At 40.4% G+C, this 126,785-nt stretch overlaps 10 protein-coding genes and 2 pseudogenes across 11 annotated transcripts in view; 8 read left to right on the top strand and 4 right to left on the bottom strand.

Annotated features, from left to right (window-relative positions):
* The first annotated feature begins 9,450 nt into the window (after positions 1 to 9,450).
* On the top strand, positions 9,451 to 10,822 carry LOC115687296 (B3 domain-containing protein REM19-like). Its single transcript, XM_030612801.2, has 3 exons — positions 9,451 to 9,564; positions 9,652 to 9,818; positions 10,277 to 10,822. The coding sequence occupies exons 1-3, from the start codon at positions 9,465 to 9,467 to the stop codon at positions 10,529 to 10,531; spliced, it is 522 nt and encodes a 173-aa protein (XP_030468661.2). The 5' UTR covers positions 9,451 to 9,464; the 3' UTR covers positions 10,532 to 10,822.
* An 8,241-nt stretch (positions 10,823 to 19,063) lies between these two features.
* On the top strand, positions 19,064 to 22,599 carry LOC115687326 (aluminum-activated malate transporter 4-like). Its single transcript, XM_030612836.2, has 6 exons — positions 19,064 to 19,764; positions 20,023 to 20,160; positions 20,230 to 20,496; positions 20,900 to 21,036; positions 21,099 to 21,245; positions 21,575 to 22,599. The coding sequence occupies exons 1-6, from the start codon at positions 19,395 to 19,397 to the stop codon at positions 22,229 to 22,231; spliced, it is 1,716 nt and encodes a 571-aa protein (XP_030468696.1). The 5' UTR covers positions 19,064 to 19,394; the 3' UTR covers positions 22,232 to 22,599.
* A 5,059-nt stretch (positions 22,600 to 27,658) lies between these two features.
* On the top strand, positions 27,659 to 29,718 carry LOC115687311 (scopoletin glucosyltransferase-like; annotated as a pseudogene).
* A 3,339-nt stretch (positions 29,719 to 33,057) lies between these two features.
* Positions 33,058 to 35,012, top strand: LOC115663988 (protein NEN4). Its single transcript, XM_030585948.2, has 5 exons — positions 33,058 to 33,543; positions 33,633 to 33,679; positions 33,790 to 33,853; positions 34,180 to 34,368; positions 34,669 to 35,012. The coding sequence occupies exons 1-5, from the start codon at positions 33,085 to 33,087 to the stop codon at positions 34,753 to 34,755; spliced, it is 846 nt and encodes a 281-aa protein (XP_030441808.1). The 5' UTR covers positions 33,058 to 33,084; the 3' UTR covers positions 34,756 to 35,012.
* An 11,953-nt stretch (positions 35,013 to 46,965) lies between these two features.
* Positions 46,966 to 49,938, bottom strand: LOC115687316 (probable glucan 1,3-beta-glucosidase A). The gene is made up of 7 exons (XM_030612830.2): positions 49,897 to 49,938; positions 49,282 to 49,392; positions 48,990 to 49,181; positions 48,006 to 48,164; positions 47,752 to 47,921; positions 47,483 to 47,632; positions 46,966 to 47,329 (listed from the first exon to the last, which is right to left on the bottom strand). Exons 1-7 carry the CDS (start codon positions 49,936 to 49,938, stop codon positions 46,966 to 46,968), a joined length of 1,188 nt encoding a protein of 395 aa, XP_030468690.2.
* A 5,018-nt stretch (positions 49,939 to 54,956) lies between these two features.
* LOC115687333 (probable glucan 1,3-beta-glucosidase A) lies at positions 54,957 to 71,095 on the bottom strand (annotated as a pseudogene).
* LOC115687329 (L-ascorbate oxidase-like) lies at positions 65,697 to 68,423 on the top strand. The gene is made up of 5 exons (XM_030612843.2): positions 65,697 to 65,951; positions 66,065 to 66,157; positions 66,455 to 66,667; positions 66,798 to 66,986; positions 67,464 to 68,423. Exons 1-5 carry the CDS (start codon positions 65,697 to 65,699, stop codon positions 68,421 to 68,423), a joined length of 1,710 nt encoding a protein of 569 aa, XP_030468703.2.
* An 11,099-nt stretch (positions 71,096 to 82,194) lies between the features above and the next one.
* LOC115687331 (probable glucan 1,3-beta-glucosidase A) lies at positions 82,195 to 86,086 on the bottom strand. Of its 2 annotated transcripts, XM_056307658.1 has the most exons (8): positions 85,889 to 86,086; positions 85,253 to 85,372; positions 84,960 to 85,151; positions 83,871 to 84,029; positions 83,609 to 83,778; positions 83,333 to 83,482; positions 82,625 to 82,977; positions 82,195 to 82,513 (listed from the first exon to the last, which is right to left on the bottom strand). In XM_056307658.1, the coding sequence occupies exons 1-8, from the start codon at positions 86,069 to 86,071 to the stop codon at positions 82,332 to 82,334; spliced, it is 1,509 nt and encodes a 502-aa protein (XP_056163633.1). In that variant the 5' UTR covers positions 86,072 to 86,086; the 3' UTR covers positions 82,195 to 82,331. The 2 variants fall into 2 exon arrangements, with proteins under 2 accessions (XP_056163633.1, XP_056163634.1); XM_056307659.1 differs by lacking the exon at positions 83,871 to 84,029.
* Positions 86,087 to 91,492: 5,406 nt separating this feature from the next.
* LOC115687332 (protein SOSEKI 2) lies at positions 91,493 to 94,192 on the top strand. Its single transcript, XM_030612844.2, has 4 exons — positions 91,493 to 91,720; positions 91,825 to 91,894; positions 92,035 to 92,877; positions 93,851 to 94,192. The coding sequence occupies exons 1-4, from the start codon at positions 91,531 to 91,533 to the stop codon at positions 93,972 to 93,974; spliced, it is 1,227 nt and encodes a 408-aa protein (XP_030468704.2). The 5' UTR covers positions 91,493 to 91,530; the 3' UTR covers positions 93,975 to 94,192.
* Positions 94,193 to 98,912: 4,720 nt separating this feature from the next.
* LOC115687336 (type I inositol polyphosphate 5-phosphatase 5) lies at positions 98,913 to 104,857 on the top strand. The gene is made up of 11 exons (XM_056307664.1): positions 98,913 to 99,036; positions 99,123 to 99,267; positions 99,414 to 99,510; positions 99,625 to 99,693; positions 100,447 to 100,534; positions 100,664 to 100,768; positions 101,565 to 102,162; positions 103,334 to 103,527; positions 103,788 to 103,896; positions 104,336 to 104,484; positions 104,578 to 104,857. The coding sequence occupies exons 2-11, from the start codon at positions 99,139 to 99,141 to the stop codon at positions 104,798 to 104,800; spliced, it is 1,761 nt and encodes a 586-aa protein (XP_056163639.1). The 5' UTR covers positions 98,913 to 99,036; positions 99,123 to 99,138; the 3' UTR covers positions 104,801 to 104,857.
* A 2,275-nt stretch (positions 104,858 to 107,132) lies between these two features.
* On the bottom strand, positions 107,133 to 108,607 carry LOC115687315 (putative ETHYLENE INSENSITIVE 3-like 4 protein). The gene is given in 3 exon segments (XM_056307653.1): positions 107,133 to 107,897; positions 108,115 to 108,564; positions 108,566 to 108,607. Coding segments are annotated over 3 exon segments (1,257 nt in total).
* Positions 108,608 to 124,505: 15,898 nt separating this feature from the next.
* LOC115687334 (protein ALTERED PHOSPHATE STARVATION RESPONSE 1) overlaps positions 124,506 to 126,785 on the top strand; it is a 5,991-nt gene continuing 3,711 nt past the window's right edge. Inside the window, exons 1-3 of the mRNA XM_030612849.2 lie at positions 124,506 to 124,790; positions 125,143 to 126,237; positions 126,369 to 126,446. Of these exons, the coding sequence (XP_030468709.1) occupies positions 125,163 to 126,237; positions 126,369 to 126,446 (1,153 nt within the window). The 5' untranslated portion in view covers positions 124,506 to 124,790; positions 125,143 to 125,162. The remainder of the gene's footprint in view (positions 124,791 to 125,142; positions 126,238 to 126,368; positions 126,447 to 126,785) is intronic.

Raw genomic sequence — 126,785 nt, 5'->3', positions numbered from 1 at the left:
AGTGGATGGATGTAAATGGACAGAACAGAGGAAAAGATAGAACTTCGTTGATTGCTCTTCCAGGCCTCCAAGGAAGTGGATAGGGCACCTATTCTTCTAGATCGATGATTGCAACTCTTCAAGGATGCAGATTTGAAAACCTCCGACTCTTCAAAGACGGAGTGAAAACTCTTCTAGGTTTTCAGGGGTATGAACTCTTCGAGGTTCAAGATAATTACTTGATGCAAAATTTTCATTAATCAAATTCTTCTACCATTTATAGAAATTTGATGGCCTTTTAGCCAAAGAAAGAAAAGCAAACGCATAGGAAAATACTAAAGTCAAAACCTAGAAACTAGAAAGCATTAAAGAACATAGAAACTAGAAAACATTAAAGATCATCGAAACTAGAAAACATTAAAGATCATAGAAACTAGAAGCTATTAAGAGCGAAACATTTTCCAACGTCTTCATGGTTGTCCCAAGGTGTCTCCTCAAGCGTTTTGTGTTCTTCGATGCAAATTCATTGAATCGGCAACTTTCGACAAGAGGCTCTTGAATGCGGGTTCATCGAATCGGCAACTTTCGACGAGCTTGAATGCGGGCTGATCTACTTGGCCGAGTGAGCTGGTCTTCAATGCGGATTGCATCATCCTCCCCTTCTTTAAAAGAATTCGTCCCCAAATTCATGTCATCATCGGAGGAATCACCCACATAAGGTGTTAAATGCCGAACGTTGAATACGTTGTGTATCTTCATATGAGAAGGAAGCTTTAATCGATACGCATTAAGATTGATGCGCTCAAGGACTTCGAGGGGACCAAGCTTTCGATCACTAAGCTTGTTATAGCTTCCGACGGGATGGCACTCCGGTGGCAAATAAGTCCAAACAAAATCTCTAGGTTCGAAGATAACTTCACGCCGCTGTTTATCAATGTCCACTTTATAGGACTCAGTTTTGCTCTCCATCCTTTGGCGTACATCTTCATGAATTGTTCTCATTTGAGAAACAATATCGTCGACTTTACAGCTCGATTTCTTAGCAAAAGGAATTGGTACAAGATCAAGAGCAGAGTTCGGTTGTCGTCCATATACGATCACAAAGGGACTATATCCAGTGCTACGATTCTTAGCACAATTATATGCAAATTCGCCAAGTGACAACCATGTCTCCCAAGAGCGGAGATTATCATCGATAAAAGTCCTCAATAGATTTCCCAATGTTCGATTGACAACTTCAGTTTGCCCATCCGTTTGGGGATGAAACACAGTACTATATTGCAGTTTAGTACCAACATTCTTCCACAGTTGCCGCAAAAAATGACTAAGAAATTTAGTATCCCGATCCGAAGTAATAGTCTTCGGAATACCATGCAATTTATAGACTTCCTTGAAAAATAAGTCGGCAATACGCGAAGCATCCATGGTTTTTTGACAAGGAATAAAATGTGCCATCTTCGAAAATCGATCGACAACAACAAAGATCGAATCCATACCTCTAAGTGTGCGTGGTAGTCCGAGGACAAAGTCCATAGAGATATCTTCCAAAAGAGGTTGAACTTGATGGGGTATGGAAGAGGCGACTTCATTCTCCACACCTGTTTTGTTAATTAAAACATACAAAATACGAACTCCTTTCAAAGCACCCTTCACATCCTTCATCGTAAGCAACGTAGGGGATGTGGAATTTTCAACTACAGGAGTTTTTAGAGGCTCCTTACTAGGTGCCAACATAATCTTCTTTCCTCCAAACTCAAAAGAATATGTATTACGATAACCATCATGAGTAGTTCTCCTATCAAATTGCCACGGTCGGCCAAGAATAATATGACTGGCATCCATCGGTAGAACATCACACCATATCTTGTCATAATAAACATAACCAATGGACATATTAACAAGGCATCATTTGGAAACGGTTACCTCGGTGCCTTTCTTCAACCATGACATTCTGTAAGGCGTGGGGTGCGCTTTCAATTCCAACTTTAGCTTGTTTGCCGCTACTTCAAAAATTATATTCTCACAGCAACTAGAGTCAATAATTAATTGGCATACCTTTCCCATAATTGTGCAAGCAGAATGAAAAATATTGATATGCAGCCACCTATCTCCGGTATCATCTCGAGGAGTGAGGAAAATCTTTCGCACCATGAGAAGTTTGCCGGTATCAGCATGCACTATTTGTTCGTCATCGGCAGCTTCTTCGTCATTGTTCAACTTTTCTTCAAGCGGGTCCTCTACATTCTCATCAGAATCAATATCCACCAAGAAGGCTTTTCCGATTGGTCGATTCTTGTTGACACGACAAATGCTAGCACAATGGCCCAACTCCCCACAAGAATAACAACGTATATTGGACATATCCTGTTGCTTCAAAATATTAGGCTGAGTAGAAGGCTTACTAGCGGATTGCGTCGTAGCCTCGGCGACGTTGGCGGTACCGGTGGTATGCCTAGCAGTCTGGCTCGGCAAGGTAGAGGACTGCTGCCACCTAGAGCGAGAGCGCTCCACTTTGAGTGCCTGTTGGTGTGCATCTCCTAAGTCCCAAATGTCAAAGACTTCCAAGGCGTCTTGGATGTGAAGTTGAAAACCATTCAAGTATTTGTTCACAAGCACCTCCTCCGGATCCTGGATGTTGTTGCGAATCACCAACTCATTGAATTCGTTGGTGTATTAGTCCACCGTTCGTGTACCTTGTCTCAGATTTTGGTACCGTTGGTAGTGCTCCCTCTTGTATCCTTTGGGAAGAAAATATTTGGGAATCTTGTCCTCCATCTTTCTCCATGAAGCGATCGGCGCTTTGCCAACGGATTGGCGGGTTTGCTTCTCACGTCTCCACCAAGCAATGGCTTTGCCTCGGAATCGCATAGCAATGATCCCGACTCGGCGATTCTTTGGGACATTCCGATGCTCAAAAACTTCATTCACAAGTGTTAGCCAATCAACAATTTCATCAGGAGAATCAGTACCTGAAAATTCTGGGACATCTTTCTTAACTTCCTTTTCCCAATCCGGCTCACGAATATTTTGTAAACGATGTCGAGCATTCCTCTGACCGTGAAAAGATTGAACACTCTCCGAAGATGAAGAGTCACCATAGGAATCTTCGGTCCTGGAATAGGGTGGAGGATTGTTTGCTTCAGCCCTCAGACGCTGAACCTCTCGCGTCAATTCGTCGATTTGCTGTTGCAAATTGTCAGCGAGCGTGTGCACTTCATCTAGGGGAATGGTTCTACCGCCACGACGTCTGGCTTGTCTTGGAGGCATTGTCCTCTCCTCCAAAGCTCTGATACCAAATGATGCAGCCTGGTGTAGGCTACTCGAACATTAGGATCGGAAGAGTGACTTGCACATGCAGAACAGGACGAACAGTAATTACAGTCCTGCGCAAGCTCGGAAAAATGGATGTAACTTCGTCGATACAGATCGGAATGACCTGATTCCAAATCTAAATGAACAAAGACTTCTGGATTGACAATTTCTCTGTTTTGAGTTTTCTCAAATAAGCACTGTAGGAAGGACGAAATTGGGTGGAAGTGGACGGATGTAAATGGACAGAACAGAACAGAAGGAAAGATAGAACTTCGTTGGTTGCTCTTCCAGGCCTCCAAGGAAGTGGATAGGGCACCGATTCTTCTAGATCGATGACTGCAACTCTTCAAAGATGCAGATTTGAAAACCTTCGACTCTTCAAGGACGGAGTGAAAACTCTTCTAGGTTTTCAGGGGTATAAACTCTTCAAGGTTCAAGATAATTGCTTGATGCAAAATTTTCATTAATCAAATTCGTCTATCATTTACAGAAATTTGATGGCCTTTTAGCCAAAGAAAGAAAAGCAAACGCTAGGAAAATACTAAAGTCAAAACCTAGAAACTAGAAAGCATTAAAGAACATGAAAACTAGAAAACATTAAAGATCATCGAAACTAGAAGCTATTAAGAGCAAAACATTTTCCAACGTCTTCATGGTTGTCCCAAGGTGTCTCCTCAAGCGTTTTGTGTTCTTCAATGCAAATTCATCGAATCGGCATCTTTCGACAAGAGGCTCTTGAATGCGGGTTCATCGAATCGGCAACTTTCGATGAGCTTGAATGCGGGCTGATCTTCTTGGCCAAGTGAGCTGGTCTTCAATGCGGATTGCATCAGGGTATGGATTCTCACAATGCCAAGCACCTTCAACAATCTTCAGGATGTCGGGTTGCTTAGACCAGAAATTGAAGAACTCGAGTGGTTATGGAGGAGAATGATCATTTAACACTAATAGGACAAGATCAGAAACTCCTGGAGCTTGAAAATTGACAGCAGCATAAGGAGACTGCTGAAACCATAGATCATTGCCAAGGGTTCTATCAAGCCCGCGACCCATAAATCCTTCCAAACTTCTATTGGTCCCGGTAAAAAAATCCCCAGTTGACTGAATATCCTGAACCTGAAAAACATCCCGGAGAATGCCCCGAAATCCGCAAGATCAGCTTCGTTGATTTCTTCGAAACTGCTAGTTTTAGAAAGATTGCATACAGGGTTAAAATTTTCCATTAAAAGCCAAGGAGTGGAGATCTCTCTTGAAATATGTCGTAGTTGAGACCATAAAATCCCCCCAATTGTATTAGCGACATATACTATAGGGAGATGAAAAGATACATTGTTAAATTGGTTCAAACACTGCAAAACACTGACTACTATGACTCTTTAGCTTGCCCACTCAACTGAGCATCAAGAAAATCCAAATTCTACCAGCAGGGTTATCACAATAACTGTGAACCTGTTAGAAAGTCGATAATTTGCAATAGTTGAGTCAATAGACTCCCTAACTCTAGTTCTAAAAGACAACAATTGAAACATCATTCTTAGAATCTATTTTTCTTTTCAACTTCTTGATGCTTATGAGGCTTATTAGCGCTCCTAGTATTCCAGTGTCGCATATTCATATAGGAAGAATGGATGAGTTGGGTTCACCAGTCAATTTTTCAGCATTACAGCTTCGTTATTCTTCCTTCACCTCTACTTCTGCACAATCTTCTAACTTCAATCGCTTTCTTGGAAGTCCTCCAGACAACCACAACGTCATCCGCATGGGGAAGAATGGAATTGTCCTCATTCGATACATATGGAGACTTTGAATCTGAGACCCCCTCCTCATTCATTTCCAAAGCACCAAATTTATTTGTCGATTGCACACTGCTTGCTGGCGTCTGCTGAGAATGGGGAGGCAACAAACCCTCAATCACAGTCTGATCAATACAGGCCCTAACCCCCCCTGACGAACCTACTTCTAAACCTCCTTTCTGTAAAACGTGGGATTGAAAAGTCAAAAAGAGAGAAAAGCAAAAAAAAAAAGGTTAAAAAGTCAACAAAAAGAGAAAAGAAAAGGGGCACGTTCAGCATAAAGAGACCGAGAGCTCGCTCGGGGGAAAAGAAAGAAAGGGTGAGAGAGAGAGAAAAAAACGAAGAAGGAAGAGAAAGAGGAGAGAGAGGCTTTGCACGTACTTGTCATGGATGCCTTGCCAAGCCGATTTAACTACATATTGCAATGTCTGATAAGTGCTCGATCCGCTTGTTTGTCCAATCGGAGAAATTTTCCGAATTAGGACACAAATTCGAAAATTTGTGAAATTCGAGTTGTGTAGTCCAATTTTTGAGTTATTAAGCCTTGGGATTTCATGGAAACTATCAATTATGTTGTTGTAAAGCCGTGGAGTTTGATGGGAGTTGATTTGAAGCAACGGTTTGGTCAAAGCGAAATTTTAGGGTTCACGCGTGAGTTTCATGCATTTACGTTGAATATTCGTTTTGAGTGTTCGATTTGTTGGCGCGTAAAAGTTGTTTTGTTAGCACTTAAGCATAGTTTAGCCGGTTCGTAGTTGTTGTAGTAATTTGCTAAGTTTTGACATCGATTTTCGTTTAATTGTTAGGATTGCGAGAGACTCGGCGCTTATAATTACATTGTGGGTAGAGATGTGGGTCAATCCATATTTAATGATATGGGTCATATTTAATGATATGGGTCATATATGGATTAGTCTAGTTTTAATAAATGGATTGTTAATGGGTTTGAGTTCTAAACCTTTTTTACATGTGAGTTTAAATGGGTCTAAAAACAAACCCATTTATAACTCATTTACAACCCATTTCCAATCCATCCACTAGGTCCACACACACTCTCTCTTTATAAAAATATTTTTTAAAAAAATCGAAATTAATTTTATTTTTATTTTTATTTTTTTTTCTCTTTTTTTTTTCTTTCTTTTTCTTTTTTCTTTATTTTCGGCTAGTGACCGACCACCGCAACAGCTCGCGACCGACCACATGGGAGGGACGACCTCACCGGAGGCCAGCGAAGCACAAGCTCGCCAGATCGGCGAGCTTGTGCTTCGCCAGCCTTGGGTGAGCTCGAGCTCGCCGATCTAGAGAGGCCGAGGCCTCGTTGGAAAATTTTGTTATTCCATTGGAAAATGACTTCATGGAAAACATTTTTTAGAAATGTTGCATTTTCTACGAAATAAACGGAGACTCAATTTTAAAAAAAATTATAAAATTATCCACTAGCTTTGTATTGCATGGAAATATTTTAGTATTATAATTTGTGAAAAATCATAAGAAATAAGTTTTCCTAGATTTGATTAAATATATATGTATTTTAGCATTATAGGTCGGGTTGGGTATGGATTGGAATATTTACATTACAAATAAATTGATCATAAACGAATTAATAAATCAATTTAGATCGAATTCAAACTTGACCTGATTTACCCGTTTAACGAGTCTAGTTGTGGATATTTCACAAGTAAGTGGTGTTATATCCTCTGAGTGATACAAGCATGCGCGGGTGGAATAAGAAAGAGATACAATGATCGAAACACCAGAAAAGAACGTGTTGGAAAATTTTGTTATTCCATTGGAAAATGACTTCATGGAAAACATTTTTTAGAAATGTTGCATTTTCTACGAAATAAACGGAGACTCAATTTTAAAAAAAATTATAAAATTGTCCACTAGCTTTGTATTGCATGGAAATATTTTAGTATTATAATTTGTGAAAAATCATAAGAAATAAGTTTTCCTAGATTTGATTAAATATATATGTATTTTAGCATTATAGGTCGGGTTGGGTATGGATTGGAATATTTACATTACAAATAAATTGATCATAAACGAATTAATAAATCAATTTAGATCGAATTCAAACTTGACCTGATTTACCCGTTTAACGAGTCTAGTTGTGGATATTTCACAAGTAAGTGGTGTTATATCCTCTGAGTGATACAAGCATGCGCGGGTGGAATAAGAAAGAGATACAATGATCGAAACACCAGAAAAGAACGTGTTAGCCAAATAAAGGAGTTGAAAAGGCACCACCTATAAAGTATTTGCTAAATCTATTTCTGGTCAACTCTGCACCTTTATGAACTCGCCAGTTGCAGGTTACTCGCCGAGGGAAACTTGTGGTCCAGAGTCTACCTTCATCTATAAGATTGACCGTATCGCTACCCTAGTACCATCTCTTCCTTAATTGGCTAGTTAATAACGGCACGTTGCCAAACGTGCCAAATAATGAAAATTTCTGTTTTTTTATTTTCAGAATCAGTTTGGAAACAAAAATTCGTTTGTTAAATTTTTTGTGTCGGGACGCAATTTTGCAAAAAATTGATCCCAGATTCAGTTTTGGAACATAATCAAAAAGCAAAAAAAAGTAGCTTCTTGATTTTGGAACAATTTTTCCGGAACTGATTCTTCTTGATTTTCTTTTTTCTTTTTTATTTATTCTTCATCTTCTTCCCGGCCCACCGCCGGCGACCGGCCACCGGCTAGGGCCGGCGAGGTCGGCCTCGGCCTTGCCCAGATCTGGCAAGGCCGACCGCACATTCGCCACCCTTGGTGACGGCGAGGTAGGCCTCGCCAGATCTGGGCGAGGTCGGGCCTCGCCCAGCCATAGCGAGGCCGACCTCACCATCGCGACCGGCGAGGCCGGCGGCGAGGACCGTGACGCCCTCGCCGGCCCTGGCTTGTTGTCGGTCGCCGTCGCCGGCGCCAGCGACCGGCCATGGCCAAGGAGAAAAAAGAAAGAAATATTAAAAAATTCAAAATATTATTAATAAAAAGAAATTTTATGTAGTTACCAAAAATATTTCTGTTCTTTTTTTATTTTAAGAATAGAAATTTTGAGCAGTTATCAAATGCTTTCAAATATTTAGAAATTATTCCCGAATACAGAATAAAAAAAATTATTTTTGATCAGAATCTGTTTTTGGACACATAACGGTTGTCATGCGCAGTCCAAGTGCCCTTTTTAAGAACATGAAGACCGTCACTAAAACTGTTTTACCAACTCCCATTCATTCGCCTCGATTTTCGCATCACCCAACTTCGCCTTTCACTATGGCCGATGAGCTCCGACAGCATCAAAAGCCACGTTCAATGAATGTCCCACTTCGCTCGTACGGATCCATGTTTGTTCCTTCTCGCCCGAGACCATCAGGTCGTCGGATCATGTTCTTGAGATGTTTTCACTTTCATGGAGTCTCGGTTACGTGTCCTCTGACCTCATGTCTACTGCTGCAGTAGGGTAAGCTCAGCTGCGACGAGCTGCCGGCCGAAGAAGAAAGGAAAGCTGGGGCAAGCTGAAGAATGTGAATGCATGGTACCGGGAAGAAGCCGTTGAAGGACGATGAACGTCTCGCGTCGCCGGAAGCGGTACGAACCCCCGGAGGCTCCTCATTTCTTCAAGATCATACTCTCCGACACTCTCCAGAGTGGGAAGCTTGTATGTACCCTGCACTCAGTATCTCAGTTCTTGTTTTTTGTTTGGGGGGGTTTCAATGCGTCGAAGTATGAGTAGACATGCTTTGGTACTCTGTCCTGAAAATGGCAAATTTCGTCAGTGAGGTTTTTTCATAAGCGAGGACTTTAGTGTGCACTCGGTCCATACGAGCTCAGTTCGTCGCCGTCTCACGCGGGACCGGCGTGATCTAACTGTTGGGTGTGGTGCATTTCCGAAGATCTAACCGCGGTGATGCATTGGGTTCACATGGACTTGAAATTTCGTCGCAGATGATACCGAAGAGGTTCGTAGCAAAATATGGAAACCGCCTGCCGAACCAATTGCTTCTAAAAGTTGCAGGGGATGCAAATTGGCCAGTGGAACTAGAGAAGTGTGATGACAGGGTATGGATTTGCAAAGGATGGAGGCATTTCTTGGATTATTACTCCATCAATTTTGGACATTTGATAGTCTTTAGATATCAAGGGGGCTCAATCTTTCATGTCCTAATATTCGATAAAAGTGCGTCTGAGATAGAATATCCCCGGAAACCCATAGCTCCTGAAAAATTATTAGACCCCGAGATGGTCGAAATCGATGATGTCTCGACAGAAGTGGGGGAGTACACCATTTCGCCTAGAGAAAGGAGAAGGGAATTGAAGTCGCCATCTTGCTTGGCTTCACCTAATAAGCTGATGACAAAATCCGATCCCTGTGCCTGTTTGCCGATGCCACATTATGAAGCTAAAGGCTCTCATTCGGGAGATAGTAGGACTTCGAAGCTGAAGAAAAACGGGCGTTCTTATTGTTCGTCACCAGACTATGGTGGTATGATTTATTTCCCTCAAATATAACTTCTGTCTTCTTTCTATTGTTCAAGTGATTGAATAGGTCTCTTGTTTCACTTTTTTGCAGGCAGGATCAAAGAGTCTAAAAAAAGAGCAACCCCTTTTGAGCCGATTCATCTTAGATCTAGATGTCCAAACCCTCCTGATGCTCTGAAAAGGGCCAGGAAATTTAATTCAGAACGTCCTTCTTTCCTCATTGTTGTGCGGAGCTACTATCTCGAGTACAATAACGTGGTAAGAACTTATTCATTACATAAAACAGAGATTTCACAACGTTTGATGTTGACCTCACAGCAAGACTTTCTAACAACATTATTAGAATTGGGGTTAGTATCTGGTATAATTTTGAATTTGAAAGTGCATGCATGTGTCTATCGGGCTTCTGGGCAAAGGAGCAACAATGGAACAAGATGGTGTATTACAAGTGGTGATATGCATGGGATTTTCTAGTTGGTCTATGCACATCAAAAACTGTACAATGAGGCCTATTCAAAGACTTTGCTTACCAACTTAAGACACATTTACAGCTCCATGTCTTTGGTTTTTCCATGAAGCTTTCATCCTTGTCCTGATTTTTCTTGTTGCCCAAGTACTTTGTCAAAAAAGCGAGGGAAAAACAGTACTCCTTTATCATGTCCTAAGATTAGTTTCATTGTGTTCTTAGTGGTTTTTACAAACATGTACTTGATCAGCATGTACCTAGTGGATTTATGAAGAGCCAGATAAGCAAAAGCCTGGTAGTGGAAGACGCGACACTCAAGTTTCAGGGCAGGTCATGGACGGTGAAGTTCTTCAACTATCCAAATTACTATGGTGGAAAGTTCTCGACTGGTTGGACCATGTTTGCGATTGATACTTCCTTGAGTGAAGGAGATGTGTGCGTGTTTGAACTGATCAAGAAGAATCCGATGGTCTTCAAAGTCTCAATTTTCAGGCATGCCGATTAGGCACGAAGCGGCCATTGTGCGTACCACTAAGGAGGGCACATTTTGGTAACATCCTTGCCTCTCTCTCCAGCTGGCAGATTAGATCTAAGTTATGAAGATGCTGGTTGAATATGATCCTTTCCGTTTTCTGATCGGCACAAATGGTTGTGGAATTATGTATGGACCAGATGCTTTACTTTGATGAAACATCAAATTGGGTGTGCATTGTGTTTTGATGAAACAGTGGAGTCTGATTCTGAGAGCTCCTTTTTGACAGCTTACGCCTTGAAAATTTGTTGGAACTTTTCCTCACACGCACTCGTAAGAGCGGCTTACACTAGGCCCTGTTAATCGCACCTTGCTATGTATGTTGTGTTATGTGTGTGGTTATAACTCCTTGTCCGGACCAAGAGGACGAAGAGTCCATAGTAGGTATTTTATCACGTGTGCCTCTACAGGAGGTGATCGCTGGACAGGTCAGGACGTGCCCGGGTTCAAAGGTTGGGTCTAACGTGTTTTCCGAGTCCATCTGTAACATACATAAAAAATCTCGAACCAGACATGGCCAAAGTTTGGCGGGCCAGGCTTCTCATGTAAGGATGTTGCCCAAATCCGCCTGTTTTCCTCTCAAACCTTGGCAAGAAAAACAAACTGCCCGCTCATTGATCACCTCTACCATTTTTATAGATTTTTTACCTCCTAGAAGGGTATTCCCTACCTAAGAGGCTTCTTTACTTGTATTGAGCAGATCAATTTTGTGCTCTGAAGTCCAGTCTAGTTGATTCGGTCCACCACCTCAGTTTGATCTATTCTGCGTTTTGCACATCAATCGATTAGTTAGCACGTCAATCGATTTGGAAAGGGTACTTGACCTTTAGAATTGTGGAATTGAATCGATGAATAAGTCTAGCTACTTCTGCACTCTCAGGTGAACTTGAAACTTGTTTCCTCTGTGGGAAGTGTATAAATAAAGGCCACCAAACACTACTATCATCCTTCTATAAAAGTAACTGACTTCCATTTGATGAGTCCTATCGAGTATATTGTCGATTGCGAATGTTGTGCGCGGAAGCGTAAACGAGAGCAATGGAATCAGGATGCGAAACAGAGTAGAAGAAGAAAATCACACGAGAACTTTACGTGGTTCGGCCCGAGTTTCGGACTCTACGTTCACGAGGAGAGCCAGCAAACAATTCGCTATCAAACACAAGGTGAATTACAGAATTACAATGACTCGCGCTCAAGTGTTTCCTAGCCCTATAAGTACACTCGAAACCCACTGTGTTTAACCTCACGTAAAATACTCAAAATGGATGTAAATATCTTGCACAAACACAAAGTGATCAAGAGCACCTCCGCCTCTGCTTCATGCTCTCTCGTCCTGGGCGAGCTCTCTCTCCACCACTTCTTTTGCCTCTCGTGTCTCACGTTGATGTGCGCTCTCCCGTCTCTCTCTTCTTGAGCCCTTCAGACGACCTCTCCTTTCATAGGAGAAAGGGAGCAAAACAAGACAAATTTTGGGGCTTAGAAAATGTCAAGATCGGCGCCCAAAAATGATGACAAAAGAGAATACACATTCGGTGCCCACAAGACTTTATGGGCATGCAGGCATGGCATGTGTTTGCATTTAAAGAAGGGAGACAAATTGAACGTAGGAGACACGTATTTAAAGAAGTCCAACTTTCTTCTTCATGCTTCACGTTTACTTCATTTAATGTGAAGTTGGAGAAGACTCCTTCGATTCGGCTGAAGCATATCTCTTCTCTGACTTTCCTTGCAGTCCCATGTGAAGTCAAGGAAATTAGGAAGGCACGCGTGCTGGTTTCTTTGCTTCTTCCTTCTACGCGGAAGAGTCCGACTTCGAATTTGTTCATTCAGCTAGACTTGTATGTATTTGTTCAATCGGCTCAAACTCGAGACATATTTTAATTACACCTAAAATTTATGGTATTTAACCTCACGTAAACACTCAAAATGGATGTAAATATATGCACAAACACAAGGATCTTCAAGAGATTGAACACCTTCTTGCTCTCACTTCCCACGCGAACTACAGCTCTCACCTCCTTCTGATGAGAGCTTCTCTGTGTCTCCACCTTTGGCCTCACATTGTGGCCTCTCTCCGCCTTGCTAATTAGCTTCCTCTTCTTTATTTAAAGAAAGCGAAACTTCTTTGAGAGAAGTTTCTTTTTTAGTATTTTATGGTTAATTTAGTAAAGGGTAGTTTCGTAATTTACGTTTGATGTTCCTAACTGTAGGGTTTCGTGGGGTTATATAAACTTTTAGGTTTTAGCAGACTGGATAATTTGTTGATAAATATTGAGGGCAATTTTTTCTAATTTAGTTTTTTTTTAAAAAAGACAAGAAAAAGAGGCATGATGAGCCATCATTATTCTTTATTTTTTGTCTGCCATCATGAACCATGATGGTCGAAGAAGAGCTACATGATGGCCGTAGAAGAGCTACGTGCTCTTCATTTCTCCTCCTTCTCAGTCAAAGTCAACAATGATGTTTCTCCTCTCTTCAGAGAACAAAGTCAAAGAAGCTGCTCATTTTCTTCTTTCTTCCTGCACGTTCACATAGCCTTCGTAAAAGAAGACAAAAGGCAAGAAGGGAACGCATTTAAGCAAAGTGGGCCGCCGTCCACTTTCCTCCATTCACGCATTTAATGCATCAAAAGAAAGAAACAAATCATTCGGCTTCACCACGCTTCTGCTACGCCAAAAATTTAACGAGCATGCGAAGCGTGCTTCTTGATATATGGGCTCAAACTCGAGATATTTTAACACGATTTGTCATCTCACCTCAGAGCCTCTCTCTCGGTGATGTTACGGTTTAAGTCTATTGCGCCATGTCAACACTGTCCCGAAAGCACAAGCTAACTGTACAAATTTATTAAGGAAGAGGTTACATTTGGAGCTCAATAATCTAAAGATAAAGACGTGTTTTTTTTATTTGAATTGCTTGACTAGTGCTGTGGCGGAGAGGCCACTGTTATGAAAACCACTTTAAGTCTTATATGCATTCATGCAAATTTGAGCACGGCTCTTTTAAATCTATACTAGCAGCTCTTCCATCCTTTTCATTAATCAACAATGATATGCACTGTCTTTTTTTTTACTCCGTGGGCATCAGCATGGAGAACCAATTATTTGGATCCCATGAAAGACCCTACAAGGCTTTGGTTTGTGCAGGTGACCTTGACCCACAACAGTTTCACCCAATCGGTAGGATTCAAACGGGTGATCCTCCAACATTCTAGCTAACTGCGGCTATGCTGGGTTGATATACATTCTTTTTATTATGTACTTCGAAGAGTGTACTCCTCTCAAACAAATTTTGGTCTCACATCTGCAGGGTCAACATTACATGCGTTCTCTTTATTGATGCTGGGGCTGACATGCGTTCTCTTTAGACTCTTGCTTCCTAAACTCAAACCTAGCATCATATTCCTCTTCCAGTAATTGATGATCTTGGTCTCCTTGCATAATGCTGCTTTGCAAGCTTGAAAGTGGCAAACTCGACTTGAGCAGAATCTGCCCATTCTGCTCTCTATTAAATTACCTCAAAGCATTCTTAACATTTTTCAGCTTCTCAAGAAGGACAAACATAGGAGAGCCTCCATTCTCACTAGGCCAAGCTCCTTGAACAGTCTTGAGGAAGTCAGGTTGCTTAGACCAGAAGTTGAAGAACTTAGATGGTTTCGGAGGAGAATAATCATTTAACAATATTAGGACAATGATCAGAAACTCCTGGAGCCTGGAAATCCACAGTAGCAGAAGGAAACTGCTGAAACCATATATCATTGCCAAGGATTCCCATCAAGCCTGCGACCCGCAAATCCTTCCAAACTTCTATTGGTCATGGTAAATAGATCCTCAATTGACCGACCATCCTGGACCTGAGCATCCTGTAGAGTGTCCTGAAAATCCACAAGATCAGTATATTCTACATTACTAGTTTCAGAAAGATTGCATATAGTGTTAAAGCATCCCATCAAAAGCCGAGGAGCAGAGATCTGCCTTGAAATGTCTCTTGGCGAGATTGTAAAATCTGTCCAAGTGCATTTGCAGCATACACAACAGAGAGATGAAAAGATACACTATTACATTGGATCAAACAATGCAAAACACTGACCACTACACTCTTTTAACTTGCAACTCAACCAAGCATCAAAGAGAACCCAAATTCAACCTGCAGGGTTCTCACAAAAACTGCAGAGCCAATACATGTTTAAAGCGAATCATTTGCAACATAGAGGCATTAGACTCCTTAGCAACTATTTTATATTTATTTTAAACTTCTTTATGCTTATAGGTTTGTAAACGCTTTTAGTATTTCAGCCTCGCGTATTCATATTGAAGAATGGATGAACTGAGTTTACCAGTCTTTAACTTTTTCAGCATCGCGGTTGCGTCTTCATTCCTCTTCCTTCCTCTACATTCCTGCACAATCTTCTAACTTCAGTCCCATTCTTGGCCGTCATTCTAGTTTTCCCAAGGAGAAATCTTGGAAGTCCATGAGAAGCGACAAACGTCGCCCTCATGGGGAAGAATGAAATTCTCCACCTCATCAGATAACGCATGGAGACTTCTGAATTTGAAACACCCCTCGAGCGGCCCCATCTCATCCTCCTCACTCATTTCCAAAGCACCAAATCCATTTGTCAATTGCACACTGCATGTTGACACCAGCTGAGAATGCAAAAGGCATCAAATCCTCACTTTCCATCAGAGTCTGATCAACAGAGGTCCTACCCTCCTCAAGAACCTACTTCTTAACCGACTTTTTTTGCTTCAAAGTATGACAGAAAGAAACCCATGCACAAATTACGAGCAATGCTTGCATTTCTTGAAGCGCCAAGCAAAAAGTGATTCAAATTCAACGGCAGGCCAAATGGTATAATCTTTTACTTTTAGGGGCTAAACCTTAATTTATCATTACTACTTTTTTTTAGTTTTAGGGATCACACCTATAGAAAAAAGAATCAAATTTTAAAGAGCACGAGTTGTGCGAGCTTATAAAAAAACCGTCTCCCTTCGCTAAAGAATCAAACTTTAAACCCCTTAAAAAAGTAAATTGAACAAATAATTTACAAAAGGCTAATGGCACTAGAAATTTCAAACAGGTGCCTCATGACAAAAGTATAAACTATTTTTCATCCAATAAAAAATCTCAAACTAATACTCCAGACACATAATTTACCCTAAACTAATTTTCCTCTCACCAAAACTTCCAAACCGATTAGTCCGACCCAAATTTACCATTGGTTAGCACTCCTTCCAATACCCAATTAAAATGCATACGTGTCAACAAATGTGGCAGGTGACTGCAAAACGAATCTGCCGTGGAGAATGACAAATGTGATGTGGAAAATCCACTTGCATTAGCAACATTCCATCTAATATCCTGTCAAATTTCATACGTGTCAACCCACATGGGAGACAAGTTTAAGACAAATCTGATGTAAAGAATAACAGATCCGAAGTGGAAAATCCTCATGTGTGTGTTAATAGCATTCCATCTAACATCCCGTTCAAATGCATATGCATCAACACACTTGACAAATTTAACGTGGAAAATCCACGCATGTTGACAACAATCCATTCACTATCCCGTTAAAATGTATACTTGTCAACACAGGTGACAGATGGTTGTAATATAGATTTGACATGGAGATAATAGATCCAACTTGAAAAAGCAATTGTTTGCTACGTACATTGACACATACACATTTTGACAAGAAGTTAGACAATATGCTCAATGGAAGGTCGACTCGTGTCAAATGTATCAGTTTAAGATATTCATGGAAACGAAAAGTAGTTGGGGCAAATATGTCATGAGTATTAGTTTGACATTTTTTGTGAAATACACATTAATTTTGAGTGAATGCATCACTCTAATACGGGTTTGTGAATTTTTAATGATATTAACCCTTTACAGAAAATAGTACTTAATAGAAAGGGACTCGGGGTAAAGAGGAAAATCTCTCTATAAGAAATTCAAAGGAGGTTTCAAGGAGTTATCTATCCATTAATCGAAAATGAAATCACTCTGAAGTTACAACTTTTTTTGAACTGAAACCCACAAAGTGTGCTCTACAAATTCATCCATCAAGCCTCCCTAGTCATATTTATCCCTCGTATATCAGTATATCCCACATGGTTCTATCCACACATCTAACTGAAAGAGTCATCATTTTTAGGATAGAATACTGACGTCCGAATTTCCTTACTCGATGGCCCCGATATTTCCCATTTTCCTTCGCTAAAGACATAATGGAGTGGCTTGGTTGAATGAAAAAGCAAACTCAAGTTACTTAAAAGGTCAAATTAGATGTAAACTGACAACATTGCATTTTACAAGTAAAGACAGAAGTGGTCCACCACTCTTCATCTGCTAAGCACCACAAATCTGGACAGAACTTAAAAGGTCAAATTAGATGTAAACTGACAACATTGCATTTTACAAGTAAAGACAGAAGCTGTGGTTCACCACTCTTCATCTGCTAAGCACCACAAATCTGGACAGACTTAAACAAATCCAATGTCCATTTTGTGGTGATGACGGGACTGATAGGTGCATCTGGACATCGTACCGACACTGAGATATGGAATCGAGCTTCAACATATAAAATGTAATAAACGGACGTTCTCTTGTTTGAAGCTGACAAATGTACACATCCTAAAGGCCCCTAAAATAGTTAATATCCAAAAAAAATCCTGACCCAATCTTCGCAGATGGTCTAACTCTGGTTTGTTTCTTTCTCCTCTCCATTTTATATGTTAACACATGGTGGAGATTACTCTTTAATTAACTGGCTTTAACATTGTTTTATGTTATAATTATTTGAGGCGAAACCGAAATTATTAAAATACTTCTGCAGACTTCCTCTGTAATACTGCTATAACGTACTTCTTTTTGTTTGCTTGCACCCAAATCAGTCATGCTGGTTCACCTTGAGGGGTACTGATTGGGCTTTCATTTTTGTGGCTCTCCTTTCTCTCTTGAAAGAAAGGAGTGGAAGTTTACCCAGGGGATAGTTTAATCTCTATCTATTACATCTACATTTTTTAAGTTAAAAAAGTAAGTTTTCATTTTTCAAAATTGCCCTTGTTATTGCAATATGAAATGAAAAGACAAAAAAATGACATTTATAGCATATCCCCAATTTCTTTCCACTGCACCCACCTTCTTCCCATCACACAATCATCCAACTGCCCATGCTCGAGTACTGGCGTGTTATTAAATTAAACCAAGTAATGGTGGCACATAAAAAAAAGAGACAACATTTGAATCGAGCAACATGAGCGTTTTGATTTTGGTGGTCAAGTGGTCTCCTATCGGTTTTCGAGCACCGTGACTAGTCCACCTCCCGGAGTGTTTTCAAGGGCGCAATCCCCTGTGAACTCCATTGCCGTCTAGAGAACACTTTATTGGTAAGTAAACAAAGAAACTTGGTAGTTTTAGCTTGACTTCGACATGGAAATTGAATACGGGAGGGGTCTAACGGACAAGGTAGTTGATGCATTTAGGGACGGGGCTGGCCTGGTAGCTTTTGGTGAGAGTGAACAACGTGGTAGCAATCAAGTGGCATGGACAGTGCGAGGGTACAAATTCACGCACATCTTGAGAATGATCCCACAGCAAGGAACCTTCTTGAGCTCATTAATGAAGGAATGACACTTCTTCTGAATGGGAACGATGGCTAATCATTGCCAAGGGGCACAGACCAGAATCATGAGGAGGACGCTGCTGTAAAATTAACGGGGACACCCATAAATCTTTCCATTTCGATTCATTTTCCAAATCAACCGAGAATAAGGCTATCTTCTTATTACTTTTATTGTCTTTATAAATATTTCGATAGCCCCATTTAAGTACATTTTAAACTAATTTACAGATATAACTAAATTCAACTAAGAAAGCACCGGACACAAAAAGTTGAAAATTTTATCTATCTATAAAATTAGGAACAAGATTTAAATTAATATAAGTACGAGAAATCTCGAGACAAATTAATATTGTTATAAAATATTCTCATGAAAACAGTTATTTGTAAAACAAAAGAAATATGAATCCAATATAACTGTAGATGAGGTAATATTTTTTACTATTATAAAGATCATAAGTTAAAAATATAATTAAATAGAATAGCACTTATATTTATATAGACCAAAATGGTAAAAAAGGTAATAATACGGTATCATATTTTTTATTGTTGATTCAGGAAATGAATTAAAACGAAAATGTATTCCAAAATCTGAGCAATAGTATAATTACGAAATCTTGTGCATATAATACCCGTTACCAAAGAACTGTTTTGGTTCTGTGATCGAGTTGAAAGCCTATATTGAACAAATTAAAAGTTTAAAGATTAGATCGAATATATAGAAATAGTTGAAGGATCATATTAAACCGATAAAAATTTAAAAATTCATTACATATTGGATTAAAGTTCATGCTTGATATAAATCTTATTTTCCCTAAAAACAAACGAGGCGCCGTGAGAGATCTCGTACATACATAGATAGGATAAGGCCCCGCCGTCTCCTACCATTCCACGGTCCCCACGACTCCACCAAGCTCGCCGTCCCACCTGCTCTTCCAGCTTGTTCCTGTTCTCTCATCGAAGCTCTCCGACCCCACGATAGCGTCTGCCCACCGTCGGAAACTCCCTTTCGGTTTCGCTCCGATCATCTCTCCGTTCTCCACGAGGCCCATTCCAGGTGTGCTGCAGAGTCACCACCGTCTTCTTGTTCCATCTTCCTTGCTCTTCTGCGGACACCCCCCCACCTGCTTCCAGTCTGGTGACTCGTCTCCCGGCTCTGTGAATCCCTTCTTCTTCCTTCCTTGTTCTTCTTCCCTTTCTTCCGTTTGTCCGATGGCTGCGAAGGTTGGGTCGTTCAGGCACAGCTTCTTGGAGAGGAGCAAGGAGAGGCTCCTCTCCCGAAAAGGGTACTCTGACCTCGACCTGAACGGCACGGACGGGGGCGATAATGGGGTCCAGTGCAGGTGCTTCAGGTGGATTTCGGATAGGGTTGTGAGCTGCTGGAGTTGGTTGCAGGGCGCCGCGGTTGGGCTGTACCAGATGGGTCGTTCCGATCCTCGGAAGGCCATCTTCGCCGCGAAGTTGGGCTTGTGTTTGGCCCTTGTTTCGCTGGTGATCTTCTTTAAAGAGCCTGTCGAGGATGTTAGCCAGTACTCCGTCTGGGCGATTCTTACTGTCGTGGTGGTCTTTGAGTTCAGCGTAGGTATTGGTTTTGTTGGTTTCAGCTCTTTCCTTTTCCGTTTTGGCCCTGTTTCTGCAGACTAAGGTTTGTGGTTCTTATGAATGAATCGCGCCGTTTTATTTTCAGCCCTATACTTTCTTCTTCTTTTTTTTTTTTTTGGGGGGCGGGCGGCTTTTCTGCGTATGGTTGTAGATTTGATTTTCAAAGTGTGTTGAGTTCATTTTTTGCTGTTGAAGAACGAGGGAAGATAGTGAAGGCTGTTCTGATTTCAATCTTTAGGTTCAACTCTGAACAGGGGATTTAATCGGGGTATTGGGACATTATCGGCCGGAAGTATTGCTCTCGGCATTGCAGAGCTATCGACCAAGACCGGTGATTTGCAGGAGTATATCCTTGTAATCAGCATCTTTATAGCAGGTTGGCATAGTTGGAATCGAGCTACTCAATATGTCTTGCGATGTCTCATTCTGATCTTATGGTATTCAGGATTTTGTTCCAGTTATGCTAAGCTTTACCCGGCCATGAAGCCATACGAATATGGGTGTCGGGTATTCTTGTTGACTTTCTGCATTGTGATGTTATCTGGGAGTTCTTCAACATTTTTCGAAACGGCTTTTTACCGGCTAGCGCTGATCGCCCTTGGAGCTGTCATATGTTTGGTTGTTAATACCTGTATATACCCAATCTGGGCTGGGGAGGACCTGCACAAATTGGTTGTCAAGAATTTCAAGGGTGTAGCTACTTCCTTGGAAGGTTTGATCAATCTCCTACATCTAGTACGATGGGTCTATTTTTTCTTTTTCTCATTCTATTAAGGGCGATTTTCATTCTTATCAATGAGCATTGATTTTATATCACCCAGCCATTCGACTTTTGATATTGTTTAAAGTTTACCACTCTGTCCAATTACCATTAAATGCAAAAACCAGTCGAAAATATCCTTTTCGAGTATGATTGCTAGCACTAAACTTGTGATATTGTTTCAATTTTTTCGTCTCAATATTTGACTGGCGGCAGTGATGGAATCAAAGTTCAGTGGTAAAAATAGAAACATCGCTAGAAAAGTCAAGGATCAACGTGGATATTTGCTCCCAATTCGGTATGATTACTAAACAAGAGAGCTCTGTGTGCTAATTTATATGGAAATTTTATTCAGGGTGTGTTACTGGATATTTGGACTGTGTGGAATATACTAGAGTTCCTTCGAAAATACTGACGTACCAAGCTTCTGATGACCTACTGTACAGTGGTTACAGAACAGCTGTACAATCTATCGGTCAAGAGGAATCACTGGTATGCTCTTGCCCGCTTCTTTTATCAGTTGGGAATCATAACCAACCTTTTGGTAATGGCAGTTAGATTTTGCGAGATGGGAACCACCACATGGCCCGTATAAGTCATTTAAATATCCTTGGAGAAACTACGTAGAAGTAAGTGGAGCTCTGAGGCATTGCGCTTTCATGGTGATGGCAATGCATGGCTGCATTCTCTCTGAAATACAGGTAATATTGTGCATTCTTGCTCGACCTCTTCTGATTTTTTTAATAATGATGCTGCTTCAGTGGTTGGTTGTGTCTGACGTAGTTTACCGCATGAATTCTTTAGCTCGTGTTTGTGTGGCATCTTTCTCCTTTGAGTTGCACTATATGTCTCCCATTTTGTGCTATGATGTTGAATGGGCAGCTTAATTCTGATGGAGTCTAAGACCCTAGAGGATGATTTCCATTCGCTGGTTATGCATATCGGCGTTTTCAGTGTATTCTTATCCCATTTCATTAGCAAGTAAATTATCGTTAGGAAAAAATTCTCATCAGGTCCTTACTTTTTGAAGGCACCGGCAGAAAAGAGAAAGGTTTTCAGGGATGTGCTTCAAAGGGTTGGCACTGAAGGAGCTAAGGTATTACTTGAGCTTGGAAGCAAGGTCGAACGGATGGAGAAATTAAGCCCCGGAGACATACTCTTACCAGTGCATGACGCAGCCGAAGAACTGCAAATGAAGATAGACGAGAATTCGTACCTCCTAGTTAATAAGGAGAGCTGGGAATCCACAGCGCAGCCCAAGGAACTCGAAGATTTGGAGAACATCCAAGATTCTAAAGATGCTGAAAATAGACAGAGAGTGATACATTCGTTGAGTGATATTTGTTTGGAAACACAGTACTCGAATGCAGCTGTCAACTCACTGCTTCCTGAATTTGTTTCCTCAGAGGGTACGATTAAGAGGGAGTCGTGGCCACGTCTCTCGTTTAGCGCAAATCCTTTGCCCAACGAAGAGCAGTCGAAAGTATATGAAAGTGCTAGCTCCTTATCTCTAGCAACATTTGCTTCACTTCTTATTGAGTTCGTTGCGAGGCTTCAAAATCTCGTGGATGAATTTCAAGAGCTCAGTGAGAAGGCAAATTTCAGAGATCCAGTGCCACTACCGGTGCCCAATGAAGACGTTGGCTTCTGGAGTAGGCTTCTGGGGCATTTCAGGTCCAAAAACTGAGACAGGTCAATCTTACTTCCTGGTCATATTTGATATAACGTTTGGAATTTTGTAAGTGTGATCAGACAATACATGGCTTTGCCTGTGTTTCCTTAAGAACGGAAACTAAGGTTGTGCCAAGAGGCCATCGTGCGAGGGTCTCTTACATGGTAACATAAGCTGGCTATTAGTCGGATTTTTTTGTCACTCCCCACGATCATATAGTGGGTTTTTTTGAACTTGAACTTTTGAGCAGAGCACATATGTCATGAATATGGGTAATTTGTATGACTGGATGATCGAATCGGCTTTGATCGTCGTGTCAAGCTATCAAGGTGAACAGAAAATGGAGAATAAATGGATGGTACCAAAAACGAAATTATGTTTCAGAGCTTGCCAAAGAAAATAGGGAAAGAAGGAAAAGAAGGGAAAGCTTCTGCTTCCTTTCGGTCTCATTATTAGAAAGATTTTGTTGAATTAGTTATCCTTTTCTATGGTTTTATCTGCTTCCTGCGCTCTGCATATTTCACAAAAGTTGTTCCATATAATGCGCTATTGTACTTTTCTTGGAGCAACTTTTGTTGAGGAACTAATTAGATGTATCGAAGAGAATGTCTCTGCCCACTAAGTGGAGTTTGTTAGATAGGCTACTGAAAACCCGATGCATATTAGTTTGTGGATCCAAATTCAGTAGATCGATAGTTCTTGTGCTAGTTCTCTTGCGTTCTTGCCGTGGTGGAAAGACATTGCATATGGTTTGGTTTCTCTCTGAGTGGCAGGCGAGCTGCAACATGAATTCTAATCATGGTAGTCTACTACATCTGGAAACTGCAAGAACGGTGGAATTTTTCAGCAAGTTAGTTTAGTCTCTGAATTATTTCGAATTGTCCAGTGTCATCGTTACATTAACATTGAAGAAAAGCCTCGCAATCAGAACAAAATCACTCATTTAACACAAGCAATGTCGTCGTCTTCATCAAGTTCTCAATTCAGACCACATGAAAGGGAATGAGTGAGTGATTGTTAGTTATGCCATGAAAGAAGACAATTAAGTATTCCATGACAGTTATTTAGCAAAGATTACAGTGTCACCTTTTTCGTTCTTGTCTTTGTATGAATTTTTCTGGGGCAAGAAACCCTAAGATCGCCATTGAAGAGAATCGAGTGGTTGAGAAGGATCATTTTATGTGACTGAGCAAAGAAACAACCATCTATCAATTTTGTTGGTCTGAAACGTGCCGAACAAGACTCAGTGGCAAGGGATGAAGAGTGAATGATGTAGTATTGATGATACAACTGGTTCATAAGAGTGATATCGGTGTGTTTGTGCTAGGAGTTCTAGGATAAAACAGTTATGATTCTAAGGTAGGGCTGACCTCCCGTGCACAAACTGATCAAGAGTTGATGTCGATCTCCTAATGAAGCTATGGCAGGCCAAAACCAGTTGTTTTACTGAAGTGTGTTTTGTATGTCTCGCTCAAAGGACTGGATGCCCAAGCTAAATTGGGCGTGGTATGATTCGATATGAGGATGTTATTTGCCGTACTATTTTTAGGAACAACTATAGAAGAAAGGCTGGCTTGGTGTCTCGGCTCACTAACACGGGCTATTCTGCAACCAAGAATCTGTCACCTCGTAAAAAATGGTATTAGAGTACAATCCCTCTAGTAAGTGGGTGATTTGGGGAAAGTCTATAGTCTATCCGTTCCTATGAGGGCGGGGAGTAATCGTTGGGGCTAGGAGGGCTCGGATAAGGCGCAACTCTCGTTTAGCTTCGAGGATGGCAATGGGGGACATAGGAATAAACTAAATTGCTCACCTAATAGGTAAAACGTTCCTGGATCAATGGACAAATCTCATGAGGACGTTTGCTGCCATGTTTCCAACAAGGAGGAAAACCTTCATTGGTCCGTTGAGATCAAGATAAGTTTAGTAGGCGAAAGAAAGTGTTGCCAAAGGAGTGCAGTTGACTCGAGATGCCATTGTTGCTAGGGAAAGCAAAAGTGACCAAAAAAGCGCAAACGACTTTGATTGGGGAAGCTACCAGTGGAGTGGACTAACATGTTCTGTTGGGTGAACGTTTCCATTTATGTAAGTCCCGAGGAAGTGGTGTTGCTGGTTGAGGAACACAAGGAAGCGAGAAAGCAGCCCACAACAAGAGCGTTGCGGAATTTGGTGAGGGAAAATGTCAAGGATCGAATTCTTTCATACCCTTGGGAGCTGATGAGTGGAGCTTTGTGGCATTAGGTTGAAGAGTGAGCGATGCAAAAGTGATGATACAACTAATTCGTAAGAGTGGCATTAATGTGTTTTTGCTAGGTGTTCTAGTATAGAATGGTCATAACTCTGAAGAGTTCTAAAGGCTGGGTTGGCCTCCCGTACGCACACTCGTCAAAAGTTGATACCGCTCTCCTGATGAGATCATGGTAGACCGAAATTAGTTGTTGTACTGAAGTGTTCTGTATATCTCGTTAGAGGGACTAGATGACCAAGCTAAATGTGATACGATTCGATACGACGATAAGATTCGTTATATTGTTCTTAGAAACAACTATAGAAAGAAGGCTGACTTAGTATTCTCAGCTCACTGAGCGCCGCTCAGGCTATTTCGCGGCCAAATATCTATCGGTTCGTGACATATTTACGAGAGGATGATATTACACATTAGACACCGTAACAATCTTTCAGCTTTTCGCTCTATAGGATATTATAGGAAGAGATAATCTTTCGTATACTAACGATGTGTGACCCTTACATAAGCGGGCCCACTTAATCACACGTCCTAACCTCTTTTTATTAATCACAATTATTTTCAGCACACTAATTAAAAAATTCCCTTGAAAAACTAATTGCTTCTAAAAAAGGAGGACTATTGACGATTGTTAACATTTTACTGCACGAAAATCATTCAGATCTCTTCTTTTTGATAACATTCATCAATCTATTAATCATAGTTAAATCAAAATTATATGACGTTGAAAGCATGATAGTTTTTGTTATTTTTCAATTTTTTTTCCACCTGCACTTATTAGATTGGGAATTATGTTGATTTTTTGTCATTTCATTGCCAAAAGTGCCGACACAAAGGGTGATGCCTTGCATGATCAATTCATGGGAGAATTACCAAAAAAGTCGAAATCTATTGCAATTGTGCCAATTCACTCTTAAACTATATTTTTTTTTTGCTAATTGAGTCATAAATTTTTTGCATTTGTACTAATTCAATCCATCAAGCCAATTTTAGCAGGCCGGCGTTGACTTAGACGCTAGCCAACGATGACACGAACATGTTTAATAATATTTTAATTTTTTTCTAATTATTTATTTATTTATTTACCTTTTTTTTCTTTTCTTTCTTTCTCTTTCTTTTTGTTTTTCTTCTTCCCTTCTACCTCCAACCGGTTGCTGGACCAAAGCGAGGGCCAGCGCTCGCCGGCCACTGGTGAGATCGACCTCGCCGTTGCTAAGCAAGCAAGGTCGGCCTCGCCATGGCTGGGTGAACCTTGCCAAATTTGGCGATGCTCGGCCTTGCCCAGCGACGGCGAGGATTGACCTCGCCATGGCTGGGTGAGCCCTCACTAGCCCGTGCTTTGGCTAGTCACTAAGGTCTCATGATCGGCTGGAGGTAGAACGAAGGGAAGAAGGAAAAAAAAAGAACAAGAAAGAAAGAAAAGAGAAAAAAGGAAAAGTAAAATAAAAAATAAATAAAAAATTCGAAAAAATTGTTAAAATATTTTTAAAGTTGTCCACATCATCGTCGCCAACTAGCCAAAATTGGTCGAATGGACTGAATTGACACAAATACAAAATGTTTAAGACTCAATTGGCAAAAAAAAAAAAAAAGGCCTATGACTAAATTGGTACAATTGTAATAGGTTTATGATCTTTTTGGTATTTTTCCTACAATTCATTCATGTTTGATTACCAAATAACTAGCACTCCACTATGAACATCTATTTAACTATTGTCATTATATCCCTTTTTTTTCTTTGGACTTTTTTGAAAGTTTATTTTCTAATTACAGTTTCAAAAATATTTTGTGGTTTAAAATCGATCTAACGTGCAAGAAGACTTCAAGATGTTTTCTTTCTTTTCAAAATTGGAAGATGTCAGTTTTTTTGTAAAAAAGAAACTTTAATTACAAAGGTACATGTATGCCCTCAGATTTTACAGCAGCAACATACATTAAGAACATACAGTAAGTTCTTTCAATTTTGATACTCTATACTTGATATTTCAACTTTAAAATATTCCTAATTTAGATTTTGTGACCATGTAAATGATCATGGGTAAGTTTACTTAGCGGTTATTATCAAAAGTTAGATTTATTTGTGCATCAACTTAAGATACCACCGGTACACCTTTATGGAAATAAGTTGCTACCAGGGTCGCATCGCTTTCAGATCAAGCGTCAATCCGATGCAGTGAAATTCTTTTAAGCCAAAGAAGATGGAACAAGGTCAACTTCGCTTATCAGAAAGGAGGTGCCCCAAGTGTTGATTCTCGATCATGAGTCAGGTCGGTAGATTTGTAACTCACTGCGGATGGAACTCAACACTGGAAGGAGTATGTGCCGGTGTGCCGATAGTGACCTGGCCGATGTTTGCTGAGCAATTCTATAACGAAAAGTTGGTCGCTCGAGTGCTAGGGATTGGGATTGGTGTTGGATCTAAAGGGTATGCTGAGTTTGGAGTTGGTGCAGATGTCGTAAGCAGAGATGATGTCGAGAAGGTGGCGAGATGAGTAAGGCAGAGGAAATGAGAAGAAGGGCAAAAGCGCTTGGCGAAAGGTCAGGAAGGTTGTTGGGGAAGGCGGATCATCTGACTCATTTCGACTTCATTGATCGATGAACTCAGGCAGCACAAGCTGCTCATGAATCAAGATGAAGCCTAGTCTAGTGTACCATTATGCTTTATTCCTTAATGTTTTCTCCATCCTTTCGTTGCGTCTGCTTTCATTTTAGGAGCTATTGCTGTAATGTCCAGTTCCTGCATTATTGCCTAACATCCTTGATGTGTGATGCCTTCACCGATAAATACTCGTATGCTATTTGGGAGACAAAGTCGGTGTTCTCGCTCTCTGCACGAATTAATTTAGAAGCACAAACAATTTTATTAAGTCTAAAATGGCTTAAATATGCTTCAATCTTCATTGACCATTTATTAATTATCCCAAGTGACTCTTCCTTGCACCAGAAAGAGTTGAGATTTCCGAATTGAGTGTTCCCTAGCCAATTCTTATTGGGGCCTCATCTTTTGTGCAATTGGTCATGGATGACGCATCTATTTTTAGTTTTTAAGGTTCTCAAACGAACTAGGTTACCTTGTAGTATTGCAGGGTTTGACAAGTAAATAGTTTCCTGTTTCAATGATCAGCCTATAACTTGCCACAGTTCTAAGAATGATGACGTGAACGCATTCAGCCTAGGTATCACCTCAAAGTTTTCTCTACATGGATAATCAATTTAAATCTAGACCCAGTTTATTTCTTCCTCTTTTTTAATCCCAAAATTCTTGGCGAACACGGAATCAGGTTACCATTCAAACTAGTCTATCTTACATCACCCTTTTCTTTATTCCCAAACCCCTCCTTATACATTGGTCCTAGGTTTGAAGTCCTAAAACAGAACTCAGCTTTCAAAAGTAAGTAGCATCATAACCAAACCTTTCTCGTGCTTCACCACCAGCATTCCTGAATACATTCCTGTTGCAGTAATTCTCCCGAGAGCCAAATGGTTAGTGAAAGCCATCAGCTTCACCTTTTCTTCTTCCCTTTCGTGGCTCCTGGCCACATGATCCCGACGATCGACATGGCCAAACTGTTCGCCATGAGAGGCTGCAAGTCCACCCTCATTGCCACCCCCCTTGACAAGCCCACTTTCTTGAAATCCATCGTGAAATTCAAGGATTTGGGCTTTGACGTTGATGTTGTCACAGTGACGTTGCCCCTTAAAGAGGTTGGCTTGCCAGAAGACTCTGACAATCTGAAAAGGGTCACTTCGATGGAGATGCGCAAGCAATTTATGAGAGCCATCGTGATGCTGGACCAACAGCTCCAGCCGCTGATTGAGAAACTCGCCCCTGATTGTCTAATCTCGGACATGTTCCTCCCCTGGACAATCGATGTTGCGGCCAAGTGCGGCATTCCTAGGCTCGTTTTCCACAGGATGAGTGCCTTCTCAGTAGCTGGCACAGAATGTGTGAGGCTCTATGAGCCTCACAAGAATGCGTCCTATGATTCGGAGCCCTTTGTCATCCCCAACTTCCCTGGAGAAATCACACTGTCCAGGATGCAGTTGCCGGACTTTGTCAAGGAAGAGACTGAGTTAACCAAGTTCTCTGACGAGGTGAAGGAATCAGAGAAGACGAGCTTTGGAGTCGTCATGAACAGCTTCTATGAGCTCGAGCCAGCTTATGCAGACCATTACAGGACATTCCTAGGGAGACGATCCTGGTTAATTGGCCCGCTATCGCTGTGCAATAAGGAGATTGAGGACAAAGCACACGGGCAAGCAAGCATCCATTGACCAGCTCGAATGCCTCCAGTGGCTTGACTCGAGGCAAATCAACTCAGTGATCTACATTTGTTTCGGAAGCATAGTGAATTTCAATGCTGCTCAGCTCCACGAGATCGCGGTCGGACTAGAAGCATCAGGGCAACAATTCATCTGGGTGGTGAAGAAGGACCCAAATGTGGAAGAAGGGAAAGAAGAGTGGTTGCCTGATGGGTACGAATCAAGAATCTGAAACAAGGGTCTCATCATCAGGGGCTGGGCTCCTCAGATGCTGATTCTTCATCATGAGGTGACTGGGGGATTCGTGACGCACTGCGGGTGGAACTCGACCCTGGAAGTGGTCACGGCCGCCGTGCCAATGGTCACCTGGCGGGTGGAACTCGACCCTGGAAGTGGTCGGACTAGAAGCATCAGGGCAACAATTCATCTGGGTGGTGAAGAAGGACCCAAATGTGGAAGAAGGGAAAGAAGAGTGGTTGCCTGATGGGTACGAATCAAGAATCTGAAACAAGGGTCTCATCATCAGGGGCTGGGCTCCTCAGATGCTGATTCTTCATCATGAGGTGACTGGGGGATTCGTGACGCACTGCAGGTGGAACTCGATCCTGGAAGTGGTCACGGCCGCCGTGCCAATGGTCACCTGGCTGGTCGCGGTGGAGCAGTTCTACAACGAGAAGTTTGTGACCCAAGTGCCCAAGATCGGGGTTGACATCGGGGTGAAGAAGTGGGCGAGGTCGTTTGGCGACAGCATGAAGAGCGAGAGAGTGGAGGAGGCAGTGAGGAGAGTCCTGGTGGGTGAGGAAGCAGAGGAAATGAGAAGCAGAGCGAAAGCACTTGCAGAGATGGCAAGAGGGGCTGTCGAAGAAGGTGGGTCTTCTTGGTCTGATTTGGGTGCTCTGCTTCAAGAGCTCAGACTGCAGAGATCGGCTCACAACGAGAAGATCTGATTCATGACCGTAAGCAACCAACCTTGAATTTTTGATTCTGGAGAATATAACTGAAGAAATAGAAACCTTACAGAATCTCTGTTGAGGTGCAAAACTGGAGAAAAATGCTGTTTGTTGTTTCTTTTCAAGGGATATATCCTGGGAATGTTTTGAATTCATTTCTTTTGAGGTAGGAGTCAAAGTATACATGATCTTGAATTCGTTTGTGCCGAAGAAATCAAAGTTCGTCTCACAGTTGAAAATTTCAATTGCAAGATTCCGTGTGTACTTTCCCATTTCTGAATTCTATCCTTGACACAGAACTGGCGGAGAGATCTTTGCAACTTTATATTCCATAATTGTATGTGCACATCAACAGACGAAAAAGAAAAGGACAAAAAGAAAGAACCACGAATCCAAAGAAAAGAAGAGGATGACAAACTCAACCTCTGTCAGTCACATGTTAATGAAACATTTGGCTGTTGCACAATTCATCTTGTGATATTTTGGAGGTACTTTCAGCCCAAACCAGGTCGACCACTTCGGTTTGTCATCGACTCGAGTGAATTTCAAATTGCTGGCATGAAACTTTCACACCAATAAGAAGCTTGAGACGTCAGATTCATAGATTAGGCACTTTCAATCCTCAAGGTCGGGACTGGCATTATGGTTATAAAGCTGGGTTATAATTGTTGGAGATAGCATGTGAAGAGACGCTGCCTACAAAGCTGGGTTATGGTGGTTGGAGATGAGGTGTGAAGAGACGCTGCTAAGAAGGCAAAGAGGCGGATAGTCAAATCGTTGCTTTATTAATAAGTTTCTAATCAATTGATTGGGCTCACTCATTAGATCTTAAAATACTTAGTAATCTACTCCTAGATGCAGGGATGATAAATATTAATTTCATCGATAAGTTATGAATTACTTACAATTGTTGGCTTGAAACTTTCACACCAATAAGAAGCTTAAGACGTCATATTCGTAGATTGGGTACTCTCGATCTTCAAGGTCGGGATTGGCATTGTAGTTACAAAGCTGGGTTATGGTGGTTCGAGATAGCATGAGAAGAGACGCTGCTGAGAAGACGGAGAGGCGGATGGTCAAATCGTTAAAATATTAGTAAGTTCTTTTGATCAATTGAGTGGGCTCACTCACTCATTGGATCTTAAGATACTTGGTAATCTACTACTAGATGCGGGGATGATAAATATTTTACGGCCTAGTTGTCAAATATTACGGCACTCTGTAATCTACTGCTCGGTATTAGATTCGAAGATGGTGAAATCGCGAGTTCGGCGATGAAGTTACTGCTTGATTGATGGGTCCTCTTGTTAAATTTAGAGCGCTTGGTGATCGACTCTTGGAAACTGTTTGATGAGTTAAGTTGTTAAATCTAAAAACACTTTGTAATCTTACTATTGGAAGCTAAATATAATATGGATAAATCGTTGTTTTGTTTGTAAGTTACTAATAGTTCACCGGAATAGGAAAGTTTCTAGTCAAATTCTACTTATTGACGATATTGAAGATTGGGAAAATGATAGAAAAAAAGTCTATAAACATTAACCCAATGTGCAGGTCATTCTTGGACCTCTAGTTCATTCAACATGGCTCTTGAATTATTCTTAAATGTTCAATCTAATCCCCAAACTTTTAACTTGTTCAATCTAATACATTAACTTTCCATATGAAAGTCAAATCAATCCTTTAGTACTATTCACAAGATTTCATAATTACACTATTGTCTAGATTTTAGAATATCTTTTCATCACAATTCATTTCCTAAATTAGCAAAAAACAAAAACAAATACACTATCTTTTCACTACCTTTTTACCTTTTTTCGGTTTTTATAAATATTACTTTAGTTCCATTTAAGTGTATTTTAACTTATGATATCTATAATAATTAAAAAGTATGATCTTATTTAGAGTTATATCAGATTCATATTTTTGTCATTTTAATTTCCTAATGTACATATTTAACTAAATTTGCTTTGAATCATTTGCAAGTTACTAATAGTTGACTGTAAAAAAGAAATTGCCTATCAAATGTTACTTATGAACGACATTGAACACTAGAGCTTCTTGAAATTTATTAAGGAAAATTACCAAAAAATTCCTAAATATATTACACTTGTGCCAATTCAATCTTATCTTTTAATTTGGCAAATTTAATCTTAAACCTTTTGACAATTTGTCAAATTAGTCCTTCCGGCCAATTTTGACTGGAAATAAGTGACATGGACACTGACCATCTTATGTGGCAGGACAAGCGTTGACATAGAAATTTTTTGAATTTTTTTCTTCTCTTTTTATTTTTCTTTCTTTTCCTTTTATTTCTTTAAGCCTAGAAAGGGTTGCTGGTCAACCCTTGCCCGCTGCCCAGAGGGCTTCGCGGCCCTTGCCAAGTGGCCGACGAGAGTCGGTCGGCGAGTCTCGCTAGACTTCGAAGAAAAAAAAAGAAAAGAAAGAAAGAAAAATAAAATAAATTAAATTAATTATAAAAATTATAAAAATTGTTCACGTTAGCGCTAACTATCTAACGTGGCATTGCTTGCATCCACGTCAGCGATTTCTGGCCAAAATTGGCTAGAATGACTAAATTGACAAGTCGTCAAAAGATTTAGAATTGAATTGGTACAAATATAATATATTTATGACTCTTATGGTAATTTTCCCAATTTATTATCACCGAACTCAGTTCCTCCTTTCGGCAAATGGAACCACGTCCAACTTTCGACGGCATATACACATTTCCAATTTATAGTCATCTAACTTTTCTGTAGATTTTCTTCAATTCAAAGTAATGTCTCTCTTCATACCAAAAAATAAAGATAAAAATATTAGAAGATGTTTATCCGTAAGTTGGGGGGCGAAAAACGCTAGGCAATTGCTTAACCCTTTCTACAAGGTGGTAATCCCTCTGAGAAGGACATCCCCTTCCTCTTCATTGGCATCATCATGGGTCGTGTCCAAGCATTAGCCTTTCTTCCCCATGAAGATTGGAATCAATTCGCAATCCAAGCCAAGAGTCAAGACCTTGCCTGTTATCACTTGGCATGTGTTTCCTTCACAATGTTCATTTCTTCGAATAATCAATCACTGATTTGCTGCATGTTTTTTCATGACAGAAGGGAAGATATTCTCTCTTTCTCTCTCTCTCTCTCTGCTGATATTCCAAATGTTGCTCACGGCATTATCCATGGATCTTTAGGACCGCCCACATCAATGGCCTAAAGAAGGACGTATAGACTTGAACTACAAGCAAATCAATCTACCATCTGAAGAATTCTCTTCTTCTACCCGTACATTTCCTCTTTTTCTCTCCTTCCTCACCACATTACCCATATAACATGACCATTAGCAAAGACTATTTAAGTATTAACGATATGAACGTGGCATGCAAATCACAAGGCTTATAGAAATATATTCACATGGAGGCCTCTTCTTCCAATGCATGCGTCGACTATGCCACGACCGAAATTGTCTTCTTCGACCTCGAGACGACGGTGCCTAGAAAATCCGGACAGGGCTTCTCTGTGTTGGAATTCGGTGCCATCCTCGTCTGCCCACGGAAGCTCGTCGAGCTCGAGAGTTACTGCACTCTCATCAGGCCTCAGGATATCACAGCCGTCGGGACAAGATCGAGTCGCCAGGGGGGGATCACCCGGGATGCGGTCTTGGGGGCGCCCACGTTCGAAGAAGTAGCCGATAAGATATTCGGCATTTTGAACGGCAGGATCTGGGCGGGCCACAACATCCAGCGCTTCGACTGCGTCCGGATCAAGGAGGCATTCACCGAGATTGGTAGGGATGCCCCGGTTCCTGTTGGGTTGATCGATTCTCTGGGAGTCTTGACTGAAAAGTTTGGGCGCCGAGCTGGTAATATGAAGGTAGGTCGGTTTGTCTTGTCAAGTCAATATAGATACCTGACCATAAGCTTGGTCCTGACCAGCACGCTTTGTGTTCCTAATTGTATCAGATGGAAACCTTGGCTTCTTATTTTGGGCTAGGACAACAAAAGCACAGGTAATTGACATAGAATAATACCAGCAAAAAAGGACAAAAAAAACTACGATCAATCTGAGTCCTTTCAAGTTGTGATGCTAACCAAATCCAAGACATCTTTCCTTGATCAGGAGTCTCGATGACGTTCGCATGAATTTGGAGGTTGTCAAGCATTGCGCGACCGTGCTATTCTTGGTACCGACATTTCCTTCCATTTTATCAAACGCTTCAATTTGAAGTTCCCTCCACATGCTACACTTAGTCGATAAAATTGATTAGGGCTAGGTTTACTAAAAGATTAGCACTTGTTACCAAATGTCGCGCGTGCGCAATGTTCTTGGACACATTTTTGATGTGTAAGTCCAACACTGGAGAAAAAGACATTTTTCCTACTTCGTTTAATTTGGAAAACAATAGAACGATTGCATGCTAAATCGATTGTACCTAATGGTGTAATTAATTTTAATTTTAATTTTAATTTTATGCTCTATATCGACACGTTTCATTATTGCTGAAAAAAGGAATCGAGCCTGCCTAGCTTACTGAGGGGGAAATGGCAACCATCTCCAAGTATGATTACAAGAAGCAGAAGTCACAACGAACACAAGATGACTTGCAGAGGCGAGGGCAACAACGTTATTAGCCGTAAATCTCCAACATCTCTTGGATATCAAAGAGCTGTCCCCCACGGCAAGGCAAGCCTTGGAAAGGTTTGATCTTTTTCTTAATCCCTATTTTCCATATTTCATCTTCTTCCTCGGAGATTAGAGTGATACGAGTTGCATTTCTGCTTCATTAAATGCAAATCAATCTCATGTTCGGGCTGCCCACAAGGGCTTCGATTGGCTCGTGTTCTTACTAGGGTAACAAAATTACTGAGATAAATAAGAAGACTAACAATGCAAGACTATGCAGTGCGTAACCTTTTGGTGTCTGACAGATAATTACAAGTAGAGAGTTTTTTGAACATGGATAGTACGATTTGATTAAAATCAAATTTTTGGATACAGATGACAGAGAAAATGAAAAGTCTCTTGTACACAGCCCAGGGAAATCAACCTCTCAACCACTTGCTCAAGCACTCTCTACTCAGATAGCAGCGCAACAAAGTTAAGTTCTACAGCAATTCACCCTGCGTCTTCGATATCAGAGAGGCGAGAAGACAGAGAACTATTCAGCTTGATTGATGGAGCAGGTTGCTGAAGACGTCAGCACCACTATTCATTTCAAATTTAGATTGCTAGCTGTATAGAATTCGTGCCCTTTCTTCCATCTGGGAAAATAATCACAACAATGCGGCATAAAATGGCATGAGATCATCCTTTCAGTTGCATTATTGATCAATTCTTTCAAATAGTGGCTTCCAAATTGCGTGGCTAGTGCAGCGGAATCAATCAATCACATGTATAATAATCCTTAAAAAGGTCTTGTGAGTTGTGAGTAATACTGCAAAGCCCAAAAAATCCGAGTGCAATGAATATACAGAAGAATAACTCGGTCATCCAAAAGGAAGGATGAGCATCCGGTCCAGAAACCCAGAACCGGCTTAGACCAAGATTGCAATTGTGGTCTACCAATGTATAAACTTTTCAATAACCACTTGACCAACACTAGTTCTTCATTGTGGGCTATGTACTATATAGCCATGCACGCAATGATACCTGCTCGATGGGGAACAAACACGAAACGACAGAGGAAACCTTAAGAGTGTAATCAGAAGCCATTACATTGGTTTAAGATCTCTACCTTGCTCCCATCTTTATGAGAAAAATGGATGCTAAGGGCCTTGAGCACAGCGTGAGACTTCGAGTACATGATTCAGGCAGCACCGAGAATGCGAAGGAGGATTCGAAAGCGCCTGGACAGACCCGGATGTAGTTAGTAGCCCGGGTAGACCAAATTTTCGTCGGTTTCACATCTATTTTCCTTCATCTATCCCTCAGGCCGATTCGGACTTGATTTACTGTCGGCCAAGGAAAACCCGAATTCTCTCCTCTTCTTGTTTCCTAGCTCGGAGGTCTCGGACGACGACACCAAACACAGTGACCAGCACAGCTCTCTCTCTCGAGGGAGGACCAATCACTTCTAACGTTTTCCTTTATAATACTTTCCCTCACTCGCGTGTCTCGTCTCTCGCTCTCGGTGAATTCATCGTTTCCTTCCTTTGTGTCTTTTCATTTGCTTCTTCTGCTCCATTCACCAACCCCACCAAGAATGCATCCTGCTCTCCCCTTTCTGTCTTCGTTTTTCCTTTGCTCTCTAGTGGGCGTTCGTGTACACGTATCCTTTTGCAATGGCCGTGCATGCGTACATGTAGCTATGGTGGCCATTGGTGATCTCGATAAACCTCCCCGCATCATGCCAAAACCAGAGGAGCATCTCCTGGAAAATTTCCCTATCTCTCTCCCTGGAATATCTAGTCTCTCTTCATTCGAATGACACTCCTCTCCAATCCTGGTCCAATCTTCCGCTCATCCTTCCCCGGAAATCCCTCCATCTTCTTGTTCCTTTCCCTCTCAACCTCGGCAGCATTCCTTCCTGGAAAGCTGAGATGTCTCCACATCTTTGCCTTGCTCAGCATTCCACGCCATTCGAACGAAGAGATGAGCCGGGTTACAAAGAGGGCACGCGGGCTTGACGTATAGAGTCATGCGGGTTTGGGCTTCGCACGAAGAGTACGGCCTCATTCAACACCACAATGATCCGTTCAATCCGGGTCGGGTACTCTGCTTCCACCACAGACCTATAAAAAAAAATATCCTTGCTTTGCGAAAAAAAAAAATTCAGATCCGTTCGCAAATCGGGTCGGTTCACAAAAAGTCGCAGTAGAAAAGTTGGTAAAATTAGAAAAAAAAAATAAAAATTGTTGAGTAATTTATATGAGAGCTCGTAATGCAAAGAGCTAGTTCGTAATTTAACTTGACAAAAAGGCAATAAATCGCTCTAATTTAGGTTGGTATTTATATGATCTATTCATTATTAAGGGATCCCGATACTTCTTTCTTTCCAAAAATATCCTCAATATGCTATTTTATAAATATTCTATCAATTAGACAATTAAATAAATAAATAATTTCATTTTATCTCTCATATATTTTAATTTTAATATTTGAATCTTCTACATTCTATAAACAAACATACCGGATAATGTAATCTTGAAATATTATTCACTTTCTTATGTCTGTATAATCTTTTCGTGTTGTGTCAATTTCTTTCCACTATTTATTAATTAAAATAATTTACAAGAAGACGATTTTTTAAAATTTCGTAAATGACAATTTCAGCATTCACGAAAAGCCCGCGCACTTTTGCTAGTAATTAGTAAATCTGAAGCGTTGATATATATAACTAAAAGTTGGCGAGTTAGTTTAAAAAAATGGTAACTTGCATACAATTTGAAAAAGAAAAAAAGAATTGATATAAAAGTGTTGATAAGTTAGTAACAAGTTATGTGAAAAGGAAAATCATGTTTTAAACACTTACCAATACTTAATGAAAAATTCTTTCTTATGAGACACAAAACAAAAGAATCCTGCATGGTGCATTTCATTGAGGAGTGCATAGCATGTCATCTCTATCCGTGGAACATAATTCAGCACAATTGTCTATGTCGCCATCCATAAGCTAACAAAGGAGGAGAACAATCATTCCTTTCTTATTGGGACCAAAAGTACGATAGCATGGATCTTCACATAAACATCGACAGATCATCCATGGCAATCGAATAAACATGTGCAGCTTCTCGTGTTTGTGCAGGCGCCGTAGGACGGTTGCTTGTACGCAGCTCTGCACTTGGAGTTGCGACAGGCCTCGACGCAATGCCGATCGGGCACGGTCACCTGGCACAATTCGGATGGGTCTATGGAAGTGGAAACTATCTGATGCTGGTTTACCTGAACCGTTGATGCGAAAAGCGAAACTTACAAATACCGATCAGCTTAGCAAGTATGGTCTGACATTACCAGAAGATATGACACGATGAGGACGAAAAAGATGATGGCGATGGTGACGAAGGAGTACTTCATGCTCGATCAGGTGGTGGCTCGAGTTCTCTCCTTGAGGCAGGCCGGACATATCTATCCTGCTGAAGTTCTTGGGTATCACTTGGGTATAAATACTGAATAGTCATGGGAAATGAGATGAACACAAGGAATTCTCTTGATTAGCGATTCGGGTCACTATATTTTCGTAAGTGAACGTGCATCTTGGGCTGTCGAGGTCTCCTCATCGACTCAGTCTGGCTTCATATACGCGACACACAGCGTATGTCGTCACACTCGCATTTCCAGATTCTACTGTATATTTTTGTTCTTATCAAGCATTAACTTGATATAAACATCGCTCCTTACCAAAAAAAAAAACTTGTTTCTGCAGTCTTCTTACTAAGCCCCAAGATCACAACAACCGCTTTGCAAATCATAGCTTTCCTTTTTCTTTTACCCCTACTTGAAGGTGAGCATATGTCATGGTTATTTCACATCCTAACATCAATCGAAAAGATCTCAACTATAAGGCTTCGATTGGGAGATGCACTCTGAATATTCTTGAGGCAAATATCTAGTGATAAGGTCTATTTCGAAGTGAAAAAAACAAGAAACAAATTCGCCAATTCACTCAATAAGCTGGTCTGTACATCTGTAAAGAAGAGAAATCACAAATTTGATCTATCTATACGATTATTTTGGAGGGAACATAAACAACAAAACTCAATATCAAGCAATTTGCATCAAGTCATCCCAATTTAGAGAGAGAGAGAGGCCCGAACTCTCTTGGAACAGCCGGCTGGTGGAGGCGGCGGTGCATGGCGGAGGAGCGGCGGAGGAGGCTAAAGAGAGAGAGAGAGAGAAGAGAGAGAGAGAGAGAGAGAGAGAGAGAGAGAGAGAACTCGGTGGTGGTGGGGGAATAAAAAGAGTGAGCGAAGGGGAGACGATGGCGCGAGAGGGGGAGGCGAGTTCGCGCGCGGGTTCCTGAAAATTTTCGAAAAAAGAGGAAAAAAACGTGCGTTTGTCATTGCTGTTGCTGTGGTTGTAGTCTGAAAAGGCAGGCGACGAAAAGGGAGAGTAAGATCTAGTCCCTGGACACAGGTTGGATGGTGTTTTAGATATTATTAACTTTCTAATTTCAATTGGGTCTGACAAAAAAAAATTATTAATTGGTTCGGGCCGTCGGAACAGGTTCTTTATTTTTTGAAACTTCGAACCTACTCTACATTAGGGGTGAGCATGATTCTAGATAAAACATAGAATTGGATAACCGGACTGGTGGGAACCTATTCGTTTCTAGGTTCCAAGGCATGTATGGTAGGTTTCAAAATTCAAAAATTCAGGAACCTGTTTCGACGAGTAGGTTTCAAGTTCTAAGTATATGGAATCTGGAACACATATTTTTTTGTCAATTCTAAATGCACCATAATTTTCATTGAATCATTAATAAAAAGAAAATTATCCACTGCAATAATAACAGGTTGCATATGTAGCTTAATAAAAGATATTGTTCATTCAGTTGCTTGGCTCCCCTGAAAAAGGTTACTCTCTTGAAAAAATATTTTACCTGAATCAGACAATAAAAGTTTTCAATTGCATCAATAAGAAAGTCATTATTCACTTAAAACACGTATATATCAAGGAATAAGTTTCAATGTTTAGTGCGAGAAACACCAAATGAACTTGTTCACATGATTGATTATTGTTCTCCATTCGCAGTTTCATTATCAATAGATACATTTAAGCAATTTGGGTCCTTTTCAATATTATCTTCCAATAAAATATGAGTAAATTGAGTATAATGCATTCATCAACCACAATATTCAATCTTTGAGTAAATTTTCGTAAATTTGTACCAAAAATCAAAGTCGAAAAATTCACGATCATGAGGATTATTCGGAGAAATAAAGTTAATAATTGTTGATATAAGTTTAGAAGAAGACAGACATGAAGGAAACCTTGCAATGAATGGGTGTGGAAGATGAGGCTAGAGTGAAAAAAAATTATTTGAAAGGAATGTGAGTAGTTTTGTCTTTTAATATAATATAAAGCAAAAGAAAAAGAAGAAAAAATCCAAGAAATAATCTTAAATTAAAAGTGAGATCCGCAAAGAATAATGTAGTCAGTTCAATGTGATGGAGAATGCCAGACACCAATAACAGAGAGAGAGTTTGCGCGGGTCACCGAACAATTTTTCCCTCACATGGCAAGGAAAGTTAGGATGTTATTATGCGATAGCAGGTTTTCACGTGAGAATGGTATTTGCCTCAATTTGAAACCCAAAATCCATTGATCTACTATTTCTTAAGAAAAAATTACTAAATAGTTTGTTGAATTTCTACAAAAGAAAACTTGTGCACTTTAACTTATCGAAAAGCTAATCTATTACGTCGCAACACGAGAAAAACTCGTATATCATACAATGAAGTACAAATTCACTATATTGATAGCAAAACGCAATGATATTGCACAACTAAAATACAAAATAATTCTACCAGTTTATATTGAAACTTGTACCTGAAAACTATAAAACAGCAAGTAATTACTATATTCTCGTACATTTTTTGTACAAATAATTATCTGAAAGGATCATCTGCCTTGTAGTATGCACGAGTAAAATTCGTGGCTAATTTGCCACGAAGTGTATTCGTCGCTAATTTGCCCCGAAAAAACAAAAAAAAATATTTTATTTTTTTATAAAAAAAAAATTCGTGGCAAAAAAAAATTCGTGGCTAATTTGCCACGAAGTGTATTCGTCGCAAAATTCGTCGCTAATTTGCCCCGAAAAAACAAAAAAAAATTCTATTTTTTTATAACAAAAATTCGTGGCTAATTTGCCACGAAGTGTATTCGTCGAAAAATTCATCACTAATTTGCCCCGAAAAAACAAAAAAAATATTCTATATTTTTATAAAAAAAAATTCGTGGTTAATTTGCCACGAAGTGTATTCGTTGCTAATTTGCCCCGAAAAAATTAAAAAAAATATTCTATTTTTTTTATAAAAAAATTCCTGACTGATTTGCCACGAAGTATATTCGTCGCAAAATTCGTCGCTAATTTGCCCCGAAAATAAAAAAAAATATATTCTATTTTTTTTATAAAAAATTAGTGGCTAATTTGCCACGAAGTGTATTCGTCGCTAATTTGCCCCTAAAAAACAAAAAAAAAATATTATATTTTTTTCTAAAAAAAATTCGTGGCTAATTTGCCATGAAGTGTATTCGTCGCAAAATTCGTCGATAATTTGACCCGAAAAAAAAATATATTCTATTTTTTTTATAAAAAAAATTCGTGGCTAATTTGCCACGTAGTGTATTCGTCGCAAAATTCGTCGCTAATTTGCCCCGAATAATTATAAAAAAAATTCGTGGCTAATTTGCCACGAAGTATATTCGTCGCAAAATTGGTCACTAATTTGCCCCGAAAAAACAAAAAAAAAATTCTATTTTTTTTTAAAAAAAATTCGTGGTAAAATTTGTGGCTAATTATATTCGTCGCAAAATTCGTCGCTAATTTGCCCCGAAAAAACAAAAAAAATATTCTATTTTTTTATAAAAAAAATTCGTGGCAAAATTCGTGGCTAATTTGCCACGAAGTGTATTTGTAGCTAATTTGCCTCGAAAAAACAAAAAAAAAATATTCTATATTTTTATAAAAAAAAAATTCGTGGCAAAATTCGTGGCTAATTTGCCACGAAGTGTATTCGTCGCTAATTTGCCCCGAAAAAACATAAAAAATATTCTATTTTTTTTATAAAAAAAATTCGTGGCTAATTTGCCACTTAGTGTATTCGTCGCTAATTTGCCCCGAAAAAACAAAAAAAATATATTCTATTTTTTTATAAAAAAAAATTCGTGGCTAATTTGCCACGAAGTGTATTCGTCGCAAAATTCGTCATTAATTTGCCCCGAAAAAACAAAAAAAAATATTCTTTTTTTTATAAAAAAAATTCGTGGCAAAATTCATGGCTAATTTGCCACGAAGTATATTCGTCGTTAATTTGCCTCGAAAAAACAAAAAAAATATTCTATTTTTTTCTAAAAAAAAATTCGTGGCTAATTTGCCACGAAGTGTATTCGTCGCAAAATTTGTCGTTAATTTGCCCCGAAAAAAAAAATATATTCTATTTTTTTATAAAAAAAATTCGTGGCAAAATTCATGGCTAATTTGCCACGAAGTGTATTCGTCGCAAATTCCGTCGCAAAATTAGCGACGAATTTTTTTCATCGCTAATTCCGTCGCAAATTAGCGACGAAAAATTTTTCGTCGCAAATTCCATCACAAATTAGCGACGAAAAATTTTCGTCGCAAATTAGCGACAAAAAATTTTGGTCGCAAATTCCGTCGCAAATTAGCCACGGAAAATATTTCGTCGCAAATTCCGTCGCAAATTAGCGACAGAAAATTTTTCATCGCAAATTAGCGACGAATTTTTTTTCGTCGCAAATTAGCGATGAATAATTTTTCGTCGCTAATTTTCCGTGGCTAAATCCTTGTTTTTTTGTAGTGATAACTTGCACAATTGTCTGTGTCGCTATCGAAAGGATAACAAAAGAGGTAATCAATTCCTTTATATTTTATTGAGATGAATTAGTGGACTTTGACATAAACATCGACAGATTATCCACTGCAATGGTAAGAACATGTGCAGGTGTTCGAGTCCGTGCAGCGTCCGGTAGCCTGCTGTTCGTAAGAAGCAGTCTTGCACTTTTTTGCGCAACGGGCATCGACGCAGTGCGGAATGGTAATGGCCAGATGGCACAATTCGGTTATGTCTGTCTCCGCATAGACCATCTGATGCTCATTTGCCTGAACCATTAAAGCGACGAAAAGAATATTGAGGACAAGATGGCGTATGATGTGAACACTTGGATATATAGATCATCTTAGCGAGCATAGTTCAACATTACCAGAATATATGACATGACGAGGCCGAAAAAGATCATGCGGATGGTGTCGAAGGAGTTCTTCATGATGCTTTGATCAGGTAGCTTGAAGCCGGACACGATACGCAAATCTGAACTGCTGAAGCTCTTAGGTAATACTTGGTTATAAGTAGTCATGCGAATTGAAATGAATAAAGGGTATTTCATTTATTAGTGATTTGGGTCACCATTTTTTGGTGATTGAATAAGATATTTTTCCTTCAATGCTAGGCAATTCCATTAAATCGATGTGTATTATCTGCAACAAATTAATTTTGCAAAAGAGAAATCTTGTCCCCAATATGCCTTTTGCCACTTTCTGTATATGGACAGCCCATTTCCTAAAATTCTGGATATTCTTTTTTTCTGTTATACCATTTTGTTGAGGAGTATAATTGGCGGTTAACTAACATTTCACTCCATGATTTCAATGTCTTTAGATTAAAGCCATTATGTTTCTCAACATAGACTTTAAATTCTTTAAGCTTGCTAAAAGCTTTGGATTTTTCTCTCAAAAAATATGTCCATGTTTTTATGGTAAAATCATCCACAAAAATTAATATGTACCCTTTTTGTCTGAATGATTCCTTCTCGACAGGGCCATGGATGTTTGTAAGTACCAACTCCAAAGGTTGTTTTCCTCCTCTGGCTTTTCCAACTGGAAAAGTTGCTTCATGTAGTTTTCCGATAAGACATCCTTCGCATGGATATTCTGGATTGTCAATAAGAGGCAAGCCGGTCACCATCTTTTTATGGACTAGTAATTTTAGTCCACGAAAATTTAGATGACCAAATCAGAGATGCCACAACTAGTTGCTATCTTTCATCACCGCTTGAAAACTCAAAAGGTTCTCTTCATCTGAAGAATCAAAGGGTACATCCGGTTCTTCGTCATCTGCATCGTCATAATCAGCTTATTGTTTACGCCTCTGATAGTGCAAACTCCATTTTCAATGTGAACTTTGTGACCTTTCTCGGAAAGTTGGCCAACTTCCAAAAAAGTCTTACTACAAATAAACATCTGCAACAGTAATATTAGTACCATCTTTTGACTTGATATTAATGTTACTTTTGTCCACTACAAGAACATTGGATTTATTCCCAAGATTTACTTTGCCACGAACCGTCTCGTCCAATTGCGAGAACAACTCATTTTGGATTTATTCCCTAACTTTGGAGTTATGGCCGGCGAGGGTGGCCGGCCAACCCTCATCGGTAATAGACGAGGGCCGGCGACTCTCGCCAGCCCTAACTCCAAAACCAAAAAAAAAATAGAGAAAAGGAAAAAAGAGAAAAAAAATCATAAAAATTTCAGAAAATTATTAAAATATTATTTAAAAATGTCCACGTCAGTGCCACGTGGCCGGCCGGCATCTACATCAATGATTTCCGGCCAAAATTGGTTGGATGGACTCAATTGGCAAGAAATGAAAAGGATTAGGACTCAATTGGCAAACTTGAAAGGTTTAAGAATGATAAAAATGCAATAGGTTTAGGACTTTTTGGACAATTTTCCCAATATATTTATATAATATATGATGAGAAGTTATTGCATGGTCATATTACGTGTATTATTATCATTTGAACTGTCACAGGGACTATGCCAAAAGACGATTTTAGTCTCAAACCAATGACCGTAACAAGGGAGGCTTGTAGACCCTTCTAATCTCTCTCTCTCTCTCGTTCAATTTTTACACTTCCCTCTTGCCCTTCTCAAATGTAAAAAGGGTAACTCGTGAGACGTTGCTTTCGGCAAGTTGCCGCAGTCGCATCTTGAGCCGTGGCCGTTGTGTAGCAAGTTGTGGCTATCCCGTCGTGAGTTATAGCTGTCACATCTCAACTCACGGGGGTGCCGGCCCCTCAGTCATGGCCACCTTTCCCTCTCTAACTCTCAGATCTCGGAGATCCAGAGGGCCAACGTGGTGATCGGTTGCGCATCCGACCACTCCGGTGGGGTGGTCGCATGTGTCAAATAATAAATTGCCACCGTCAAGGCGGCGACCTCCATGAGGTCCTCCGTGGTTGCCATGGACACGAAGACTTAACCAAAAGAGTCCTTTTAACCCATTATGTTATTTCTAACATCTCCTGTGGAGTCACCGGTCAGTAACATCTCAAACTTTGCAAGTTAGGGGTCACCAACTAATAGTGCCTTGTTCTTAGGTTGCGTTTAATCGTCCAGATAAAATCCAAGATAAGATTTGTTTTATCATATCTTGTATTTGGTAGCTGTCCAGGATAGGATAAAAGGGGATATAGGAGGATATAGCCAAGATAAAATAATTCTAGGGAGAGGTGGGATAGAGCAGGATAGGATTTCTCAAAAAAGCAACACACCAGGAGATAAGTTTTTCCCACAATCCCCCCCTCTCCTCCGTGCCTAGCCACCTCTTCGCCATGCCTAACCGCCTCTCCGCTGTGCCCAACCGCCTCCCTGGCGGCGGGCCACCTCTCCGGCACCGGTGACCGGCCCGTGGGAAGATGAACAAAACTAGGAATATATTTTTTACTTGATCAATAAAAATCAGCAGAGACCATAGCACGAGCCTTGAAAAATTTTGTTGCTAACCTAAAAAACAAAAACAAAGTCCAAACACAAAAACAAATGAATTTTAAATCACATAATTCTCCTCCTATGTTCAAAATATGATCTCCTGCTTCAAGAAGTGTAATCTTCACAAGGTCTTTGACTCATATAGCCGGGTAAGATCTTCAATTACAAAGTCATGAAACCTTGCCACAAATTCCACTATCCAATTGAGAAGCACATCAATCTGATAACAAAGTAGACCAAATCAACATCTTATCTTAGGTGATACATGTACCTTCAAGAAATGGGTATTCTCCTCAACACGAGGCGTGTTGAATGTATTTGCACGGGCTCCCACAGCTATTATGAGATAATCATACTCTATTGCAAATTCTTCTTAGGGAAAATAACACAAATAGTCTTTGAACTTTGGCTCAATGTGCAATTTGATCCTTGAACTTTAAATTTATCCAATATAGTCCCTAAAGTTTAACCCAATGTTCGATGTGATCCCTGAACTTTCAATTTGTTCAATGTGGTCTCTGAACTTTTGGTACATGTTCAATATAGTCCCTAAACTTTATAAAAATATTCAATGTAGTCCTTCCATAAATTCAAGTTTAGGGATTATATTGTACATTTTCATATAGTTTAGGGACTAAATTAAATATGTACCAAAAGTTCAGGGACCATATTGAACATTGGGCTAAAGTTCATGGATTACATTGAACAAATTAAAAGTTTAGTGACCAAATTGCATATTGAGCCAAAGTTCAAAGACTACTTGTGTCATTATCTCTTCTTCTTATCGGACTTTACATCCTTAGTCCACCAAACAGTAGATAGGATAAAACAAAATTCTTGGATTTCTTATCCTATCTTATTCAGTCTTATCTCAACTAAAACTCCGGACGACCAAACGCAACCTTAGAGTTTTTCCAAATCTTAGGTTCGGATAATTTACGATATATAAATTTAATCGTAAAATTAAAACACCAAATTAGAGTTACCAGCGATCGATTCGGAAAACTCATGTCAATTGAAAATCTAAATAAATGTGTGAAGGAAACTGGTGTACGAAAACCTAGAAATCTTAAGTTCGGGACTCGATTAGGGGTGGACTAATTAGAATGCAAAAACCTAAAAACCTTAAATCGGGTACTCGGATTAGCATTTCGCTCAGTTCTTTCGCTAAAAAAAATATAAGGACCATTTAAACCAAAAAAAAATAAAGTCAAGTGGCGATTTTTATTTATTTTTTAAATGGGGAGACTACTGTTTCTATTATCCTAACTAACTACGATTTTTATCGGTGAATGTGCTATTTTTCGCCACGATAGTAGGCTAATTAGTCACTTTCAATCTATATTGGTAGGTAATAAAGTAGGATGTGGTGGCAGTGGAAGCAGTCTCAAGTTCGATCTTATTTAATATTATCACTGTCACCATAGTGGCAACTTTTGATGGAATACATACATTCGGTAAGCACATTACCAAACTTTTATTCTTAGTATTCATGATGACATGACCCGCTTGATGAGCACGAGGAACTACAGACCAGAGTCATGCTCCGATCACTATGAGACCGTCTTCCATCATCTGTTCGAGACTCCAGGCATCGTACTGGCACTTGTAGGACCAATATGCCCACCCGAAAGTGGCCTGCCCGTACACGACTTGCTGAGCCTTGGCGAATCTCCGCGAGTCCTCCTTTGTGGCCCCGCTGAAGTCCAATGCCGAGGTCCATTCCCCTGCAAAACCCATTTTAGCTCACAAAGGTCATAACATATTTGTGCTCTTGTGCGCTCGCGTCGTGTGTATCTGTGTGTTCGATATAATATGCGGTCATGTCGCTTTCTGACCACGCATTAGGACTCACCAACAAAGATCAAGGGGCCATTTGGTTGGGTTACTTTGCTCAGATCGATCTCTCTGTCGACATAGATGTAGCCAATGTTCTGCTGCAGATTCCACTGCTTAAACTTTGGATCATAGAGGTTGTAGTAATGCACATCGATGACAACTCGGCTCAGGCCTCTCGTAAACTGAATGAGCTCTTGCGGGTCGGCTGGTCCCAACCGGTTAGACAGGATCACATAAGCATCCTGAGTGTGCCTCCTCACGGCATCGTAACCTAACCGGTAGTAATTAACAAGATCGTCCAACTTGACATCTGGGGCTTGAGGCTCGTTCATCAGCTCAATTGCGACCAATGCTGAATTGTTGCCGTATCTACTTGAAAATCATAAATGAGCATGCTTTAGGAAAACAAATTAGGTAAGATCTAGCGTGTTTCTATCAACACCAATGAATCCAATTCATCAAAATACTAATGAGATATATGTCATGAGTGATATATCCAAAGTGAGAATTCATTTCCTAGACCTTTCTGCTAGGAATTCTATAACTTTCACGGTGTCCTGAATGTAAGAGTCCCCCCATTCCAGAAATCCATCTCTCGACGCGCTATCAGATTCGCCGTTTTGAGATCCCGGAGCAGCATGGAGATCAACTATTATTTTCATATTATTATTCCTGTGAAAGGAATATTCAATTATTCAAGGTTAGAGGATTCTTTCAATTTCGATCACGACTGATCCAATTTTCTATCAGAGTTATTGGCATAAAATGTAAAGGATTGAAAAGTTGCTTACGCTGCCCATGTAAAAGCATTGTCCAGTTTATACAGCGAGCCTCCCACAAAAGGCTTCGGCGGTGTTGGATCATATGCGATCCACCATCCTACCGGAATTCTCACAGCAGTTAGATTTTTGGCCGCCATAAATTGGAAGTCCTGCTCGGTAATGTAAGTTTTCCAATGATCCTGCCAAGCATGTTTGTTAATAGATTACTGATCTACTTTGTCTCTGTATACTTATTACATCCTTTCTTTGCCACTAATCAATACCCGTAAGAGTTGTGGGGCAGTGTCGGGGCCATAGCCATTTGTTATCTGGTATTCGCCTTGTAAGCCGCCAACAGTGTTCATTTCGAAGACAGACGGGTCATTATCATTCCACCTCGTTTCTCCACTATTATCTGCCGTCACATTTGTCAGTGACTTTACCTGATCAAGCATATAATGTTAAAAAAAAAAATTACATCAATCAATGTGACTGTATCCGTTCAATAATCGAGGAGTATGACGATTCTTCTATTATATTTGGTTGGGGATTATGGATAATGGAATGGAAATGCTCTTGTAGTCCAAAAGTTCATTTTGATTAAAGAGTAAAGTAATGTTGTCGCGGAAATGACTGCTCCTTTCTTCATGTGAAGCCTTTTCATTGCAAACTGTGGACATATTATCTGTAGAGGATGTCGTATATTTGTCATATTGCATGGAGTGTCGCTGTTCTTTCTCAAACAAACTAGGAGTGTTCATCACGTCCTCGTAGTGTCAACAAAGTACGGAGTGTCCAGTAACATGCTGGAACGTCTTAGAATAGTACATGCCAACGCGAGTGCCAAGTGACAGTTTCACAGAAACGCCATGTACTAATGTTCATATGACATAGTTTCTTATGTTTGTCAAAGTTTATTAGGGTCTTTGTCTAATATTAGGGTGATAGGTGCAATAGATCAGCAACAGATAGCTTCGTGGAATTTCTGCAGGGTACGTTTTAATGTACGCAAGTACTTTCTACGTGTTGTGCTGTTCTGCACACCGACGTAGTCCTGAAAAATTTGGACTGTCGGCGTGAAGAAACTATTGTCAACCATGGAATGACAAATCACCATCAACCGTTGAATCGAAAACTTCTCACTGTGAACCGTTGTATGGCCACGGCAAAATGGTCGCGCAACCCCAGGCACCAAAGAATCAGCCGTGTACGCCATAATACAATAGGGACTATGGAAGTCATATAGAAGCTGGAATAGGGGGAATTACCTGGAGAAACAATTCATTAGATGCTCGGAGTCGCACTCGATTGGGATTGTTCGGGTTCCTTATAATGTCAAAAGTCTCTGAGGGACTCGGTGTACCAGAAACCACTACAACCATTCTGCTTTGGCCATTCAATCCAACGAAATGCTTGTTGAAAGCTCTGATGTTGAATTTTGTGTCGGAAATCCTCCACAGCTGCACCATAGAAGAGAGCAAAAATTATGGTGGATGACGTGTGAATCTTTTGAGCTTGTCTACAAGTCGATAGTCGATTTTGTAAGACAGAAAGCCATACCCTGAAAGTTTCCCAGCCGGCGGCCCTGTCACGGTTGGCAACGATGGTGGCTCCGTCAGCGCACAGGAATTTCCCCAGCTTCGTCGACTTGAACTGCACTTGAGTCCCATCCTACCATTAAAACAAACACAAAAAAATGGGATTTTATTCATCTCATTGAAAGAGCGAAGTGATACTTTGATAGAGCAGACTAATAACAGCACTTACATCTGCATGCATATTTTCATTGTTGTTTTGTAATGGTATGGTTCTGAAATATCTTACACATTTAAGTAAGAGAAATGATTAAATCTACTGTGAGATTGACAGTATGTTCTAGACCACAAAGAAATAAATAACAAATAATTATAAATTATTGTGGAGTCCACTCCTAATATGTTGTTACTCTTATAATAGCCAAAAGACTGTTATGTTAATAAAGCCCTTTAAGTAACAATCTCAGTGCACATCATATTGGACCCAAGAAGAAACTTTGTGACCGCCCAACAATACTAATTGCAAAACTGTAATAAAAAAGCATATGAGAGAAAGCGAAATGTACAATTTTATGTACACAACATAATAACGATCCAGGAGGATCATCGATACTTTCTCCTTTTATCTTTAAGCACCTACCAAGAGCTGTCCATTGAGCCCATCGAACCGAGAACGCTTCATCCACCCCTCGGTGACGAGCCAATTTCCGAGGTTCACAGCCTTGAGAGGCAACTTGAACTCGGCGGTCTGGGCCAGGATCAAGGAAAGGAACACGCAGAGGGAACAAAGCAGCATGAGTGGATGGTGATGACAGTGTGCCATTTCTGGCTCTCTTCGTTGCTGTGAGATTAAATGACAGAGAGAGAAGAGAGAGAGAGCCAACACATTTATAGACCTGCACAGGGTAAGAAGGCATCGGTGGGACGTCGGCGTGACTCATTTGAGAGAAGTTCCAGGCTTTGGTGGTGCCTTGACTTGACTCAGAGGCGCGTTGACCTGACGTATTTGAGAGGAGTCCATACTCCATTGTTGTGTTGACTTGACGCATTTGAGAGTAGTTCCGTTATTAAATAACCGTTATGCGAAACGCACTTGTAACACCTAGATAGATTATAGGCCTTTGCTGGCATAATAGTTTTTGGGCCACTGTAAGAATAACGACATATTGTGAGTCACAAATTCTCGAAAGAATAGACCCCACAATAATTTATGATTATTTGTTATTTGCTTTTTTTGTGGACCAGATTAGGCTGTTAATCTAAGGACGGTCACTGAATCATTTCTCTAAATTATATTGCATTTGGCCTATAGTCTATGAAGACTAAATCATATGTACCGTCGATCACATAGGCTACGGGATGGGACTCACATGATTAATAATTCGGATGATATATGTTCATATGTTTTATAAAAATGTAATAATTGCTCTCTTTTTTTGTTTTATTATCTAGAGACATGAGTTTGAGACTTGGCTACCCTCATGAAACACCCAGCTAGATCCCTCAACCGGTTAAATCCAGACCTTTGACCTATGCAAATGGCCATGACTTAAAGTAGTTTGTATATAGTTGATGAGATTCAAATAAGTGACCATTAGTTCCTCTAGTTGGAAATCCCACAACACTCCAATCAACTGCTCCAACCTTGGGATTTTCAATTTTCTTAGGAAAAAAGAATAAAAAAGAAAACTACCTATGAGCAAGGGTAGGGAGTTTATCATGAGCCGCTTTTGCATGATCTTAGAGCATTCGTGGTGCATGTGAATCTAATGCACATGCACCGTTGGATCATATGAATCTCGCATGAAGCTAATCTCATCGAAAGGTACATGTGAATTGGGCTCACGTGCACCCACTCACATCGGGATTTTCAATTCGTCATGTAGCTAAAATACGTGGTTGTGGACCTCTTGCATTAAATGAGACTAGCAGTTAGTACAAGGTGGTAATGCGAAACAAACGGTATAAGCTATACCATTGAAGTATCAAATGCCAAGTACGAGATTTACGCGGAATGTGCACAACAGTCTCATGCAGATAATGATCGCCGCTAGCCCTACAATTTCCTCTTTCTCACAACCTTTTATTATCTATTATTTGCACCAAATTGACCAATTTTGATTATTATCGACATGTGATAGACTTAGTTTATTATAGCAGAGTTTGGTAATTTATAAAAAGATTTATCGACAACTCTAAAAATCGACCACTTGAAGAAGCGCAACTTGATGAATTGATAGCTTGAAGGAATCAACAAAAAGTGAAGTCGACAATCTCGGATGCAACCGTCAAAGAAATAACCATCAATGTAGTAGTATAAAACAATCAAAGGAGTAACCGTCAACGTAGTAGAATAAAGCAACTGTTAAGATAGAGTCGAAGAAACCATCGAGGTAGTAGAATCATCGCAACCGTTCGTAACTGTTTATAACATCTCTTTGTAACCTTTATTTGTAACCCTCGTTGATAACCATCAATTGTAGGCCTTAAATAGTCATATTGTACTCTTCGAAGACCACCCCCATCCCCCGCGTCCGAAAAAAATAAATTTATTATCTTTCAGTTATCTTTACTTTTCTGCACTATACTTTTATTTTCTAGACTCACATCGTCGATTAAATTCCTATGTATCATCTTTGCATGCTCAAGTTTTGTCGTCGATTAAATTCCAGCACAGTTTATTTACTTTTGGTTACGTCATAGTCATTATTTTTCAGACATTATCATCGACTAAATTCTAGCATTGTTTGTGATTGTACAGTCCTATTCGAATTCAAGTTGTTGATTTCTTTATAACATGTGATATTTTATGTCCAAAGTCGGCGCAAGACCTGTTTGCTGCAATTAAAAGCCGAAGAACGACTTTCGATGAAAGATAGTTCATCGTGGGAAAAATGCCACCGAAACATCTTTTTTGCATACCTAGTGGGACTAGTGTGACTGATTTAAGGATATACAATGGTGAGAACAAAGAATCAACTTGATCCTAACGATGATGGCGGTAACGACTTGTCACAGTAACCTAATAATGATAGAGTGGGATGTTCTGAGTCATCGACTGCACAGCCCGTGTCAGAGCAAGAACAAGGTAGAGATGTCGACATCCCAAGGCAACTCACCAATGAACAGAGGAGGCAATTGGAACCAAATCCTATGATGTCAGCCACCATGAGGAGGATTCTCGACGAACACCAAAAGGAAACAACCAACCACATGATGAAATACCTCATCAATGTGGTCAAGCCCACGATCGCCAACACCTTTCATGAGGTCATGCACGGGCTAGGAATGTCGAGCTATTTGTTTCATAGGCAGGCAAATCCTTCCAATCATGCACCTTCTAGGATTTTTTAAAGGGCTGAAACTGTTGGTAAGACCCAGACTAGTGGGACAATACCTGTCGGTGGAAGTAATTTGCATAATACTGCGGCTTTCAGCTATGTTCCTCCAACTCTTAATCAATTGAACGACAAAAATAATTTAGGTCAAGTGATCCCACTACTAGTGAGGATTTTACAAGGCCTAAAAATTCTATCTACCTTAAACCTAGGGAGCAGGATAAGTGTCAACTTGCGAATCCTAATCAAGTGGCTGAACTTATATTACAACAATTAGGTGCTAACAGAAGAATGGTCAGGCCAGTATATAGGAAGCCACATCCTGATTGGGTTGACATTATACCTTATCCAAGAAAATTAAAAACTTATGACTTTGTTGTTTTTATTGGTGAAGATGACCGATCGACCGTTGAACACATTGGCCCATTCATTGCCCAATGTGGAGAGGCAGGAACAAATGAATCCTTAAGACTTAGATTGTGGCATTTGTCTTTATCAAAAACTGCCTTTACTTGGTATATTCAATTCATACTTGGACTAAGATGGAAAGATAAATCCATTCTCAATTTTATGTAATGATATTTGAGGTATCAATTACTAATTTGATCAAAATTTATCAATACGATCATTAATCAGTCGATCAGTTTGTTGCTCGATTCAAGAGGGCTAGAAATAGATGCCTTACTTCATTCCCAGAGCTAGAATTCACAAATTTGGCTTTTAATGGATTGAAATTCAATCTTAGAGAAAAGTTTGAAGGCCAAAATTTTGCTGATTTATTTTAATTAGCAACGAGATTGTCTAAGCATGAGCAATTACCTTAAGAAAAGAGATAGAGAAGTAATTGCCAACGTTGTGAGATAAAGCAATCAAAGAGTAACTCTTAATGTAGTGGAATAAAGTAACCGTCAAAATAGTGGAGTCGAAGAAATCGTCAAGGTAGTAGAGTCAATGTAACCATTTATAACATTTGTTTGTAACATCCTTTTGTAACATCTGTTCGTAATTTCCGTTGATAATTATCGATTGTAAGCTTTAAATAGTCATATCGTACTCTTCAATGACCCCCCCCCGTGCACAAATAAACAAATTTACTATCTTTCAATTATCTATACTTTTCTCCATTGTATTTTTATTTTCCAAACTCACATCGTCAATTAAATACCAACGTCTTTATTAACTGTAGTTTCCAGATCCGCGTTTATCCTGGGTGTTACGTCGTCGATAAATTCCAGTGTATTATCTTTGCGTGCTCAGGCTTTGTCACTGATTAAATTCCAGCATAATTTATTTACGTTTGGTCATATCATAGAGTCTATATTTTCCAAGCATTTTTGTCGATTAAATACCGGCACGATTTGTAATTGTACAGTCCCGTTCGAATTCAAGTTGTTAATTTCTTCATCACCTATGATATTTCTGTCCGGAGTTAACACGGGACCTGTCTCCTTCAATTAAAAGCAGAAGAATAAATTTCCGTAAAAGATAACTCGTCGCGGGAGAAATTCTGGCTAAACAATCTATGTACATCTATATCAATCTATGTATGTGTTAACAAAAGCAGTTATTGCTCGCTTGAAATCGCATCACGTGTTATGGCCTTGTACAAGCTTTACCTATTGAGTCATTACCTAGATTGGTGTATGCATCAATTTCCTTCATTGAAATCATTGGGCACGCAGTGCGCAGTGTATACAATCTATATTGAAAAAAATTTGTCATATGGCATGTGAGATTGAGAAATGATAGGTTATTATTAAAATGTGTTTGAGATAACAACGGTGGTGAATATAGAGGCCCGTTTGAACATTATTGTAGAGATTACTAAGATCCCTCTTACTAATTCTTTGATTCCAGTTGGTAAGAGGGATCTTGAACAAAGAAATAGATTCTAGAAGCTAAAAAAGGGTATCCTAAGCAATTGCTATGTGGTTATTATTGTTTAGTATGGGAAATGGATACTATCAAAAAGCTGAAAGCCAAAAGTTGAAATTATGTTAGGATGTGCTTTATAATATAGAGTTCATAATTTACATATGTTTTAAATAATAAATTAACTAAATCAGACCCTAAATTTATTTATTTTTCTTATTAAATAAATGAAGAAGTACCAACTTGAGCATTAAGAGAGAAAATTGAACTTTTTCTCGGTGAATGTGCACATTTCACCACAATGATAGGCTAATCAGTCACATTCAATCTTTATTGGAAGGTAAAAAAGTAGGAATGTAGTGGAAGCAATTCTATTAATGTCACCATAATGGCAACTTCTGATAAAATACATACATTCCGTAAACAAGCTGCCAACCTTTTTATTCCTAGTATTCATCATGAGCATGAGGAACGACAGAATGGAATCGAGCTAGATTTGTATGAGACCGTCTTGAATCATCCGTTTGAGATTCCAGGCATCGTACTGGCATCTATAAGACCAATACGCCCACCCAAAACTGGCCCGCCCATACACTTCTTGCTGAGCTTTGGTGAATTTCCCCGAATCCTCCTTTGTTGCCCCGTCAAAGACCAATGCCGAGGTACATTCCCCTGCAAAACCCATTTTAGGTCACGAAGGTCATAACATGTATGTGCTCTTGCGTGCGCGCGTCGTGTGTACCTTGTGGGTTCTATATAATACATGATCATGTTGCTTTCTGACTACATGTAAGAACTCACCAACAAAGCTCAAGGGGCCGTTTGCTTTGGTTACTTTGCTCAGATCGGAAGCTCTATTGTTATAGATGCAGTCAATGTTCTGCTGCAGATTCCACTGCTTAAACTTCGGATGATAGAGGTTGTAGTAATGCACGTCAATGACCACTCGGCTCAAGCCTCCCGCAAACTGAAGGAGCTCTTGCGGGTCAGCTGGTCCCAACCGGTTGGACAGGATCACATAAGCATTCAAAGTGTGCCTCCTCATGGCCTCGTAACCTAACCGATAGTATTTAATAAGATCCTCCAAATTGACATCCGGGGCTAGAGGCTCGTTTATCAGCTCGATCGCGGCCAATGCCGGATGGTTGCCATATCTACTTGACATTAACAAGTGAGCATGCTTTAGAACATCAAATTAGATAAGATCTAGCATGTTTTATATCAATACCAAGGAACCCGATTCGTCGAAATACTATTGAGATATATGTCTTGAGTGATATGTCCCAAGTAAGAATTCATTTCCCAGACCTTGCTGCTAGGAAGTCTATGACTTTCTCAGTGTCCTGAATGTAAGTGTCACCCCATTCCAGATATCCATCTCTCGATGCGCTATGAGATTCCCCGTTTTGAGATCCCAGAGTAGCATGGAGATCGACTTTTACCTTCATACCATATTTCCTGCAAAAAGAACATTCAATTATTCAAGGTTAGACTCACAGGATTCTTATAATTCGATCGCGACTGATTAAATTTTCTATCGGAGTAATTTGCATAAGATGTAAAGGATTGAAATGTTGCTTACGCTGCCCATGTAAAAGCGTTGTCCAGTACATTCAGCAAGCCTCCCACAAAAGGCTTCAGCGGTGTTGGATCAGACGTCATCCACCATCCTACCAGAATCCTCACAGCAGTTTGATGTTTGTTTGCCATGAATTGGAAATCCTGCTCGGTAATGTAAGTGTTCCAATGATCCTGCCGAGCACAATTGTTAATAGAATACTGATCTACTTAAGTCTCTGTATCATTATTACATTCTTTCTTCGCCACTAATCAACTAAGGATTACCTGTAAGAGTTTTTGGGCAGTACTTGGGCCATAGCCATTGTATTTGGTATTCACCTTGTAAGCCACCAACAGTGTTCATTTCGAAGACGGACGGATCATTATCATCCCAACTTGTGCCTCCATTATAATCTGCCATCACTTCTGTCAACGACTTTACCTGATCACCCATACAACGTTAGAGAAAATTACATCAATCAATGTGACAGTATAGTAAAGTAATGTTGTCGCGGAAACGACTGTTCCTCTCTTTTTATGATGCCTTTTTATTGCAAAGTGTGGATACATTATCTGTAGAGGATGTAGTATATTGGTCATATAACATGGAGTGTTGCCGTTGCTTCTCAAACAAACTAGGGGTGTTCATCACGTCCACGTAGCATCAACAAAGTACAGAAAGTGTCCATGTAACATGCTGGAACGTCTTAGATTAGTATATGTCAATGCGAGCGCCATGTGTTTTCATAGAAACACCATGCACTAATGTTCATTTGACATAGATTCTTATGTTTGTCAAAGTTTATTCGGATCTTTGTCTAATTTTAGGGTTATAGGTGCAATCTAAGTAGCACTGACACGCAACACGCGACACGACACGCGACACGTCATTTCTTAAAAAATAGAGAATTCATACACGTTGTATATTAAATATATATTTTTATATATACATGATAAATTACCATTTTAAAATTTGATTCAAATAAGTAAATAAATAATAATAAAAAGCCTAGAATGAATTTACCCTAAAAAAAATTATACGCTTAAATTTTCAAAAAATAAGTATAAATAATAAATATATTAGTTAAGAAACTAAAAGTAAATAATCAAATTTGAAAAAAAAGGAAAGTACAAGATCAAAAATAAGAAAAGCAGCCCATTGTTGGAAGCCCAGCCCACTTTCATTTTGTCAAAACCCTAATAACATCTTCTCCTCTATCCCTTCGCCTCCTCCTCTCTCCAGCTTCCTCCTCCGCACGACCCGCGGGCTCCTCCCACCTCTTCCTTCTACTCCGTCACCGGCGAAGCGTGAGGCAAAGGAGATGACGTCGTGAAGGGCATCGTCCTCGGCGCCGGAGAAGCGGGAGGCGAAGGAGATGACGGCGTGGAGGGCGTCATCCTCGGCGCTAGAGCTCTGCACCTTCTTCCTCATCTCTCTCGGCTGCACCTTCTTCCTCATCTCTCTCGGTGACAAAGGGACATGCGTGTCACCGGCGTGTCCAGCACGTTGACCGTGTGTCGGATGTCCAATACTTGTTGACCGCGTGTCCGAGCGTGTCGGACACGCGACACATGTCCGACACCGACACGGTCGCCTCCCCAACGTGTTGGTGCTTCATGGGGTGCAATAAATCAGCAACAGATAGCTTAGTGTAATTTCTGCAGTGTACCTTATAATGTACGCAAGGACTTTCTACGTGTTGTGCTGTTCATTCATGGCCGAGCATCGCGCCAGTGCATCGTTCATTCATAGCCAAGGGTCGTACCCGCACATCGTGTCCGTGGATCGTTCATAGCCGAGCATCGCGCCCGTGCATCATTCGTTCATGGCCGAGGGTCGCGCCCGTGCATTGTGCCCGGGCATCATTCATGGCCATGCGTCGTGCCCGAGCATTGTGGCCAAGTGCATGGAACGTGGCCGATGATCGCAACAACGTAGTCCTGCAAAATTTGGACCGTCGGAGTGAAGAAATTATTGTCAACCATGGGATGACAAATCACCATCAACCGTCGAATCAAAAACCACACACTGTTAACCGTTGTATGGGCCGCGACAAAATTGTCGTGCAACCCCCGGCACCGAAGAATGAGCCACGTACACCATAATACAAATGAGACTATCGGAAATCATATAGAAGCTGGAATGGGGGCAATTACCAGGAGAAACCTCCCATTAGATGCTCGGAGTCGCACTCGAATGGGATCGTTTGGTTTCCTTATAATGTCAAAAGTCACTGAGGTACTCGGAGTACTGGAAACTGCTACAACCGTTGTTCCTTGGTCTTGCAATCCAACAAATTGCTTGTTGAAAACTCTGAGGTTGAATTTTTTGTCGGAAATCCTCCACAGCTGCACCATAGAAAGAGAGCAAAAATTATGGTGGAGAAACGTGTGAATCTTTTGAGCTTGTCTACAAGTCGATAATTGACTTTGCAAGGCAGAGAGCGATACCCTGAATGTTTCCCAGCCAGAGGCCTGGTCGCGGTTGGCGACAATGGTGGCTTTGCCGCTATTTTCAGCGCACAGGAATTTCCTCAGCTTCGTTGACTTGAACTGGACTTGAGTCCCATCCTACCATTAAAACAAACGCAAAAAAATGGGATTTGGTTCTTATCATTGAAAGAGTGAAGTGATATTTTGGTAGACCAAACTAATAACAGTTTATATGCTCATACGGAGTGGACTAATAGAGTTCATATTTAAAGATCAAACTAACCTGTCGTGTCGTGAGAATATCATCTGTGAGAATATGCTCTACTAAATAACAGCATCCTGTGATGCTCCTAAGCCCATTCTAATGACATGTCGCTCAAACACACAAGAACAAAGGCCTTTAGTTGGTGGATTTGCAACCATATTATCTGTGAGAATATGCTCTACTCTAATGTCACTATTCTGACCTGTTACCTTTATGGTCAAAAACTTGACTGCTATATACTTAGATCCCTTGAGACCTATCTTGTTGTTGATACAATACAAAGATATTGTCACAATATAACTATATGGGCATGTCTACAAAATTAAATACGGTAAACTCCCTAATGAGGTTCCGAAGCCATATAGCCTGAGTAGCTGCCAAAAAGCATGTTATAAACTCTGCTTGCATGGTAGATGATGATATAAATTTATGTTTCTCGCTTTTCTAAGATATTGCACCTCTTACTAACATAAAGATGTAACATGTTGTCAACTTCATGCCATCCTAACAGCTAGCAAAATATGCATTAGAATACCCTACTAGCTGCAGGTCATATACATGTTTGGAAATCTTCCTATAGCCTCTTGTTCTCTTTAAGTACCTCAAAACCTTCTTGGCAGCAACCCAGTTATTGTGTCCTAGAGTTGACTGATATCTGCCTAGAAGTACTATTGCAAAAACAATTGTACTTATCTAATGCAAACTTGAGCATACATGATACTTCCAAGTGCACTAGCATAAGGTACATCCTTCATTCATACTTTCTTAATAACTAAATTAGGATACTGTGATAGACTTAGTTTATTACCCTTAATGACTGGAACAATTCCTGGCCGGTAATCCTACATACCGAATCTTTCCAAAATACGATCGACATATGCCCTCTGAGATAAACACAATATATGACGAAAACGATCCCTATGGATCTTAATGCCAAAAACAAAAGACGCCTCACCAAGGTCCCTCATGTCAAATTCTTCGACAACATTCATTTTATCTCATGCAATAATCCAATATCACTACTCGTAAGCAAGATATCGTCTATATAGAGTATGAGAAAAATAAATTTCCTCTTACTGATCTTATAGTATATACACTAATTCACTTTGTTCTCAACAAAATCAAAAGAAGTGACAACACTATGAAACTTTAAGTACCATTGTCTAAAAGTTTGCTTGATGCTATAAATTTACTTTTTCAATCTACACACAACCTTACCTGAATCATCTGCTGCAAAGCCTTCGGGTTAAACCATATATACATCCTCATCAAAGTCTCTATTCAGAAAAGCAGTTTTAACATTCATTTGGTGTAACTCTATATCAAAATGAGCAACTAATGCCATGATCACTCTAAAAGAATCTTTAGAAGAGACTAGGTCAAGCCTTTGACAACCAATCTAGTTTTGAACTTTTCAATCTTTCCTTTGGAGGAGACCCTTTTAGTCTTGTACACCTATTTGCAGCCAATGGGCTTGTGACCTTCAGGCAATTCAACAAGCTCTCAAACACCATTATGTTTCATAGATTGCATATCGTCTTTCATTGCATCCAATCACAAATCTTACTAAGGACAAAAAACAACATTTGGATAAGTCGCTGGATCAACCACACAGCCGATATTATAGTCAAGCTCTTCCAGATAAACCATATAGTCTGGTGGTATGACTGATCGTCTCTGCCAGATTGGTCTCTTAAGTATAGCTACTACAACCACATGCTGCACTTGAGAGGTTTGAAGAACTTCATTAGGAACTGTCTCCATAACAAGATCCTGAATCGCAATAGGCTCAGTATGTCGTGTAGAAGGGTCCACAATTGTTTGTATAAGCAGACAAATAGACACAATAGTCTCCACCGTACTGTTATTCTCAATAGTCTATGAGCAACTACCTTCTTCGGTTACATCAAACTCCATAAACTTCGCTGTCTGCGATTCCACAATTCTTGTACCTTCATTAGGATTATAAAACCGATATCCCTTTAAATGATCTAGGTAAGATACAAAGTAACACCCAGTGATTCTGAAGTCCAACTTACTTAATGTTGGATTATATGACTTCACTTCTACAAGACATCCCAGATTTTAAGATGGTTCAAGCTTAGTTTACATCCCTATAACTCAAAAGGAGTTAATGGAACAACTTTAGTAAAAATACGATTTAGAATGTAGAAAGCTCTTTTCAAAGCGTCACTCCATAGAAAATCAAATAAATTGGTCTTACTAATCATACTCTCCATCATATCCATAAATGTACGATTGCGCCTTTCGGACACATCATTTTGTTCAGGATTCCCAAGCATAGTAAACTAAGCTATTATCCCAAAATCTTCTAAGTATTTGGCAAGTGGCCCTTTAAACTATCTAGCATCGCCATGTTTGCCATAATACTCACCACCACGGTCTGATCTAACAACTTTTATGACTTTTCCCAACTATTTCTCGATTTCAGTCCAAAAAATCTTGAACTTGTCAAGAGACTCAAACTTTTCCTTAATTAAGTACAGACAATTATATCGGGAATAGTTGTCAATAAATGTGATAAAATAAAAATTTATACACAAAGTTGCCTTATAGGGTCCACTAATGTAAGTGTGAATGATCTTCAAGAGGTTAGAACTGTGGACTGTTGTTTTTTTCTTTATCTTAGTCATCTTACCCCTATAACTGTCTATGCAAGTCTCTAGGTTACTTATAAGAGTAGATAGAATGTAGGCTTTATCAGCCTTTCCACTACAACACATAAGACTGTTCCTTAGATAAAGGCCTTTCGGAAATAACCTTTCCAACTGTGTAAGCGACATATATATCATTGGGAGTTAAACACAATCTGTACAATCCATTGGATGTATTACAGCACCCAACCTTATTTGAATTAAAGAACATAGAAATAATATTGTTCTTTATTTCAAAAGAGTAGCCACACATGTCTAAACATGATACGGAAATTAAGTTCCATCTAAAAGGAAGTATATAAAATGTGTTTCTTAACATCAAATTAAAACCAATATCTAGAATTAAAATGACATCTCCCATGAACTCGACGTCGACTTTGTTGTAATTTCCCACGATGAGCTTTGATTCATCCTGATTTGGCTTTCTCCGGTTTATGAACTCCTGTATGGTAAACGCAACATGATTTATTGCATCGTTATTTAGCCACCATGAACTAGATAAGGCTTTTGATAAGTTGGATTCATAGACAAATGCCAAAGAATCATTACGTGCATGCTCACGCTTGGACAACTAAGAATTATATTTATTGCAGTGTTTCTTATGTGATCTCTCTTCTTACAAAAGAAGTGGCGGTTACAATCCTTCTTGAAAGATGCTTTCTTAGAACCTAGATAGTCAGAATGACCGTTGTTTTTATGAGTTTCTTTATGAGTATGATTTTTGCACCTCTTACTCTTCTTGTCCCTAACCTCAACAAAACCATCATACCTCATGTTGAAGAGTCTTTGCAGATGTATCATAATCTCAATGTTAGACGAGACACGGTTCCAAGCCACCAAGACTTCCATCATTTGTTTAGCAGTGCAGTTAGCTGGCAAACCACTCTTTAAGTGTTCCTGAATAGATTGCTTCATTGACAACAAACAAATCCAATTGCTTTTTTCTCAAGCAGCAAAGTGTGCTTTCTTGAGATCCATACTGATGACAATGAGATTTGCCTACTTTTTCTTAGTAAGAGCAACATAAACATCCATCAGCTCCATCTCAAATAGAAAATCCTCTGTCCATTTTTTAAAGTATGAACCAAAAAGAACCTCAATCCTAATAAAGTTGCCGTTTTTAGAGAAGGTGACTAATTTGATGAGCAATGTATATAATTAGCATTATGTGAGTACCGTGTAACTTGAAACCGTATAAGTACACATCCTGAGAGTTACATACATCATCATATAAACACCTTTGAGCAAAATATATGACATGCAATTGTATACTCTCCACGTGACAGCGGTCATCCTTTGTGAATTCACTACCTTTGGGTGTAAGAACCACTAGGATTAGTCAATCCTCAAGCATATGTTGTGCATGTGTCCCTCCATGAACTAATACACAATCACCTCCTTTGGGAGTATGATCATGTATTAGAATAGAAGACATCCCACCATAATATGATACTGATATTTCTCAAACCCAATTAAGTGTGCTACTTTGGCGGTCACAACCCAATTGAATCCTTGAAACTCTCTTATACTAGGGATATAAATATTATGTCTCACATTTACCATAAACATGTAATTTTAGACTTGAAAACAAAGACAATTTGTCGCCAAAATCACATACTTGAAAATGGGAAGGAGTAGTTGCCTCCTTGCTGATTCGGTCCTTTCTTTAGCGGTGATCCTTTGGACTGAAGCCATTGGAGATGATGGTCACAATGTTGTCTTGACCAGGCTTTGGACATGGTATATTGCATGTGCAGTTGCGTGGTTTTCCCAGGTAAAAGGTGGGATGTGGGCACGCAACAGAGAGAGAGTCCTCAGCAAACCCGTACAATGTGCACTCAAAGAAATAGTAAATTTCATTACTCAACGAGCTTTAATAGTGGTTAATCAAATGACTAGTTTCTAATAACTCTCTCTCTCTCTCTCTCTCTCTCTCTCTCTCTCTCTCTCTCATACTTAAAGTGGTTAATCAAATGACTAGTTAATCAAATGACTTTGTGTCATCGACTTGGTGAGGGAAATGTGAGCGAGATAATTGTGTAGAGTTCTCTTGAGAGTAAAATTTTCTCTTCTCTTCACCCTTTGCTCATCTCTATTTGTAAAGAGTAATTGATAATTTCTTTAAGATTATCTTCCAATTCCATTTTCGTCCTTTTTTGTGAAATTACTTCCTTTTCTTTTTGTTAGTCATTTGATGTATAGCCTTTCGTTTTGGCAAGAGCTTATGACAATATATCACAAAGAGAATTGTTGAATATCTGGCGAAAATATACATTATTCATAGAAAATAATCCGTAAAATTCCTTTTCTCGAGAATGCATATTTAGAATTTCCTTGGTTTATTTTCGGCGAAAGGACACCAGAAGTGCCACAACTTGTGTACGGAGATCACTTTGGTGCCATAACTTTTTTTCGGATCACTTTGGTACCAAGTCGGAGGAAAATAGATCACTTTAGTGACTCCGGCCAAAATTCCGGCCAAAAAGTTGACCTGGCATTTATATTAAAAAAAATGATTTGACTTGTACACGTGGAAATTATGTGGCTTTTTTTCGAATTTTTTAATTTTTAGAAAAATAATAATAATTTATAAAATAAAATAAAAAGGTTGCAGCAGCGGCGAGGGAGCCCTTGCTGCTGCTGCCGCCAACCCACCACCGCCGGGAAGGGCCGGTGATGGTGGGCATAGTGGTCGGCGAGGGTCGCCGGCCCCTGGCCGGGGCCCGGCGACCCTCACCTCGCCCAGCGAGGGCCGGATCCGGCAAGGCGAGATCTCGCGCCATCGCAACCCGGGCGACGGCGAGGTCTCGCCTCGCCCAGCGAAGGCGAGGCCGACCTCGCCGTCACGACCCGTGCGACGGCGAGGTCGGCCTCGCCTTCGTTGGGCGAGGTCTCGCCTCGCCGTCGCGGGTCGCAACGGCGAGGTCTCACCTCACCGTCGCTCGGGTCGCGACGGCGAGGTCTCGCCTCGCCGGATCCGGCCCTCGCTGGGCGAGGCGAGGGTCGCCGGGCCCCGGCCAGGGGCCGACGACCCTCGCCAACCACTGCGCCCACCACCACCAGCCCTTCTCGGCGGTGGTGGGTTGGCGGCAGCAGCGGCGAGGGCTCCCTCGCCGCTGCTGCAACCTTTTTTTTTTTAATAATAAATATAATTTAATTTTTTTTTAAAAAGTACACGTTAGCGGGATAAACAGCATCGTTTTTGGTTTTTAATGCTAACTGGACCTCTCCGGCTAGCCGTGTCAGCGCCACATCGGATTTCTGCGCGAGCCACGTCAGCATTGGCACTAAAATGATCGTTTTTCAAAAAAGTTGGCACCAAAGTGATCCGAAAAAAGTTATGGCACCAAAGTGATCTCCGTACACAAGTTGTGGCACTTCTGGTGTCCTTTTGCCGTTTATTTTCAGAATAAGAAGATCCGGAACCACATTGAGTCCAAACACATACTCATTTATTCGAAATTGTTTGGTGAATTAAAACCTGCTATAAAAATTAACAACATGAAATTTTAGTTAGTATTACCAAATGTAACTCAGTTGACTAAAAAACGAAGCGTTTGACCACTCAATTAATTCCTTGAAATTTATGATCAAAATACTATTAATTTCAATTCCATACTATGTATAACCTTTCCGATATATCCACTACTTATCTTTAATATCCTTATTTCTAACGAGGAAATTAGCCCAAAATAAAATAAAAGCGCAAAGTTGCGGTCCTCCAAGCCTTATTGAATTGAGGTCCAATGAATCGTTCCACTCTTCTAGACTTCTACACTTTGACAGAGACCAAATTGGTAAGTGCGCCCTTCTTTCCAAAAAAATAAACAAACAGAAATCAACATTAGTAAGTGACGAGTCAGACCGCGACAAAGTTCTATTGCCAAGTCGTATGTATTTTTATTCTTCCCAAGAGAACATTAAACAATTTAGCTCCTCAAGGTGACCGAAGTTACCAAGCATTTTAATTAATTGACATATATCTAGGATTAATCATCACATACGTCAGGCCCTGGTCAAAACGCCGGAGCAAAACGCGTTGAATCGTACATTCAATACCTACGACTAAATACCATAACATATAATCATATGACATAATCAACTCTTGTCTCTTTGGACAATATAAATACCAACGAAGTGCATCCTCTGTCTTATCGACGAAGTGCCTAAAACCGTGGCAAATTTTAATACCTACTTTCATCCTTGTTGTTGTGGTCGATAGTCACCACACAAACCCTATCCGTTCGATCGATTTTCGATACACGCTGTGTGCGGTTCGATTCCCATAAGCGCAAAAATGAGTCGATCAACTATACTGTTGCTATGTGTTTTCGCGATGATGGCATTGGCAGAGGCTAGAGTTCGTCACTACAAGTGGGACGTGAAGTATGAGTTCAAGTCACCAGACTGCTACAAGAAGCTGGCCATCACCATCAACGGAAAGACCCCAGGTCCGGCCGTTCTGGCACAACAGGGAGACACTGTCGTCGTGGAAGTTACCAACGGCTTGGTGACAGAGAATCTCGCAATTCATTGGCATGGAATCCGACAGGTATAGAGCGAAACAAATTGAAAATATGTTAAGAAGGTCTCGGTCAAGCGTTTGATGAAGATTTATGATAAGAAGTTTATGAGACGATGATTTCGGGTTGGACTAAATTGCAGATTGGAACACCGTGGAGCGATGGAACAGGGGGTGTGACTCAGTGTCCCATTTTGCCTGGAGACACTTTTACCTATCGTTTTGTTGTTGATCGGGTGAGTTTCCATATAAAATACAAAGATTATCGTTCACCCATATTCACGCAAGCTTTTCTAATTAAACCGTCCGATCATGTGATGTTTTTATGTAACCTCATTGATAGTTAATGAAAATTGGGCTCACATGTGTTAAGTGCAGCCCAATGTTGTTGTCACCCATATTTTTCCAACAACACTTGTTCATATGTAGATCGAACATCTAGATGAATACACAATGGGCACGAACACATAGATGATTGAAGTCCCATCTTGCAAGGGCGGCTCTAGATGACACTAAACTTTTACCTTATGTAGCCCGGAACATACTTGTACCACGCTCATTACGGGATGCAAAGAGAGGCCGGACTGTATGGATCGATTCGGGTTTTGATGCCGGATGGCGTGGTCGAGCCATTCGCTTACGACTACGACAAGAGCATCATCCTCAGCGACTGGTACCACCAGAGCACTTATGAACAAACTTCTGGTCTATCCTCCATTCCCATCGTTTGGGTCGGCGAGCCTCAGGTAATTAAGTTTCTTTGATTCCCAAATTCCAAAACTTAAACACCATTTTCACTCATTGCTCATATTCTTTTTTTTTTTTGGTAAGGTTGCTCATATTCTTTTTCATTCTCTTTTGTTGCTTGAATTGTAGTCACTGTTAATCCAAGGGAAAGGAAAGTTTGATTGCTCCAAATTGGCCCCTCCAAGTTCAGATCCATCGGCTTGTAATGTGACTAGTCCTGAATGTTCTACATACGTACAAACAGTCGTCCCCGGAAAAACATATCGCCTTAGGATTTCAAGTTTGACCGCTCTATCTGCTCTCAGCTTTCAAATTGAGGTAAACTTTCATCACTTATAAATTATTCTTTTGGTTCTTCCTTTGCATCGCTTCCTAGACCGATTTCAAAGTCTTGAAGATGAAGGACCTTCCCTATTAACATTTCATTTCGGATTACACACGAGATCATGTGTTAAATTATCTTGTAATGTTGCATACAAGAATCTTTATAATGACCTTATACACACCTGAGTTTCGTTCCACTTAATAAGTTGAATTTTTTGGGTGGGATATTTAAGAAATTTCACAAATTTAGAAGTCGGGGAACGGTAACGAAATGTTAAAGTGTTCAATTGCTGAGCAAATAAAATATCCACTTGCACCAAAAAAGTTAAACAACGTTCTATGCACTTTACATACCCACAGTTTGAGATATTACTTGATTTTCTTTTTTTTCTCCGGAATCAAGTGAAATATCTCCTTGTATTTTGGAATGCACTACTTGGATAATATGACAAATAAAATTATATTTTGCAGGGTCACAACATGACTATAGTTGAAGCAGACGGGCACTATGTAGAGCCAATTGTGGTCCAAAATCTGTTCATCTACTCGGGCGAGACGTACTCTGTCTTGATCAAAATCGACCAAGAACCATCGAGAAATTACTGGATCACGACCAACATTGTTGGACGGAACGCCACAACCCCTCCCGGCCTGGCCATCCTCAATTATTACCCGAACCATCCGAAGCGGGTCCCACCTACGGATCCGCCTACCGGCCCGATTTGGAATGATGTTGCTCCCCGATTGGCTCAAAGCCTGGCGATCAAAGCCCACCAAGGATACATCCACACTCCACCGCCCAAATCGGACCGAGTGATTGTGTTCCTCAACACGCAAAACAAGATCGACGGTTATGTTCGTTGGTCCATGAACAACATGTCACTCACGCTCCCGAACACGCCGTACCTGATTGCCCTCAAGGAGAATCTCCACCACGTGTTCGATCAGCGCCCGCTGCCTGACCGGCTACACGACTTTGCAGACTACGACATCTACCATGTCGCGAACAACACCAATGCCACCTCTAGCAACGCGGTCTATAGACTAAAGTTCAACACTACAGTGGACATTATATTGCAAAATGCAAACACTTTGAACGCGAACAACAGCGAGACGCACCCGTGGCACCTCCACGGCCACGATTTCTGGGTCCTTGGGTATGGGACGGGGAAATTCGACATCGATAATGACCCAAAGAAGTACAATTTGGCGAACCCGATCATGAAGAACACGGTGGCAGTCCATCCTGACGGGTGGACCGCCCTCAGATTTATTGCGGATAATCCGGGCGCTTGGTTGTTCCATTGCCATATAGAGGCTCATTTTTATATGGGCATGGGCGTGGTGTTTGAAGAAGGTGTCGAAATGGTGGGCAAGTTGCCCTTGGAGATCATGGGATGTGGTGAGACAAAAGGCTTCAAGGGACCATAACATGATCATTCATACGATGATCCTCCGTTTATCTGCGAAATCGACAGAACACGGACAAGTTGAGACGCAGATACTAGCAAACTTGACTTCACCCGGCATGAAAGATTGGTGACGCAGGATAAGACTTCGCAGAACTGGATTTACACTCGGACATTCACTTTTTTTTTATAATAAATTTCTGTTTATTTCTTTTTGTTACTACTATAATAGAGTCACTGGTTCTCGTTCCTGCTCATAATCATGTAACAATCTTTTTGCATATCTTGGACTTAGGAATAAAGAAGGTTTTAAGCATTCTTCCAAATTCACTCTTAACTCTAAATTAAGCTGATCACACTAAGAGAAGTAATTGGAGCGTGTAACCCATCGGTCAGAGAATGGGAAAGAGGAGTTGCCTCCTTTCTGATTTGGTCCTTTCTTTAGCCGTGATCCTTTTGATTGAAGTCATCGGAGATGATGTTCACAATGTTGTCTTGACCTGGCTTTGGACATGGTCTCATGCACGTGCAGTTGCGTGGTTTGCCCAGGTAATAGGTGGAATATAAGCACGCGACAGAGAGAAAGTCGTCAGCAAACCAGGTGCAATGTGCACTCAAAAGAATGGTAAGTTTTATTGGTCGATGAGCTTTAGTTGTTAATCAAATGACTAGTTCTAGTAACTATCTCTCTCATATTCAAAGGCTGTGAGATGGGGTACCCATGATCCGGTGATGTTAATCATGCTCACTGTTGGAGAGTCCAACCCAAAAATTTAAGCCGATAGATAGAGAGAGACCGCTTGTATATAAAGAGTGTAGAAACCCCGTTGTCAAGCCGATATTGCAATGCCCTAAGAGAAAAACAAGTTCCATGATCATTAGTGGGTAGGATTAAGCTCTCTTGAAAGAATCGACGATACAAGTGAAACATAAAAAGAACTAGTCAACAATCTGCTGTGCCTTGTCATCTAAATAGCATTTCAGGGACATCTTGGAAAAATTCATTGCATGATCCATAATATAAATGTCTTTATGGGAGAATGATAGAGAAAATTACCAAAAAAGTCTTAAATATATTGCAATCGTGTTAATTCACTCATAAATCATTTTTTTGTCAATTCAGTCCTAAACATTTTTCATTTGTGCTAATTTAGTCAATCCAGCCAATTTTGGCCAACCAGCCGATACTGACGTGGATAATTTTTAATAATATATTATTTCTCGATTTTTATTTATTTAATTTAATTTTGCTTTTTCTTTTCTTCCTTCTTTTCTTTTATTCCCCACAGTGGCCGATAGGCTTGCGGGCCACTGTGCGAGGGCCACAAAGCCCTCACCTAGCCCCACCCATATTTGGGCAAGGCCTAGGGGCCGCGGGTGCAGGCAGCCATGGTCTCGCCAACCACAAGGGAGGCCATGGCGAGGCTGGCTGTCCCTAGATATGGGCGAGGCCCCCTTGCTCGTGACCCTCGCCGGCCACTATGGGGAAAAAAAAAGAAGGAAGAAAAGAAAAAAGAAAAGGAAAAAGAAAAATGAAATAATTACTAAATAAATCAAAAAAATATTATTAAAAATTATCAACATCAGCGTTGACCGGTCAGATGGACTGAATTGGCACAAATGGAAAAATTTTATGACTGAATTGGCAAAAAAAAAAGGGTTTAGGATTGAATTGGCACAATTGCAATATGTTTAGGACTTTTTTGGATAATTTTCCTAAGAAAGAGATTAGCAGAAACTCTATTTTTATAATTTTCTATGGCGTGATCATACTAGTGTGTCGGGATTTCAATATTTCAGTATATCTAATTAATTACTCTATAATTACGTAAAAGAAGTGCTAAGAAAGTGAGAAATACAAAAGACGAGAAAATTTCCAATCGACGGTGATGAAAATGGGTTGTATATAAAACGGAGCACGTAAGTTATGTAACATAGAGAAATCTTATGAGTTTCGAACTAATGCAGCTAAAGGAGAAAGTGAACATCCGATATCCTAATAATTTTTGTTTATGGAATGGTCAAATGCCTGGCGATAGGAAGTAGTAGTAGTCAACTCCAGGCATATCATGCGTCACTATAAAGTGTGAACATGATTTCTCTCCCTATATAAATCTGTTGGCCGCGAAAAATGGCAACCAACGTCTCCCTAACTAGAATCTAGAATACATATAATTAAGCAAAAGAGATTTGCGTACCTAATTTGGAATCCGTCGTTTTTTATGCGGAATGGCAACGATCCTCAACACAAGTTTTTCTCCTCTGTTACTCTCTGTGTGACTGCCTCTCACAATAGCGTTTTGCAACTATTCATTATGTGAGATAATTGTGGGTCAGGGTTACAGGACGAACTTAAGCACTATTTATAAAATTTTAAGTCAGGCCCTCACATCATGGGCTGGGCCTTACTTAGCCCACACTAATCAGTCTCATATTGTAGATTAATTAAGAATCTTTATATCTTACTTTAATAGACCAATCCCTTAAAACGGTAAATTACAATCTCAATTAATGTAGCCCACATCAAAAAACCAAGAGCTGTCCATTGAGTCCATCGAAACGAGAAGGCATCATCCACCTCTCGTTCATAGCCTTGAGAGGCAAGTTGAACCCGTCCGTCTAGGCGAGGATCGAGGGAAGGAACACACAGAGAGAACAAAGCAGCACAAATGGATGGTGATGACAGTGTGCCATTTCTGGTTCTCTTTGTTGCTGTGAGATTAAGAGAGAGATTGTGAGCCAACACACTTATAGAATTGCACAAAAAAGTCTTAAGAGTAAGAAGACTTTGGTGGTGTGTTGACTAGACTCATTTTTGCGTTGACTTGACTCTTTGAGAAGTTTACTTGACTCATTTGTGCCTTGGCTTGACGTATTTGAGAGGAGTCTAGATTTGGGTGGTGCGTTGACTTGACTCGTTTGTGCGTTGACTTGACCCATTTGAGAGGTGTCCAGACTTGGGCAATGCCTTGACTTGACTCAACTCGATAGGACAGGATAAGAAGACTTTGGTGTTGTCTTGAGTTGGCGCATTTGAGAGGAGTCCCGTCATTGATAAACACAATGCACAACTCACTCGAAACACCAATGATCCGTTTATTTCGCAAAAAATAAATAATTTAAATTTTTTTTTTAAATGATCGTTTTTTTTTTTGCTTGACATAATTAGTTAATATTAAATATTTTCATTATCGACAACAATTTATATTTAATTATCTTTACAAACAAAGAAAAATATTTCTCGTTATATTTATTTTTCTACGATACAAGCGATCGGTTTTAAAAAAATATTTTTCAAATTATTCATTTTCCGTAAAATAAACACGTCCTAAGTTATTTAAATAATATTGTGCTGGGTCTATAGACTATGTAGACTAAACCATATGGATCGTCGATCACATAGGCTCGAGGATGAAACTCACATGATTGATAATTCAAATGGTATGTGTCCATATGTTTGATAAATCAAGTAATAACTTCTCTCTTTTTTTATTATCGAGAGACATGAGTGTGAGACGTGGCTACCTTCATGGAACACCTTGTAAGATCCATCAACCAATTAAATTCAGACCTTCAACCTATACAAGTGGCCTTGACTAGAGCAGCTTACGTATGATTTGTGAGACTCAAATACGTGACATATAGGTCCTTAGTTGGTAATCCCCCAACAATCAAATCAACTGCTCCAGACTTGTGATACTCAAGTTTGCCATTTGGAAAATCATATATGGAAAACTGTTGGGTTCATCAACGAAAACAACGCAGCGGAATATAAAACCCTAGACAGGATCCATGTGTATATTGAAATCGAGACGGAAGTTCGATACGTACCTTTTGCAAATCGAAGATAAATCGGCAACCGATTGTGTCTGGATTAGCGCCCCAAGTGTTGCGCCTCTACCGGTATCCACACACACGAACGGAATTCTCCAACGATCCACGTGCTAGCGAAAGATCTTGAAGTTCCTTTTCTTGAACGCCTTTTGATTTTCGATACTCTATCGAAAAACCCTAGACAGAGAACGATTCTCTATCTATTTATACAGCCTCATTATCTAGCGGAATTAAAAGAAGTGGGCCGGGCTATTTGGGCCCGCCAAACCGTCCACCTTCAATCGTACGTTTAATCGTTATCTCATAACGCGCACGACCGCATAGATAATTTAAATAGGAGAATAAATTAAAATCTACTTCTTAAGTAGATCAAGGCGCACAGACAATATTAAGTCCGTTCGCTATTGTGTGCGACCCTGTAGGTTCACTAAACATTAGCAGTGTGCCCAAAACTCTTTTGGCCCACAAGTCATAAGCGGTCTCTAGCAAGACATTATGACTATCTAAGTATAGTGAAGATCGATTTTCCGACACAACCTAATCCACAACTAATATTAGAGTATCAACCTTGATTGATTCTTAGGGCAGACCACTAACAAAAACTACCTATGAACATGAAGGATAGGGAGTTTATCATGAGTCACTATTACATGATCCTCGCACATGGGAACCTAATGCACATGCACCATTTGGATCATATGAGACTCACATGGGGCTGACCTCATTGAATGATACATGTGAATTGGGCTCATGTGCACCGAATCATGCTAGAAATTATCATTCATCATGTAGCTGAAAATACGTGGTTGTGGACCTCTAGCCTTGAATGAGACTAGCATTTAGTAGAAGGTGGTAATGTGAAACAAACCATATAAGCTATACCATTGAAGTATCCAATGCCTTTTAATGCAAACATATACAAGATTTTGGTGAATGCGCATACTAGTTTTGTGCGGATGATGATCGCCACTAATACTGCAATTTCACCTTCCCGAAACTTTTTATCGTTTTAGGGTACATTTGTTTCCCGAAAAACTCAATAATACGATCAGTTTTTCTTTGTTTTGTAATATATAATCGAAAACGTTTTATGATATTTGGATCTCATTGGAAAATAATTTCAGTCTCATGACTTTATCTTAGGCAAAAAAAAAAATTGAATCTTTTAATAATTTCTATTTTTAAAAAAATTGAATTTTTAATTCTTGTTTATTGTTCATTTTTTATTTTCTTTTTAAAAAATTTGAATTTTTAATTATATTTAAATTTTCTTTTATCTCTTTTCTTTTTCTTTTCTCTATTCTTTCCTTTTCTTTTTCCTCCTTCCTCCGCCATGACCGACCAGCAACAACCACAGGTGAGCTTGAGCTCGCCAGCCTAGGGCGAGCTCAAGAGGCGTGAACTTGAGGGCTAGGTCGGGAGGCAACGAGGTTGAGGCGCGAGCTCGTCAACCAACGCTTGTAGCCTATCGTCGGCCTCGGCCGAGCCCAAGCCCGCCAAGAGCAGCCGAGCCACGAGCTCGCTAGCCTCAGCCGAGCTTGGGCTAGCTTGGATTTGGCTCAACGCAAGCTCGTCGGCCTCGGCAAAGCTCAAGCTTTCCTGGATCAGCCGAGCCTCAAACTCACTAGCCTCGACTAAGCTCGGGCTAGCGAGCTCGTCGGCCTGTGTCTTGGCCGATCACCAGCCTACCAACCGTCACCGAGGCATGCAGCCAACAGAGGAAGAAGGAGGAAGGAGAAGAAAGAAAAGAAAAAAGAAAGAAGAAAAAGGAAAAGAAAAAAATAAAAAATAAAAAAAAATTGATTTTCTAAAAATAACAAATAATTAAAAATTCGATTGTTTTAAAAAATATATTTTTATAAGAATAAACGGTCCATTAACTAAGGACCCGAGCTTGAACACTGAGGACCCGCACACGATCTTTGTGGACCTGGGCCTAGGGGTTGGGACTAGAGCTTGAGCGTCTGGGACTACGCACAACCTTTATGGACCTGAGTTCGACCACTGGAGCATTAGATACAAGCACTAGGGGTTTGGGCCTAGCATTGATGAACTCGGACATAGGCGTCAAAGGCCTAGGCCCAAGCACCGTGGTCCTAGGCCTGGCCTCGATGGACTCGGGCCCGATTGCTGGAAACCTAGTCTTGAATGCCAAGACCCAGGAGTTTTGGGTCCAAACGCCAATATCTAATCATATTTTGGAAAATATTTTCCGAATCTTTCAAAGAAGAAATCATTTTCTTAAATTTAAGCTTTAATAGAAAAACATTTTCCATTGACTAGGAAAACATTTTTCGTTGACTCATTTTCCTAAGTGAACCAAATGCGGTAAAATGAGGAAAATGTTTCCCCGGAAAATGTTGTTCGCGAAAGAAACGGACCCTTAATTAAGAATAATCCGGAAAATAGATTTGTGAATTTTTTTTTGTATATTTCAATATATAGATAAATATTACATGAGTATATTTATAGGCTTTATTGTATAATTATTTAAGGTAATAAGATAAACATAATACCAAATATAATCAATCAAGGATATGCACAACACTATCAAATTAGATATATGCATAATCCTAAGAAATATGCAGAATCAAGTAAATATCATGATATTTGCTAACATCTCCTCAAACTCAAGGTGAGTTTAAACAAATCGACTTGAGTTTGAAAAATAATCCGAACAACGTCACAAAATCTTTGATTATCGTGAAATAAGTTGAGCTGAAAAATGAGCTCCACAGATCTGAGGTGAAGCGGCGCATGGTGGCGCGTGTGATGGACACTTCAAGTTATTGTTGACGTCATAACTTTGCTGTTGGAGTTGAACAGCATGCATCCTTCGCGATCAACTTTGCTGTCGGAACAGTTATTGAACAAACGCAGTCAATACGGCTAGTGTAGCTATAAGAATAAGCCAGGCTTTGTAAGCGAAAGTTACTATGCAAAGATGCCTCTTCACGATGTCAAAAAATACCTCCGTGAAAAAAAAAAAGGCTCGACTTGGCAATGCATTACCGACATCATAACACGACCACCGTGGCGCTAACTCAAACGAGAATGAGGCACTCAGATGAACACTGTCAAGCGGCGAGGATAGATTTATTTTGCTAGGGTTCATGGGTGCACCCGAGGATTGCTTGAGGAAAGGAGGCTCTCATACCAAGTCAAGAATAATGCAGAAAATAGATTTGTGAAATTTTCTGTATATTTCAATATATAGATAAATAGTACATGAGCCTACTTATAACTTTATTGAATAACTATTTAAGGTAATAAGATAAACATAATACAAAATATAATAAATCAATGATGTACACTATCAAAGGAGATATATGCATAATCCTAAAAGATATACAAAATCAAGTAAATATTCTAATATCACTAAAAGTTTTATTAATCGTCTAAATCTATATACATCTATATCAATCTATATGTATTACTTGCTTGAGATTGCATCACATGTTATGGCCTCGTAAGAGCTTTACCTATTTGAGTTATTTCCAAAATCGGTGTGCAACATTTCCCTTCATTGAAATCAATGGTTGCTTACTGTGCAATGCATACAACGTTCATTGAAAATACATTGTGACATGGCATATGATATTGAGAAATGATAAGATTATCATTTGTCTTAGAGAAATGAGTCACCGGTAGGGTTAGGGTTATTCAAAAAAGAGATGACACACGTATTCAGAAGATATGTGAAGATTACTTTAACCTAAGATTAAAGCATGGAAATATGTAATAGAGGAGATAAATAAGGGCCACGCTTTTTTCATTCCTCTTTTAGTTTAGACACTTCTTTTTTTTGTATTTTGACCATAGTATCTCTCGTGGGGGCTACCACTTCTTGTATAGCTCTCTAAAAGTGATCCTTTTTTTTATATTTGATCAACTTTTTTATTTTGTTTCTTCTTTGATTTCTTACGGGTCCCACTCTCCTTCTTCTTTCCATGCTTTTGACGTCTCAATTCTCCTCCCTTGCAATTCGTCTACGCATCCCACTCCTTTTTCTTCTTCGTCTTCTTCTTCCATACATTCCGTCGTCCTCTATTTTGGGCTCATTTGGTTCAACTTTGTAAATAAGCTTTAGGGAAATGCAAATACCTTTAGGTTAAAGCCCCTTGGAGAAATGCAAATGACATTTGGTAAAAAAAAAATTGCGAATCTACTTTGGCCCAAGTGGTGTTTGGCTATTTTTTTTTTTTGCAAAAAGCTTTGGGATTTTCTTTTTTATTAAAAAAAAGGTTACCCTTCGCCAGAGCCGACGAAGAGCTACAGCTGCCGGCGAGCCAAATCTGGCACCGGCGGTTGTCACACGACCTAGGCGGCTGGGGGTCGCCTGACCTTAGGTGATGAGGCCTGAGGTCGCGCGACCCAAGTGCCGTCACCTAGACTCACACAACCTCAGGCGACTATCGCCTGGGTTGAACAAGCTCAGGCGACCGTCGCCTAGGATTGCTCGGCCTAGGCAACCGTTGCCTAAGGTCGGACGACCCAGGCGACGACGGCCTGGGTCGAGCAACCACAAGCGATGGCCACCTGAGGTCGCGCAACCCAGGCGACGGCCGCCTAGGGTCTGTGACCCAAGCCGACGGCACCTGGGTGATCGTGCGACCTAAGGCGACCGACACCTGGGTCGGGCGACCTCGCTAGCCCCTCGCTGGCCCTTCGCCATCCAGATCCAGTATCGTCGACCACCCTTGCCGACCGCCCTTTCGCAAAGAATATGAACAGTAACAACAAGGGGCAAAACCGGAATATTAAAGAATAAGTGAGGGTAGTTTAGGAAGAAAATAATTAGTTTCAGCATTTGACAAATACTGAAAGCCCAAAGTTGATCCGAACCAGCTTTAAGTTCTGAGCATTCCCAATGCTAGCTTTCGGCCGAAAGCCCAATGGGAATGCTTGCCAAACGCCCTAGCATTTCCCCAATGGGCTTTCAAGCCGCTTGGGAATGCTGAACCAAACGGGGCCTTTCTATCTATGATGCCAACCCCGTCATCCTCCGCACTTTCAATTATAAAAGGAGCACCGGTTTTCTCTATCAGAAATTTGGAGAAAACAACATTGGAGACAAAAAATAACCCAATAAAAACATGATTTCAATTCTAATCAGAATTGGGCGATCAACTACAAAATTAATTAATTATAATTGATCACTTTTACAAAATTAGTTTTGTTGAAAAGAAAATTTTCTAAGAAACCTAATTCTTTCTACGTTGTTAAGTAAAATCTAGAAAAATTTTAACATAGACACTTCTTTAATAAGATCACTTATTTATAAACTTTCACTTTTATTGTGTATATTACCATCACTTGTTTACTCGACAAAACTTATTTCTATGGAAGTAAAATCCAACAATAAAAATGAAAACATTGTGCCTTTAATAAATATACGGATTACCCACAATAAACAAAAAAAAAACATGAATTGCTTAATTATGGTAACTATATCCTAAATAGAAAATGAAAATAAAATAAAATAAGGAAAGTAAATTGATTTGGGGTCACACTTTAAATTACAGTTATATCATTGAGGATAATTTTGTCTTTTCAATGGGAAATGGGGTGAATTAGTTGTATAGGGGGCGGAAATAGAGCCGCCCACAAAGGGTAAATAAAGTACTGAAAAGATTTGAACTCATACCTGCTACTCTGATATTACGAAAGATTTTTGTGGACCATAGCCAACTATTCTGAAAGTTTAAACTGTTAAATAAAAGCGTGATTAATATTTAAATATTTAAAAAAAGGACGCTAGAAGTTTAATAACTTTCGTACGGCGCTCACATTACTGTCAATTTTTTTTTCCGAATCACTTAAGTGCCAAATTGGAGAAAATACGTTTACTTAAGTGCCTTCGGCGACAAATTTCGGCAATACGTCTTACGTGGCTTTTTGAAGAAATTTTAATGTCTACTTAGCCTTCTTATAAACAAATGAAGTCCAACACGGATAATGACCTGGCTTAAAACATATTCTCTCTCTCCTTCTCTCTTCTCTCTCTAATGAAGTATCAGAGATCACCTTGGCTTGAGACTAAAAGCTCTCAAGAAGTAAGGATTCATCTTCAATGGCGGCCAACCCATTGCAAATCGACTTCAAAAGCGATTTCTGCAACTCCAGCTCCATCTTCTACAGAAAGACCAACCCATTCCCCTCTACCTCGACATCACCACCTTCATCTCCTCTAATTCGCGTCGCGGCTCCACGGCCCTCCGGCCTTTACATCCCCTTCCACGAGCTCTGGCGCTCTATCGACTCCCGCCTTCCACCTTTTTGGCATGGGCATCCGCAAGGGCGATGTCGTCCTCCTCTTCTCCCCCAACTCCATCTCCTTCCTCAAATCCCATGGTAAAAATTGGAATTCCAGTGAGACAAAATCACACAAATGACGTAGTAGACCTTTATTGTAAGTTTCGCTTACCAATTTTGCCTCAAATCCATGATTGTGAGGTTAGGGTTTGAGATGAGGCTGAATTTTTCCCCATATCATCTGTTGTGAGGTTAGGGTCTAAAGAAAGGTTGAATTTGGTGCAATCATGTGCTAGATGGCGTCATTTAGGTCTATTAATACAGATTGGGCACGCCAGCGAGCCACGGATCAGAAGAAATGGTAAGCTATTGTAATGTTGGATTTCTAGAGTCTCAAATCAAAGTTGGTACTTAAGTGATAATTATTTTTTAAAGTGACACTTAAGTGATACAACAAAAAAATTTAGCACCAAAGTGAGCTGCTTACAATAATTATGACACTTTTAGTATCATTTTCCATTAAATATTCTAACATAATCAACATCCTCAAGTTTCAAGAACACAAAGAATTCAAAGAAAGCGACAAACTTGAAGAGCGCGAAGAACTCAAAGAATTCAAAGACGTGAATAACAACAAAGTCTCGTTGGACTAAAGCTTCCGAGCCCCGTTGCGTACGTCAACATCATCATAGTTTCACTGGAACACGCTTCAAAGTCCGTCTTTGTCACTGTTCGTCTGAATTCAATCGGCTCAAGCTTCAAAGACACTCAAACAATCAATTTTCCATTGTCTGATTGGAGATCAACTAATTAGACACTCGAATAAACGTTTTCGTGAAGCAAAAAAATCAGAGATATATTTGTAATCGAGTTGTCAAAGTAGAGATTGTACCTGCATCTTTTGATATTAACAAATTTGGCACTAATTTTCTAGTATTGTTTTAGACTTGAAATTTGTTTGTGTACAAATTTTTAGCACGTCATGGCTCGGAAATTTCCCTTGAACAGAAAATCGCAACTTAAATCAACTCGAGCTCACCAGTATCAGCCAAGAGGAAGATGAATCTGTGGTCGATTACATACTACGATGGCGAAATCTTCATGTTTAATTGCAGATATCATCTCTCCAACCCCTCTGACATTGAAATATGCATTCAAGGCATGGATATGGAGTTTTCGTATATTCTTCAAAGCATCAAGCCACCCTAGACGAATTGATGACAGGAGCTCATGACATTGATTAAGTGTCAAAGCTCACAACTGTGAAGATGACCCAACCGACGAAGAAGAGGATAATGCTTCCTCTAGTGAGACGGAATCTATAAACTTAATTTCTGTCAAATCGAAAAAAGAATGAAAGCTCAAGGCTGAAAGTTGTTCAATGATTGAAGAAACCAGCAAATCGTGAGGATTTGATTTCACTATCTTTTGAAATTCAATTTTCTTTTTCAAAGGAAAGAGAATACACACGTTCAGAAGATATACCAAGAAGCATCAAAAGCTCTTACATATAGGAAAACTCTTTGGACTTTCGAAGAGAACGATATTGGACGATCGGTGTGTGGTTGGTGATTTCTTTGAAGGGGTAGAGAAAAAAAAGTAGGCAAAGAGAAAAGGAACAGGTACTTGTACCGTCGGAACAAGATAAGGGTTTGGGAAATAGGCACGGATTTGACAATGGACAGAGCACATGTAAGGAGAAAAGGAACAGGTAATCCATAGCCTCGCTAGCTGCAGGTGCCCCGCATGGGATGGACACATATCTTCGGCGCCGATTCACGTTGCGCGTAGAACTGACTATTTATCAAAGAAGGTATCGATTCGTGTAGCTTTCAAGTTATGCTCGCTCCGTAAGTTCATCCGTCATGAGTTGTCTTCGACTTTTTCCCATTGTGCCAAAAACTCATCCATTTTCAACAATCTCTTCTCAGTTAGTGAAGTATGGTTAATCCCCTTTATCATTCTTTATATTGAAAAGGAAACGGCTAAAAAGAGTTGCTATAATCAAATTTAATGTTGATCTTGAGTACTTCATGCAAATTACAACTCATGCTTTCAAAAGAATAAGTTTGCGTTGTCTTCCTGATTTCTTTTTTAGCCACCAAGGTTGTGTCATTTAACAACTAATGTATACATGCATATCGTTTCCTAAGTTAAGTTTGTGAGGCGACACTAGGGGATTGTTGACATGCTCTCAAATCAGCAAAAGAAGGGAAAATGACACAAACTGTTCCTAAACTTTGACCTAATATGCAATATCGTCCCTGAACTTTTAATTTGTTTAATGCAGTCCGTGAATTTTTGGTCAATTTACTCCCTCAAATATGTGAAAATGTTCAATATTTGTTCAATATAGTCCTTCCATTAATTCTAGTTCGGGGACTACATTGAATATTTTCACATAGTTTAGGGACTACATTGAATAAACTAAAAGTTTAGGGACCACATTGAATAAATTAACAGTTTATGGATCATATTAAATATTATGTTAAAGTTTAGGGACTACATTGAATAAACTAAAAGTTTAGGGATCACATTACATATTGGGTCAAAATTAAAAAACTATTTGTGTAATTATCCTGCAACAGAAGAACCGGGCTTTTGGCTTTTGAATATCGAGATGTTGCATAGAGACTAGGAAATAATATTTGAGGCATACATTCAGAGAGGACAACGAAAGCTGCAGAGACTGGTTGTGCTGATGTCGGGACCTCGACGCGATTAATGAAGGCAATAGCGACAGAGTGCAGGCATTTAATATCAGGGACGCTTCACTGTGTCCTAGAATCTTGGCCTCTGACACCACCTTCGTCATCACGGATGCACACTGCCCAAACTCTGTAGATTTCTCTCGACAGTTTTCATTTCTACCCGTTTTGGTTTTCGAATGCGGATCAGAGCAAACCCAAAGTCAACAACATCACTCCCCTAGCGGCAAATCTGACCCCTACCCTTTTTTACCTCTATCTTAAAAGTATTGTCTCAATCACTCCCATCTCCTTCTCAGTTTCGGTTCCCGCTTCGGTTTTGCGCGCGAGTGTGTGGTCGTGAACTGGTGTGGTTGGTAAAATTCCTTCAACCACCAAAGAGAGGAGAACAGAGAGAGAGAGAGAGAGAGAGAGAGAGAGAGAGAGGAGAGGAAGGAGATGGGCTCGCGTTCGAGAAGAGGCAGAGAGATAAGCCCGAACAGAACCAGAGTTTCCATGCATCCAAGAGATCAGAGACCGCAGCTCAGAAAAGTTCAAAGTCGTGTATAACCTCACCCAGAATGGCCTCCTCGAACACCCTCACTTCATGGAGGTCTCTCTTCTTGCCAATCACCAGCTTCGTCTGAGAGGTGTCGCCAAGAAATGTGGCGATTTTAATATGGTTTAAAGTATACAAGTACCAAAAAAAAAGGGTAAAGTGGCGATTTTGATTTTCTGAAAAAAAAAATAGAGGGACTATTGTTTTATCATCCTAACTAACAAGATTGTTTACATGTCATGGCCTTATCTTTCCTTTGTTTTATCATCCTAACTAACAAGATTGTTAACATGTCATAGCCTTATCTTTCCTCAGAGAAACCAACATCAGCATTGAGAGAGAAAATCGAACTTTTTGTCGGGCGAATGTTCTCGTTTTCACCAGAAAAAGATAATAGGCTAAACAGTCACGTTCAATCTTTCAGGAATGCAAACGAGTAAGGTGTAGTGGAAGCATGGTCGAGTTCAATCCTATTTAATTCAACTAATGTCGCCAGAAAGGCAACTTTTGATAGTACATGAAATCCGTAAACAGATTACCAATCTGTTCTCAGTATTCATGATGATGACCCGCTTGATAAGGATGAGGAATCAAGCTAGATCTTTATGAGACCGTCTTGAATCATCCGTTTGAGATTCCAGGTATCGTACTTGCACCTATAAGACCAATACGCCCACCCAAAAGTGGCGCGCCCGTACACGTCTTGCTGAGCCTTGGCAAACTTTCCCGAATCCTCCTTTGTTGCACCGTCAAAGTCCAATGCCGAGGTCCATTCCCCTGCAAAATCCATTTAGCTCACATGTCATAACTTGTATGTGCTCTCACGCCTCACATGCGTCATGTGTATGTGTGTGTTCTATGTAAACATGCTTCTCTTGCTTGACTCACCAACAAAGCTCAAGGGGCCGTTTGCTGGGGTTACTTTGCTCAGATCGGAAGCTCTATCGTTATAGATGTAGTCAATGTTCTGCTGCAGATTCCACTGTTTAAACTTCGGATCAAAGAGGTTGTAGTAATGCACGTCAATGACTACTCGGCTCAAGCCCCCCGCAAACTCAAGGAGCTCTTGCGGGTCGGCTGGTCCTATCCGGTTGGACAAAATGACATAAGCATCCGGAGTGTGCCTCCTCACGGCCTCGTAACCTAACCGATAGTATTTAATAAGATCCTCTAACTTGATACCCGGAGCTAGAGGCTCGTTCATCAGCTCGATCGCGACCAATGCCGGATGGCTACCATATCTACGTGACAATCATAAGGGAGCATGCTATAAATCATCGGATTATAAGATCTAGCATTCTAAATATCAATACCATGGGTTACGATTCATCAGCAATACTAAAGAGATATATGTCATGAGTGATTTGTTCAAAGTGAGAATTCATTTGCTAGACCTTGCTGCTAGGAACTCTATAACTTTCATAGTGTCCTGAATTACCATATCTACTTGACAATCATAAGGAAGCATGCTATAAATCATCGGATTATAAGATCTAGCATTCTAAATATCAATACCATGGGTTACGATTCATCAGCAATACTAGAGAGATATATGTCATGAGTGATTTGTTCAAAGTGAGAATTCATTTGCTAGACCTTGCTGCTAGGAACTCTATAACTTTCACAGTGTCCTGAATGTAAGAGTCACCCCATTCCAGATATCCATCTCTTGAAGCGCTGTGTTCTGCGCCGTTTTGAGATCCTGGAGCAGCATGGAGATCAACTATTACCTTCATACCATGTTTCCTGCAAAAAGAAATATTCAATTATCAAGTTTAGACTCACAGGATTCTTGCAACTTCGATCACAACGGATCAACATTTCTGTTGGAGTTATTCGCATAAGAGGTAAAAGGATCGAAAAGTTGCTTACTCTGCCCACGTAAAAGCATTGTCCAGTGCATTCAGTGAGCCTCCCACGAAAGGCATTGGCGGTGCCGGATCATACGCAATCCACCATCCTACCGGAATCCTAACGGCAGTTAGACCATTGGCCACCATAAATTCGAAGTCCTGCTCGGTAATGTAATTGTTCCAATGATCCTGCAGAGCCCATTTGTTAATAGATTACTGATCTACTTAGTCACTGTATCATTGTTACATGCTTTCTTTGTCACTAATTAATTAAGGATTACCCGTAGGAGTTTTGGGGCAGTACTTGGGCCATATCCATTTGTTATTTGGTATTCACCTTGTAAACCGCCGACAACGTTCATTTCAAAGACCGACGGGTCAGTATCATCCCAACTCGAGCCTCCACTATAATCTGCTGTCACTTCCGTCAGCGACTTTACCTGGTTATCCATACTATGTTAGAGAAAATCACATCATTCAATGTGACTGTTTCCATTTCATAATCTCGGAATATGGCGATTTCTTCAATTGTATATGGCCAGGGATTCCGGATGATGGAATGGAAATGCTTTCTAATCCAAAAGTTTATTTCTATTGGATAGTAATGTTTTCGCGGAATAGATTGTTCCTTTCTATTTGTAAGGCCTCGTCATTGCAAAAATTGCATATATTGTTAGTAGAGGATGTAAGTATATTTGTCGTATTGCATGGAGTGTCGCTGTAGTTTTTCAAGCAAACTAGGGGTGCTCATCTCATCCTCTTGGCGTCAACAAAGTACAGAAAAAGTGTCCTTGCAATATGTGAGAACGTCACAAAACAGGAGAAAATATTACGTACCGTGTTTACACATCAGCAAAATACTAGTCCCACTCACCGTGCGACATGTGTTCTTGTAACATGTCAGAACGTCACAAAACAGGACAGTAGATGTCAACGTGAGTGCCATGTGACGGTTATATATAAACACCATTGGACTGATGCATGACGGTTCCTTATGTTTGTCAAAGTCTATTTGGGTCTTTGTCTAATATTGGCGTGATGGGTGCAATAAATCATCAACAGATAGCTTCGTGTAATTTCTAACGTGTAACTTGTAATGTACACAAGGACTTTCTACGGTGCTGTGCTACTCTGCACAACAATGTGCACAACAACAGTCCTACAAAATTTGGACTGTCAGAGTGAAGAGATAATTGTCAACGATTGGATGACAAATCACCATCCACCGTCGAATTGAAAACCAAATCACTGTCAACCATTGTATGACCAAATAGTTGTGCAACCCCCTACGACACCGAAGAATCAGCCATATACACCATAATACCATAGGAACTACTGATGTCATATAGAAGCAGGAACAGGGGAATTACCTGGAGAAACATCCCATTAGATGCTTGAAATCGAACTTGATTGGGATTGTTCGGATTCCTGATAATGTCAAAAGTCTCCGAGGTACTCGGGTTACCAGAAACTGCAACAACCGTTGTTCCTTGGCCTTGCAATCCGACAAATTGCTCGTTGAAAACTCTGAGGTTGAATTTTTTGTCGGAAATCCTCCACACCTGCACCACAGAAAGAGAGCGAAAATTATGTTGGACGGCGTGTGAATCTTTTGAGCTTGTCTACAAGACGATTGTCAATTCTGTGAGACAGAAAGCCACACCCTGAAAGTTTCCCAGGTAGAGGCCTGGTCTCGATTGGCAACGATGGTGGCTCCGCCGCCATTTTCAGCGGACAGGAACTTCCTTAGCTTCGTCGACTTGAACTGCACTTGAGTCCCATCCTACCATTGAAACAAAAGCAGGAAAACGGGACGTGGTTCATCTCATTGAAAGAGTGAAGTGATATGTTTATCGACCAAACAGATAACAGTGTATATGCACATCCTGAGTGGGGTAATAGTGAGTTCATATTTACAGATCAAACCAACACCAGGTTCATATTTGTATGTCAGAAATCTGACAATATATTGGAAAGAAATGTTTGATTAAAAACACGTTCTGGGACATTCGACAACTTAATTTGAGTAAATTGTACCAATGTCATGTTAAAATCATGTACTAGAACACATAAACATATGCCAAACATCTCGTTTTGTAACTGTATCATTCTCAAATATCTTAGAAATTAAGTTGTATCTAGTGCAGGCATATATATTCATATTGGACCTGAGAAGAAACTTTGCAATCGCCCAACAATACTAATCACGAAACCGTGATTAAAAAGTGTGTCAAAGAAAGTGAAATAACAATCTACGGAACATCGCCGATACTTTCTCTTTTTATCTTCAAGCACTTACCAAGAGCTGCCCATTGAGTCCATCGAACCGAGAAGGCATCATCCACCCCTCGGTGACGAGCCAATTTCCGAGGTTCACAGCCTTGAGGGGCAAGTTGAACTCGGCGGTCTGGGCGAGAGTCGAGGGAAGGAACACACAGAGAGAACAAAGCAGCACAAACGAATGGTGATGACGGTGCGCCATTTCTGGCTCGCTTCTTTGCTGTGACCTTAAATGAGAGGGAGAGCCAACACATTTATAGACTTGCGTACCTGAAAGTCTTGAGAGTAAAAGACGGGTTTTGTGTTGACTTGACCCATTTGAGTGTAGTCCCATGATTGATGACTATTGTGCGAAACTCACTCCACAAATTAGGGCTCCGTTCATTTCATGAAAAAAAACTTTCAGAAAAATATTTTCTGGGTTTTTCGGTATTCGTTTCACGGAAAATAAATTATTTATGAAAAACATTTTCCCCCAATGGACAAAACGCATTCAAAAGTGAGGAAAATGTTTTCCACTTTTTGAAAAGAAGAAAACATTTTCCCCCTCCTTCTTTCATCAATCATTATAATTATTTTTATTTTCTTTTCTTTAAAATTCTAATTTTTTATTATTTTTAATTATCTTTTTATTTTTCTTTTTTTTCTTTTTTGTTTTTCTTTTTCTTTTCCTTCTTCTTCTTCCTTAGCCAGTCGCCGGCCACTGCAGCAGCCGATGACTGGCTTGCCTTAGCCTCACCCAGCTTACCGAATCAGGCGAGGCGGAGCCTCGCCACAAGCCAGCGAGGCTCGAGCTTGCCTATGGCCGGTCACCGGCCGCTGCCTTGGCCAACCACCGGCTGAGGAAGAAGAAGAAGGAAAAAAAATTAAAAAAAAATTAAAAAATTGTTAAAAGTATTATAAGGAGGAAAATATTTTCCGAGACTTTTCAGATTTCAGTCAAACACCAGAAAATTGTGCCATTTTTCAGGAAAATGGCTTCCTGGAAAACATTTTCCTCGAAACGAATGGAGTCTTAGATTAAGAATATTGGATTTGGTATTAAGACTATGGAGATTAGATTCATTTGGACCGTTGATGATACGAGCTCCAAGACGGGACCCACATGATTAATATTTCAGATGATATATGCCCATATGTTTTGTAAATCAAAGAATATCTTTTTTTTGTTAAATCCAAGGTAACGAGCTTGACACCGAGCTACCTAGAGGTCCATGTCTACAAAACTCATCAACCTGTTAAAACCAAACTTTTGACCTACGCAAGTAATTCTGATTTAGAATAGTTTGCACATAGTTCGTGAAACTCAAATGAGTTTCCTCCAATTCCTCAATTGGGAATCTCCCAACACTACGTCGGAAATCTCCCACAACTACCCCAACCTTGGATGTTCAAGTATGGATATTCCAAGTTTATCATTTAGAAAAAGAAAAGAAAAGAACGGAAAATTGCATATGAGCATGAAGGGTGGGGAATTTATCATGAACCATATTCATGATACCAGTACATGTGAGCCTAAAGCACATGCATCGTCGGATCTTACGAAACTAATATAGGATCCACCTTATCTAACGGTACTTCTGAATCGGGCTTGCATGCTCTAGATCATGCCTCAACTTTTCATTCATAGTGCAACCAAAGTACGTGTTTGTGGATCTCTTGCATTAAATAAGGCCAGCATTTAGTAAGAGGCGGTCATCTAGAACCAACCCTATAAGCCATACAATGAAATATCCAATGCCTTTCAAATATTGCAGCATGATGCATCATATGGTCAAGACAGAATATGCAATCCAGCCCACTCCTCTCGTAAGAAACTAACGAATCTTGTGAGCTACTCCCATGCTCCTAGGCCGGTTGAGTAGACCGATGCCGTGTGGATCCTTCAAGAGCATCCGACCATTTCCCATGGGTCAAGGTATAATTACGTGCAGTGGGGGCATGGGCGGTCGGTGCGTGAGCGTTGCTGCACGAAGTCAACAGTGATCCGTTTTGTTCTTTGCTTTTGCTTGGAGGATCGTTTTGTGGCTAATGATTTCTTAGGAGGAAACTGAAAAAAGGAAAGAATTATTATTCCAAAGTCCAAAGTAGGCTAGGAGAAAAGGAACAGGTACTCATCACATCACGACGAGATTAAGGGTTTTGGGAAATAGGCAAGGATTTGACAGAGTGCACGCGGAAGAAGAAAAGGAACAGGTACCCGCTGCTTGCTAGCAACGTGTGCCCATATGGGATGCCAGTTCCCATTCCAAGTAAGGCTGACAGTACATGTTTTTATATCGCACTCGTACCGTTTATTGAGTCATTATCGGAATATTTCGATACAACTGCAAAATGTTATTTTGCCAAACATATAAATTCGTGTGAGTTTCAAGTTAAGTCTACCTTATCGAGTTTTGATTTCACTTTGTCATGTTTGAATTGTGTTCTTGCATCGCGTCAAGGATTGCCACCATTGTTCCAAGTTGGATTTCGACACTTTAGATTGTGTTGGGGAATAGTGCACCGAAAGTCCAAAATCTTAAACATTTCAATCGATTCAATTAAGTCTTGAATCTTTTTCAAAAAATACAATCAAATCATTTCAATGACGTGCTACTTAAAAATCACATGCATGGCATCATTCAATTTCACTGTCAACATAAGTTAAAGGACATAATTGCATTTTTTTTAATAAATTAATAGGAATTAATTGAACCAATTGAAAATTTTAGGACTTAATTAGACTTTTGTTGGGAAAATTGTCCAAAAAATCCTAAACCTATTGCACTTTTGCCAATTCAATTCTAAACCTTTAAATTTTATCAATTGAATCCTAGACCTTTTCACATTTTGCCATTGAGTCCATTCGGACAATTTGAATCGGAAATTTCTTACGTGGATGTCGGCCGTCTTATGTGACACGACTAGCGCTGATGTAACTAATTTTTAATAATATTTTTTTATTTTTTCTGATTTTTTCTCCTTTCTTCCTTCTTTTGCCAATGACCGGCCACTGGCATGGTCAAGCAAGTTGGCCTTGCCTGAGGGAGGCTCACCATCACCCACCATAGGTGAGGCCCGGCAAAGTGAGGGCGAGCCCTGGCGAGGGCAGCATCGCCAAGAGTCGCCTAGGCGAAGTCCCGACAAGGAATCCGGTGAGGCTGACCCTCCCTTAAGCTAGGGTGGCCTCACCAAGTGTCACCTTTGCCCGGGCGACGCCCAGCGAGGGGAGACCTTGCTAGGGCTCTCCCTTGCCCGGCCGGGCCTTGCCTTGGCCATTGCCTATGGTCGATCACTAAAAAAACGAAGAAGAAAGGGAAAAACAAAGAAAGAAAAAATAAAAAATCACAAAAAATATTAAAAATTGTCCACATTAGTGTTGGGCATTCTACGTAAGACAACCGCGTCCACGTAAAAAATTTCCAATCAAAATTGATCGAATGGACTCAATTGGCAATATGTGCAAAGGTTTAGAACTCAATTGATAAAATTGAAAAGTTTATGGTTGAATTGACAAAAGTGCAACAGGCTTAGGACTTTTTGGATAATTTTCTCACATTTTATTAAATTTTTAGGACTTGATTGAATCAACTCAAAAATTTGAAACGTGATTGCAGTATGTACATAAGATTTAGGACTTGTGCAATTCTCGCAATTGTATTGTTACTATCTGACCATTCAAACTATGTTCCCAACAGTGTAAGTGATATCATATCATGCATATAATGATCAATTTGATAGAACTACCAGGTCTTAGAGGGAATCTTATATGGTTTCACGCCCAATGTATATTTTTTAGCACATGTAGTCATTACTCATTAATAACTTGATTATTTTTATTCACAGATACAAAAATTTAAATAGTTAGTGAATGCGTCATAATAAAGAATCACAACAGGCAATAATAGATTCAGCCGATTGAGTTGAATGCTATTAATTTCATGTTCTTTAAAATATACGTCGAAGAATATCTGAATAATAGATTGATATAAAATATTGGACAAAATAGAGATTCAATCAAAATTGTCTTCGACTTTTTTCCATTGTGGAAAACTCATCCATCTTCAACAATCTCTTCTCAGTTAGTGAATCATTTTTAATTCCTTACATGATTATTTTCTTCAAAAACAACTAAAACTAGTTACTATATCAATCTTTATCTTTTACTTAATAATTAAAAACTTAATCTTGATCTTGAGCACTTCATGCAAGTTATACCTCATGCTATCAAAAAGAAAAAAACTTGCATTTTGTTTTTTATTTCTTTTTAGCGGCCAAGTTAATATCTTTTAGCAACTGGTCACTTCAAACATACTTAAAATTATAGAATAGAAAAGATGCGAGTATTTGACAAAAAGAAAAAGAAGAGTGATAATTGTAACGGGATTGGCCATTGTCAATAAGAATTGCTCGGCCATTTAAGGAGCCCAAAATCCATTGGGGGAAATTGGGCTTCTTAATACCATGATGGATTCTATTTAGTACTCCTCTAAAGGGCCTAATTTCCTAAAAAGCCATAACTTTAGGTCCGATCCAAATTTTACTCCTAATTTTTCTATCTTAAAAAAACCCAACTTTCACTCTAGTCTCAAATCCGTCCATGCGTTCAAAAATTGTTATTAATTTCTTCAAAATTACCAACATCAGGGTAGTTAAACATTATCAAAATATCCGTCTTCATCAATACCCTCACCTCCGTATATACAAACAGCCACCTTATGATATAGATAATCTTGAAGAAACTAGTGGCAATTTTGGACGCATCAGCAGATTTAAGATTAGAGTGAAAGTTGGAGATTATTTTTAGACAAAAAAAATGATTGGTGTAGAATTGAGATTAAACCTAAAGTCGGTGGTTTTCAAGAGAATTAGCCCTTCTCTAAAGTGACCACATCTTCTAGACTTTTGACCTCACTACGCTTAATGTATGACAAACATGAGATTATTAGAGTGAGAAACGAAATCGAAACTTAGAGAGCAAGGATTTAACATCATTATTCTAAGAATTTTAGCATACATTCCCAGTAATTAGGGTTTGTTCATATGCCCTCACTCAAATCAGCAAAAGAAGGAGCGGCCCGTTGACTCTTCAATCCAAGACACTGTCAAGATGTTTGCCTAGAGACTAGGAAATATGTCTTGTGGCACACATTCAGATAAGGCGACGAAGCTGCAGAAAGTGGTGATGCTGATGTCGGGACCTCGACGCGATCAATGGAGGCAATAGCGACGGAGTGCAGGCATTTAACGCCATGGACGCATTGAAGCGTCCTAGAATCTATAGCCCTCTGAGACATGGCAAAAAGTGCCTGCACAGTGACACCACCTTCTTCACCACACACATGCACACTCCCTCGAGAAAATATCAATCTCTGTAGATTTCACTCAGCCTTTTTCTCACTTTTCACCCTTTCTGCTTTCGAATCGGGATCAGAGCAAAACCCAAAGTCAACAACATCACTCCTCCTCTAACAGCAAACCTGACCCCTACCCCCTTTTCTCTGCCTGTCGTACAGGTCTTGTCTCAATCACCGGCATCTCCTTTTTCAGTTTCGATTCTCGCTTCGATTTGCGTGTGTGAGTGTGGGGTCGCGAGCTGGTGTGGTTGATAAATTCCCTCAACAACCGAAGAGAGGAGAACAGGGAGAGAGAGAGAGAGAGAGAGCGGAGAGGAAGGAAATGGACGTGCGTTCGAGAAGAGGCAGAGAGATGAGCCCGAACAAAGCCAGGGCTTCCATGCGTCCGAGAGATCAGAGACCACAGCTCAGGAAAGTTCAGGTCGTGTACTACCTCACCCGGAATGGCCTCCTCGAACACCCTCACTTCATGGAGGTCTGTCTTCTTGCCAATCACCAGCTCCGTCTGAGAGGTATCACCAAGGAACGCGATGCGACTCTTCACTCAATTTTCTTTGTGGGGTTTTGGCTCAATCAGTATTTCTTCTTCTTGTTCATACGGTGTTGTCGTCAACAGACGTGATGGAGCGGTTGACTGCGCTTAGAGGCAAGGGAATGCTCTCGATGTATTCTTGGTCTTGCAAAAGGTATGGACGAACTAGAACTAGCAAATCTTGTTTCTTCTGCAGATCGCCATGTAAAAGCAACAAGAAAAACTGAGTGATCTGAGGCTTTAGACGTGGTGGCATAGAGGAAACCTCAACAGCTTCTTGATTTCCTTACGTAGGACCTACAAAAACGGATATGTGTGGAACGACCTGTCGGAGAATGAAGTCATCTATCCGGCGGAGGGAGCCGAGTACGTGCTCAAAGGGTCGGAGATCATCAGCAACAGCGGAACAGTCGGCAGAGAACCGGTCCACGTCCATTCGAAGCAAATGGCGACGGCCACGGCGACCCGTAACGAAGAACAGGAATTGCGCTGCTCGAGGTACGACGAGAGGGTCAGCTTCGAGGCCGATGCGGAAGAGGAGGAAGAGTGCGAGCTGGCCGACGAAGAGAAGGCGAGCTACACGAGCTCCCCCACGCCTGGCTCTCGCTGCTCGCGCGGCGTCTCGACGGACGAGCTCGACGAGGAGCGCGACGACAGCGGCGACAAGCTCCCTCGCCACACCGACGACCCTTCGGGCTCGCCTCCGGCTCCACCCTCCACCGTCGCCAAAGCCGCCGAAAAGGGTGGCGAGGGGCGCGGCGACGCCGAGATTCGTTTCGAGGACGGGGACCCGGCGGCGCCGAGCAGGAGCAGCAACTCGGTGCTCCTCCAGCTCATCGCGTGCGGCGGCAACTTGGCCGTCCCCAAGGCGAAGGCCGCACCGCCCAGCGCCAGCGCCAGCGCCGCCGGAAGCGGCGGCGACGGAGACCTGCACAGGGGAGTGCTGCGCAAGAGCGCGGCGAAAGCGGCGGCGGACGACGAGGCGGCGATGATACGCTGCATGTCGGAGAACCCGCGGTTCGGGAACGTGCAGAGCGAGGAGAAGGAGTACTTCAGCGGCAGCATCGTCGAGTCGATGAGCGAGGACCGAGTCGGGGCGGGTGGACTCAAGAAGTCCAACTCATTTAACGAGGAGAGGTAAGGGTTGACTCGGTCCGTCATGCATCTTTATTGGGTTTTATCAATGTTTCCCTCATTTTTATTTTTATCGTCACTATCGATATTTTGATTTTATTGCGCATTTATTACATGCCCATTTGAAAACACAAGTTGCAGTTATCGATGCTAGTTCATTCCTCCTGTATTACTCATAAAGAAAACATTAAAAGTGAGATTTTTTATAAGTAAATATACTTGACAAATGCCCATGATAATGTGTTTTCCAATGTCAAAAAGATTAGTTTGGCAATTTAAAGATTTGATTGATTCAAACCGATTTCTTGCTTGGGCATGAGGCCCGTTGGCACATGATGTGATCTGTTGACATTTTAGGTACTAAAGTGTTGCAATGTGATGGTGAAAATCTTTTGCCCTTCGTTTGAAGTTATACCAGTTTCCACTTCGTGGTAAACTCACAATCCACCCTTTTCACCCATGTATCATCATCATTCATGGGCCAATCACATCATTCACAGTAAAATATAGAAAAATGGTACAATGCAAGTTTAGTGTAATGGGTTTATAAAATAAGTTCGCAGATTTATATAAATCACTTGTTTAAACATTCATATATAATTTATTAGATTGTTTTATAGATGAGTTTTTCTCTTTAAAAGGTACTTGAACATAGATCACTTGCTATTTTGGCATGAGTTTTTTCTCTCTTAAAGGTACTTGAACATAGATCACTTGCTATTTCGGCTAATACCCTTTTTCCATGTGGTTATAAAGTAGCTCCCTCTTCGCCACATTCGTCTAATCGTGCGATTCATCTAAAATAAAGAACAAAATACAAATTCCATGCTTGCGAAAAGAGAGGTTACGCACCTCATTAGAACGATTAACGCATTGAAATTTCATAATTAATTTGCAACTTTTCTGTTATTTTTAATTTGCGAATGTGGAAAATCATTACATGACCAAAAATCTCTGCTCTAATTTCGTGCAACAGGAGCTCCAAGGCCGAGGTGGGAGATGCTGCGAAGGAAGAGAAGACGGAGAAGTCATCGGCAAAAGGCAAATGCATTCCTCGGAAAATGTCAATATCGTCGAGAAGCAGTAGAAAATTGCTGTAGTCATTGCTCTTATCGCCACCTAATCACAGTTTTTACTTGGAGAGGTTGTTGGTAATTCAGTAATTATTCGCATGGTAAGTGGTGTTTGATGGTTGAGGAACCCAATGTATATCTTTGGATGCTTAACGATAATGATTAAGGTCATTAAGCATGATGAAGGGATCACTTCAGACAGATCTTCTGCTTTCGGTGCTGGTAAGTAGATTTGAGCACTTTAATGATGTTGGTCATAGGCAGTTGAATTTCGCATATAGTCATCATGCACTACTTTTTTACATATAACGGGTAACACGACAATTCACGACTGATTAGGATTCGATGAAAAGTAGGTCGAAGTTAGAGCACACTTTTGGATTCGACTGGATCTAGGTATGGTGGATCGACACACCCCGTCTTTGATAGCATCGGCCCCACGTCTATGGACTCGGAGCTACGCAAGAATCTTCTCGTTATTATATAGAAGCATCGCCGAGAATGACATCATATTAACATGACGAATTAGTAAGAAAGGTGCCTATCTTATCGATTTTCATGGAATTTGACTATGTCGTTTCATCCTATAATTAATGGTGCTCAAACTTAGTAGCATTCATCAAAGCCTTTCTTTTTATGCGCTCAATTTATGTATATAACGGTTGATCCACGACCCTTGATATCGGTAGACAGAGTTTAATGCTTCAAGAAGTTTGTGATTTCCTAGTTTTTGGCGTGCATCCTGAAACTAGACATCAAATTCATCAATACTTTGAGTTGACCTAACGTCGTTCGAAGCAGAAGTCCTCAGTCAAAACTTACACATTGTACCAATCAAGGTAATTTGAACTTTCCTGGGATCTAGGTAAGATTTTCGACTCTAGGAAGCTCCATAGTCTAAAATAATTTGCAAGTACCTTAGGCATGGTTTTAAGTTTTCTAGCGGTAACTTGATCATTTAATTCACGTGCCAGATCGTGTTCTCCAGAAATCGTACCAATCGAGGTAAATCTCAAGATTCGTGATATCTACGTTGTTTCTCTATTGACATTGGGCTTGTTAGGAAACTTAGATCTCCAAATTCTTAACCACACAAAAATCGCATGAATCAAGCTTAGATGGAGGTATATAAGCATTTAAGCTTAGTGTTTCGAGGTGAAGGGCATGCACCCTACCTTGAGGTTCTCATGCTCCACCCTTGGTGAGTACTCACCTTCACAATTGGGTTTGTACTTGAATTTTATAGTACTCGAACTTGATTTTACTACATATTTTGTCCTCAAACAATAGTATTTGAACTAAATAACACTTATCAAAGCCTTTCTTTCGACGCTCTTCGACCTGATACCGGCGGACGGATTGTAATGCTTTGAGAAGTTTGTGATTTTGTAGTTTTTAATTGCGTTTGGTTCAACTTTGCAAATGGGCCTTAAAGAAATAAAAATGCCTTTAATTTTTTGGGAAAATGCAAATTGCATTTGGCAAAAAATCTTTTATAAAGATACTTTGACTCAAGTAGTGTTTGGCAAATTTTTTGTAAAGAGCTTTTGGGTTTTTTTTATTAAAAAAAAGAAAACCCTTCCCCAGCTCCGACAAAGGGCTAGGGTCGCCAATGGCCGTCACCCAAGGTCGTACAATCCCCTGCGAGGGTCGTGCGACTCTAGGCAGCCCTCACCGAGGTCGCGCGACCCTCGGTGACGAGGTCTGAGGTCGTGCGACCCAAGCAGCCATCGCCTGGGGTCGCGTGACCCCAGTCGACGAGGCCTGAGGTCGCCTGACCCAAGCGATCGTCGCTTGGGCGGTCGCGCGACCTTAGGCGACTGTTGGCAAGATCGCACGACCTTGCCGTCCCCTTGCGGGCCCTTCACCATCCTGATCTGGCCTCGTCGGCTTTGGTCAACTACCCTCGCACAAAAAAGATGAACAGTAATAACTAAGGGAAAAACCGCAAAATGAAAGAATTAGTGAAAGAGTTTTGAAAGAAAAAAATTAAAAATTAGTTTCAATATTAGGCCAAATGCTGAAAGCCCAATGCTCCTACTAGCATTGGGCTTTCAACCTTCCCAATGCTGGCTTTGACTTGAAAGTCACTTAGGATGGCTTGCCAAACATCCCAATATTTTTTCAAGAGGTTTTGGAGGTCGAAAGTCCTTTAGTAAAGCTGAATTAAATGCATTCTTAATGTGCGTACCAAAACTAGATGTCAAATGCATTAACCCAAGGATTTCACAAATACCTTAGGCATATCTTTGGATGCTTTAAAGGTTATGAATCATGATGATGCAATCACTTCGACAGACCTCTGCTTTCGATGCTAGTATGTTACTAGAAAACTCTATGATATTGGTCATAGGTAGTTAACTTTTGCATAAAGTTAAGGAAAATTATCTAAAAAGTCGTAAATCTATAGTACCGATGTCAATTTAGTCATAAACATTTTAATGAGTCAATTTAGTCATAAATCTTTTGACGATTTGTTAATGTACTTCTTCTTGCTAAATATCCAAATAATAGGTTTAGGACTAAATTGACAAATCTTTAAAAAGTTTAGGACTAAATCGACAAATCTTTAAAAAAGTTTAGGACTAAATTGACACTATTGAAATGTTTAGGACTTTTTGGACCTCATATAGTCATGTAGTACTTACATCAAACGGGCAATATAATATACTTTGCTTACTAGATGTCATTCATTACCTTATCGCTATTCACGACTTACTAGCATTTTGATGAAAAATAGGTCATATGTGGTGCATACCAATTGCAACCGCAAGCGGCAAAAAGTTGGCTTAGGTCTAAGTTGTTGATCCATCTTAGTCGTTGGTCATGTGAGTCCCACGTAGATGGATCTGGTCTAGACAAGAATCTCCTCTTTGCAACAAAGAAGTTTCATTGCCATTATAGTACTAATGGCTTTTTTTACGAGAAATTTTCTACTAAGATATACAATTTATGTTGGTTTCGTCCCTATGTAAATAATATCTTTCTAGAATGGGCAAGTTTACCTAAACAACGAATGCATATATATATATATATATATATATATATATATATATATATATATCTCGTTAACAAAAGATCACAGTTTCTTACAATAAATATTATAAGAAGAAACAGATATAGAATACAGATAGCATAAGAACAAAGATAATGTAATCGTAAATGATACTTTACTTAAACGCCACAAATGCAATTTTAGCTCATTATTTGATTTGCATCTTTTAAGTTAAATAAAAATAACATTTTGGAACTTCTATTATAAAAAATAGTCGTTCTAACTATTACTATTTAAATCCCTCGAAGATAAGAAAGAAATTTGAGCTTGAAACTCCCATCTTCACTTAACTTATCCGAAGGCGTATCCGTTCCCACGGCCTCTGGTTACAACCCCAACCTCTGTCATTTAAAAACGAACGTCTAGTCATGGTTACACTAGTCCTCTTTTAAATACCCAATGCATCGCAACTATAATGCATAATTCATCATAAATTATCCGCGCTTAGAGGTTAACAACACGAAATCGGATGTTGAAGCGCATGTTTTATGAGACCATTGCCTTGTTTCTTTACTAACAAATCATGATATGGTTAAGTTGTCATTAAGCTTTCTCATAAATGGATTTTTTCCATTTTCATGTTTGCCCAATTTAACTCGAAATAGAGATCAAGTCCTCAAATATAACCTTCATTTACACCCTGTCTTCTCCCATCTTCACTTTACTTATCCAAAGGCGTATCGGTACCCACGGACTCCGGTTACGACCCCAAGTTCCATAATTTAAAATGCATGTCTACTCGTTGTTATACTAGTGTTCTATCTTAAATACCCAATGCACCGCAACTATAATGCTTAATTCATCCTAAATTGTCCACGCTTAGTGGTTAACAACTCCGAAATCGGAATGTTGAAGTGCATGTTATATGAGACCATTGCCTTGTTGTTTCTTTACTAACAAATCATGATATGGTTAAGTCGTCATTAAGCTTTTTCAGAAATGGAGTTTTTCCATTTTCATGTTTGCCCAATTTAACTCGAAATAGAGATTGACTCCTCAAATATGAACTTTATTTACACTTTGTCTTCTCCCATCTTCACTTTACTTATCGAAAGACGTATCGGTTCTCACGGCCTCTGGTTACCACCCCAACCTCCATCATTTAAAACGAACGTCTAGTCGTGGTTACACTAGTTCTATCTTAAATACCCAATGCATTGCAACTATAATGCTTTATTCATCCTGAATTATTCACGCTTAGTGGTTAACAACGCCCGAAATCGGATGTTCAAGTGCATGTTTTACGAGACCATTGCCTTGTTGTTCCATTACTTGCAAATCATGATACGGTTAAGTCGTCATTAAGCTTTCTAAAAAATGGAGTTTTCCATTTTCGTGTTTGCCCAATCTAACTCAAAATAGAGATCGACTCCTAAAATATGACATTTGTTTACACTCTGTCTTTTCCCATCATCACTTTACTTATCCAAAGGCGCATCAGTGCCCATGGCCTCCGGTTACGATCCCAATTTCCATCATTTAAAACGAACGTGTAGTTGTGGTTACACCAGTTCTATCTTAAATACCCAATGCATCACAACTATAATGTTTAATTCATCCTAAATTATCCGCGCTTAGTGGTTAACAACGCCTGAAATCCGACGTTGAAGTGCACGATTTTTCAGACCATTGCCTTGTTGTTTCATTACTAGCAAATCATGCTATGGTTAAGTCATGATTAAGCTTTTCTCATAAATCGATTATTTTTCCATTTTTCATGTTTGCCCAATTTAATTAAATTGGCGGACTCGATGGCCTATCCTCTCTGGCTCTCCAGCTTCGGATGTTATCCGAAAGCGTTGGCGCCGATATCTCATCCTCCCACAACAAACTATACAATCGTTGCAACAATTAACAAATTAATTTTTTTTCTTTTTACGAAATAACACCTAGAAATCAGAAAGAAAAAATTGTAAATTCTTCTTAAAAAAAACATATGAAAATTCTACACCAACCCCAATTGGAAACTCTACACAAAAAGGAACAAAAGATCGACGCCGGAGGTCTACTTTCACTTCCGGAAAAGAAACAAATGTACAAAATCTCTAATCTCGAGATTTCAAAATTATTTCTTAATTACGTCGTGATAATTATTCAGCATTCTCTCTGATCGATTCCAGCCGAAGCCATAGATGAATGTCGTCAAGATCAGGGTGTTCTCGACCGGATGTCAACAGGGAGATGACCAAGGCCCAGGCCGCCACCCCCGCCACCGCATCCTCGCCGGAGAGCTCCGTCAACGTCAAGAACGATAAGAAGAAGAAAGTAATCAACAACCCTTCCCTTCTTTCTTTCCATTCATTTCTCCTGTGATCGATTCTCGTTCGGTTCATCGTCTTTTCATTTTTCGAATCATTCGTTTCGCTCAAATCGAGGTTGATTCCGTGATTTCTTGCCTTGTTACGTTGAAGTTTATCATGCCTAAGATTTTTGGCACCAAACGGGGCGGCAAGGGCTACTCCGATGACGGCGACACTTCGAGATCGGATGCGGACACGGCTGTTCTCGGTCTCTCTCTCTCTCGATCTCGATGCCCCTCTTGCGACATTAACTGTTCGAAAGGTACATTGGATTACCGGATAGATTTCCCTGATTTTTTTATCTAATTCTTTTGGTCGGCAGATACGGAAAATACGTCAAAGATACGAGCGTTCATGGAGGTGTCTCCTCCCATGAGGAAGAGCTTCTCAGGTAAATCTCCGTGTCGGGCATTCATTAATCCCTCAATTTGTCATGTGTAAGATCGATCGAATAGACTATGAACAATTCGAGACTAAACTTTATTAAATTAGGCTGAAGATAATATAAAGTACGAGGATGTGATTAGATTAGTGCTCTATGGTGATATCACCTTCTGAAAAATCTTTCATGCATGAACCTTGTATGCTATATTAGCGGGCCATTACTGCGGGATTAATGTGTATTTAATGAGGGAAAGCCACGTAACCTTATCCAAAGGAGGCTATGATCTCCGTAGCTCCTCTTGCGTGATTTTGGTAGCTCACCTAACATGAGAAATTTTGGCTAAGTGGCCGCAATTTCGCAAGAAGAAAATTAATGGAGGGAAGAGGAAATAATCAAAGATCGGGTAGATTGAACGCTCTCCATGCTTCTCAGCCTAACTCGATTCGACTATTGAAAAATGGAAGCTATGTGTGTGTGGATTAGGCGTACAATATAGGTTCGATTTCGTCACGCGTCCGGTTCTCTGGTTAGCTATTCGAATTTTGGCTTATGTTGGACCTAGCTCGCGAGATTATTAGTATCTCTTGACAAGTTAGGATTTACTAAGTCAATGTTCGTTTTCTTGTGACTAGAAAAGAGAGATCTTCATGTCACATCTTGACCTTTATGCACTGAACTTATAAAATATGAAAAAAATGTGAGAAATGAACTACACCAACATCTTATATAAAACTGTCATGTATGCTTGTCTACTTCCAGAGAGACAGACCAACGCAAGAATTGAAGGCCTGAACCTCTCCAGCTTTCAAGTCTCCATGGCACCAGAAACCGAAGCTAGAGAACTCCGGTACCATCATTATCATCAGCCCTTTCTATTACAAGCACGTTTTGAGTTATGAATGAATGCTCCATCTACTTATCTTCTCATGTTAATGTCCTCTGGGTATCATGAAATAATTAGGGTTTTGAACTGCAGAATATTTGTGGGGACGTGGAATGTGGGTGGGAGGACGCCCAACAACACCCTCAACTTGGAAGATTTTCTGCAAGTGGAAGGATCCTCGGACCTATACGTCTTAGGGTACGATGAATTATCATGTTTAAGTGCTTGTCAAACATTCGGTTTGCTAGCATATCTTATGATTCTGTTTGCTCTCCTTTTTCGTGAATTTCTTATACATGCAAAAGCTTGGACTCTCTCGTTCGTTATGACGACGCACACATTTCGTTGTGATTTCAACATAGAGTAGTTCAACATAGTAAAAAATACAAAGGAAAGAGTTATTGTCTTAGCAAATAGGTTTATCTTGTCATATACGAGTGCCAAAAATGGCCTTACATAGCGACACTCTATATGTATCTTGCTCTCTTTATGCTGTCTTAATCTCTTCAAGAGTTCATCCTTTTCGACATGGTGTGAATGGCATCTATCAGATGAATAATGTGAGATCGAAATGAGTTAGCTAACTTTTTTATTCTATTTTAGCATGTCTGTTCGTGCTGCTATGATTGAGTACAAAATTGATTTGCTAGTTTATGTCTCGAATTTACTCATTTCAAGTCATTCATATCGATCTTAACCCTATCGACTGAAATAATATCAATGACTTGAAGGGTAATCTTATCTCATTCTAGGATCACCTTTGGAAAGAAATAAACAAGTCCAATGTTCTACTCCCCACTCCAATTAAACATCCAGAAATTATGAAATCCATGTCCATTAAAAAATAAGACTGTGATTGGTCTTGTCCACCACAGCATTCTTAGAATGAGTCTACCTATGACTGTTTGAATAAATATCATTGTGCATGCTAAAAGTACATGATGACGACGATTATGATGATAATGTTCTACTAAGAGCTTCTTTTCTGATCTAGGTTTCAGGAAGTCGTTCCCCTGAGTGCCGGTAACGTGCTGGTGGTTGAGGACAACGAACCCGCCGCGAAGTGGCTTGTCCTTATAAACCAAGCGCTCAACCGACCGTACCACAGCTCCGACTCATCTGGCCATGGCCCAAAATCATCGAAGAATTCCTCCAAGGACTCCGCAACCAGAACCCCGAACGCCGTCAACTTCCTCCAGAAGCCGTCCTTGAAAGTCTTGCGCAAGAGCTTAAAGGCAAACAAGGCACTCCTCAAATCCTGCAACTGCAGTATAGAGTCGTCGCCAATAGCCAGAGAGAGGCGGAGACAGAGGAAGCTCAGCGAGGCCATGGACCGGCCGGAGTTCATGTCGTTCCAGCACCGCCGTGAGAGCTGTGTCGAGGTCCTCTTTGAGGGTGCAGAGCTCGACCCATCTTACCCTCCTTCATACCCAGCGCCGAGCGCGAACAATCTGCGGTACAAGCTCGTGACATGCAAGCAGATGGTCGGGATTTTCCTGACCGTGTGGGCTCGGAGCGAGCTGGTGCAACACGTCGGCCACCTCAGGGTGTCGTCCGTGGGAAGAGGGATCATGGGTTGCTTCGGAAACAAGGTGAGTTTGGATGGCAATTATTGTGTAGATGGTACATGCTTGTTCTCTCCTTTTGCTTCATTTTGAATAGAATAAAGATGCTAAGGCTGACGCATATCTTGAATTAGAAATTCTAACTGTATATGTGGCTGACTCTTATTGTGCGTTGAATGTGACCTACTTGCAGTTTGCCTCATTAGCACTCTCATTTCATAGACCAGTTTTTATAAGCTTAGCATCACTCATCATCTTGAATCGGGATAAGAACCTTTAAGCTTAGCGAGCGGCTTTATTCCCACGCCAAACTCAGTTTTTTTTTGCTGTATCTCCCGGTTTTAGATGCATCCAACTCAGGTTAGCCCAATCCCTCTGAAATTAGATTCGAGAGGATTCACTTGAGATTCACACAATCTAACAACTAACAAGGATCCAATGTGACATTAATCGAGTACATGCAAGAGTTATTCTTTTTTCGATATGCTTTCTTGGTTCCTCCGTCCACGAATTCATAAGTGCACAGGTAACGAAATCAGTATCGCTTGGGCGAATTGATTTTTTTAAGGTATGTTTGGACAAGCGTGCTTTAACTGTGGTCATTGTTTTGTATAAGGTTCAATCTTTGGCGGACATATCATAAGACCGTTTAAAATAGGCAGTTAATTTTTTATAAAGACTATGCTGTATATAAAAACTAGGTTTTAGAACTCAAACACGACATAAACAACAGATAACTTAGGAATAGGGCTCTTTTGATCGGTCAAAATGTGAGTCTTACGGAAAAAATTTCAAATAAACACATTCTATGGACAAAATCAAAAGTGATTTGGAATGCACTCTGCGATTGACCCAATGGTATGGGCATTTTCATGCTTTCAGTTGGTGAATCGATGGTTATGGATTCGAATATTACCTAATAAATTTTGATTTAAGTGAGGGATCATGACAGCAGATTGCTGTACTAATTCTCTTGACAGGTTATTCCTTTAGATTAAAAAAAATAACAATATGAAAAGTAGAGCTTTTCAATGGAATATAGTACGACTCCTATTTTACTGTTCTTTGATACGTTATTGGCACGTCTATTGAAGTAAATAGACCCAACAATTTTTCGCACTTTAATGGGACTTCATATGACGGGGTGCTAGTTTTGGTACTATAAATGAGAGATGATAGTGATTGATGTTCTCTTCAGGGATGCATATCCATAAGCCTGTCGTTGCACCAAACCAGCTTCTGCTTCGTGTGCAGTCACTTGGCCTCCGGCGAGAAGGAAGGCGACGAGCTCAAGCGAAATGCCGACGTATGTGAAATTCTAAAAAGCACCCAGTTTCCCAAACTCTGCAAGAAACCCGATCGGCGAGACCCCGAAAAGATATTGGATCACGAGTACGTTATCAGTTTCTTTGAAATAATGCTGAGTGTACTCGTACTAATTTGCAGAATCGAAACGTTAATGAAAAGCAGGTGTTACCGACTGTTGCATATAACATGCTCGCTTAAGTCTCTACTTGATGTCCGTCACATTAACTGATATGTTTATCGTGTGAATCAATCTTCGTATACTCAGCACTTGTAGAGGAATATGAAAGTTGAATTGATGTGACTCCAAGAATTGATTGTCTTATGGCATTTTTGTCACGACACAGCCGGGTTATCTGGATGGGAGATCTGAACTATCGAGTTTCGTTGAGTTACGAGGAGACGAGGTCTTTATTGGAGGGTCATGACTGGGACACTCTCCTCGAAAAGGATCAGGTTTGTTTCTACGCATATAATACAAAAGATGGCATCGTATACCAAACATGGTACGTGTTTTGCTACTTGAACTGCATGTGTATGTGCCTTGTTTTTTTGCTACCGAATGACGTACTTTTCAAGATATGTTTTGAATGCTGAACTTCTGAAGGATAATTTATGAAGTATAATTTACTTTCATGTTTTTAAATCAAGGGTGTTCATGACATTCATTCAAGATATAAATTTCACTTTAGTATGTAAAATCAGAGTAATTCTTACATGGTAATTTCTTCGGAAATACGGTAGCTTTCTCGAAGGCATCGAGTCTGTGCAACACGTCAAACATGGTATCCGTATTCTGATTTCTCTGCAACAAGTCTGTACAATATTCCTGTTTCTTCTTAGATCTCCGGTTATATGCTCATATGCTAAGCTGAATTCTAAAAATTTAGTACAGTTGAACATCGAAAGAGAAGCTGGAAGAGTGTTCAATGGGTTCAAGGAAGGACGGATCCTATTCGCCCCAACCTACAAATACTCGCACAATTCGGATTCCTACGCTGGTGAAACCGTCAAGTCCAAGAAGAAACGCCGGACTCCCGCATGGTCTATCCCAAGAATCCCACCTTTTTCCTTTTTGATTATCCAAGAAATTTCGAAAATATTCGAGTCGCAACTCAGTATTGACGTGTATGCCAGGTGCGATAGGATACTATGGAGGGGAAGCGGGATCGAGCAGCTGTCTTACATTCGAGGGGAGTCGCGGTTCTCCGATCACAGGCCCGTATGCTCGGTGTTCGCGGTGGTGGTGGAAAGGAGCAGATCGACAGCACGGTACAGGAAGGGGAATTCGTGTACCGGCTCTAGAGTAGTAGATTATGGTGAGTGCATACCCCAAAGGCATAGCTTGAATGAACTCTGAAGCCTAACTGATTATCAATGCTTGTGTTTCAAATCTCTCTCTCTCTCTCTCTCTCTCTCTCTCTCTCTCTCTCTCTCTCTCTCTCTCTGTGTGTGTTTTCTTTTCTTGTGGTTTTTTTCTCTCTTTCAAAAATGCCTGTTGTACAAAAGTATGTCATCTCATCTCTATACAAGTTTTCCCCGCCTCAAGCGCGCATCACAAACTGACAGGGAAACAAATTTTTCACAGCAGATGCCCAAAATGCTTAGGAGGCCAAAAGACTTGCATGAATTTGTTTCGTTTACTGGTGATATGCATGACAATGTTGATTGCCAAAAATCTTGCACAAGGCAACTATTGTCATTGCCACAAAATATCATGTCCGGAAACTTGGAAATTACACTGACCGTGCCGCCAATTCCAATCATCTCCACAATCCCCGACGGTTGCATGCTTTTAATCGCCTTTTCGTACACAGAATTCGGATGTCAAAATAGAAATGTGAAGATGCTAAAGATTCACATTTTGATTGTGATAACTCTTAATCCCAATCAACTTATAAGTTACTTAATAGCGCCCAAAGAATACTATTTGGAAATTGTGATCCATTTTTCACATTCTCTAGAATTCTCAAGAAGTGGTCAACTAACATAATCTTGAAGAAAGTCTTAGGCGGTGGACAGCTTGAACAAGAGCGTGGAGAAGAAGCAAGCACAAGTTAGAAGTAATAAAATAATGAGAAAATATTGGGTGAGTTTAACACTCCACGTAGGATTTGCACAAAACCACCCACAAATTGACACGTAGCAATCAGGGCCCACATGTCAAGGAGAAAACTTGTCTCTCTCCTCTCTCTCACGCGCTCTGCTCTCCATCTCTCTGTGACCCCACGCTCAACGCCCTCTCTCTAACACCTTCGCTCATATTCTAACAAGCCTTCTTCAATTCATCTCTCCTTTGAACTCAAGTCCTTCAAGCTTTCTAGCAAAAAAAAAAAGGTCCTTCAAGCTTGACTCCGCCATCTGCGCCCGCACCCTATCCATGCCTCACCTCCCCGACCGCCGCGCCTTCCCCCTCTTCCTCTGCGGCCGCAACCGGCGACCTCGAGGATGACGAAGAAGCACTCCCGAATCTCGTGGTCGATCCAGAAGCTGCTGCGTTCAGTCTTCAAGCCCGAAGACCAGCTCTACCCCGGCGTTCGGCGTCGCCGGTCTGTACTCCCCCGTCGTCGGCGAGGACGACGGTTTTTACATTGGGTACGACAAGTCCGGCGCGTTGACCGGAGTCCCCGGAGGTTGAATATCTCGGGAAGTTGTCGCCGGAGATGGATCGGAGGCGATGGCTACTAGAAAGAGCAGAGCTAGTCGTGCATCGGGCGCGAGCGAAGGCGTTAGAGAGAGAGAGGGGGTTGAGCGTGGGGATGCAGAGAGATGGACAGCAGAGCGCGTGAGAGAGAGGAGAGAGACAAGTTTTTTCCTCGACATGTGGGCCCCGATTGCCACGTGTCAATTTGTGAGTGGTTTTCTGCAAATCCTAAGTGGAGTGTTAAACTCACCTAATGAGGAAAGAAGAACCAAGGAAGTGGATAAGAAAAGTCCATGCAAGCCTACAGCCTGCATACTGGAAGAATCCTCTATGGCGGTTGATGATGTCCATAAATAGGCTTGAATGAAGTGAGCTTATAAATCCACATCCTTAGCTCCTCCACCCATAATCCTCCATCAACTATATTTGTACAACTATTATGTCCAACTAATGAAACTATTTTCTTTTATCCCATGACCTATATCCTTGAACTATCCTACCTTATCCCTTGTCCATCCTCTACCAACTATACCATACACACATACACTTGCATACATCACAAAAACCACAAACTATCATCGATATGAAACCATGTTTCCGCACAACCTACAATTTTTTACAAATACATACTCTAATCAACTGGAAGAAGAGAGAAGGCAATAGAGATTATTCACCCCCCAAAACTGAACTGACATTTAAGCCGTCCGGTTCCTTTATTTGTATATCTCAGTCACTGTCTACTTCCACTCCACGTACTTAAGATCCCAAATAGAAGCTTGCTCGTGTACATGATCATGTAGAGCTGCCGCAGCCATTGCCGTCTCTCTCGAAGAGGGGCTCCCATTCAAGTGCAAGTCTTCGCGGTGCATCTCAAACGCGTTGGGCAGCATCAAATCCTCTAAACCGCCCGTGCTCCTCCAATAGCTCATGTGGTCACGATGAGCGTCACCCACTGTAGCGCCACATCTCTGTCCTACCTCACTTGAATGGGAACCACCAGCACCAACACCAACACCACCTTCCTTATCAGCCTTGTGTGAACCCAAACTCATCCATCATCCAGAGTCAGCATTGCACTTTGCATCAACGTGTGAAGGGGACTGAGTGGCCTGTTCTCGTTCTCGTACAGTTCAGTTCGACTCTCGGCATCGACCAATTCGAATTGATTCTCAGCAACATTACCCACTTTAATGCTACCGCTGTCGCCATTGTCATCGTCCCTTTTCTCAGTTCGATAAACGCACTGTGACTCATGATCGGTCCTCGAATTTCTGTCGTTGAACCCCAAGCTCAGCTGGCTCTGCGGGCACTTGGCATTTTGGCAAGCGTACAGCGTGCAGTCATCGACCTCTCTGTGGAACCCGCACTTCCTCTTCTCGGAGCTGCTCATCATCATCTCCCTGTTCTCTTCGTCTCTCTCTTCTTGGGAAGGCGAAATCTTGAGGCACCTCTGTGTCTGGAGCAAGCGGGCCTCCTCTTGTTCGACAACCTTCAACCAGATGTCGGTCTCCTTGGCTGACATCTTGTCCTGCAAGCACTTGGAATGCCTCACTAGCCTCCGCATCCGGTCCTAGTTCGGCAACATGTGCTTGATGACGGCGGCTAGAACACTCACTTTCCAGGCCTTTTTCAGATCGTGGGGCTTCTTATACGGCGGCGGCCCTTGTTCTTGCGCGATGCCTTGGTCGCCCCACCAGAGCTCAGTTCCGGTGGGCCACCACGAAGGAACCAATCCTTTCTCCATCGGGAACTTCCTCTGCGGAGGAGCACAGTGCTGGATGAGAGCCGATAGGATCGACCCGAGCGTCGTGTCCTGCGATGAGGGCTGTCAATTTTTGATACGATTTGACAAAGACTGTAATTCTGCAAGAAGTGTACGAGAAAAATTCAAAAGTTTCCTTGAGACGGCCAATCTCCCCCTCGGAGTTACGAAAGCAGACACCACACCAACCAATACCATCGACTATTGACTAGATTTTTCTGGAAAGCAGATATTGACAACGAATTCAACGAGTGGACACGAAGCCTACCTGCAAGTCAAGGAGGAGGTGCATGTGCGAACTGGGGTCGAGCTCGCCAGACGCATCGAGGACTTGAGGCATGTACTCGGCGATGGCAAGGGGGGCGTTCCGGTCGAACCTCACCGTCTCCTTCCACCACTTGCGGAGGCTCTCGGAGGAGCCAGTGACCGCCTTGCCGTGCTTGGGGACGATCCCGTACACGAAGCCCCGCGCGTTGCACACCTCCATGGTCTTGACCATGTACTTGAGGATCGAGTCCTGGGCCCGCGCCATCTTCTTCCTCTGGGACTCCTCCTGCTTGGCCAGGGGCTCATGCCGGCTTCCCGTGGCTGCGAGATCCCGCTGCTCCTTCAGCCTCCGGAGGCGCATGCGGTCCTTCCACGTGCGCTTCTGGAGGTCGTCGTAGCTGATCTCTTCCTCCTCCGGGTCGCCATCCTCGTCTCGATCCCTGACCGCGACCTGGACTCATCGGCTCTATTACTTCGCCGTCGATTTCGACCATGTTTGTGTTTCTTTGAAAAGCTGGAAGCCTGAAACTTCTCAAGGGTTTTGGCGAAGGAGGAGAGAAGTGGATCTTGTGAGAAACGAAGGGTGCGTGCTCTCTCTCTCTCTCTCTCTCTCTCTCTCTCTCTCTCTGTAGGATCAGAATGGTGTTGAAAAAGAGAGTGACGTTCGAGGGATTTACGCGAGGGTGATGGGAGATGATGCGATCGCAGGCACGAGTAAACGTGAACGTCTCCGAAGCGATGCATGCAGGCCACCTCCTGCATGTGCATGTGGGTTCTCCTCTCACACGAGCACGTTCGTTTTGAACACTTTGACTCCCAGATAGACATTAGAAGATGTGGCAGCTGCGCAAGGCTCACGTCATTTAATAGTTAAAATGAGGAGGATTTGACTAATTTTAAATGAAATTATCTTTTGCTAAGTTAAAGCTGAAAGCGACAGGCTATTTTTGTTTGGCACGTCAGTGAGAAATTATTGAAAGAATCTAGTGGGACCTTTCTTAGAAAAATTGTGTAAAAATTCATAATCATGTCTTACGGTGATCAATTCAGTTCTAAATCTTTTAATTATGTCAATTCGATCTCGAACTTTTTGATGATTTATCAATTTAGTCTTTTTGACAAATTCCTACGTGACGCAGTCAACGCTGAGTTAAATAATTTCTGAAATTTTTATGAAATTTTCTTTTTTATTTTCTTTAATTTATTTGCTTTTCTCTTTTTTTATTGTTAAGGGCCAGCGGGCTCGCCCGCACGGGCCAAGGCTTAGCGACCTCTACGGGCCACTTGGTAAGGGCCGCGACGCCTTGCCCAAACAATGTGAGGGGCTCGCGGCCCTCACCAGCCACAAGTGAGGGTCGCGGCCCTCGCCCGCCGTCGGCCCTTAATAATAAAAATATTAATAAAATAAAAGAGAGACAATGACACGTTGCCCCAATATCCCTACCTACAAGGAACAAGTGTTTTACCACTAGTTTATTCATAAGAGAAGGCGTCCTTATGAGATCAATACGCTACTATCAACCAAAGGCCTACTTGGAATTAATATGCACGATCTATTCAAGCGATGAAATCTTTGGAAGATTCATTTGCAAAATGAGATTCTAACTCCGAATAATTTATGTTTCAAAAATGTGACTTTAATTCTAAATGATTTTTTTTTATATATAAAGGTGGGAGTTCATCTTCAAAATACTTATGCAAAGTAATGCGACATTAATTTTCAAAGATTCACACACAAAATGTGATTTCAAATATTTTTGTTTGAACAAATTAATTTTTGAAGGTTCATTGCCAAGAGCGATTGCTAAATTTCTAATTATAGGCCTAGATCTTCTAGGGCGTTCAATTGATTTATACACATTTCCGACAATGAAAATTTCAATCTAGAGTGACCAAGTAAAGGGAGGAATCATTCTTACAACGAGTGACAAAAGATCCCTCTTTTTTATTAATCATATAGACATGCACATTTAACTTGTGAGGTTTTACGCATAAGGGTGGGCATCTAAAGGTTTAAGGCTCCCACTTCAATTAGGCAAAAAAGACTTTTCCCACTCCACGCCTATGTTGGACAATCATTTTCATCACTAATTGAAATGAGGGAACTAAGAGGGGATGACCACGGGTACGTAGATCCCTCCTCTCGATACCTCCTAATGGTCTCCTAAATGTGGTCGAGGTTTTAGATCACAGGCTGTGTGTGCAATGTGTAGTGTTAAAGCAATAAACATACTTCGAATTTCAATCAAACACCGCTTCTATATAATCCCCACATACATTCCATATACCACCTACAAAATAAAAGGTTTACAATCACGCCACCCCTTATAAATCCCAATCTACAAAAACATTTATCACGACGTTAGAGACTAATTTCGTTTTCCTCACGACTTTGATATGCTCTATCAATAAAGACCATGTTAGATAATAATCAATCAAGCTATTACAATCTAAGCCCTCTAAGTTTTATAGCCAAGTCCTCAGTGGAGTCACCAAACTGTTGCAACCTCTCTTTCTCGTCCAAAAGGCGAAAAGACAAATTTAGGGGTATTGCCCAAGAGGTGAGCCGAATGGCCCATCGATTAGGTGCAAGCTCTCCAAACCTATACCTCACGTGACGTTTGGACTTCGCTTTTTAGTTCTTTTAAACCTAAGGAATTCTAGGAGTTGTTACTGGCTATTTGGGGTCTGCTAGAAACCAAGCAAGACTTAGGAGGTTCGCCTCATATCCTAGGCAACCAGAGATTCTAATTTTATGCTAATGGCTATTAACGCCATTTCAGTACCACTAACTTGGAAAGTCGTTTGTTTAAATGATCATTCAATCTTTTACTATTTATGGAGATAAGGACACTAGAAGTGTCAAAAGTTTCGTACAAAGCTCACTTTAGTTCCAAAAATTTTTGCTAGCTTACTTAAATAGCAAATCGAAGAAAAAATAATCACTTAAGTGCCTCTGGCAAGAAATTTCTGTCGAAAATAATATGTGACTTTTATAATTAAAATTTTTATATGAATTGGAATATTTTTTTAAAAATTCAGTCCACATGAACGTGCAAAACGACGTCACTCCATCCAACACGACACCATAGTGCATAAATAATGTCATTCAATGCTCAATCCAAAGAAAACGTCACACGCTATAAACTAAATAGGGCTCAATCATCGTTCAACCCTTGCTCACCGTTGCAGCACTCTCTCCATCACAGTCCTTGGCTTACCGTCACTCACCGTCTCTATCGCTCTCACTAAGTCAGGTTCGTATCCTCTCTCACTCACTTAATTGGCTAGATGAAAAATTAGGACTCTCCGAGGGGGAGGGGGAATTTGGGCTATTGGTGCAGCCGTGGGGACAATGATGCTAGATGAGGAATCACATAAAGGTAAAGTGGACCTCGATTTGTTTTATCAATTCAATGTTAGCTTTATTACTTTTTGTCCACTAAACGACGCCTACTGAGTCATTATTTAATCAATTAGGTGCAATTATGGGGACCTTCATGTGAACATGTCGTCATTTCTACGTTGTAATTCCAAAAATTAATTTATTTTTCTTGGGTTCAATGTCGCGTGGGGGACAGATATAGCCATCACTGTCTGCTATGGTGGGAAATTTGTTATTGGCAGTGATGAGCAAAATATGCTAGTCCTTGTCGATATAAGTAGGCCATCATATATTGATTTCGTAAGGGGTATAGTGCAACAGTTACGATGCAAAATAGAAAATTGCATTATTGTGTTCTTGGGAATAGCTCGAAGGATAGTTTAAGATACTTCCATGACTATAATGATATTAAGGATATTGTTTAACATTATCTTCATGATGAGAAAGCTTTAGTTATGTTGAGTATTACGGTGATGATGCAGATGATGAGAGCACTCAAGTAGGAGAAGTAGGAGATGGTATTAAACCGAGTACTCAGGTTGGGGTGGATCTTTTCTAGATGAAGGAGAACAGGAGAGGCTGGAGAGGGAGGCAAGACATATAGTGAGTATGTTAGAGAGAGTTCAGCAAACGGGGACATGTCCTTGAGTCTCTGGTGAAAACATAGGTTATGAGAATTGACTAGGTTATATTGAAAAGTTGCTCTATCCAGTAAATCAGATGATGAAACTTTGCCAAATGTAAATTACTCAAGTGATGATGATGAGGAACTTGCACAGTCAAAACAAAAGTAGAGAGAACTTCAAAAAAAAAATTCCAGCATTTCGAGAATCGCATGAATCTCAACCACTAAAATAGGATGAAGGAGCTCCGGCTAATGGTAATGAAAATGAATATGAAGAAAGTGGCGGTGATGATGAGAGTGATAGTTTTGAGAATGAGCTTGAAGATGATGAAGTAGCTTTGCATAGAAGGAAAGTAAGTATCCTTCCTATGATTCAACTATTGCATGCCATTTATTGTCTGTAGGTATAAAATTTGATGATGCCAAATAGTTCAAAGAAGCTATTGTAAAGTACTTCATTGCTGAACATCGGAGTATTGAATTCGTTAGAAATACGAAGGAATTTGTAAGAGCTAAATGTTTTTTTTTTTTTGGTAACCGAGGTGTCCGGACCAGCTTGCGCGCATCTCAACTATTCCTCGGGGGAGACTAGCACAGCAACCCACCGCCATGGCCCCCCACTTAAATCACAAGTGCTCAGCTGGGGAATCGAACCTAGGACCAGTGCGCCTAACCACATAATCCCAAGTTAAATATTTTTTTTTTTGGTAACCGAGGATCCGCCACTATTCCCCGGGGACGAGCCCGCACGGGTAATCGGAGCGCCTATACCTCGGGGGAGACTAGCCCAGCAACCCACCGCCAGGGCCCCCACTTAAATTACGGAACCGAGCGGGGATTCGAACCCAGAACCTCTAAGGAGGGAAGGAAAGCGCCCACCAACTCGGCCATGCGCAGGTGGGTTCTCAAGTTAAATGTTCACAACCAAATTATTCATAAAAGATCTATGATGCACTGAGTAGGAAGAGCGGCTCATTCCACATTTGGTTATTGCAGGAGGAACAAAGTTGTTCCATCATATTTGACAATAAAATGGTAACTCATGTATTATTGTCGAAGCACTTCTTTAATACTATTAAGGCAATACTAGAGATCACGAGTCCTCAGTTGAAGTAGTCAGTGAAGGAGCATGTAGGGTTAATGTGTCTAGGAATTAATGCAAAAGAGTTAAACATAAGGTGATGAGTACACTGATGGTTAGGTATAAGGAAGAATATGCTTAGATTTTGGATTATGCTGGTAAATGTAGGTTTCAGAACCCATCTAGTAGAGTATATGTAAAGGTTGGATGGATATTTTTTAAAGGGTTATATAAGGAAGAGTTATTGGCTGCTAAAGGGAAAGATGTATATAACCAAATGTTTCCAATAGCTTGGGCTGTTGTCAAGGTAGAGAATAATGACACTTGATCTAGGTTTCTAAAAAATATAATGGTTGATCTTGAGATAATTAATGGGGGGGAAAATATTGGGTGGTCCCAGTGCTCCACGTCGGCGTGGTCCCCAACCACTCACGAAGAGCCACGTGGAGCCACGTGGAGGTGTGGGGCCAACTGCCAACAAATCAATTTATGCACAAAAAAATAAATTTCTCTCTCTTGCTAGCATGCACACACTAGTCCTAGCCCCCTGTGCTCTCTCTTCTTAAGTTGTGCACACATTTATTTATTTCTTTTTTATTCTCTCTCCTCTTTCTTTCCAAAGAAGAACAGCAAACATCCTTCCTCTCCGGCGTCTCTCTCTAGAAAATGCTTTCAAAATTTTGAATCTCTTTCTTGGCTCTTGGATTTGCTACTCCGCTCGCCTCGCGCACTCGAAAGGGAGTGAGTGTTCAAAAACCAAGGCAAAACCAATGTAGAAATCGCCGCTCAAACGCTACCTCACTGTTGGAGTAACATAAAATTGATTATTGGTGTGATTGAGCACGTCGGTTGCTGGAAGCTATAAGCGTTAAAGAAGAGTCATAACAACTTCAACGTGGCTTTGTTTTTCTTCAACAGATTAAGCTATTTTATTGTCTTTCTTAATGATTGTGGATTGTTATGTTTTCTTTATTAAATGTAATCATTGGAGTTTGTGAACTTCAATTCCTATATAAAGGGATGAAGTCGTGAGTTGTAAATAAAGTCAAACACGAAGCCACAAAGACATCATTCTAAATAGAAAGTTCTCCCTCCAATAATTATTTGTGCTCTTATTCCAAGTTTCCAAAGTTTATTATTATTTTTTTGGTTCCAACATTTGGTATCAGAGCTAGAAATGACATCTACTTGTTCCGTTCAGTTACAACTTCCAAAGTTGAACGAGAGGAATTTCAATAACTGGTCCGTCCAGATGAAAGTTCTTTTCAAATCGCAAGATTTGTGGAACTTGGTGGAAAACGGCTACACCGAAGTGGCCAATGCTGAAGAATTCGATGCTTTGAGAAGGGAGGAGAAAGACTCTTTGGTGGAATCTCGAAAAAAAGATCAGAAAGCATTGTTTGCGATCTTTCAATCCGTAGAAGAAATGATATTTGAAAAAATATCGAGCGCGAAAACCACGAAAGCAGCGTGGGATATTTTGCAACAATCCTACAAAGGCGATGATCGTGTCAAACATGTGCGGCTTCAAACACTTCGAGGAGATTTCGAGTCTTTACGTATGAATGACTCTGAATCAATCTTGGCGTACTTTGATCGTGTGCAGACCATTGTTAACCAATTGAGGGTTAATGGTGAAGAACTCCAAGATGTGCGAGTTGTAGGAAAGATCTTGAGGTCTTTGACCGAAAGATTTAACTATGTTGTCACGGCGATTGAAGAAGGGCAAGATGTGTCAACCATGACGTTGGAGCGGTTGATGGGTTCATTGTGCTCGCATGAGCAAAGAATGAATCAAAAGTCCGTCGATTCGACTCCCGAGCAAGCATTGCAGAGTCGGGTCACTCAATCAAGCCGAGGAGGCTATCAAGGTGGCCGAGGTCATGGAGGTGGTCGAGGACGTGGACGTGGAAATTTTAATTTCACCGGAAAATATAAAACACGTGACAAATCAAAGGTCAAGTGTTTTAAGTATAACAAATTCGGACATTACAAATCCGAATGTAAAGCAAAGGTGGCGTACGAGCAAGAACAACAAGCACATGCCATTGATGCCGAGGAAAATGTGGTGCTAGCGTGCAAGAAGGATGACTCAAGCATCGTGGACACCAACATTTGGTACCTTGATACTGGGTGTAGTAATCATATGTCTGGCCGAAAGGAGTTATTCTCGCAATTGGACAAGACGGTTCGTGGTGAAGTTAATTTTGGGAATAAATCCAAAGTTCTCGTAATGGGCAAAAGTAACATTAATATCAAGTCAAAAGGTAGTACTAATGTTACTGTTGCAGATGTTTTCTTTGTACCGGGACTTTTTTGGAATTTGTTAAGTGTTGGACAACTTTCCGAAAGAGGCCATAAAGTCCATATTGAAAATGGAGTTTGCACCATCAAAGGTGTGAATGATAAGTTGATTACGATGGTGCAAATGACGAAGAACCGAATGTTCCCTTTGACTCTTCGGACGAAGAATCTTTTGAGTTTTCAAGTGATGATGAAAAGTACAAACTAGTTGTGGCATCTTCGATTCGGTCATCTAAATTTTCATGGACTAAAATTACTAGTCCAGAAAAAGATGGTGACCGACATGCCTCTGATTGACAGTCCAGATCGACCATGCGAAGGATGTCTTGTTCGAAAACAACATCGAGAATCCTTTCCAGTTGGAAAAGCCAGAAGAGCAAAACAACCATTGGAGTTGGTACATACAGACATCTGTGGTCCTGTTGAGGTGGAATAAGTCGGACAAAAAAGGTACACGTTAATTTTTGTGGATGATTTTACCAGAAAAACATGGGTATATTTTCTGAGAGAAAAATCTGAAGCTTTTGGAAAATTTAAAGAATTTAAAGTCTATGTTGAAAAGCATAGTGACTTTATTTTAAAGACGTTGAGATCAGATAGAGGGGGAGAATTCACTTCGAATGAATTTGACAATTACTGTAAATTTCATGGAGTGAAACGTCAGTTGACTGCCAGCTATACTCCTCAACAAAATGGTATAGCAGAAAGAAAGAACAGGACAATTTTTGAAATGGCAAGAAGTATGCTAAAGGCTAAAAATTTACCCAAGAAGTTTTGGATAGAAGCCGTTGCGTGTGCTGTATTTGTGCTAAACAGGTGTCCAACAAGGAGTGTTCTTGGAAGAACCCCAGAAGAGGCTTGGAGTGGCAACAAGCCAGATGTTTCGTTCCTACCAGTATTTGGGTGCGTGGCATATCCCCATATACCAGATGAACGGAGGAAAAAGTTGGATGAGAAAAGCCAGAAGTGCATCTTCATCGGCTACAGTGACATGACTAAGGGTTATAAGTTGTATAATCCAGTCACTGAGAAGGTAGTCATCAGCAGGGATGTCCAGTTTTTTGAAGATGAAGCCTGGGACTGGAACCAGAAGATTGACCAGAAAAGCATCACCATCGAAGACGAACCATTGGTGGGAGAGACAGAAAAATCTTCAAATGAAGATCCATCATCTTTGCCTGGTAGTTCATTTTCTTCACCAAAAGCAGTTTCAGAACCGCCGATACGTCGTTCACAGCGATTGCGAGAGACGCCATCAAGATTTAAGGATTATGTTGTCACAAGAGATGATGATAGTGATAGTGATGGAATCACTGATGAAACTATGATAAATTTTTGTTTATTTGCAGAATGTGACCCCGTGTCCTATGATGATGCAGCAGCAGATGAGAAGTGGATCCTTGCAATGGATGAAGAAATCCACTCCATTGAAAAGAATGACACATGGGAGTTAACTTCTTTACCACCTGGTAAGAAGCCCATTGGTATCAAGTGGCTATATAAGACGAAGTACAAGCCTGACGGTCAAGTGGACCGACATAAAGCCAGGTTGGTTGTAAAAGGCTACAAACAAAAGCCAGGTATTGATTATTTTGAAGTATTTGCACCAATGGCTCGAATGGATACCATTCGGATGATCTTAGCACTCACAGCTCAGAATTGTTGGAAGATCCATCAAATGGATGTGAAATCAGCATTTCTCAATGGTGTTCTTGAAGAGGAAGTCTATGTGGAGCAACCGCAGGGTTATGAGAAGAAAGGGCATGAAAATCAAGTTTACAAACTAAAAAAGGCATTATATGGGCTAAAACAGGCACCTCGAGCGTGGTACACGAGGATTGACACTTACCTATTAGAGCATGATTTTCAAAAGTGTCCGTATGAGCATACACTATATATCAAGTCAAATACTAACAGTGACATAATAATTGTGTGCCTTTATGTTGATGACTTGATATTTACAGGGAGCTGTCCAAAGATGTTTGCTGAATTCAGGGAGGCTATGACTAGCCATTTCGAGATGACAAATTTAGGATTGATGTCCTATTTTTTAGGCCTTGAAGCGAAGCAAACAAATGATGGCATATTTATTTCACAGCAGAAATATGCTAATGATATTTTGAAGCGATTGAAGATGGAATCACTCAAACCAATACGAACTCCCGTAGCAGAACGATTGGAGCTAAAGAAAGAAGGAGCCGGCGAACTAGTAAATCCCACTTATTTTAAGAGCATCGTTGGCAGTTTAAGATATTTGGCTTCTACTAGGCTAGATATTATTTATGGCGTGGGAATTATTAGTCGGTTTACGGAGAAACCATACCAATCACATTTGTAGGCAGCAAAAAGAATTTTACGGTATGTCAGTGGAACTCGTAATCATGGAATTTTATATTCTTATACCGATAATTTCAGTTTGGTGGGGTACACAGATAGTGATTGGGCAGGTGATATTGAGCCTCGAAAGAGTACTTCTGGAAATGCTTTCTTTCTTGGATCAGGAGTAATTTCTTGGTCCTCGAAAAAACAACAAGTCGTTGCACTTTCGACAGCTGAAGCAGAATACATAGCGTTATCTTCAGCGGCATGTCAAGCAATATGGCTTCGCAGGATGTTGTGTGAATTAATGCATGAACATACAGGTCCTACCAAAATATTGTGTGATAATAAATCAGCTATGGCTTTAGCCAAGAATCCGGTTTTTCATGGCAGGAGCAAACACATCGACATCAAGTATCACTATATTCATGATAGAGTCAAAGATGGCGAGTTCGAACTTAATTCCTGTAGGTTAGAAGATCATATTGCAGATATTTTGACGAAACCATTGAAGACGGAGACATTCAAAAAATTAAAGATGATGCTCGGTGTTGTTGAATTCCAAAATCAATTTTAAGGGAGGCTGTTGGAGTAACATAAAATTGATTATTGGTGTGATTGAGCACGTCGGTTGCTGGAAGCTACAAGCGTTAAAGAAGAGTCATAAAGACTTCAACGTGGCTTCGTTTTTCTTCAACAGATTAAGCTGTTTTATTGTCTTTCTTAATGATTGTGGATTGTTATGTTTTCTTTATTAAATGTAATCATTGGAGTTTGTGAACTTCAATTCCTATATAAAGGGATGAAGTCGTGAGTTGTAAATAAAGCCAAACACGAAGCCACAAAGACAAAGCATTCTAAATAAAAAGTTCTCCCTCCAATAATTATTTGTGCTCTTATTCCAAGTTTCCAAAGTTTATTATTATTATTTTGGTTCCAACACTCACAACCGTGACTCTCTCTGACTCTCACGCTTTACATCCTCCTCAACTTCACTAGAGGATGCCACATTTTACCATAAAAGCACGGAAGTGGGAGCCGCAAGAGAGAGAAAGATAATTGCTTGCAAGAGAGAGAAAAAAAAGAAGGATGAAGACGAAGGAAAGTCGGACCCGCAAAAGAAGAAAACAAAATATAAAATATGCTGAAAGGTGGGATCCACAATGGGTGAAATGGTCATAACACTTTTATTGGGAGTGTTTTAGCTAGACTAAGGTGAAAAAAATGCGACTCTAGAAATAAAGGTAATTTTGTTGATTAGCATAATAAAAGAAGAAACAATAAAGAGAAAGAGGGTATTTTGGTCATGTGACTACAAAAAAGGAGTGTCTTAGCTAAAATGGGGGTGGAAATAGCATCGTCCATCATCAAATACACTAACAAAACATTGGGCAAAATATCCCCACTCTTATGTAAGCTAAGACAGTTTTCACATTCACTTGAGAAATGATCCAATTAAACCAAATTCAAAGTCAACAAAGATATTGAAGAAAACACACAAAATTGAACTTTTCCTAGTTACATCCTGGAAATGGGAATCGGTCCCTTCTTTCAGAGATAATGGATAACTCGAAAAATCTAACCAACATTTGTAATAGGAGTGATTAGTTCCCGGTCCGGCCCAATCCCAAGGTGGAACTGGGAACCGAGGACCGGACCGATTGATCCTAGAACCAAGAACCAAACCGGACCAACGTCGGTCCGGTCCAATGGAACCGATTTTTTTTCCCACCACTTGATGCCATCTCTTTGTGTCCCCCATTACTTTTTTAAAAAAAGATATGAGTAAAAGGACCCTAACTATATATTCATATATCTTAAAAGGACCCTAACTATATATTCATATATCTTCTACGATAAACAAAAATTTAAAAAGCAGATTTATAAGTTGCAAATTGAAAACAAAAAACTAAACCTACCGATCATCGAGAAATAAGGATTATTTTAAAACCATGAATGATCAAACATCAGTAATAATCCTCAAATTGAAAAGACGAACCGAAAAAGTACTTCACTTAGGATTTAGTTCACATTTTACTAATTTTTTGAAGAAACAAAAAAAAAAATCAGCTCAGTTCGATTTGGTCTGGTTCCCTTTGGAACTGGGAATTGGACCGTCCGAACACTAGTTCCACTTTTAGGAGCCGAGAATCGGATCGCTACTCTCGGGAACCGGATCAGACCGACCGGTCCGATTCTCGATTCGGGTGGTCCGTTTTGCATACCCCTAATTTAGAATCAGTCACGAAAAAATTTGAGATAATAACATTTCATATCTCTACAAGCCTATATTTTTGCTTTCATCATTTGGATTTTGTTTACAAGTGTCAATAAATTAAAAATGGTTAATATCACGAAAAATTTCAAATTGGTACACTTACAACAAATTATCCCAAACTAATTTTTTGACCACAAAAAATCCCAAACTGGTACATCCGTGACAAATTTACCTCAAACTAATTTTTCGACCACCAAAAACTCCAAACCGGTACACTTGTGACAAATTTATCCTCCGTTAAATTGGATTAATACCATGAAAAATCACAAATTAGTAAACCTGTGACAAACATAGGGGTAAAACCTAAACTGGTACACCCGTCAACTACCACGTGTCATCAAACTCAGCAATTTGACTATAAAATTTAACGGAAATTAACGGAGGGTAAATTTGTCACATGTGTACTAGTTTGGGGTTTTGGTGGTAAAAAAATTAGTTTATGACAAATTTATCATAGATGTACCAGTTTAGGATTTTTGTGGTATTAACTCATTAAAAAAAGAAAGTTAATGACTTTGGTGTTACGTTCTAAAAACCGAACTTTTATTACTAAGTTCACTTATGTTGTACTCTCTGCCCAGCGCCTATGTTAAAACACACATTTTCTTAATTTTGATTTGTAAAAACATTTGCCAAATCTTTCAACGAGGATCCATTCATTAAACTCGATCAATTCAAACACCGTTCCTTTATCTATTTCTTTTTCCTTTTTTTTTTGGCATTTGCTAAATAGATACAGATTTTATTACCCAAGATTGCACAAAAAAAGCTAATACAACCTATGACCCGTTGACTAAATGATCTAGCAAGCTCCAATATTCATGTCTACTCATAATTTATTACAACTTAGAAGGAGTTGTCAGTTGGGGGCTATACATTTCCAATGAGCGTATGTTTTTGGAGTTTCTCCAAATCATGTTGATTCAGCGGAACTTTCCCCGTCTCTGCCATTTCGATCTCGAATGGTAAATTTGATATGAAAACGCATTAAACAAAGGGCTAAAACCACCGAAAACCTCAAAGCAATATATTCGTGTGATATTTATATCTCAAACTAAATTTTAAGTCATAAAAAATCTCAAATTGGTATGCTAGTGACATATTTATCCTAAACTGTGGCAAATCTAAGATTTTTTGAGGTAAATGTGGCACAATGCGCCGATTTAGGGTAAATATGACATTGATGTATCTGTTTGGAATTTTTTGTGATATAAAAATTAGTTTGAGGTAAATATTGCACGAGTTTATCGGTTCGGGAGTTTTTGCGACACAAAACCTAATTTGTGATAAATGTGTCTCGAGTATCAATTTATGATTTTTTGTGATATCAACCCTTAAACAAATTATGTCTAGAACATTACCATTAAAAAAAAGGAAAATGTTAGAGAACATTCCAGCTGCTCCCCCATATATTTTTATCTTCATTCAAAAAATGTAATATAATGGCACTACCATGAATATACAAGAATATCAACTTACTAGCTTTGGAGAAAAAAATATGGTAGGTTAATATATCAATAAGTAAAAGTAGCTCCTACACATGCCACTCCACTTACCCCAAAATACGGTAAGTCGGCTGCCAAAAGTAGTCGCATTATTCATGACAACTTTTTTAAAAGGGCAAAGCTCCGAAGCAATGCAAAGTACTCGATGCCAGGTAGCTATATACCAAAATTAATTTAGCAAAAAAATATACCAAAATTAATCTTTGAAATTAATGTATCAAAAGAATCGACACATTATAAGTAAATTATTAGCCAATGATCCATATTCAGCAACTAATAAATTACCCATATGAGTTAAATAACAGATTTATTAAATCAACTTTAAGAAGCGATTAATGTTGTAAATTATTTGGAGCTGCTTAGTTTGATTTGTATGTTACATAGTCCATAAGATTATCAAAATATTTGCTCATTCGGGATTTATTTGTTTAAGTGGGATTATGAAAATTTTAGGGGTGAGGAATTGGGCCGGTTCAACCAAAGAACAAAATCGAATCGGACTTACCCGACGATTCCACTTTGATTTACACGAGGACCAGATAGGTTCTTGGATAAAAGATTATAAAACTGGCTTTGACCGGCTTGATTCCTAATGTACTCGAGAATTGGCCTTAGAATTAATTTTAAGCTTTTCTTTATTACTTTGTTTTAAAAAAAGATAGATATGTTGAACTCTGAGCCTAGAAAGGCTAGGAAATCATCTAGGCCTTAACCACTATGTCACAAATAATTCACAGCTATGTTCTCTTACAATAATAGTTATATTACTTAAATTAAACCCAGTCCTGATTGACCTTGGGCTCGGCTTGGAAACGGTCGATTAGAGGTGATCGGTACCCGTGCGGTTCGGTTCTCGCCCAAGAATTGAGAACCGAACCGGTGAGACCGGTTCTCAATTTTTGGGACTAGGAACTGGATAAATACCCCCTAGAACCGATCTGACCCGATCAATTCGATTTCAGGGTGGGCCAATATTAATTTTTTCTGTTGAAATAAAGCAAAGGAAGGTGAGAAACTGAAAACCAATGGGCGAATCTCTTAGGATATGGTCAGGTGATTCATGATGGACCTCTTAATCTTTCATCAAAAAGACGAATTGGGTAACGAGGCATGAATGAGACGTACGAAAATTGCTGAGACAAACACTCGACAAAGCCGCAAAAAAAAAAATAAAAGAGAGTGAGAGTCGATGAGATGCGAGACAGAGAACGGCAAAAAAATTTGAAGATGAGATAAAAAAATTCAAAATATACATAGCATTTAATTCGATGAGATGCGAGAGAGAGAGAGAGAGAGTTGAGCAGCTAAAAGCAGAGAAAGAGAGGGAGGCGAGAATCGAGCGAGAGAGCGAGCTGTGAAAGGGAGGCAAGTCGTGACAATCGAGCCAAAGGGAGGCGAGCAACACAAAGAAAGATTGACACATATTATGGTTTCGTTTAGATTTGAGAAAGGGAGCAACTCAGGCTATGTGTGAGAGAGTACTTGAGGCTTAAGGGGTTTTTATTCTTTTTCAAATTTTACAGATTTTCAAGAATATAAAAAATAATAATCGGTCCGGTCGAAGCGATCCAGGTGGACGTGGTACTGGGAACTAAACCGAAAATCACCGTTCCAATTTTTTGGAAATGGGAATTGGACCGGTGCCCTAAAAAACCGCTCAGAACTGGCCGGTTCGATCCGGTCCGTGCGGTTCTCAATTCGATCGGTTTGTTTTGCTCACTCCCTCGGCCGTCGGCTTGGCTCCACTGGCGGTTCCCAAGGGAATCCGTCCGGAATCAGGAGCCAAATCTAAGACGGTATGTTCTCGAATCTACACATAAACATACATATATATTACATTATTTTCCGTTCGTTTGGCGGAAAATATTCTCCTTTTGGAAAATATTTTCCCGGAAGTCATTTTCCTGGAAAATATTTTCCCGGAACATAATTTTCCGGTGTTCGGCGATCAATACGAAAAAGTTTCGGAAAATATTTTTCGCGGAGGCGCGCCAGCGTCCGGCGCGGCGTCGGCCGGCGTGGCGGGGCGACCGGCGGCGGCGGCCGGCGATCTTAGTGAAGAAGAAGAAGAAGCAGCTCCGAAAAATGATTTCCGCTTTTGAAGAAGCGGAAGTCATTTTCCATAGACTTAGGTTATTTTGTGAGGGGGGAAGGAAAATATTTTCCCACGAAAAATATTTTTCGCCCCCCAAATACCGAAAAATCCGAAAAATATTTTTCACCAAACGAACGGAGCCTAGTGCAACTTCTTTTTCCGTCTTGCTTTTCCTCTCGAGCATTGAAAAAAAGAAAGGAGGGGAAAAAGAAAAAGGCGCAACTTCCCCCAGATGAAAAAATACAACAAACAAAAGGAGAAAGAAAAAAACCGGATTTCAAGGAGCCGTTAGGGGTCCTCCTCGGGGGAAACCTAGGGGCACCACCGTCTTTCCACTCACCTTTCCCCGATGGGAACCTGCCACATAAGTCCTCGCTCGCTGACACATTCACTCTGTTTTTTCCTCTGCGCCCAGAGGAAAAAGTTTTCTTGGTTTCGTGTCCCCATGGCTGGATTTAGAGGGAGAAAGACACCGAGCGAGACCGGTCTAGGCAGAGAGAGAGAGAGGGGGGGGGGGAGGGTCTTTTGCATTTTCCACTGCTTGGGGCCTTTTGATCTCTTTTTCCTCCCCCTTCGATTTGCTTTGTTTGGAATGAATGAACTGGGACGAAATGCACTAATCCGACCCGCTAAACGAGGCCACTTTCTGTCAAGAATGCATTAAGACTGTAGCAGATTCCAATCTCTCTCTCTCTCTCTGCGCGCTTTTCAACGCTCGCTTCTCTCATCTGTGCACCCCCTTCGCCCCTTTTTTTTTTTTCCCATCACTCCATCTTGCATTCATCATCCCCTTGCAGAACTCCTCTGCTTCTGGCTGGGGAGGGAGAGAGGGAGGGAGGGAGGGAGGGAGGGAGACTTTTACCGAAAATGGGGAATGCTTTTTGCTCATCCCGTTCATCGCTTTCATCCTGTTTCCGGTTCCCGTTTTCAGGGGTGTCTGATTTATGAACCGCCAACTGCTCTCCTGTTGCTCGCGGAATGCTGCTCTTTCTTCTACTCGGAAGCGTGAAAGCTACTCGTCCTCTGCTTCACTCCTTGCTCTGGTAATCCGTGAAGCCAAAGAGCTTACTTGGAACTGAAAGCAGGTCGAACCATTTCTTTTCTTCCGATGTTTAACATTACCATCTGGGTCTTTTTTTAATAGTAAAATAAGGAAGGAAGTTTTCTTTTTTTTTTTTGGGTCTAGTACGGGGAATGAGCTACATTATGTTTACTGGTGCGAGTGTGTTGAGGTTGTTCTCTTCTGTGTTTGCCTCTGGACTTTGAAGAATGGTTTTTCTGGGTTCTGCTCTTGTTGGGGTCCTTTGCCTGTGGTAGAGTTGAAGCGTATTGCTTGGTGGGTCTTTGTTTACTTGCGATTTGAGGCTGAGCTTGGATTTACAGATTACAAAATAGGTGTGGTCGTGCATGTGCTAAGTTTGAGCTGAGTTCTTGCAGCTTTTGACCGGTGAAGAAAAATGGGCTCTGCAAACACAAAACTTGATAGAAATGAGGCCCTCCGATTGTGTAAGGCTAGGAAGAAATTCATTAAGGAAGGCATAAACTCTAGATGTGCGCTAGCTGCTGCTCATGTGTCTTACATTCAGTCTCTCAAAAACGTCGGTGTAGCTCTGCGGCGATATGCTGAAGCTGAGATATTGATAGAGTCATCTCTCTCGACTTCCGCCACCGAGATTGAGAAAACTCCTTCGCATTCCTCTTACCCGTCCCCATCTCCTTCGCACGTCGTGGATGTATCGGATTCCCCATTGAACAATGGAAGCCCCCTTTCACCACTGACGACTAGAATGAGTTTTATGAAATCCGGGGGCTCAACTTCCGTGACCATCTGTTTGAATCCTCTTGCTAGTACGAGATTTTTGGATGACGGTACGATGGCATTTGGGATCCCGCCGCCGCCCCCCCTTCCACCGGAATCTGGTGGCTCTTGGGACTTCTTCGATCCTATTGATGAGAATGAGAGCTTCAGGTTTGATGGCCAATGTGGAGTTGATATGAATTTCGAGAGTTTCGGAAACTGGTCACAGTTTAAGGGTGAAAAGCTTGACCATTTAAAGGTAAATTCAAGTGAAGCTGATGTATTTCATGATGCAAAATCGGTCCTCAAATCAGAAACGAAGGATTGTTTGAAATCAGGTGATATCTCCACTACAAGTAACAGCCATAGTTTAGGGGTGGAGAGCACTTGTAAATTGATCACTCTAGGAGGTCTGCAAGGTGGTTCGAAGCAAGGATCAGCTAATGAGGCGAGACAGGTGGGGACAGAATATAGTGCCAATGATCTGGGCCAAAGTTCACAGGACAAGGGTGGTATTGGACGTTCAAGCTCTAAGGTAGAAATGACCGCAGCAAACAAAGATTTAGGTGCTGAAAGAGAGGACCCTTCTGAGTATATTACCCACAGGGCAAAAGATTTCCTTTCAAGCATAAAGGACATCGAGCACAAATTCTTCAGGGCTTCTGAGTCTGGTAAGGAGGTCTCCAGAATGCTTGAGGGAAACAAAATCAGGGTGCGATATACAGAGGAGAAAGGTATATTGATGATTGCTCTGCTTGATAATCTCTTTCTATTCCCTATTCATTAAAATTATTGGAAGCGTCTTCTTGCACACTATTCATGAATCTGGTTGTGTGACTTTCTTAAAATAACTAAATTCTTGTAGGTCAGTCATCCTCGTCGGCTTTGTTGGGAGCTTTTCAGCATGTATGTTGCCGCCAGAAGCCTCCACTCATATCTCATGGTAACTTCAATGCTTTTTTGTAAAACTGGCTGTGATTGACATCGGATGTATCTGCAGTTATAGTGATACTTTGACTAATTTGTTATTAAATCTCTTTTTAAGCATTTCTTGGTCTTCGCTTCTGATGAATATCATGATTTAAGATTAGCAATTTGTCATAGTTTAATGCTGCTGACGAAATTTTGGTGAAAAATATTTGTTGGTGATGGTGCAACACATTTTGTTGCACATATTTTACAGTACCCTTACTTTCCTTGGGTTTATGATACTATAATAAACAACTTTCAAAACTTGTGAATGCTCCATATTTATTGTGTCATGGGCAACTATCTTCAACAT

This window comes from Syzygium oleosum, unplaced genomic scaffold, assembly GCF_021117445.2.
Source record: "Syzygium oleosum isolate NSW1041296 unplaced genomic scaffold, Sole_v2.1 Sole_v2.57, whole genome shotgun sequence".
Taxonomy (NCBI): domain Eukaryota; kingdom Viridiplantae; phylum Streptophyta; class Magnoliopsida; order Myrtales; family Myrtaceae; genus Syzygium; species Syzygium oleosum.
The sequence above is the reverse complement of the archived record's forward strand: the minus strand, read 5'-3'. Positions and strand labels throughout refer to the sequence as shown.

Coding starts and splice junctions, on each gene's coding strand:
- LOC115687331 (XM_056307658.1), bottom strand. CDS start 86,071: ATGGCGCACCGTCATCACCATTCGTTTGTGCTGCTTTGTTCTCTCTGT. Junction 82,978..83,332: donor ATAGAGTTCCTAGCAGCAAG/GTCTAGCAAATG, acceptor ATTGTCACGTAG/ATATGGTAGCCATCCGGCAT. Junction 82,514..82,624: donor CGGCCCCTTGAGCTTTGTTG/GTGAGTCAAGCA, acceptor TGGATTTTGCAG/GGGAATGGACCTCGGCATTG.
- LOC115687336 (XM_056307664.1), top strand. CDS start 99,139: ATGTCGTCAAGATCAGGGTGTTCTCGACCGGATGTCAACAGGGAGATG. Junction 100,769..101,564: donor TCGGACCTATACGTCTTAGG/GTACGATGAATT, acceptor TTTCTGATCTAG/GTTTCAGGAAGTCGTTCCCC. Junction 104,485..104,577: donor AAACGCCGGACTCCCGCATG/GTCTATCCCAAG, acceptor CGTGTATGCCAG/GTGCGATAGGATACTATGGA.
- LOC115663988 (XM_030585948.2), top strand. CDS start 33,085: ATGGAGGCCTCTTCTTCCAATGCATGCGTCGACTATGCCACGACCGAA. Junction 33,544..33,632: donor GCCGAGCTGGTAATATGAAG/GTAGGTCGGTTT, acceptor TAATTGTATCAG/ATGGAAACCTTGGCTTCTTA. Junction 34,369..34,668: donor GCAAGGCAAGCCTTGGAAAG/GTTTGATCTTTT, acceptor TTTTGGATACAG/ATGACAGAGAAAATGAAAAG.
- LOC115687329 (XM_030612843.2), top strand. CDS start 65,697: ATGAGTCGATCAACTATACTGTTGCTATGTGTTTTCGCGATGATGGCA. Junction 66,158..66,454: donor ATCGTTTTGTTGTTGATCGG/GTGAGTTTCCAT, acceptor TACCTTATGTAG/CCCGGAACATACTTGTACCA. Junction 66,668..66,797: donor TTTGGGTCGGCGAGCCTCAG/GTAATTAAGTTT, acceptor CTTGAATTGTAG/TCACTGTTAATCCAAGGGAA.
- LOC115687316 (XM_030612830.2), bottom strand. CDS start 49,938: ATGAAGCGTTCTCGGTTCGATGGGCTCAATGGACAGCTCTTG. Junction 48,165..48,989: donor CTAATGAATTGTTTCTCCAG/GTAATTCCCCCT, acceptor ATGCTTGATCAG/GTAAAGTCACTGACAAATGT. Junction 47,330..47,482: donor ATAGAATTCCTAGCAGAAAG/GTCTAGGAAATG, acceptor ATTTTCAAGTAG/ATACGGCAACAATTCAGCAT.
- LOC115687332 (XM_030612844.2), top strand. CDS start 91,531: ATGGACGTGCGTTCGAGAAGAGGCAGAGAGATGAGCCCGAACAAAGCC. Junction 91,895..92,034: donor TATTCTTGGTCTTGCAAAAG/GTATGGACGAAC, acceptor TTCCTTACGTAG/GACCTACAAAAACGGATATG. Junction 92,878..93,850: donor AACTCATTTAACGAGGAGAG/GTAAGGGTTGAC, acceptor TTCGTGCAACAG/GAGCTCCAAGGCCGAGGTGG.
- LOC115687326 (XM_030612836.2), top strand. CDS start 19,395: ATGGCTGCGAAGGTTGGGTCGTTCAGGCACAGCTTCTTGGAGAGGAGC. Junction 20,161..20,229: donor AATCAGCATCTTTATAGCAG/GTTGGCATAGTT, acceptor TATGGTATTCAG/GATTTTGTTCCAGTTATGCT. Junction 21,246..21,574: donor GCATTCTCTCTGAAATACAG/GTAATATTGTGC, acceptor TACTTTTTGAAG/GCACCGGCAGAAAAGAGAAA.
- LOC115687296 (XM_030612801.2), top strand. CDS start 9,465: ATGCCACATTATGAAGCTAAAGGCTCTCATTCGGGAGATAGTAGGACT. Junction 9,565..9,651: donor TTCGTCACCAGACTATGGTG/GTATGATTTATT, acceptor ACTTTTTTGCAG/GCAGGATCAAAGAGTCTAAA. Junction 9,819..10,276: donor ATCTCGAGTACAATAACGTG/GTAAGAACTTAT, acceptor GTACTTGATCAG/CATGTACCTAGTGGATTTAT.